Here is a 144,179-nt window from a genome sequence, read left to right on the forward strand (position 1 = left end):
TATTATCGCTTTTCTGCAAATATAAAAAAATCAATATAAATTTTTCAAGGCAAAGAATTATGATGAGTTATGTTCATTATTTGATACCCATCAGGTCATAAAAGATCTATTCAGGCCATGACAGATCCTGTAAAAATGTAAACCATGTCCCTTGTGTGAAGAGAGCTATAGTAAGCAATAAGGCCAGTTTCACACTTATGACTGTCACAGGGAGAGTATGGATCGCGATGTCCGGACCTGCTGCAGGTCCAGAGGCCAAAAGTCACCAGTCTCATATATGCTTAAACGACAGGTCCGGACATCATGGTCTGTAATTGGACTGTGAATGTTGCACAAATAAACCTGAACTGGGCTTACTTTGATGGCACATGTGGTGACATGGATTCTCAAAGTCATATGTCAGGGTGATCAACACACATTGAAGACTATGGGAAAGTGGGCAAGACTTGCCGAATGCATATGGAATAGCAAAGACCAGGACAGCAGGCAGACAAGCGGAGCAAGAAACAGCAGAAGACAAAGAGCCAGGAGCGCAGACTTAAGGTACCGTCACATTTAGCGACGCTGCAGCGATCTAGACAACGATCCCGATCGCTGCAGCGTCGCTGTGTGGTCGCTGGAGAGTTGTCACGCAGACAGCTCTCCAGCGACCAACGATGCCGAAGTCCCCGGGTAACCAGGGTAAACATTGGGTTACTAAGCGCAGGGCCGCACTTAGTAACCCGATGTTTACCCTCGTTACCAGCGTAAACGTAAAAAAAAAAACCAAACACTACATACTTACATTCTAGTGTCTGTCCCCCGGCGCTGTGCTTCTCTGCACTGACTGTGACGTCACCGCTGTGCTCTGCTTTCCGGCCGGCGCTTACACAGTGCAGAGAAGCACAGCGCCGGGGGACAGACACTGGAATGTAAGTATGAAGTGTTTGTTTCTTTTTTACGTTTACGCTGGTAACCAGGGTAAACATCGGGTTACTAAGCGCGGCCCTGCGCTTAGTAACCCGATGTTTACCCTGGTTACCAGTGAAGACATCGCTGAATCGGCATCACACACGCCGATTCAGCGATGTCTGCGGGAAATCCAGCGACGAAATAAAGTTCTGGACTTTCTGCTCCGACCAATGATGGCACAGCAGGATCCTGATCGCTGCTGCCTGTCAAACTCAACGATATCGCTAGCCAGGACACTGCAACGTCACGGATCGCTAGCGATATCGTTCAGTGTGAAGGTACCTTTAGGCCGGGATCACACACGCGAGAAACACGGCCGAGTCTCGGATGTTAATACCCGGCACTCAGGAGCGGAACGTGCGGCTGCATGTATTGATATGCGGCTGTACGCTCCGCTACTGAGAACCGGCGACAGTGCCGGGTATTAACATGTGAGACTCGGCCGTGTTTCTCGCATGTGTGATCCCGGCCTTGCACAGGTTCTGTAGATGTTTAGACAGTCCAGCGCTTGCAGCAAGCTAATGGTTAAATTTCCCTCAATCAGCTTCACCAGGCCCCCCCAAACCACAGCTATGTAATTATTGCTACCTTTATACCCTTTATTCCTAACAAGACCCTTTCATAGTCTTATTGATTACTGCATATGCCAAAAAACAATTTTATAAGTGCGATAGCTCTTTACAAATATCTGCCTCCGTGACAGTGCAACACAGACTGACCTAGAGTTGCTTATTTAGGCCGGAGCTTCGTGGTGACATTGGCCTTGAAACACAAAATCCAAATCTGCTCGACTTTTTACTGCTCGTATGTAGTGACTGCCTTTACTTACAGTGCAATTCTCGGCATAGTACTGACATAACTCCCGACTGTTCCGTATTAAGCAGGTCTGTCCCAATTTCAGGGCTCAGTCCTTCCAGGTCAAGGCTTTGTCCTGACTTCTTAGGCCACGTTCACACACTCAGTATTTGGTCAGTATTTTACATCAGTATGTGTAAGCCAAAACCAGGAGTGGAAAAATCAGAGGAAAAGTATAACAGAAACACGTCACCACTTCTGTATTTATCACCCACTCCTGGTTTTGGCTTACAAATACTGGTGTAAAATACTGACCATATACTGAGCGTGTGAACGTGGCCTTATACTCTGACTCGTCAACAGCGTTTTTCCCCTTGCATTTTTTTCAAGCTTACATAGAAGCATATGGAGAAACAGAGTACCAAAGCCGCAGAGTTCATCAGCGTCTTTAGACGCACTGAGGACGAAGTTATCAAGAAATCACATCAACCTTGCTTGGACATTTAGACCGTGTTCACATGTAGCGTGAATGGAATGTATTTTCTGCTTTTTTTTTTGCACATAAATTCTGCTGTGTTTATCGTAATTGTCCAAAGTGGATGTGATTTCATGAAAACTGCGCCCCCTGTTGCCAAAAGACGCTGCTGATCTGTGCGATTTTCATGTTTTTTTTTCCTCTCAGGTCTAGAGGCTTCTATGTGGAGCCTAAAAAAGCAAGTAAAAAAAAATGCAGATACTTTAAGTGCAGAATCAAAGCATTTCTGTACTATAAAAAAAAACACATTAGAAACGCGGCTTTACATCTGCACCAAAAACGCATGGAATAAGGTGAAAAAGACAAAAAAATGCAGCAAAGATGCAATAACCAGAGAAGATTGTAATTATGTAGTTTGGTGCGGATTCTGATGAAAATGTGTGAACACGGCCTTAGGCCTCTTTCACACGTCAGTGTCTCCAGTACGTGTAGTGACAGTTTTCTCACGTACCGGAGACACTGACACACGTAGACCCATTAGGATCTATGTGTTTCTGCACATGTGCGTGTTTTCACACGGACCGTGTGTCCGTGTGCAAAACACGTAGACATGTCTGTTTTTTACCGGCAGCACGGACCACAATACGGACAGCACACGTGCACACGGAGAACAGTGTACACTCTCCTCCGTGTGCACATACCGCCCGCAGGAGAGACAGCGCTACAGTAAGCGCTGTCCCCCCTGCGTGTGGTGCTGAAGCCGATATTCATCCCTTCTCCCCAGCAGCGTTGGCTGGAGAGAAGGAATGAAAAATCAATGTTTTTTTTAAATTTTCTCTTAACAATAAAGTTTGTGTGTGGATCGCCCCCAGACACAGGGCCACGCGTTTCGGTACCGGGCCTCTCTGGTTCGGTTCTGAGGCTGTCACGGTGGCTAGACCCGGTCCGCGACCCTGCTAAGGGGCGTCCAATAAAGGTGGTATAGTCTGTCAGGGGTTCGTGACGCCACCTGTGGTGTTCGGTCAGGGTGACCGACGCTGCTGTGGGGTCCGCTGGGGTGATGGAACGGCAGCTAGATGGTATACCTTCCCACAGGTGAAGTATGTCCCCAGGGCTTCCCAGTAAGGTGGATGGTAATGGTGTAGGGTGCAGGCAATAACGAGGACACAAGGTTGCAGTCTCTTTACCTCTTTACTGAAGACTTCAGGATCCTCAATCCAGAGCACGTTTAACAGGGCTATCAGAGACCGACCGGTCTGATGGGCACTTCCAGAGTTTCCCTCGCAGATGGAAATCGTTGCCCACCACTAGCGCCTGTGTGTTGTAGTCCTACCCTGCTGAGCATTCGGAATAGTCCTCACAACTGCTGTTCTCGTTCGTTCGTTCTCTACAGCTCTCTCTCTTCAGTTCCAGATGTTACTAGTTTCTTGTCCCCCAGGTATGTTTTGGCTAGGACGCACCCGTATGACGGGAAAGCTTGGAGGTCTTCTGGGACCCTAGAGGCGCCCCTCTCCCAATGTTGCCCCCTATGTCTTCTTAGGAAATTTAAGGTAGACAGCCAACCTATAATTAACTGTCCTGCGGAGTTTGAAGTAAGGCCTGAAGTCAGTTACTCCCGCGGTGTTCCGGCCACCGGCTACGCGCCTCAGTAGCATGTTGCCTCGGTCTCACGGCATGACTCCTACTGGTACTCCTTTTTGCTTGATCTCGTTTACACTGTTCCACAATATCCTTCCTTTCTTATCTCTTTCTTAGGATACCGCCGCAAGGTAGTGCAGGCGCGGTTCCGTAACGTTCTGTTCTGTTCGCTAGGCACCTGCCAGGTTCCCACGCCTGACAGGGCCCCCCCTGTGCCTTCTCCCTGCAACACCCCCTGCCACGGGATGTTGCCTGAATCCAACCCAGTCAGCTTCTGACTAACTTCCTCCCCAGCCCCTAGTTTTTACCAGTGTGAGGAGTGGCCCAATAAATAAAGCCTTTTTCTCCCCCTAGTGGCCGGAGTGTGAAGTGTAATGTGTTCTGGTGATACCTGGTCAGGAGAACTCCTTAGTGCCATCAGACGTACCGCCACTCCCCTTAGTGGCAGAGTGTCATACTGCAACGACCAGATCTCTGGGGCGCTGCACTCACCCCGGTTAAATCCAGTACTCCTGGACTAGGAAGAAGAACAACAATATAATACAGCAAAAGACATACAAAATTTTTGAAATGCTAAAACAAGTAAATAGAACAATGCTTCCCTTTATGGGAGGTGAGGACACTTGAACGTTACAAACAAAATTAAATATTTTTAAATAACATGTTGACTATGAATAACTCTCAGTACCCAGCCGGGTATTCTACCAAGTGCAAACTCTGAACAATAAGTTAACTTTTCCTTTAAGGGTGTATATGCTGAACCCACTAAAGGCCTACTATAAAATGCTATATAACTCAACTTTTCTTTCCGTTCTAACTTCCCCAATGCAGGACCGCCTAGCTCCTTGGCTGGGCCTACTGTCATTGTACCGGCCATCTTTCTACAGTTCTCAGGAGGACTCTCTCTCTAACGCCTACGGGTTCACGTCAAGCTTTCCTGTCCTCAGTCTCTATCAACATTATCAAACTTTACTAACTTCCAACATTATTAACGTTGCAATCTTATCTAAGGCAACCATGTAAACATTCCCTTTAAGAGGGAACCAAGTCTCTAGAAGGTAGTGCAGATTCTCTCTCTGTCTGCAAGTCCACTGAAAGCAAGACCTTCTGCGTCATGTCCAGAAGCATTATCTTCGCAAAGTCTTCTTTCACTTGTAAAACCAGTAGGGAGCAACTTTAAGAAGGTGCAAACTATATACAAAAACAGTTTTGAATCATTCATCGTCCATGATCCGGCAGTCTTTGAAAGAATGATGAACTTTGTGCAAAAGTAGAAAAATAACTATAAACAATAGGGATCCCGGGTAAACAAAGGGATCCCTAGGAGTTAACCCTGGACAGGTTTAAGGTAGCAGCAGGAAACAGTTAAATAACTTATGTACATATATCGGGGTTTCGAGGTTTAGTTCTGTGAAGGTTGTGGTCTTACCTCGCAGACCACTCCTCTCCGTTGAGCACGGGTGGGATCCACAGTCGCATGCGGGGCCTGGTCAGCCCGGCGATCCGCAGCGGGGACCTCATCATCCGGGGTCCCAGCTGCGACATGGAGGACTGCGCACCGCTGGACGCCCCTGGCCGTCCAGCCGGCCCCCCTCGACCATCGGGTATAAGTTACCGCGTCTCCAGTCTTAGGTCGCGGTCTTCGACCGTCCCACAACACGGCTCCACCTCGCTCCGATCAACACGGACCTGCAAGGACTCTCCAATCTCCTGGATGACCCCCCTCTCCTCCTTGGGGTTGTAGAAGACCACCACTCCCCAGTGCGACGGCAAGACCTCCACTTCCTCCGTGAGGTCAACTATGATCGCGGGTCGAGGCTACTTCCTCCGGGTCACCACCAGGCGTCGCTGATGCTCTGTCACCGTCAAGATCTTCAGATCCCCTGGCCGGGTTCGGGGGTCCGCTGTGGCCGGAACGGGTAAAGGAGGAGACATGGGCGACAGGCGAATCTCTGTCGGGTGGCCCAATCGGGAACTCACACGAGCTTGGGCCTTCAGGCAGCGCGCCAGCTGCTGGGCTTCGGCCGCGGCCATCCCACCGACGGGCATCCATCCGCCGGGTTTTCCCTCCGGCTGCTCCGCAATGGGAAGTCTCTGCAGCGGTGATGACTCCGAGGTCGCTGCAGGGGGTGCAGGTCTCTGCCTGGCCGGGTTGTCGCCATGCGGTGGCCTGGACGTCGCCATCTTTGTCTCCTCCTCTGGGTCTTCTTCCCGGGCTCTTTTCCGAGGGCGGTCCCGTCTCCATTGTCTCCACCCTCCATGGAGAATGAGAAGGCGGATCTCAGCCGCTGACGGACATGCCCTCAGGATACAGCAATGCTTAGACTGGGCGGCCATTATCTTTCGCGCTCTCCAGCTCACTTACGCCCACTTCCACGCCCTTCTTTTTCTCTTGCGCTCCTCGTGGCGCTGCAATGGCGGCGGTTTTGGCGGGAATCTTGCGGCAATAGTAGTACACAGTCTTTGCAATAAATCACAGTCCAACACGTTTCAATCACAGTTCCAAGGCAACACATGACCCAATTCTTCAGGCTTAAGTACGATCCTGTTCGTGACGCCAAGTTGGATCGCCCCCAGACACAGGGCCACGCGTTTTGGTACCGGGCCTCTCTGGTTCGGTTCTGAGGCTGTCACGGTGGCTAGACCCGGTCCGCGACCCTGCTAAGGTGCGTCCAATAAAGGTGGTATAGTCTGTCAGGGGTTCGTGACGCCACCTGTGGTGTTCGGTCAGGGTGACCGACGCTGCTGTAGGGTCCGCTGGGGTGATGGAAAGGCAGCTAGATGGTATACCTTCCCACAGGTGAAGTATGTCCCCAGGGCTTCCCAGTAAGGTGGATGGTAATGGTGTAGGGTGCAGGCAATAACGAGGACACAAGGTTGCAGTCTCTTTACCTCTTTACTGAAGACTTCAGGATCCTCAATCCAGAGCACGTTTAACAGGGCTATCAGAGACCGGCCGGTCTGATGGGCATTTCCAGAGTTTCCCTCGCAGATGGAAATCGTTGCCCACCACTAGCGCCTGTGTGTTGTAGTCCTACCCTGCTGAGCATTCGGAATAGTCCTCACAACTGCTGTTCTCGTTCGTCGTCCTCTACAGCTCTCTCTCTCTTTAGTTCCAGATGTTGCTAGTTTCTCGTCCCCCAGTATGTTATGGCTAGGACGCACCCGTATGACGGGAAGGCCTGGAGGTCTTCCGGGACCCTAGAGACGCCCCTCTCCCACTGTTGCCCCCTATGTCTTCTTAGGAAATTTAAGGTAGACAGCCAACCTATAATTAACTGTCCTGCGGAGTTCGAAGTAAGGCCTGAAGTCAGTTACTCCCGCGGTGTTCCGGCCACCGGCTACACGCCTCAGTAGGATGTTGCCTCGGTCTCACGGCACGACTCCTACTGGTACTCCTTTTTGCTTGATCTCGTTTACACTGTTCCACAATATCCTTCCTTTCTTATCTCTTTCTTAGGATACCGCCGCAAGGTAGTGCAGGCGCGGTTCCGTAACATTCTGTTCTGTTCGCTAGGCACCTGCCAGGTTCCCACGCCTGACAGGGACCCCCCCTGTGCCTTCTCCCTGCAACACCCCCTGCCACGGGATGTTGCCTGAATCCAACCCTGTCAGCTTCTGACTAACTTCCTCCCCAGCCCCTAGTTTTTACCAGTGTGAGGAGTGGCCCAATAAATAAAGCCTTTTTCTCCCCCTAGTGGCCAGAGTGTGAAGTGTAATGTGTTCTGGTGATACCTGGTCAGGAGAATTCCTTCAGTGCCATCAGACGTACCATCACTCCCCTTAGTGGCAGAGTGTCATACTGCAACGACCAGATCTCTGGGGCGCCGCATGCGTCCCCTCCTTCCTCCCATCCCCTGTGCGACCCCCCCCCGCTTGCCAGGAAATACTCACCCAGCTCCTGCGATGTATGCTCTCAGCGCTGGCAGCAGGTCCTGTGTGAGCGGTCACGTGGTGTCGCTCATTACAGTGAGGAATATGCGCATATTCCTCACTTTAATGAGCGGGACCATGTGACCGCTCACACAGGTCCTGCTGTCAGCTCTGAGAGGAGACATTGCAGGAGCTGGGTGAGTATTTCCCGGCAGGCAAGCGGAAGGGGGGGAGGGGGGATTGGGCGCACAGGGGATGGGAGGTGGGAGGGGACGCACAAACTTTATTTTTAAGGGAAAATTAAAAAAAAACATTGATTTTTCATTCCTTCTCTCCAGCTGACGCTGCTGGGGAGAAGGGATGAATATCAGCTTCAGCACCACACGCAGGGGACAGCGCTTAACTGTAGCACTGTCCCCTGCATGGTCTGTGTGGTCCTCAGTCGGCACACGGGCGGCACACGGCTGCCGCACGTGTGCCACACTGATGTGCTACGTGAGCACACGGACACACGGATAATTCCGGTACCGATTTCTCCAGTACCGGAATTATCTGGACGTGTGAAAGAGGCCTTACAGACACCAAAAAGCCAGATATCATATAGTGAAGTTGCATGAATTGACACAGTTCTGCTGCCACTGTGAATGAAGGAACTAAAATAATCCACAGGTCCTAATTAGAGATGAGCAGATGACGTCCCGCCGGCCCTGGGTAATGTAATCAAAAGCCGCACTAGGGGTGCCGGAAGGTAAGAGGTTCGTGGTCTAATATCCAACGTGCAGGTAGCACTGACCTGGACGCTGGACCGGAGACCCGTGAATCCATCCGCTCATATCCAGTCCCATTTGTCCCAGAAACAATGGACAGTCCCAGATTTGGGTCTATCCCCTGCAGTCTAAAGGGGGGGAGGATGAATCCAACAAAACAACCTGAGGTCTATGATAGCTAAAAGTGCTTTATTGTGTAAAGGTACCGTTACACTAAACGACTTACCAACGATCACGACCAGCGATATGACCTGGCCGTGATCGTTGGTAAGTCGTTGTGTGGTCGCTGGGGAGCTGTCACACAGACAGCTCTCTCCAGCGACCAACGACTTCGGCATCGTTGAAACTGTCTTCAACGATGCCGAAGTCCACGGGTAACCAGGGTAAATATCAGGTTACTAAGGCTACGTTCACACTAGCGTTGTGCGCCGCTGCGTCGGCGACGTGACGCACAACGCACCGAAAAACGTGTGCAAACGCACGCAAAAACGCTGCGTTTTTCGACGCGTGCGTCGTTTTTTGACGAAAATCGGACACAAGAAAAATGCAACTTGTTGCGTTTTCTTGGTCCGACGCTAGCGTCAAAAAAGACGCACGTGTCGGAAAACGCAACAAGCAAAAACGCATGCGTCCCCCATGTTAAACATAGGGGCGCCGAACGCTAGTGTGAACGTAGCCTTAGCGCAGGGCCGCGCTATGTAACCCGATATTTACCCTGGTTACCATTGTAAAAGTAAAACAAAAAAAAACAGTACATACTCACATTCCGATGTCTGTCACATCCCCCCCATCAGCTTCCCTGCACTGACTGTCAGCGTCGGCCGTAAAGCAGAGCACAGCGGTGACGTCACCGCTGTGCTCTGCTTTACGGCCGGCCGGCGCTGACACAGTCAGTGCGGGAAGCTGACGCCGGGGGACGTGACAGACATCGGAATGTGAGTATGTACTGTTTTTTTTTTTTTAAACTTTTACAATGGTAACCAGGGTAAATATCGGGTTACTAAGTGCGGCCCTGCGCTTAGTAACCCGATATTTACCCTGGTTACCAGTGAACACATCGCTGGATCGGCGTCACACACTCCGATCCAGCGATGACAGCGGGTGATCAGCGACCAAAAAAAGGTCCTGATCATTCCCAGCGACCAACGATCTCCCAGCAGGGGCCTGATCGTTGGTCGATGTCACGCATAACGATTTCGTTAACGATATCGTTGCTACGTCACAAAAAAGCAACGATATCGTTAACGAAATCGTTATGTGTGAAGGTACCTTAAGGCAGCAGATAATAACAACTGTGAACAACCATCAGAAGAGATAAAAAATGGGACACAGTGAGCCCCGGGTGCCTAAATAGATATAAGGTGCCTAATCATCAAGCACTAATGTAATAGTAGTAAATGTGTTCAAGTAAATCTAACAAACAATGCAAGTGCACCATAGGTTTACATAGTAAACAATCCCATATCCAGTGCCAAGTACCCAATTCAATTATGCACAAATATATAAGACTAGATGGTGGCCCGATTCTAACGCATCGGGTATTCTAGAATATGTATGCGTAGTGTATAGCACAGCCCACGTAGTATATTGCACAGCCACGTAGTACATTGCGCAGCCCACTCAGTACATTGCGCAGCCCATGCAGTACATTGCACAGCCCATGTAATACATTGCGCAGCCCACGCAGTACATTGCGCAGCCCACGCAGTACATTGCGCAGCCCACGTAATACATTGCGCAGCCCACGTAGTACATTGAGCAACCCACGTAGTACATTGCAAAGCCCACGTAGTGTATTGCGCAGTCCACGTTGTATATTTCGCAGCCCACGTAGTATATAGCGCAGCCCACGTTGTATATTGCGCAGCCCATGTAGTATATTGCACAGCCCACGTAGTATATTGCTCAGCCCACGTAGTACATTGCGCAGCCCACGTTGTATATTGTGCAGCCCACGTTGTATATTGCGCAGCCCACTCAGTACATTGCGCAGCCCGTGCAGTACATTGCACAGCCCACGTAATACATTGCGCAGCCCACGCAGTACATTGCGCAGCCCACGCAGTACATTGCGCAGCCCACGTAATACATTGTGCAGCCCACGTAGTACATTGAGCAACCCACGTAGTACATTGCAAAGCCCACGTAGTATATTGCGCAGCCCACGTTGTATATTTCGCAGCCCACGTAGTATATAGCGCAGCCCACGTTGTATATTGCACAGCCCATGTAGTATATTGCACAGCCCACGTAGTATATTGCCCAGCCCACGTAGTACATTGCGCAGCCCACGTTGTATATTGCGCAGCCCACGTTGTATATTGCGCAGCCCACGTTGTATATTGCGCAGCCCATGTAGTATATTGCGCATCCCACGTTGTATATTGCACAGCCCACGTAGTATATTGCCCAGTCAAAGTAATATATTGCACAGCCCACGTAGTATATTGCCCAGCACACGTAATATATTGCACAGTCTATAGCAATGTGGGCACCATATTCCTGTTAAAAAAAAGAATTAAAATAAAAAATAGTTATATACTCACCCTCCGGTGGCCCCCGGATCGAAGCGGTTACCGATGCTCCTCGTGCGCTCCGGTCTGAAGAGTGGATTGTGGTCTCGTGAGATGATGACGTAGTGGTCTCGCGAGAGCGCATGTCATCATCTCGCGATACCACAATGCATGGAGTGGTCACCGGGGCGTCGCGAGGAGCGTTGGTAACCGCTTCGACCCTGGAGCCACCAGAGGGTGAGTATATAACTATTTTTTTTTTTTATCATTTTTAACATTAGATCTTTTTACTATTCATGCTGCATAGGCAGCATGAATAGTAAAAAGTTGGTCACACAGGGTTAATAGCAGCGTTAACCGAGTACGTTACACCGCGGTCAACGCTGTCATTAACCCTGTGTTAGCGCTGACCGGAGGGGAGTATGCGGGCGCCGGGCACTGACTGCGGTGAGTATAGAGCGGCCATTTTCTTCCGGACTGTGCCCGTCGCTGATTGGTCGTGGCTGTTTTGCCGCGACCAATCAGCGACTTGGATTTCCCTGACACAGAGGCCACGACCAATGAATATCCGTGACAGACAGACAGACGGAAGTGACCCTTAGACAATTATATAGTAGATATATAATGATGGAAATATATATATCTATTATCTATATATATATAGAAGTTGGATGCAGCATCAGTAACAGGGGGAGCGCACCAAATCCTCCAATATATCAAAAAAATAGAGGCAGCACTCCATATGTACACACACACACTATATGGATATGTTTTATATATATATATATATATATATATATATATATATATATATATATATATATATATATATATATATATATATATATCTATACTAGATTGTTGCCCGATTCTAACGCATCGGGTATTCTAGAATATGCATATCCCCGTAGTATATGGACATTGATGATTCCAGAATTCGCGGCAGACTGTGCCCGTTGCTGATTGGTCGAGGCAACCTTTATGACATCATCATCGCCATGGCAACCATTATGACATCTACGTCGATACTGTGCCCGTTGCTGATTGGTCGAGGTGAATTCGCTGCAGACTGTGCCCGTCGCTGATTGGTCGAGGTGAATTCGCGGCACTGTGCCCGTCGCTGATTGGTCAATGCAACCTTTATGACATCATCGTCGCCATGCTGTGCCCGTCTCTGATTGGTCGAGGCCGCCAGGCGGGATTTCCAGGACAGACAGACAGACAGAAAAACCCTTAGACAATTATATATATAGATAATAAAGTATGTGTTTATCTGTACAGTGTATATATGCATGTGTGTATAAACAGGCATGTATATCTCGAAGGCAAATACATATCACTACACACAGAGCATATTAACCACCCCAATAAAAAAACTAACATTTGTTTATAAGTATTATGCGGCCATAACGTTACATTCGGCCCACTGTTACCATAGCAACAGGCACCATTTTGGAACTGGGCAACGCTTTTACCTGTGCTGATAACCGGAATCGGAAGTGTGGAACGACCCGGAAGTTGCTTCAACGGACACCGGAGAGTGAAAACAGTGGGTGACACAAATCCCATGTGAGTTGCTTTGCTGTGTGTGGTGCCGGCGCTGCTCCCGTAGCTGTCGGACATTGTGTTATCAGTGATTTCTTCTCTCTGGCGCTGATTAGTGGTGTAACCATACGATGGAGACTCGCTGGGAGGGAGAGTGGATTGCTTGTCCCTGGCAGCCAATCATATTTTATTTTACGTCTTCCCAGTCGAGGTTTGGCGATGTAAACTGGCACCTGATTGGCTGGTAGCCGCTTCTTGTCTCTATGTATGTGTTAGTACATGTGCTGGGACTTTTAGTTCACCAGTAGATTTAGTAAACAAACGTTCCTACTTAGGACCCTTTTGCAGCCACATGGACACCTATGGAGCTATTGGAGGAGTAGATAGTACCTTGTTACGTCTGTCGGCGTCGCTCTGTGTTATGTTATGTTGTGATGTTATGGCAGTACAGCGCTGCACATGATCGCATTATTACTGAGGCCAGTGATTGGCTGCAGCGGTATTGTGGGTTTTCGCTGCTGCAGTGATGTGTGCGGTGGGGTTATTACACGAGTAATGAGGGTTTTTCTCAATCTATTTTTTATGTTTTTGCCTAAATTGATTATTTTTTCAGGCAGTAATAAAGAGGGGTCCATCTGGCAGCCTGACTGCTGATTCCTGCTGCCTGAACCAGGGGCTGCACCCATCAGACCCCCGGCTCTGTCATATCAGCCGGGTACGTCTTACCCTGAAATACAGCGGCGTTTCAGAGTAGTCGTACAGGTGACATGCCGCTGTCTAGCCCACGAGGCCAGTCCCTGGCGGCTTCCCAGGACTATAAGCCTGGCGGAGTGGGCTCCTGGACTAGTTACCCCTGCGGCCTGTTATACTCCAGCTTTTACCTGTATGTTCTCTGTGAACCAATGTCTGAAGTAAGGCTATGTTCACACTGTGCCCGCTGTCAAGTGCATACACTCAGTTGTAGTATACATCTGGAAGAGCTGGCAACGTATAGTGTGCGCCTAACCTAAAGCATACCCAAATGAAACGATGGAGCAAGTGTCTGATACATGCTGCCTGGTTCCCATTAAGGCTTTATTCATACGTTGTTGCAGCACGGTGGCGCAGTGGTTAGCCACGAGGTGGATCCTCTGCAGTAGACCGGAAGAGGCGGTCATCACCCGTCTCAGGCCGACATAATCTGACAGTTTCCCTAAGGTGAGATGGAAGGCCAGATTTGTCCCATCATGTTATCAAGATTTCAGTTAGACATTAGTGATTTTTCTCGTTTTTGTGAAATAAACGGCCCGCTTTTCATCAGTTCTCTGGATCTGAATGTCATAAGTACCTGGTCCCTGTGACAGTTATCATCAGTAATTTTCTTTTATTCCCCCCAAAAAATGACAAACATCCGTGCACCGTCCACGATATTCGCGCACAGTAGAAGAATTTGGAAAGGAGAAAACGAAGGTCTCGAAGTAGCGGCTCACTTATGAATATATCTGTAATCAGTGACATACCTTGTCTGCTGATATCTTCTGCATACACGGTGTACCTATATCTATTGAGGGCAGTGTAGGGGGTCCTAGGGATAGCCGCCGAGGAGCGGGGGCGCCATTGTCGCATTATAAGGGTGCAGGCAAGTGCTCAGGGAAGGGTATGAAATAGGGTGAATCCAGGAGTATCTTCACCATCTTCGCATTTTAGCATTGTCAAGTGTGTGTCTTCAATATTGTATGTCTTATTTACAATTTATTAATAAAGGTTAATGTTTTTAATTAGCGGTTGTCATATGTGAGCCACATGATATTCACCGACCCATAAACTTACATGGGTGAATTTTGATCAGTGACAGATGAAAACTGACTTTTCTCCTTAATAGTAATGAACGAACAGTCGTCAGAAGCCAAACAGATAGCAAAACTGGAAATATCTATCTATTTCATCTTTTTTTTTTTTTTTTGTGGACTCGCAGTCCACAAAACAACATGGATATGTGAAAACGTGGAGTGAACATGTACATAAATAATGTACATCTGAATATCTCTACCAAGAAAAAAAAATTCTTTTGGCATCAAAATACTGTCATGAAAGTGTCTCCACCGCAGAACGCCTTAGGTTAAAGGGGCTACCCAGGACTATTTAATTTTTTTTACTATGAGCCTAAGACCTAACATACAGGTGGCTGCGAACTACCTGCCTGTTCGGTCCGGTGCCAATCTCTGCCGGCAGAGAGCAGTCACAGACCAATACTGTCGGCGATTCAGCGGCTTCTGCTGACGTCACATCGACAGGACAGCGGCTTCTCTTCTACTCTGTTGACAGCGTAAATGCTGATTGACAGCTGGCTGTCTGCAGTTATCAATCAGCATGACGACAGCAGTCACGCCCCATTGACAGAGCAGCCCAAAAGAGGAAGAGCTGCTCTGTTGACGTGAAGCAGCTGAACCACCGGCAGGTTATAATGTAAAAAAAAAAATAGACCTGGATTAGCCCATTAAATGACCAATGAGCCTCCATTTCCGTTGCCATCTCCAGACTGAACTCCTCCATTGTGTTTCTTTGCAGGCTGCATTGATGGAGCCGGAGCTGTCAGACCGCTATGACCACGCACTGCTGGGGATCCTACAGCACGTGGGAAACATCCAGGACTTTTTAAATGTTTACTTTGGATTCTTGTACCGGAAGACAGACTTTTACCGACTGCTTTTAAGCCCCCAGGATCGCATGGGATTCCCCCCAGGTACTGCCCAAAACATGGTGCTGCAGGTGAGTAGCTGGTCCTTACAGTGTGCGGTGTCCCATACGTAATCTTTCCAGCTCTGGTAAATGATGGTTATCCTCCATCAGGCGTTCAAAACCTACGAGCGACTGGCCATGCAGGACCACGAGCAGAGGGTGCAGAGTTTGCAAGAAAAGTTAAGAAAAAAGGAGGAACGGTTGTCAGAGAACAGCAATGCCCCGTTGTCAGAGAACAGCAATGCCCCAGGAGCAGCGGAAGAAGTGGTCGTAGAAGCATCAGCAGAAGCCGTTCCGGTAAATCCAGACGTGCCTATTGCACCGGATCCACAAGAGATCGCCGAGGCCAGCGGAAATAACACCGAGGACTCTGCTTCTGAACCCCAGTAAAGTACCACAATATATCATAGTATTCCATGTTGGATATATTCTTCTTTTCTGTATGTAGAAGACTAAGAAAAGTGAACGGGAGATACATTTATCCCCACTAGTTTAGTCTTCAGTACTTGCTGTGTGGGCCTTAGAGGGATTATCCAGCACCTCTCCCTTCCAAATAGGAGGTGGAGGGCATGATGATGATGGCCCCTGCCAGTTCATCAGCGAGTACTGTGCACGCCTGGTGGGTATTGTGCCCCCGTCCTATTAATTAGAATACCTGCTGTTTTTTTGTTTTTTTAAGTGTGTAAAAATTATCCCTGGCAACATGCTTCTCTAGGTCAGTAGGTGTTTTTTTATTTTTTTATTTCTTTTCTTTTTTTAGTTTATTAAAAAAGGGGAAAAAAGTTTTGTGTTGTTCACAAATTTTTTTTTTTGTCAATGGACCTTTGTGAGGTCTTGTGATTTTGTGGTGAGCTAACGTCTTTACTGATGCCATTTTGACATAAATGCGCAGTTTTTATTGGGGGATGTAGGTGTGGCAACTAAAAACTATAATTTTGACATTTTTATTTTTTAGTGTTTACCTTTTATGGGTTAAATCTTTTTTTTTTTTTTAGTTTGAAAGATGCTACTTTTACAGATGATACCAAATGTATTCTTTATTTTTAAAGGGGAAAAGGTGGGTAGACTTCAATTTTTATTTATATTTCTAAAAACATTTTTACAGGTTTTTTTTTTTTTTTTATAGTTCTCCTAAGGGACTTGCAGTCCTTTTGATCGATTGTTCTGTATGCTGCGATACCACATTGTTGTAATATATAGGTAAATGATGGTGTCCTGTGTAGCTTGGCCTGTGGCTGGCTTCTCAGGAGTGCCAACATGGCACTCATTGGGACCTCAGTGGGTGCCCGGCTGTTATAATAACCCATGTGCACGCCACAATACCTGCACAGGGGTGGGGACGGCGATGGGCTAACTAAGGGAGAAAAGTAAGTCAGTGATAGAACAGTTTTCATCTGCTATTTGTGGAGCGGGCACAGAAGCTGAGCCTGTGCTATATACTGGCACCTGGCATGAGACGTATATGTACAGCGGATGTATGGAAGGGGCTAAAGTGCAGGTAATATTTGGTGAACAGACATGTATATATGCTTATAGCAAATTTGATGCAGGTTACAGTAGGAGCAAAGTGATGTGATTGAGAATCTCATCCACAATCTGTCAATATTTTTTGCAAAATTTCACAGTGGATTTCACTTTTTAAATTACCTTGGGTAAAATCCACAGCAAATCGACATCTTCTTGAAAATGGGTTGTCCAGCACCTAAAGTTTCTTATTTATATACCTATCTTTACACCCTAACCATTTTTGTAATTATCTTTATTACAAAGTACCCCACACATCTCCTTCTCTAGCTAATTCCTCATTGTTTTTTTTTAATATACTTCCTGTGACTTTTTGTTTGAGAGGAGTCTCAAACAGGTCTCAAACAGGACTTCACAGGAGGCTGGGGCTGCACTCGCCTCCCTTAAGTGTCTATAGCCCCTCCTTGAACAGGATGTTATAGGAGGCTGTGGCTCCAGTTACTTCCCAGCTCCGTCTGTGGCCCCACCTGGAACAGGACGTCTTTAGATGGAAGCCGACACTGTGCTTAAATCTCCACCGCATCATTTCTGAAATATAACGAAACGTCATCAGTGGGCCGAGTTAGAAACAATGAGTGACATCAGCTCCACCCTACAGCTTCTAACACCGTCCTCAAACTAATCATTATCAAGGGGCGGAGATAGAAGCAGTAAGTGATGCTAGTGCAGCCCCCTGATGATGATTTGTTTGAGTGTGGTGTTAGTTCCTGTAGGGTGGAGCTGATGTTACTGACTGCTTCTATCTCCTCATCTTGACGGTGTCTAGTTTCACAGAAGCTAAGGTGGCAGGGGAGATAGAAGCAGAGTGCCGGTGCTGCACTCGCCTTTCCCACAGTGTCTTATCACCCAGGATCCAGGACATCTTCAGAGGGGACGCTTATCCAAGAAACTAGTGAGTATCTGCAGCGCTGCCCCTTGATGACGTCCTTTTCCAGGACAGGCGATAGACTCCACGAGGAGTGAGTGCAGCCCCAGCCTCCTGTGATGTCCTGTGTGAGTCTCCTCTTAAATGAAACGTCACAGGAATTACAGTAAAAAGACACGTTTAGGGATTAGCCCGTTGGGAGAAGTGTAAGGTATTGTGTAAAAAAGAAAATTACAAAAGTACTTCGGGTGTAAGAATAGATATTTATAAAAGACATTTTATGTGCCGCACCACCCTTTTTCTCATGGGGGTATTTCTAAAGTGATTGTGTTAACCATATAACCTGTCTACAATTTATTTTTATTATTTCATACAGTGGTAAATTTTATGCCCCTGTATTGCTGCACAATAATTTTTCTACTTAGTGATGACCACTAATGACAGAATGTCCCCAAACATGATGTAGGCTGCCTCTGCCTTTGGTTTGGCTATTATTCATGTTTTAGAGGTGATGTCCACAGGATAGGTCATCAGTATCCGATCAGTGGGGTCAGACACCAGACGCCCCATAATCAACTGTTTACATCTCCAGCAGCAAATGGATGTATGCAGCGTGCAGTGCTGGAACAGCACGGCTCCGTACACAGTGTAATGGCTGCGCTCAGGTGCTACTGCTCACCTCTTATTTAAGTGAATGGCAGCTGAGCTGTGGTTCCCAAGAATGGCCATTGCACAGGGTACGGAACTGTGCTAATCCAGCTGTGTGCAAAGAAGTGATCGGTAAGGTCCCGGGTGTTGGACGCCACCAATCTGATACCGATCACCGATCCTAAGCATCAGTTTCCAATTAGTGCACAAACCGCTTAATGACCAGAGGTGTTTTTGGTTTTTGCATTTAAATTTTTTGCTCCCCTTCTTCCCAGAGCCATAACTTTTTATTTTTTGGTCAAAATGGTGAAAAAAAAATCCAAACTTTGTTAAAAAAGAAAATGGCCCCGTTTTCCGATATCAGTAGCCTCTCCATTTTTTCGTGATCTGGGGTTGGGTGAGGGCTTATGTTTTGCGCGCTCAGCTGACATTTTTAATGATACCATTTTATGGCAGATACGATCTTTTGATCGCCTGTTATTGCATTTTAACCCCTTCCCGACCTGTGACACAGCGTATGCGTCATGAAAGTCGGTGCCAATCCGACCTGTGACGCATATGCTGTGTCACAGAAAGATCGCGTCCCTGCAGATCGGGTGAAAGGGTTAACTCCCATTTCACCCGATCTGCAGGGACAGGGGGAGTGGTAGTTTAGCCCAAGGGGGGTGGCTACACCCCCCCGCTTCACCCCCTCGTGGCTACGATCGCTCTGATTGGCTGTTGAAAGTGAAACTGCCAATCAGAGCGATTTGTAATATTTCACCTAAAAAAATGGTGAAATATTACAATCCAGCCATGGCCGATGCTGCAATATCATCGGCCATGGCTGGAAATACTAATGTGCCCCCACCCCACCCCTCCGATCGCCCCCCCAGCCCCCCGATCTGTGGCCCGCTCCCCTCCGTCCTGTGCTCCGCTCCCCCGTCCTCCTGTCCGCTCCCCCCGTGCTCCAATCACACCCCCCCGTGCTCCAATCAAACCCCCCCGCACTCTGATCCCCCCCTGTGCTCCGAACCACCCCCCCTGCACACCGATCCACCCCCCCTGCACACCGATCCACCCGCCCGCACACCGATCACTCTCCCCCATGCTCCGATCCCTCCCCCCCCGTGCTCCGACGCCCCCCCGTGCCCTGATCTCCCCCCCCTGTGCCCTGATCTCCCCCCCTTATACTTACCGATCCTGGCGGGGTCCGTCAGTCTTCTTCCCCGAGCGCCGCCATGTTCCAAAATGGCGGGCGCATGCGCAGTGCGCCCGCCGAATCTGCCGGCCGGCAGATTCGTTCCAATGTGAATTTTGATCACTGTGATATAATCTATCACAGTGGTCAAAATAAAAAAACAGTAAATGACCCCCCCCATTTGTCCCCCATAGATAGGGACAATAATAAAATAAAGAATTTTTTTTTTTTTTCACTAAGGTTGGAGTTAGGGGTAGGGGTAGGGTTAGGGGTAGGGTTAGGGTTAGGGTTTCGGTATGTGCACACGTATTCTGGTCCTCTGCGGATTTTTCCGCAGCGGATTTGATAAATCCGCAGTGCTAAACCGCTGCGGATTTATGGCAGATTTACCGCGGTTTTTCTGCGCATTTCACTGCGGTTTTACAACTGCGATTTTCTATTGGAGCAGTTGTAAAACCGCTGTGGAATCCGCAGAAAGAAGTGACATGCTGCGGAATGTAAACCGCTGCGTTTCCGTGCAGTTTTTCCGCAGCATGTGTACAGCGATTTTTGTTTCCCATAGGTTTACATTGAAATGTAAACTCATGGGAAACTGCTGCGGATCCGCAGCGTTTTCCGAAGCGTGTGCACATACCTTTAGAATTAGGCTATGTGCACACGGTGCGGATTTGGCTGCGGATCCGCTGCGGATCCGCAGCAGTGTTCCATCAGGTTTACAGTACCATGTAAACCTATGGAAAACCAAATCCGCTGTGCCCATGGTGCGGAAAATACCGCACGGAAACGCTGCGTTGTATTTTCCGCAGCATGTCAATTCTTTGTGCGGATTCCGCAGCGTTTTACACCTATTCCTCAATAGGAATCCGCAGGTGAAATCCGCAGTAAATCCGCAGGTAAAACGCAGTGCCTTTTACCCGCGGATTTTTCAAAAATGGTGCGGAAAAATCTCACACGAATCCGCAACGTGGGTACATAGCCTTAGGGTTAGGGTTGGGTTGGAATTAGGGTTGTGGTTAGGGTTAGGGGTGTGTTGGGGTTAGGGTTGTGGTTAGGGGTGTGTTGCGGTTAGGGTTGTGGTTAGGGTTACGGCTACAGTTGGGATAAGGTTTAGGGGTGTGTTGGCGTTAGAATTGAGGGGTTTCCACTGTTTAGGCACATCAGGGGGTCTCCAAACGCAACATGGCGCCACCATTGATTCCAGCCAATCTTTTATTCAAAAAGTCAAATGGTGCTCCTTCCCTTCCGAGCCCCGACGTGTGCCCAAACAGTGGTTTACCCCCACATATGGGGTATCAGTGTACTCAGGACAAACTGGGCAACAATTACTGGGGTCCAATTTCTCCTGTTACCCTTGAGAAAATAAAAAATTGCTTGCTAAAACATCATTATTGAGGAAAGTAAAATGATTTTTTATTTTCACGGCTCTGCGTTGTAAACGTCTGTGAAGCACTTGGGGGTTCAAAGTGCTCACCACATATCTAGATAAGTTCCTTGGGGGGTCTAGTTTCCAAAATGGGGTCACTTGTGGGGGGTTTCTACTGTTTAGGCACACCAGGGGCTCTGCAAACGCAACGTGACGCCCGCAGACCATTCCATCAAAGTCTGCATTTCAAAACGTCACTACTTGACTTCCGAGCCCCGACATGTGCCCAAACAGTGGTTTACCCCCACATATGGGGTATCAGCGTACTCAGGAGAAACTGGACAACAACTTTTGGGGTCCAATTTCTCCTGTAACCCTTGGGAAAATAAAAAATTCTGGGCTAAAAAATTATTTTTGAGGAAAGAAAACGTATTTATTATTTTCACTGCTCTGTGTTATAAACTTCTGTGAAGCACTTGGGGGTTCAAAGTGCTCACCTCACATCTAGATAAGTTCCTTTCGGGGTCTAGTTTCTAAAATGGGGTCACTTGTGGGGGGTTTCTACTGTTTAGCCACATCAGGGGCTCTGCAAACGCAACGTAACGCCCGCAGAGCATTCCATCAAAGTCTGCATTTCAAAATGTCACTACTTGACTTCCGAGCCCCGACATGTGCCCAAACTGTGGTTTACCCCCACATATGGGGTATCAGCGTACTCAGGAGAAACTGTACAACAACTTTTGGGGTCAAATTTCTCCTGTTACCCTTGGGAAAATAATAAATTGCAGGCTAAAAAATCATTTTAGAGAAAATAAAATTTTTATTTTATTTTCATGGCTCTGCGTTATAAACTTCTGTGAAGCACTTGGAAGTTCAAAGTCCTCACCACACATCTAGATTAGTTCCTTTGGGGGTCTAGTTTCCAAAATGGGGTCATATGTGGGGGATCTCCAATGTTTAGGCACACAGGGGCTCTCCAAACGTGACATGGTGTCCGCTAATGATTGGAGCTAATTTTCCATTTAAAAAGCCAATTGGCGTGCCTTCCCTTCCGAGCCCTGCCGTGCGCCCAAACAGTGGTTTACCCCCACATATGGGGTATCAGCGTACTCAGGACAAACTGGACAACAACATTTGCGGTCCAATTTCTCCTATTACCCTTGGCAAAATAGGAAATTCCAGGCTAAAAATCATTTTTGAGGAAAGAAAAATTATTTTTTATTTTCATGGCTCTGCATTATAAACTTCTGTGAAGCACCTGGGGGTTTAAAGTGCTCAATATGCATCTAGATAAGTTCCTTGGGGGGTCTAGTTTCCAAAATGGGGTCATTTGTGGGAGAGCTCCAATGTTTAGGCACACGGGGGCTCTCCAAACACGACATGGTGTCCGCTAACGATGGAGATAATTTTTCATTCAAAAAGTCAAATGGCGCTCCTTCCCTTCCGAACCTTACCATGTGCCCAAACAGTGGTTTACCCCCACATGTGAGGTATCGGTGTACTCATGAGAAATTGCCCAACAAATTTTAGGATCCATTTTATCCTGTTGCCCATGTGAAAATGAAAAAAATTGAGGCTAAAAGAATTTTTTTGTGAAAAAAAATTACTTTTTCATTTTTACGGATCAATTTGTGAAGCCCCCGGGGGTTCAAAGTTCTCACTATGCATCTAGATAAGTTCCTTGGGGCGTCTAGTTTCCAAAATGGGGTCACGTGTGGGGGAACTCCAATTTTTAGGCACACGGGGGCTCTCCAAACGTGACATGGTGTCCGCTAAAGAGTGGAGCCAATTTTTCATTCAAAAAGTCAAATGGCGCTCCTTCCCTTCCAAGCCCTGCCGTGCGCCCAAACAGTGGTTTACCCCCACATATGAGGTATCAGCGTACTCAGGACAAATTGGACAACAACTTTCGTGGTTCAGTTTCTCCTTTTACCATTGGGAAAATAAAAAAAATGTTGCTAAAAGATAATTTTTGTGACTAAAAAGTTAAATGTTCATTTTTTCCTTCCATGTTGCTTCTGCTGCTGTGAAGCACCTGAAGGGTTAATAAACTTCTTGAATGTGGTTTTGTGCACCTTGAGGGGTGCAGTTTTTAGAATGGTGTCACTTTTGGGTATTTTCATCCATATAGACCCCTCAAACTGACTTCAAATGTGAGGTGGTCCCTAAAAAAAATGGTTTTGTAAATTTCGTTGTAAAAATGAGAAATCGCTGGTCAAATTTTAACTCTTATAACTTCCTAGCAAAAAAAAATGTTGTTTCCAAAATTGTGCTGGTGTAAAGTAGACATGTGGGAAATGTTATTTATTAACTATTTTGTGTCACATAACTCTCTGGTTTAACAGAATAAAAATTCAAAATGTGAAAATTGCGAAATTTTCAAAATTTTCGCCAAATTTCCGTTTTTATCACAAATAAACGCAGAATTTATTGACCTAAATTTACCACTAACATGAAGCCCAATATGTCACGAAAAAACAATCTCAGAACCGCTAGGATCCGTTGAAGCGTTCCTGAGTTATTACCTCATAAAGGGACACTGGTCAGAATTGCAAAAAACGGCCAGGTCATTAAGGTCAAAATAGGCTGGGTCATGAAGGGGTTAATCAATGTCACGGCGACAAAAAAAATGTAACTCTGGCGTTTTGACTTTTTTTTTCTCGCTACGCCGTTTAGCGATCAGGTAAAACCTTTTTTTTTTATTGATCGGGCGATTTTGAATGCTGCGATGCCAAATATGTGTGTGTTTGATATTTTCTAATTGTTTTTGTTTTTTGAATGGGGCGAAAGGGGCGTGATTCGAATATATATATATATATATATATATATATATATATATATATATATATATATATATATATATATATATATATATATATATATATATATATATATATATATATATATATATATATATATTAACAATTTTTTTTTTTTTTTTACTTTTGGCATGCTTCAATAGTCTCCATGGGAGACTAGAGGCTTCCACAACCTGATCGGCTTTGCTACATAGAGGCGAAGATCAGATCACCTGTATGTAGCAGAATTACTCACTTGCTATGAGCGCCGACCATTGGGCAGTGCTCATAGCAATCCAGATATGTCAGCAGGAGACCTCTGGTTGTCATGCCAACCAATCTGTGACCCCCGATCATGTGACAGGGATCCCCGATGGGCGTATTTCCGGCGCGATTGCTGGAAGCGCATGTTAAATGCCACTGTCAGAGTTTGACAGTGGCACTTAATGGGTTAACAGCCTCGGGTGGATCGCGATGCCACCCCCGGCTGCTCCGGGCACATGTCAGCTGTTCAAAGTTCAGTAACAAAGTTGAAATTTGCTGAAGCACAGATAGAAAATGTTCTGATCAGATTCGCCACAAAACTATATTTCTTTTAATATGTGCATCCCTGCTGACTTCCCTCTCATGTAGCACCAGAGTTTTCCTTCAATTCCCGATTACAGACAGTAAGGCTTTATTTGGGATCCACATTAGGAGCTGTGTCCTAATATAAGGTCATAATCAGAATTGCTGCTTTTGCAAGAGGGAGAAGTTACTGCTGCAAGGAGAATTGATGGATATAGTGTGGGGAAAATAAGTGTTTGATACATTGCAGATTTTGCAAATCTTCCCACCTACAAAAAATGGAGAGGCCTGTAGTTTTTATTGTAGGTACAGTCCTGGCCAAAAGTATTGACACCCCTGCAATTCTGTCAGATAATACTCATTTTCTTCCTGAAAATGATTGCAAACATAAATTATTGGTTATCTTCATTTAATTTGTCTTAAATGAAAAAACACAAAAAGAATTGTCCTAAAGCCAAATTGTATATAATTCCTTACCAAATCTAAAAAAGGGGGTGGACAAAAGTATTGGCACCGTTCGAAAAATCATGTGATGCTTCTCTAATTTGTGTAATTAACAGCACCTGTAACTTACCTGTGGCACCTAACAGGTGTTGGCAATAACTAAATCGCACTTGCAGCCAGTTGACATGGATTAAAGTTGACTCAACCTCTGTCCTGTGTCCTTTTGTGTACCACATTGAGCATGGAGAAAAGAAAGAAGACCCAAGAACTGTATGAGGACTTGAGAAACCAAATTGTGAGGAAGCATGAGCAATCTCAAGGCTACAAGTCCATCTCCAAAGACCTGAATGTTCCTGTGTCTACCGTGCGCAGTGTCGTCAAGAAGTTTAAAGCCCATGGCACTGTGGCTAACCTCCCTAGATGTGGACGGAAAAGAAAAATTGACAAGAGATTTCATCGCAAGATTGTACGGATGTTGGATAAAGAACCTCGACTAACATCCAAACAAGTTCAAGCTGCCCTGCAGTCCGAGGGTACTACAGTGTCAACCCGTACTATCCGTCGGCATCTGAATGAAAAGGGACTGTATGGTAGGAGACCGAGGAAGACCCAACTTCTTACCCCGAGACATAAAAAAGCCAGGCTGGAGTTTGCCAAAACTTACCTGAAAAACCCTAAAACGTTTTGGAAGAATGTTCTCTGGTCAGATGAGACAAAAGTAGAGCTTTTTGGGCAAAGGCATCAACATAGAGTTTACAGGAGAAAAAAGACGCATTCAAAGAAAAGAACATGGTCCCTACAGTCAAACATGGCGGAGGTTCCCTGATATTTTGGGGTTGCTTTGCTGCCTCTGGCACTGGACTGCTTGACCGTGTGCATGGCATTATGAAGTCTGAAGACTACCAACAAATTTTGCAGCATAATGTAGGGACCAGTGTGAGAAAGCTGGGTCTCCCTCAGAGGTCATGGGTCTTCCAGCAGGACAATGACCCAAAACACTTCAAAAAGCACTAGAAAATGGTTTGAGAGAAAGCACTGGAGACTTCTAAGGTGGCCAGCAATGAGTCCAGAGCTGAATCCCATAGAACACCTGTGGAGAGATCTAAAAATGGCAGTTTGGAGAAGGCACCCTTCAAATATCAGGGACCTGGAGCAGTTTGCCAAAGAAGAATGGTCTAAAATTCCAAGAGAGCATTGTAAGAAACTCATTGATGGTTACTGGAAGCGGTTGGTCGCAGTTATTTTGGATACAGGTTGTGCAACCAAGTATTAGGCTGAGGGTGCCAATACTTTTGTCTGGCCCATTTTTGGAGTTTTGTATGAAATGATCAATGTTTTGCTTCATTCTCTTTTGTGTTTTTTCATTTAAGACAAATTAAATGAAGATAATAATACCAAAGAATTTGTGTTTGCAATCATTTTCAGGAAGAAACTGAGTATTATCTGACAGAATTGCAGGGGTGTCAATACTTTTGACCATGACTGTACACTTCCCCTGTGAGAGACAGAATATAAAACAAAATACAGAAAATCACATTATATAATTTTTAAATAATTAGTTTGAATTTTATTCCATGAAATTAATATTTGATCACCTAGTAACCAGTAAGAATTCTGGCTCTGACAGACCTGTTAGTTTTTCTTTAACCCCTTCACCCCAAAGCCTGTTTTCACCTAAGTGACAGGGCCAATTTTTACAATTCTGACCATTGTCACTTTATGAGGTTATAACTCTGAAACGCTTCAACGGATCCTGGTGATTCTGACACTGTTTTCTCGTGACATATTGTACTTCATGATAGTGGTAAAACTTCTTCGATATGACTTGCATTTATTTGTGAAAAAAACAAAAATTTGTCGGAAATTATGAAAATGTAGCAATTTTCAAACTCTTAGTTTTTATGCCCTTAAATTAGAGAGTTATATCACATAATATAGTTAATAAACAACATTTCCCACATGTCTGCTTTACATCAGCACAATTTTGGAAACATAATTTTTTTTTGTTAGGGAGTTATAAGGGTTAAAAGTTGACCAGCGATTTCTCATTTTTGCAACAAAATTTGCAAAACCATTTTTTTACGGACCACCTCACACTTGAAGTGACTTTGAGGGGTCTATATGACAGAAAATGCCCAAAAGTGACACCATTCTAAAAACTGCACCCCTCAAGGTACTCAAAACCACATTCAAAAAGTTTATTAACCCTTCAGGTGCTTCACAGGAATTTTTTGAATGTTTAAAAAAATTGAACATTTAACTTTTTTTTCACAAAATTTTTACTTCAGGTCCAATTTGTTTCATTTTACCAAGGGTAACAGGAGAAATTGGACCACAAAAGTCGTTGTACAATTTGTCCTGAGTACGCCGATACCCCATATGTGGGGGTAAACCACTGTTTGGGCACATGGCAGAGCTCGGAAGGGAAGGAGCGCTATTTGACTTTTCAATGCAAGATTTGCTGGAATTGAGATCGGAGCCCATGTCACGATTGGAGAGCCCCTGATGTGCCTAAACAGTGGAAACCCCCACAGGTGACACCATTTTGGAAAGTAGACCCCCTAAGGAACTAATCTAGATGTGTGGTGAGCACTTTGAACCTCCAAGTGCTTCACAGAAGTTTATAATGTAGAGCCGTAAAAAAATTTTTTTTTATTAATTTTCACAAAAAATGATCTTTTTGCCCCAAATTTTTTATTTTCCCAAGGGTAAAAGGATAAATTGGACCCCAAAAGTTGTTGTGCAATTTGTCCTGAGTACGTCGATACTTCATATATGGGGATAAACCACTGTTTGAGCGCATGGCAGAGCTCGGAAGGGAAGGAGTGCCATTTGACTTTTCAATGCAAAATTGGCTGGAATTGAGATCGGACGCCATGTCGCATTTGGAGAGCCCCTGACGTGCCTTAACAGTGGAAACCCCCCACAAGTGACCCCATTTTGGAAAGAAGACCCCCTAAGGAACTTATCTAGATGTGTGGTGAGCACTTTTAACCCCCAATTGTTTCACTAAAGTTTAGAATGTAGCATTGTGAAAATTAAAAAATCATTTTTTCTTTCCACAAAATGATGTTTTAGCCCGCAATTTTTTTTCCCCAAGGGTAACAGGAGAAATTGGACCACAAATGTTATTGTCCAATTTGTCCTGAGTACGCTGATACCCCACATGTTGGGGGGAACCACCGTTTGAGTGCATGGCAGAGCTCGGAAGGGAAGGAGCACCGTTTGAAATGCAGACTTAGATGGAATGGACTGCAGGTGTCATGTTGCATTTGCAGAGCCCCTGATGTACCTAAACAGTAGAAACCCCCCACAAGTGACCCCATATTGGAAACTAGACCCCCCAAGGAACTTATCTAGATGTGTTGTGAGAGCTTTGAACCAACAAGTGTTTCACTACAGTTTATAACGCAGAGCCGTGAAAATAAAAAATATTTTTTTTTCCACGAAAATGATATTTTATCCCCTATGTTTTTATTTTCCCAAGGGTAACAGGACAAATTGGACCCTAAAAGTTGTTGTCCAACTTGTCCTGAGAACGCTGATACCCCATATGTTGGGGGGAACCACTGTTTGGGCACACAGGAGAACTCGGAAGGGAAGGAGCCCTGTTTTACTTTTTCAAAGCAGAATTGGCTGGAATTGAGATCGGACGCCATGTCGCGTTTGGAGAGCCCCTGATGTGCCGAAACAGTGGAAACCCCCCAATTATAACTGAAACCCTAACCCCAACCCTAACCCTAGCCCTAGCCCTAGCCCTAACCCTAGCCCTAGCCCTAACCCTAGCCCTAACCCTAGCCCTAATGGGAAAATGGAAATAAATACATTTTTTTACATTTTATTATTTTTCCCTAACTAAGGGGGTGATGAAGGGGGGTTTGATTTACTTTTATAGCGTTTTTTTGGCGGATTTTTATGATTGGCAGCTGTCACACACTAAAAGACGCTTTTTATTGCAAAAAATAGTTTTTGCATCACCACATTTTGAGAGCTATAATTTATCCATATTTTGGCCCACAGAGTCATATGAGGTCTTGTTTTTTGCGGGACGAGTTGACGTTTTTATTGGTAACATTTTCGGGCAGATGACATTTTTTGATCGCTTTTTATTCCGATTTTTGGGAGGCGGAATGAACAAAAACCAGCTATTCATGAATTTCTTTTGGGGGAGGCGTTTATACCGTTCCACGTGTGGTAAAATGGATAAAGCAGTTTTATTCTTCGGGTCAGTACGATTACAGCGATACCTCATTTATGTAATTTTTTTTATGTTTTGGCGCTTTTACACAATAAAAACTATTTTATATAAAAAAATAATTGTTTTTGCATCGCATTATTCTGAGAGCTATAACTTTTTTATTTTTCTGCTGATGATGCTGTATGGCGGCTTTTTTTTTGCGGGACAAGATGACGTTTTCAGCGGTACCATGGTTATTTATATCCGTCGTTTTGATCGCGTGTTATTCCACTTTTTGTTCGCCTGTATGATAATAAAGCGTTGTTTTTTTTTTTTTTTTTTGCGGTGTTCACTGAAGGGGTTAACTAGTGGGATAGTTTTATAGAGCGGGTCGTTACGGACGCGGCGATACCAAATATGTGTACATTTATTTTATTTTATTTTTTTTTACATAAATAAATGGATTTATTGGGAAATGTTTTTTTTTTTTTTATTTGGGGATTTTTTTTTATTTTTTTTTTTACACATTTTTTTTTTTTTTTTTTTTACTTTCTAACATTGTCCCAGGGTGGGACATCTCTGTATTAGATCAGATCGTTGATCTGACACTGTGCATAGCACACTGTCAGATCAACGATCTGACAGGCAGCTTACCTGGCTTTCCAGCGCCTGCTCTCAGCAGGCGCCGGCTAGCCAGGTCACTTCATGACCCGGAAGGAGTCCGGCGGCCATCTTGGATCCGGGGACTCCTTCCGGGTCACCGGAGCAACGCGATCTCATTGCGTTGCTCCGGTGGGAGAGCGCAGGGAGCCCCCGTCCCTGCGCGATCCCCCTCTATGCCGCTGTCACTACTGACAGCGGCATCAGAGGGGTTAAATGCCCGCGATCGGCGATAGCGCCGATCGTGGGCATTGCTGCGGGGTGTGTCAGCTGTCATATACAGCTGACACCCGCACCCGATCACCGCGGCGCTCAGCGCGAGACCGCGGTGATCGGTGCGCCGTACTAGTACTGCTGCTGGCACTAATGCAGTGCCGGCAGCGCAGTACTAGTACGGCGCGTGTCGCGAAGGGGTTAAGAAGCTTTCCTATTCATTATCTGTATTAATTACACCTGTTTGAGCGTGTTACCTGTATAAAAGATACCTGTCCACATACACAATCAATTACACTCCAACCTCTCCACCATGGCCAAGACCAAAGAGCTGACTAAGGAAAACAGGGACAAAATTGTAGACCTGCACAAGGCTGGGCTGTGTGACAGGACAATAGGCAAGCATCCTGGTGAGAAGGCAACAACTCTTGGCACAATTATTAGAAAATGGAAGAAACACAATATGACTGTCAGTCTTCCTCGTTCTGGGGCTCCATGCAGAATCTCGCCTCGTGGGGTAAGGATGATTCTGAGAAAGGTCAGCAATCAGCCCAGAACTACACGGGCAGGCCTGGTCAATGACCTGAAGAGAGCTGGGACCACAGTGTCAAACATTACCGTTAGTAACACACTACACCGTCATGGATTCCTTCTCTCACAGGTGAAGTGTACCAACAATAAAAAATTACAGACAGCTCCATTCTTTGTAGGAGGGAAAACTTTCAAAATAGTCGGTGTATCAAATACTTATTTTGCTCATTGTAGCTGTGATTCTACCATTAGGGAGTTGCATTTGTAATACCACTATCTAATACATATATACTATATATAACCCATGATTGGTATGGCTGTAACCACGATGTGGAAAAGCCAACGAGCTGAACGCAAGTATTAGCTGTTTAATGTGCAGTGATCTAGTGCTTTAATATATGGCAGACCAGAGTCCAGGGAGAAAGGGGAATTATTTTCTGACCATTCATTAGGGAAAAATAACTGTACTAGAAAGCAGAAAAATGGCCATCCAGATATCACATTAAAAAGATGTCCTAATATCAATATGTTCCAAGTCACCTCATAGCCGAGTACATTGTATTAATTGTTAAAGGGAACGAGTCATCTGAAAGTAATCTATTGAATAAAGGGGTTCTCCGGCCTTGGGGTCCAAATCTGGTCACTCTTATTTTTACTATTTTTATAGTACCATTGATTCCATAGCGTTGTGCGTGAGGAGGGGTTACCTACAATACCTACCCTTGCGGGCTTACAATCTACCGGATAATGGGGAATGAGGCAGTAGGTTCGGGGGGTGTTGGTGAGGCAGCATCTCTGGTAGTGGTGAGGCGGCAGCGGGGTCATTGCAGGCTGTAAGATTTCCTGGAAAGATGGGTTTTTAATTTCCGCATGAAAGTTCCGAATGTTGTGGATATAATCGGACGTGTAGGGGCACAGAATTTCAGAGGATGAAGGATACTCAGGAGAATTCTTGCAGATGATTGGGTGAGGAGCATATGAGTGTAAAGGAGAGTATGAGGTCTTGGAAGGACCAGAGCTTATGTGGTGGGAGATTAGTTCAGAAATATTTTGAGGGGGACAGATTAGGGACATCTTGTAGGTCAATATTAGTAGCTTGAAGTGGATATGTTGGGGAATTGAGAGCCAATGAAGGGATTTGCAGAGGGGAGAAGTGGAGGAGTAGCGAAGAGAGATTAGTTGGGCAGCAGAGGTAAAGGGGGTGTCCACTACTTGGATAATGTTGTCATACCCACTGCTTGGCCCTGATAAAATAAAAAGAATCTTGTACTCCCCTCCCGTGCCAGCATCGTTACAGCTGTGTCGGCACTCGCTCTCCCATGTGGTTGTTGTGACACCTGACCAAGGCGCCCTATCAGCGCCGATGTTACTGTCCCTGCCTTCTGTCGAAAAGGACATGAAGAGGAAGGCCAGGCAGCAGCTGATCTTGGACCTCCTTTTGATGTTCATTTCTTACAAAGGCGGAGACAGTGACGCAGGCGCTGATTGGGTGCCCGGGGTCACGTGTCATAATCGCATGTGATCCCCGGGACCATGAGGGAGACACCACTGGAACGGCATCAGCACGGGAGATGAGTATAAGCTTTATTTTATCAGGGCCAAGCATGGGGTATGATAAGGCGTTGTCCAAGTAGTGGACAACTTCTTTCATGACAGCCTAGAGAGGTGCAAGAGTGTTGGTAGGAAGGCACAGAGGAGGATATTGCAGTAGTTGAGGTGGGAGATGATGAGGGAATACACTAGTATTTTAGTAGGTTGAGGATTGAAAAAGGGACGGATTCTGGATATATTTTTGAGTTGAAGGTGGCAAGGGCTTTGATGTGTTATTTGAAGGCTAAGGCAGACTCAAGGGTTACTCCGAGGCAGCAGACTTCAGGTACAGAGGAACCAATAATGTAATTTATTGTGATAGATCAGGAAGGGAAGATACACAAGATGGAGGAAAGATGATGAGCTCAGTTTTGTCTACGTTGAGCTTTAGGAAGTGGGAGGAGAAGTAGGAGGATATGGCTGATAGACAGAGAGGCAGATCTGTGTGTCAACAGCATATAGATGGTACTGGAAGCCGTAGGACTTTTTGAGTTGTCTCAGGCCAAAGGTATGGATGGAGAAGAGTAAGGGTCCCAAGACAGAGCCTTGAGAGACTCCTGACAGAGAGAGGATGGGATGAAGAGTTAATATGGGAGCTGGAGACACTAAGGGTACCGTCACACTAAGCAACGCTGCAGCGATACCGACAACGATGTCGATCGCTGCAGCGTCGCTGTTTGGTCGCTGGAGAGCTGTCACACAGACAGCTCTCCAGTGACCAACGATGCCGAGGTCCCCGGTAACCAGGGTAAACATCGGGTTACTAAGCGCAGGGCCGCGCTTAGTAACCCGGTGTTTACCCTGGTTACCAGCGTAAACGTTAAAAAAAACAAACACTACATACTTACCTTCAGCTGTCTGTCCTCCGGCGCTCTGCTTTCCTCTGCACTGTCAGCGCCGGTCAGCCGGAAAGCAGATCGGTGACGTCACCGCTGTGCTTTCTTTATCGCCTCTCATTGGGGGACACAGGAACCATGGGTGTATGCTGCTGCCACTAGGAGGCTGACACTATGCAAATAAAAAAGTTAGCTCCTCCTCTGCAGTGTACACCCCACCGACTGGCATTATACTCCTCAGTTTAGCTTAGTGTCAGTAGGAGGTGGACACGGGTCTTTCATTAGACCCTTATCTACCTCTATGTGCGTCGCTTCCTTTACAGGTTTCCCGGAGGGATACAGGGTGAACAGTCACACCTGTAGTCCCACAAGGCGGACTATGAGTACGGTGTGTACTGCCACCCCGTATCCTCATAGATCCCTCTCCAGGACCAAGAGCCTAGCACACAAGCGTGCTCAGAAGTCCGGTCCTGGCTCCGTCACCCACCCACTCGCCCACCAGAGCCTGTCGGTTGAGGAGACGAGGACGTCCATCAGCTCCCTGGACGTCTCAACCCTTTTTCAAGGTTAGTACGCGTGGAATTTTTAGGTGAGTATATTCTCCCTTCCCCTCCCATCCCAGACCTTTGATAGGGTTCTTGTTAGGGGCTCCCTGGCGACTCGCTTACCCGGTCATCGCCTGTCTTTCGGTGGCGCGGCTGGTATTTCCACATTTCTTCCCCTTTTCTGCAGGGGCCTTCTGCTCTCCAGCGCGGGGCCCCCCTTTTAGGCCACCGCGCTCTTTTCCCCTGTGGCCAGCATTTCTTCCACGACAGCTCTATGGCTGCCGTACGCTCCTTCCGCGGCGCATTACCGGCGCTGCGGTTTTTACTCTGGGCACATCCTTTGCGCGGCAGCCCTGCAGGCGGTCGCGCCGCTTCTCGCATGGCGGGCGGGCTTGCGGCGCATTGCTCTGGCGCCGCAGGAGGTGGTTATCTGCGGCACCCTTCTGTGACCTGCAGGCTGTCGCGCCGCTTCTCCCTGCGGCGCATTGCTCTGGCGCCGCGGGAGGGTGTTGTCTGCGGCGCCCTTCAGCGGCGCCAGCCTCCCTCACGCTGCATTGTTTCCGGCGCTCTATTTCGGCGCCGCGGCCTTTTTTTTTTCTCGGCCGCCGGTCCCTAATTTAGGCCCCGGCTTCGGCCGGGGCCTACTTCCGGTTGTCGGCTTTCTCCATTTCCGCTTCTGCGGGCGGGCTTTTTCCCGCCCAACATACTGCGCCCTGCCCACCGGCGCCTCTACGTCTGGCTCCGCCCCCCTTCCTCGTGGGACTCTCAGCTGGTGTGCGCCGCTTCACACAGCAAGCAGCCCTCGCAGCACCTCACGCAGCGCGCCACGCTCCTTCGCCCGCATCTTCTGTGGGCTCAGCATCGCAAGAATACAGCAACAAGTGGGACATCTTCCAGGACCGGGTCCGTGAGTAGCTGCACTGCAGACTGACACCCTTCTCTGCCCCACTGTCCCCTAACCCACTGGCATCTTCAGGGATCTCTCAAAATGTCTTCTAAAGGGGGCCGCTCTCGCCCCCCTACCTCTTCATCTTCTGCCTTAGTCACGTACTTTGCATGTTCGTCCTGTAACAGCAAACTTCCCTCAGGTCAGTCCTCTCCGCTGTGTCAGTCCTGCAGCAACCCGATTGTTCCCACCGCCCAGGATCCCCCGACTGTTCCGCCCGAGAGTGATCCCCCCATCCCAGGCTGGGCCGCCTCTCTGTCACAATCGGTGGCCGATTTAACACGGGTATCTCATACCTTGGTGTCCGCGCTGGATCGGTTACCCCTGCAGACCCCTGCCGTGGCCAGCGGGTCGCAGGAACCGCCACCCGAGACCTCCTTGCCAAGCTACAAAAGGTCCAGACAGGAACGTCGGTCTGAGTCCTCTTCGCGTTCCATCTCGCCGCCCGGCCCTCCCCCGCGGTTGGTGTCGCACCGTTCCTCCTCCCCTGAGTCAGGCGAGGCTTTATCTGATGCGCCCTCAGAGGAGATTTCGGAGCTGGATCCTAGCCAAATCGCCACCATGAGTGAGTCGGTCCAGAACCTCATTCGGGCTATAAACCAAACCTGTGGCATTAAGGATCCCTCTACGGAACCCGCAGATCAGGCGGTTTCGTTTAGACGGGCCAAACCACCTTCAAAATTTTTTGCTCCTCATCCTGAATTCGAGGAAATCCTGGCCAGAGAGAGAGAGAATCCGACCAGACGTTTTCAGAGGGGAAAACGCCTGGGGGTGTTATATCCTTTTTCACCAGATCTTACTGCCAATTGGACGGTCTCTCCCTCGGTGGATCCCCCTGTTTCCAGGCTGTCCACCAACACGGTGCTTCCACTGTCCGGCGGAGCGTCTCTGAAGGATTCTAACGACAGAGTTATAGAATCCTTCGCGAAATCTGCCTTTGAAGCGGCTTCAGCAGCGCTATGCCCAGCCTTTGCTTCCACTTGGGCTTCAAAATCCATCTCAAAATGGGCCAAGGATCTACGGCGAGGTATCCTGGACGGGGCTCCTCCCGCGCAATTAGCGGAACTTGCCAACCAGATTTCCCACGCGGGTGAATACCTGGTTTCCGCCTCCCTGGATGTCGCCTCTTGTGCGGCTCAGGCTTCCAGCAATGCCGTTGCCATCCGCCGGACCGTTTGGCTCAAGGCCTGGCAGGCGGACTTGTCCTCCAAAAAGTCCCTCACTAGTCTGCCCTTCCAGGGCTCTCGTCTCTTTGGTTCCCAGCTGGACCAGATCATTAAGGACGCCACTGGGGGCACAAGTTCCCTTCTCCCCCAGGCTAAACCTCGTCGCCCTCCCCCTAGACGGCAGTTTCGCTCGTTTCGGCCTTTTCGTCGCTTCGCTGCATCAAACTCCTTTTCCCAGCAGCAACAGAGGCCACAGGCACGTCAAGAGAAGAAGGCGGTGTCCTTCAGGCCCACTCCGTCATGGCGTCCTCGCTATTCCCAGGGTAGATCGTCCAGGCCCAGGACTGGAAGATCCACTTCCGCATGACTCTCGGCAAGACTCCAGCCCAACTCCCAGGTTGGGGGGCCGTCTTCTCCGTTTCAGGGACGTCTGGATTTCCGCAGTAGAGGATGCATGGGTCAGGGAAGTTGTATCCTCGGGATACAAAATAGAGTTCGCCTCCCGACCCAGGGATCGTTTCTTCCAATCTCGTCCTCCAAAAGATCCCGCTTTGTTTCCGGGCTTCTTCGCAGCCATCGCTTCTCTGCTAAAATCCGGGGTAATTGTTCCCGTCCCAGAAAAGGAACGGTACACGGGTTTCTACTCGAACCTCTTTGTGGTACCGAAAAAAGACGGCAAGGTTCGTCCCATTCTGGACCTCAAATTGCTGAACAGGAGGGTTCGCCTGAGACACTTCAGGATGGAATCCCTTCGTTCAGTAATTGCTTCCATGGAGGCTCAGGAATTTCTATGCTCTATAGATATCCAGGACGCCTACCTACATGTTCCAATATTTCCCGGACATCACCGTTTCCTGCGCTTTGCAGTGCAACAAGATCATTTTCAGTTCGTCGCCCTGCCGTTCGGTCTCGCAACCGCGCCAAGGGTGTTCACGAAAATCATGGCGGCGCTGATGGCCATTTTGAGGGTCAGAGGCTTGGTCCTGTTTCCATACCTCGACGACATCCTCATCAAGGCTCCGTCCTTTGCTCAAGCCCACGAAAGCTTGTCCATTGTTCTCGACACCTTATCCCGTTTCGGATGGCTGGTCAACCGGAAGAAGTCCTGCCTTATTCCTTCTCAGCGCATCATCTTTCTGGGCATGCTCTTCGACACTCGTCAGTCCAGAGTCTTCCTTCCCAAAGACAAGAGATCCACCCTTTGTCGGGACATACTCTTGCTCCAGGGTCCTCGGCCTCCCTCCCTCCGATCGGCCATGAAGGTTCTGGGGAGGATGGTAGCTACCTTGGAAGCGATTCCCTTCGCCCAATTCCATTCTCGACCCCTTCAGCAAGCCATTCTGTCTCAGTGGGACAGGTCGGTCTTCTCCCTGGATCGGCCGATCAGACTCTCCTTTCGGGTCAAGCGGTCTCTCAACTGGTGGCTGACGTCTCCTCTCATCTCCCAGGGCAGGTCCTTCCTTCCGGTTCACTGGCAGGTGGTGACAACGGATGCCAGCCTGATCGGCTGGGGTGCGGTTTTTCGCCACCTGACGGTTCAGGGCCGTTGGTCGCCGCAGGAGTCTGCGCTGCCGATCAACGTGCTCGAAATTCGGGCCATCTTTCTGTCCCTCCGCCATTGGGAAAGGATCCTCAGGGGCCTTCCAGTCCGGATCCAGACGGACAACGCCACGGCTGTGGCATATGTCAACCATCAGGGGGGGACTCGGAGCTCCTTGGCCCTTGCCGAGGTATCCAAGATCCTCCTTTGGGCAGAGGCAACGGTTCCGGTGATATCCGCGGTGCATATCCCCGGCATAGAAAACTGGGCCGCCGACTTCCTCAGCCGCGAGGGTCTCGCGGCAGGGGAATGGTCCCTGCATCCGGAGGTCTTCCATCAGATTTGTCTTCGATGGGGAACTCCGGATGTGGATCTCACGGCGTCTCGAATCAACAGGAAGGTTCCGCAATTCGTCTCCAGGTCCCGCGATCCTCTCGCAGTGGGCGTCGATGCTCTGGCCATTCCTTGGTCACAGTTCGAGCTGCCCTACCTGTTCCCACCCCTTCCATTACTTCCCAAACTGTTGAAGAAGATCAAAGCGGAAGGGGTGACGGTCATCCTGATCGCCCCGGATTGGCCCAGGAGAGCTTGGTTCGCGGAGCTCGTCAACCTTCTCGCGGACGCTCCCTGGTGCCTTCCAGACAGGCCCGATCTGCTGTCCCAGGGTCCGATCTGCCACCCGAATTCTCGGTCGCTCAGTTTAACGGCGTGGCTGTTGAGACCGCGGTTCTAAGAGCGTCCGGCCTTTCGGACCGGGTGATTCACACCATGATTCAGGCTCGGAAGCCTTCGTCTTCCAGGATCTACTACCGCACCTGGAAGGCCTACTTCCGTTGGTGCGAGTCCAACCGCGTGCCGCCTATGGTTTTTTCTCTGCCTTCTCTTTTGGCCTTCCTTCAGGCAGGACTGGATTCGGGCCTGGCTCTTAGTTCCCTGAAGGGTCAGGTCTCTGCGCTTTCCATCCTCTTTCAGAAGACCTTGGCCTCTCGGCCACAGGTTAAGACCTTCTTTCAGGGGGTAGCCCACGCCGTCCCGCCGTTCAGGGCCCCTGTGGAGGCTTGGGACCTAAACCTGGTACTGGACGTTTTGAAGGTTTCTCCCTTTGAACCTCTTAGGGAGATTCCTCTATCAGTTTTATCTTGGAAGGTGGCCTTTCTTGTGGCCATCACGTCCATTCGCCGCGTTTCCGAGCTGGCGGCACTGTCTTGCCGCCCTCCGTTTTTGGTCATTCACCAGGACAAGGTGGTCTTCCGACCTCCACCTTCTTTTCTTCCTAAGGTGGTTTCCACCTTCCACCTCAACGAGGACATCGTTCTACCTTCCTTTTGTCCAGCTCCGACTCATCCTCTGGAGCGATCGTTGAACAAGCTAGACCTAGTCAGGGCAGTGAGGATTTATCTGGATAGAACATCCTCTTTCCGGAAGACGGATTCTTTTTTCGTCATTCCTGATGGCACACGCAGAGGCCAGCCGGCTTCTAAAGCGACTATTGCTCGCTGGATCAGAACGGCAATTTTAGAGGCTTACCGGGTCAAGAACAGAGTGCCCCCTCCTGGGATTAAGGCTCACTCTACCCGGGCAGTCGGCGCCTCCTGGGCGGTGCACCACAGGGCTTCCGCCCTACAGCTTTGCAAAGCGGCAACTTGGTCTTCCATCCACACGTTCGCCAAATTTTACAAGGTCCATACCTACGCATCGGCGGACGCCAGCCTAGGCAGAAGGATCCTGCAGGCGGCAGTGGTGAGTCCTCTGACCTGATGGAAGTCCGTTCTCCCGCCCTTGGGACTGCTTTGGGACGTCCCATGGTTCCTGTGTCCCCCAATGAGAGGCGATAAAGAAAACAGGATTTTTGGTTGCTTACCGTAAAATCTGTTTCTTGAAGCCTCCATTGGGGGACACAGCACCCTCCCAATGTTTTCTGTTGTTATCTGTTCTATGACTGTTCTCACGTTACAGTTCTCAAGTTTGTGGTTATGGTTTTTCAACCTTGTTTCATTATCTCCTACTGCTTTCTCACTAACTGAAGAGTATAATGCCAGTCGGTGGGGTGTACACTGCAGAGGAGGAGCTAACTTTTTTATTTGCATAGTGTCAGCCTCCTAGTGGCAGCAGCATACACCCATGGTTCCTGTGTCCCCCAATGGAGGCTTCAAGAAACAGATTTTACGGTAAGCAACCAAAAATCCTGTTTTCCGGCTGGCCGGCGCTGACACAGGATGCAGGAGGAGTGCAGAGAAGCACAGCGCCGGGGACAGACAGCTGAAGGTAAGTATGTAGTGTTTGTTTTTTTAACGTTTACGCTGGTAACCAGGGTAAACATTGGGTTACTAAGCGCGGCCCTGCGCTTAGTAACCCGATGTTTACCCTGGTTACCAGTGAAGACATCGCTGGATCGGCGTCACACACGCCGATCCAGCGATGTCAGCGGGAAGTCCAGCGACGAAATAAAGTTCTGGACTTTCCTCAGCGACCAACGATCTCCCAGCAGGGGCCTGATCGTTGGTCGCTGTCACACATAACGATTTCCTTAACGATATCGTTGCTACGTCACAAAAAGAAACGATATCGTTAACGATATCGTTATGTTTGACGGTACCTTAAATGTGCGGTTACAGAGGTATGAGAAGAGAGGGCGAGGTCTGTGATACCGAGGGAAGAGAGGATCTGCAGTAGGAGGGAGTGGTCGACTGTGTCGAAGGCAGAGGACAAATCTAGGAGGAGTATAGAGAAATTGGCTTTGGCAGTAAGTCATTGGTAATTTTGGCTAAGGCTACTTTCACACTAGCGTCGTTTGGCCTTCGTCGCAATGTGTCGTTTTGGAGAAAAAACGCATCCTGCAAAGAACTCCGCCCCTTCCTCTCCGGACCTTACAATGGGACAGCGGATGCGTTGAAAAACTGCATCCGCTGCCCCCCGTTGTGCTTTTACTTCACAGCATGCGTCGGTACGTCGGCCCGACGCACTGCGACGGGCCCGTACCGACGCTAATGTGAAAGTAGCCTAAGGCAGTTTCGGTGGAACAGTGGGGGGCCTAAGCCGGACTGAAGGTTGTCAAAGAGTAGTTTAAATGAGAGGTAGGAGGAAAGTGCAGTGTGTACGTGCATTTCAAGCAGTTTGGACTGGAGACGAATGGGAGCGGTGAAATAGGCCGATAGCTGGAGCTAGAGGTTGGGTCGAGGAATGGCTTCTTTAGGATAGTTGTACGTAATTGTGGCGTGTTTAAAAGCAGAAGGGAAGGTACCAGAAATTAGTGATAATTTAGGGCTGGGATAAGTGCGGAGGTGCGGTTGGGGAGGAGATGGGATGGGCTCAAGTGCACAGGTGGAGAGGAGATGAGTAAGCTCTCCTTCAGTGATGGTATGGAGGAAGGTTAGTGGGAGAGGTCAGTGTTCTAGTATACATAGGGCTTGTGGTGGTTGAGTAGTAAAGCCTTGCCTGATTTGGTCGATCTTGTTGTTGAAGTGTAGTACAAAGGCTTCGGCTGAGTTGAGGAACGTCTGAGGGGTCAGTGGTGGGTGGAGGAGGGAGTTAAGTGTTAAATAGCTGTTTGGGGTTGTGGGGTATAAGCATTTATGGGGGGTTATGAGGTTGGTTTGTTTAGCAGAGGGGAGGGTTGACTTGAATATGAAAGTTGCTTGTATGAATGTGGTGAAGTCTTCCTGTGAATGTGCTTTTTTCCAGCGCTGCTTTACAGCCGTGGACACTCGCTGAAGCTTTTTAGTGAGGTTGGTATGCCAGGGCTGTCTATTGATTTGTCACACTCTGCCATGCACGAAAGGGGTGACTGAGTCAATAGCTGATGTGGGTTAAGTAATGCAGAAAACAGTGGCACGCTATCTGCATCGTGGAGTGAAGATATGGAGGACAGTGGTAAAACAGAGTTGGAGAGTGTGTGAGTCTAGGCGTGTGAAGTTTCTCCGGGGTTGAGATAGATGCTGGACTTGGGGGGCAGGTGAGCAGGACAGGGAAGAGAATATACGTGTTCAAATAGGGGGAGAGGGGCGATAGTGAGGTTAGTTAGGGGGCAGAGACAGGTGAAGATGATGTCTAATGTATGCCCATCTGTGGGTGGCTATAGCAGACCACTGGGTGAGGCCAGAGAAGTGATAGCGGTTTAGAGGCTGCCGATTGGTGGGTGTCAGTGGGGATGTTAAAATCACCCATGATGATGGATGGAGCAGAGAGGAACTATAGAAGGCAGGTGGAGACGTGGCCAATAAAGGTAGTGGCAGGGGCCAGGGGGTCGGTAAATGATGGCCACTTAGAGGTTAGAGGGAGGAGAATTGAGTTGAAGGTGCAGGTGGTGGAAAGGAGAAGACCCACTGTTCCACCATGTCTGTTGCCAAGGTGTGGAGTGTGGGTGAAGTGAAGACTAACGTAGCACAATTTCGTGTTTGTAAACTCCTCAAGAAAACTCCATGTGCACAAAGCCGTAGGTTTCTTGTTATAAATGAATCTGCAAAAACAACCTCCAGGATGGGTCGCAGGAACATGATGATTGCAGGCTCAGCCCCAACTAGTCGGAACATAGAATATTTGGTTCACATAAATAGGGTAGCGCCAGTAAAGACTGTACTGATGTAGATTTTATAAAGTACAAATCTCATCCACTTACTGTGGAATTTCTCCACAAGAAAATTGAGCAGCAAAATCCTCAGAACATCGCTATTTCCGTCATTTGAGAAGTAAAAATCCTAAATAACTTCTCAGTAATAGGTGTAATTGCTGATTTTGCTGCAAATTACCTTCTTTTTAGCAGAAAAGTCTGCACCAAAATCTGAACTAGTCAGTGAGAATTTGTCTGTAGGATTTCCAGGCGGTGCCTAGGTAAATTTGCTGTAGAAATATCCACGTAACAACGGACCTATACAGACTAGAGATGAGTAAGAAGATGAGCCGGATGTGGATCCGACATCCACATTGGTTACTCCTGGGTTCCTGGGAACTTTCTTATCCTGCACTTGAATGTTGGCTTCCTTGGCGCTCTTGCTAAAGGTACCCGGAGTCCTCACCTAGGAAGTTCGACTCTGGTCCCGCATACGTGGAGTAATATATGGAGGACAGTCGTGGATGCTGGTTCAGGGTTCTGCTAATCTAAGCCCAACCTTAATGTAGACCTTGCCAAATAGTCCCTTCTTCTTGTCAAGCCTCCAAAACCAAACAAACAAAACACCGTCTGCTGAACAGGCATCTGATGTGTATAGGGTTCTCCCAACTCTACCCCCTACAGATTGTCGGTGGACATCAGGATCGGGCAGTCTGAGTTGAAACCCCCAATGCTTTTTTTTATCCAGACAGACAAATTGCTGCCAATCATTTGTGTGTATGGGGGAATGTGGGGAGTTGTCAGTCTTCTGATCGCTCGGTGTAAGGGCCCCGTTAATCTAGTTAGTCAATGTAAGGAACTTGGCACTCAGAGTGATGAACAGTAATCCAGAATTACATACAAAAACATTTCGATCTGTGTCAGACCTTCATCAGTGTGCTGGAAAAAGATATCAGATATACAGAAGAACTTGGTCTGTCAATCATCATAGTAAATATCATGTAGAAAGATATTTCTAAAGTAAATAAATGGCTGGTAAATAAGCCTCAGCCCATATTGCGTGAGTATGGGGAGGGTGGTAGGACACCGCTTCGTATGGGTAGGTGAGGTCCAGTGCTATGGTCTACAGACCGGGAAGACCGATACAGCTTTACATGTCTCTGATTTGCTTGTTTTTTGTTTTTTTTATCAGGAGCCAAGAGAGTTTCCAGACGGACTCAGACAGCTACAACGGCGCGGTGAGGGAAAACTACACATGGTCACAGGATTACTCTGACCTGGAAATCAAAGTGCCTGTGGCGAAAGATGTGGTTAAAGGCAGACAGGTGATTTGTGTGCTGCTCTTTCGTTATGTCTGAAGCCGACGTGCCACCACGGCTTCCAGTAGAGGGTGATACAGACTAGTACAAAAACCAGACAGAAAATTGCTTTAAGTAGACACAAAGGATTTTTGAGGAGTCTCGAGTGGTTTTTATTCATCTGCAGATGTGAACCAGCCGTACGTCTCAACCTGTGTAGAGAAACCTTCAGAACCTGCCTGCATGGTATTGTCCTGTGTAATAGAGCCGTATCTCATCTTCACTCACCGGCGCAGTATTGGTAGAGTCAGTCATTTAGGGAAGTCAGTACCAGCCCGTGTGACAGCTAACTCCACAAGTGTCAGCCCGAGACCTCACACATGGACTAGATGTTGGTGACCAAGCTTGTTTTGGCCTTTAAAGAGGATTTCTAATAATGGACAAAATTGGGGCAAAGGGAGGTAATGCCTTAAATAATCAATATAGATATTACTCACGGGTTGAAGCTGAAGCCCTCCAATCCCTGTTTGTGCCAACCAGTGAGCCCCATTTGGTCAATTTGCAAGTTTTTTTTTTTTAGACTAGAATGATTAAACTGTTCCAATCCCAAGCATTAACACAGGGGCCAGGCTGTTAGCTGCAGGGCTGCAAAGGACAACTGCACCTTAAAAATAGGGTGCCATAGAATAAGGTGCCTTATTATTTGTGTAAAGGTGTATTGGTTGTCATAAAAGGGTTAAAGCGAAACTTTTCATTTAGAGGCACTGGTGTTGGAGAACTGAGTTTTCATCCATTATTGGTCCCAAATGTCCCCTTGCAGCAGTCTTCGTACTATAGCCTAGCACTTTCATAGTAATTTCTAGTTAGCAGGTAGTCTTGGATTTACCTGCTGCTCTCACGTTCTGATTTCTCCATGGTAATGGGCATTATACGGTCAGAGATGGAGGAAATATGCAAATATCCTCTTCAGAGATGAAGCGCACAGAAACTTTAAAGTTACCAATTGGAAGCAGCAATCCGAAAAGGTCAATATCGACCCTTTAGTGAGACTTGTCATATGACTTGGGATTAGGAGCCATATCAAAAACTATTTGCAACACTTGCCCCTCATCAGTGTAAAAGCAGGAGATCTGATTTGGCTGGGTGAGAGGCCTCTGACTTGGGTCTAAGGGGGAATGTTTCTTTTTGTAGAGAGTGCATAAATGGTGTAAAGAGACTTATAGGCCATGCAATGCTTCTATGGGAATTGAAATATGGAAATTTCCTCTTCAGAGAGGAAGAGCACAAGATGTTGAGTGCCACCTATTGAGGTATCGGTCCTAAAAGTCAATAACGAGCCTTGTCTCCACTCCACCGTTCCTAGTGTTTGGGCTCCCCCACCCTCTTCCCATTGTTGTGCACCTAGTTTCTCCCTCACCCAGCGTGACAGATGGCCAATTTCCAAATAACCTTGTCTCCTAATCATGTGGCAATTGACCCGTCATGGGTGGGCGCAGCTTTAGCCGCATGGTGTGGCCTGTTTACAACACTTAGTGAACGAGAGCACTACGATACATGAGCAGCGTCTGAGAAATAAAGCTCACCCTTCTGCCCCTAGTCTTGTGAGCAGCCTGCCTCCTGCTGACTGATTACCAGGACAGGCAGAGCAATTCTTTTTTTTTTTTTTTTTTATTATTAGATCGCTCCTGCTCATCAATTCCAATGATAATACTTAGGGAAGTATTGTACATGCAGTCTTCTTAATATAGAAGCATACGTTTGCCAAACGGGAGCCTACACTTTTAACCCTTGGAGATACCTAGCGAAGGAATATATTATGTAACGGAAAGTGGGAATTATCAGACGTCGGATAAGACGGTGATACTCGATGAAGCAGCTTGATTCTCTCCACCATCTGTAGGTTGCATATTCTTATGAGGCTTGTCAGCAGGCTGATGGAAAAGATGCTGCTCCTAATCTTCTGAACTGGGACCACTATAGACTTCTAATAATGGGGTCTTTGGTAAAATCCTCTTCTCGCTTTTATTGACCATTTTACTGCAGAGGTCCGTGATGTCCCTCTCTTATAGGAAATCACCTTTAGAGTTACACAGACATCGGGAGAGGCCTTTACACTTCCAGTAGGGGACACTATCTAAACATTGCAGCAAGTCAGTGGCCACTGATTGGCTGCAGCGGTCATGTGACGTTCCAGCTGGAAGAGACAGTCCCCCTAGCTTTCTCTGGCTGCACCAGTCACGTAACGTACCCCACCAGAATAGGGAGCATGGAAACCTTTGTAGGATGTCATATCACTGCTGCAACCAATCTGCGGGTTTTGGTTGCAATAGTCAAGTGACAATTTCCACCGGAAGAGAAAGTCAGGAGACTAATAGGCAGTGATGCACTGTATGTGTTTTTCTTTTTAATTTTAGGACCACCAGGGGCCCATTTATAACTAAATAATTGTAGTAATGGACGGACCCTTTACCCGATTGATGCTATATTGCTTCTCTGTGTACTCCCCCAGGTATCGGTGGACTTGCGCGGCTCATGTATCCGAGTGGCCGTGAGAGACAGTCAAGGCGAGCGTGTCCTGATGGATGGGAACTTCACTCACAAAATAAATGCAGAGACCTCCCTGTGGAGCCTGGAACCTGGGAAGTGTATCTCGGTAATAAGATAGATGATGCCTCACGAGTGGCACGTACCGCTTACCTGGAGGCAGGTGTGAGTCCTCGGTGATACCCCCCTATAGATCTGCTCAGCTTATTGTGCTGCATAACTGTGCAAGACCCGGTTATTACTTTCCCCATTTCATTATCTGTACTGATTGAGAACACAGAGAACCAAGAGAGGATGTACCAAACTTGAGGTCCAAAAATGAAGCTGTGGAACGAAAGTTGTAAGGCCGGGATCACGCATGCGAGAAACACGTTCGTGTCTTGCATGTAAAATCCAAGCTCTGGCGCCGGCACTCCAGAGCGGAGCGTGCGGCCGCATAGGAACATATGGAGCCGCACGCTCCGCTCCCAAGTGCCGGCGCCAGAGCTTGGGTTTCACATGCGAGACACGGACGTGTTTCTCGCATGTGTGATCCCGGCCTAAGGCTAAAAGTACCTTTACTAAATAAGGAGGGTAAAATAGAAATGGATTGACAGGTAGGGTGGAGGTCCGTGGTCCAAGTGGGGCCACACCCCGACGCGCGTTTTGAAACATGTCCTTCATCGCCACCTACTACTCACCGCGATATTTATCTAATGTCACCATATAGCTTATCACTTATTTGATATACCCCATCTTCATTCAGTGGTCTGGGGTTTTTAAAGTTTTTGATCAATTAATATATAAATATTAATTTTTTTATCTTGTATAGTAATCAAAGTATTTCATTCAAGTGCAGGCCCTTCTTTGTATGTAGTGCTACCATTCACCATGCTTGTTTAATAAAGGTACTTTTATCCTTACAACATTCGTCCCACACCTTCTTCTTTGGACCTCAGGTTCGGTACATCCTCTCTTGGTTCTCAGAGTTTTCCCAAATGGTTTACAATTCATCCACCTATCAAATATATATCACTCATCGGGGTTTATCTAATATATAATTGCCTAGAATACTACTTCCTGCAATTTGTGCCAACTTCCTGTCCGGAGATAATGTCCGGAGCTAATGTCCGGAGCTAAGTGACGTCAACAGTGTCCAGTGTCTGATTGGTTGCCGCCTGCTGCGAGCGACCAATCAGAAACGTGCCGTACTGTGACACACTCCGCCCGCCATTTTGGTGTGATTTTTGAATTTTTACCTCACAGCAAGTTTCTACTGCGTGGAGGCGGGCCCAGTGACGTTGCTCTTCAAGCTCCTGCCGAATTTCGTCAAAAAAATGATAATACCATTTACCAAAACTATATATATTTAGTTGTGAAGTGGTTCAGTGACATTTTCACACCAATTTTGAACTTTTGTTTGGTGTTTTCTCCATATACTGCCTATTATTTTTGTTCTTTTTTACTATTATTTATTAATTGTATTATTCTTACATTTGAATAAATAAAGTATATATGGATTCTAGACTCCCGATTCTTTAGAATCGGGCTGCCATCTAGTATATATATATATAAATCACTAGTGGGAGTAAGCTGATCATGACATTGTCATTTACCTACAGTACAGACCAAAAGTTTGGACACACTTTCTCATTTAAAGATTTTTCTTTATTTTCATGACCATGAACATTTTACATTCACACTGAAGGCATCAAAACTATGAATTAACACATGTGGAATTACATACTTAACAAAAAAGTGTGAAACAACTGAAAATATGTCTTATATTCTAGGTTCTTCAAAGTAGCCACCTTTTGCTTTGATGACTGCTTTGCACACTCTTGGCATTCTCTTGATGAGCTTCAAGAGGTAGTCACCGGGAATGGTCTTCCAACAATCTTGAAGGAGTTCCCAGAGATGCTTAGCACTTGTTGGCCCTGTTGCCTTCACTCTGCAGTCCAGCTCACCCCAAACATCTCAATTGGGTTCAGGTCTGGTAACTGTGGAGGCCAGGTCATCTGACGTAGCACCCCATCACTCTCCTTCTTGGTCAAATAGCACATACACAGCCTGGATGTGTGTTTGGGGTCATTGTACTGTTGAAAAATAAATGATGGTCCAACTAAACGCAAACCGGATGGAATAGCATGCCGCTGCAAGATGCTGTGGTAGCCATGCTGGTTCAGTATGCCTTCAATTTTGAATAAATCCCCAACAGTGTCACCAGCAAAGCACCCCCACACCATCACACCTCCTCCTCCATGCTTCACGGTGGGAACCAGGCATGTAGAGTCCATCCGTTCACCTTCTCTGCGTCGCACAAAGACACGGTGGTTGGAACCAAAGATCTCAAATTTGGACTCATCAGAACAAAGCAAGGATTTACACTGGTCTAATGTCCATTCCTTTAGCCCAAACAAGTCTCTTCTGCTTGTTGCCTGTCCTTAGCAGTAGTTTCCTAGCAGCTATTTTACCATGAAGGCCTGCTGCACAAAGTCTCCTCTTAACAGTTGTTGTAGAGATGAGTCTGCTGCTAGAACTCTGTGTGGCATTGACCTGGTCTCTAATCTGAGCTGCTGTTAACCTGCGATTTCTGAGGCTGGTGACTCGGATAAACTTATCCTCAGAAGCAGAGGTGACTCTTGGTCTTCCTTTCATGGGGCGGTCCTCATGTGAGCCAGTTTCTTTGTAGCGCTTGATGGTTTTTGCCACTGCACTTGGGGACACTTTCAAAGTCATATCCCAAAATATCTATCACAGGATCTCTTTCTTTTTTTTTTTTTTTTTAAATCTTTTTATTAAAGTTTTGTAAATACAGTACAAATCAAACATTACCATCAATAGGTCAAATGAAAGAGTAACAATATTGAATAATACTGTAACCCCAAATTCCCTCCTCCCCCCCCCCCACATAAACCTAACCGGAAAACCCCATACTCTGCCTGCGCGCACCATAGAGATGTCTTAAGGAACTGGCGATCTGCCACCTATCCGCTGCAAAAGATACATTGAGTATTTTCAAAATGTGTTTTTAGTTTCTCCCTAGTCTCCAGAGGAAGCGAAGGAATAAAAGATGCCCATGTGGATAGGAATCTACCTACTTGTTTCTCTCTGTTAGTTAGTGTGTCCAGCCACTCCATTCTGAATATGAACTGGATTTTAGTGCGGATGAAAGACAACGAAGGGACCCCTGGTCTCAACCACTGGTGTAAAATGCTTTTCCTGGTTGCCGAGGCCCAAATCATAAGTGTTGCTTTGATGTGTCTAGGTAGTTTGTGGGATGCCTCGTCTAAAATATTAAAAATAGCCCATTGTGGGGTAAGGATCTCTTTCTTGCACAGCCATACGATTTTCCAGTTGCTTCTCCCACATCCAACCAGTATGAATTCAATCTCGTACATTGCCATAACGTGTAGAATCCCTGCCCCCTCGGACTGGCACCTAGGACACTCGGAGGTCTGTCTCAGCCCTGCCTTATATAGTCTATCTGGAGTTCTCTATACTCTGTGAAGCACATATAATTGCGAAAGTCTACCCGGCTCACGTAATAATTGGAGAATATACTCCATGATATCCTCCCATTTATCCTCCTCTATCCTTCCCAACTCTTCCTCCCATTTCTCTTTTGCAGAAATCCCACTTATTAAACCTGACAGGGCACACCTGCGAAGTGAAAACCATTCCCGGTGACTACCTCTTGAAGCTCATCAAGAGAATGCCAAGAGTGTGCAAAGCAGTCATCAAAGCAAAAGGTGGCTACTTTGAAGAACCTAGAATACAAGACATATTTTCCGTTGTTTCACTTTTTTGTTATGTATATAATTCCACATGTGTTAATTCATAGTTTTGCTGCCTTCAGTGTGAATGTACAATTTTCATAGTCATGAAAATACAGAAAAATCTTTAAATGAGGAGTGTCCAAACTTTTAGTATGTACTCATACTTTACATTATTACCTTTAGTATAGCGCCACCTGCTGTTCATGTCCACCTAATGAGCTGCACGGTGGTGGTCACACATGCTCTGTCGCTCTCCCTCCATTAAGTGACCCTGTGTTCATCGCACAGCAGCCAACAGAAATTACTTACTGCCCTTCATCTCATGGAAAGAGCAGAGGCAGTATAAAGATATAAAGACTCCTACAGGAGAAGTAAAAATGGACTCTATTTTCAGCTGCCAGTGGGGGAAGGGGAGAGATTCTTCCCAGGTTACATACCCAGATCCACAGTAGGAGCAATAAGGGATATGCATGGAAACAAAAAAATAATGTAATGTTAACTTATGCTAGAAACTAAGCAAATTACTATCACCTGTTTTTTTTTTTGCTATCTACTGTGAGAGCAGCATAGTGTAGGGACAGAGACCCTGATTCCAGTGATGTCACTTACTGATCTGCTTGCTATCATTTTTATGCAATTACTGTATTCTCTGCTGCTGATCTAGCAGAGTTCAGAATGCTGAGCTCTGTAAAGCCACGCCTACACCACTGATTGGCAGCTTCCTGTGTACAATGACAGACAGCTGCCAATCAGTGCAGGAGGGCGGGGTTACATAGAACAGTTGCCCAGGAAGCACGAGTCACCTAGTCCTGTAGTGATAATCTCATGCTGATAAAACACTGATTGTATTGAAACTACAGCACACAGCCTAATAAGTGACACATCCCTGGTATCGGGGTCTTAGCCCCTACATCTTCCTGCTCTCAGATTACATAACGAAAACCTGGTGAAAGATTCTCTTTAAATCAGCTCTTTGGGATGTTTGCAATAACAATGATTCATAGGATAACCTTGGACTCTGCACTGGAGCACTGTCATTTACATCTATATGGATGCAGGTTGTGAGGCATTGATGCACTTTACAGGCCGTTCTGTTTCTCACCCTTTAGCACCACTCTGCTCTCCCAGTTTACACATTACTCCACTGGGAAACTGAGAAATTACTCATTAAACCAACCTTTTGGGGTCTTATATTTTTCCCCCCCCCCAGATTAGTCTGAGTAAATGCGGGGAATACTGGTGGAACGCCGTGTTAGAGGGCGAGGAGAAAATCGACATAGACAAGATCAACAAGGAGCGCGGCATGGCTACCGTGGACGACGATGAACACGCCGTGCTGGACAGGCTCACTTTTGACTATCACCAAAAGCTGCAAGGGAAGCCACAGAGCCACGAGCTGGTACGTCGTAGCCTTAGATGTGACTATCCTCCTTCACTATAGAATATCACTTTCTATGCTTATACACTGACTACGGGAAAATGGCCCCAGATTCTTGCTCTTGGCACCACCTCTACATATCCAAAGGGGAAGAAAATTTTTTTTAAACCTTGATTTGTCCCCTTTCCACACATTAGATGAACGTCAGCCGAACACATGTTTTTGTGAGGAGGCCATGGACCATGTGATGAGTGTGGGGTTATTACTTAATATGATGGTGGATTTAAAGGAAGGAGGAAGCACCGGTCATATCGTATATTAATATGCCAGATAAAGATGAGCAACTTGATCTGCGCTGCCCTTGTCTAACGCCCAGTCTGGTCCACTTTGGCAGACGGTCTTCTCTTCTGGGTCCTGCATTTAAAGGGGCTTCAGGCACTTACAAGGCCCCGCAAGATCGGGACTGCACATTGCACATCATGACATTATTTTAGGCAGCACAAAATGTTGTGGGGCTTAGTAAAAATGCTGAGAAGACCGGCTACCTTGGAGGACGGGACTGGACGCCCGACCAGGGTTCTACAAATCAAATTGCTCATCCCTAATGCTAGGTCTTTTGTTTTCAGAACGATACCCAACCACTAAAAGTATCTGGCATTGATATAGTCCTCCAAACTCATAGAGAACGCATGCATGTCCTGTGTGGGTGTGCATGGGGGGGTGAGGTCAAGAGCAAATAATCTTGGCCGAACAACTATCTAAAGTGAAAGGGTTAGCTTTATATCCTCCTTCTTCCCCGGGCTGAATGGAAATCTAGTTCACACGAGTTATCAATCAGATTTCATAGGATTGTAAGCTGAGCGCTTAGTTATGCACTAGGTATACCGAGCGCTTAGTTATACTCTAGGTAAATTTCACATTCCGGAACCTTAGAAAGCTGAATGACGATTACTCTGGGAACTGTAATTGCAGCCTCTTGCACGGCTTTTATAGGAGCACACACTTTATATGATTGACCACACAATGCTGCCTTATTCTTGTTCCCTTACAGAAAGTCCATGACATGCTGAAGAAAGGATGGGACGCGGACGGCTCGCCGTTCAAGGGGCAGGCGTTTGATCCTTCCATGTTCAACATCTCGCCCGGTGCCGTGCAGTTCTGACACAGGAGCAGGATCTAACGTGTCCCTCCTGCGGTCAGTTTACACGGTCACAGGCCGCGCCTTCCTCTATCATTACAATACACTTCCACGTATAACAGTGTATTTAAGTGCTTATTTATAATCGGTTTGATCTGGAGCTTTTATCTTAATTCTGCGGAACATTTTCCCTTCCCTTTTTTTTTTTTTTTTTTGTATTCCGAATTGGTGCAAATTTTCTGTCCATGTTTCCACTCCGATGACATCTCCAGCAAGGACATTGGTAAGATGGAGGCAGACATAAGAGTTAGGACATGGCTTACTGTATTTTTCAGTTCACCCAGGAAATTGAGGAGGAGTTGCATTAAAAAAAAATTCCAGTAAAACCAAATCTACGTAGTTGGAGGGAAACTTGTTAGCAAAAAAAAAAAAAACAGTATGTATCGGCAACCATAAAGGTGATCTGTAGGTAAATACTATTTTTGTTCTGCGGTCTAATTGCAAAAAGGAAGTTAAATTCTCCATGTAGTGCTCACTTCCAGTATTCGGGGCGGCGCAGGGGTAGTGAAATGTTGCTCACTACACTATTACTTTCCTCGCTGCGCCGCGCACCTTGTCAGCCAAGAGGCAGGTAGGCATTATAATGACACGCTTACTGTTCCCTGCTGCAATGACTGGAAGCGAGCAGCTTCAGAACAAATATTCCTTTTCTACCCACAACCGCACTTCCAATTAAACCGCTACTCATGTTCAACATGGTGTATTTTTTTTTCCTTTTTAATAAGATCATTTTTTTATTAAACCATTTTTTTCCATTGTACATACATTGCAACAATTTTAGCAATGTAATATACATTCAAAAAGGGAAAAAACTCCCTCCCCATCAGTAACAAAAAATATATAATGAAAATGAAAAACAAAATGTTCTTTATTGCATGAAGTCATTAACAATACTAGTATATTAAAACTGTTTTTACCTGCAGATTAGCCCACTGGCTGCATGTAAAGACCATGTTTTTGCTGACAAGATCCCTTTACCCTTTTACTTTAAAATGAGGAGCATGTGAGCCCCCTATCTGAACCCGTCTTCCTCTCTGAAATCTCCATATATATGCTATGTGTGTGTATATATATATATATATATATATATATATATATATATATATATATATATATATATATATATATATATATATATATATATATATATATATATATATATATATATATTTTTTTTTTTTTATGTGTATATATATATATATATATATATATATACATATGTATATATATATATATATACATATATATATATATATATATATATATATATATATATATATATATACATATATACATACACACACACACACACATACATACACACACGATCTTCCAAATTATTATGCAAATGACATTTTTCTCGGATTTTCCTAAATGGTCGGTGCAAATGACAGTCATAGTAACATAGTAACATAGTAACATAGTTAGTAAGGCCGAAAAAAGACATTTGTCCATCCAGTTCAGCCTATATTCCATCATAATAAATACCCAGATCTACGTCCTTCTACAGAACCTAATAATTGTATGATACAATATTGTTCTGCTCCAGGAAGACATCCAGGCCTCTCTTGAACCCCTCGACTGAGTTCGCCATCACCACCTCCTCAGGCAAGGAATTCCAGATTCTTACCGCCCTAACAGTAAAGAATCCTCTTCTATGTTGGTGGAAAAACCTTCTCTCCTCCAGACGCAAAGAATGCCCCCTTGTGCCCGTCACCTTCCTTGGTATAAACAGATCCTCAGCGAGATATTTGTATTGTCCCCTTATATACTTATACATGGTTATTAGATCGCCCCTCAGTCGTCTTTTTTCTAGACTAAATAATCCTAATTTCGCTAATCTATCTGGGTATTGTAGTTCTCCCATCCCCTTTATTAATTTTGTTGCCCTCCTTTGTACTCTCTCTAGTTCCATTATATCCTTCCTGAGCACCGGTGCCCAAAACTGGACACAGTACTCCATGTGCGGTCTAACTAGGGATTTGTACAGAGGCAGTATAATGCTCTCATCATGTGTATCCAGACCTCTTTTAATGCACCCCATGATCCTGTTTGCTTTGGCAGCTGCTGCCTGGCACTGGCTGCTCCAGGTAAGTTTATCATTAACTAGGATCCCCAAGTCCTTCTCCCTGTCAGATTTACCCAGTGGTTTCCCGTTCAGTGTGTAATGGTGATATTGATTCCCTCTTCCCATGTGTATAACCTTACATTTATCATTGTTAAACCTCATCTGCCACCTTTCAGCCCAAGTTTCCAACTTATCCAGATCCATCTGTAGCAGAATACTATCTTCTCTTGTATTAACTGCTTTACATAGTTTTGTATCATCTGCAAATATCGATATTTTACTGTGTAAACCTTCTACCAGATCATTAATGAATATGTTGAAGAGAACAGGTCCCAATACCGACCCCTGCGGTACCCCACTGGTCACAGCGACCCAGTTAGAGACTATACCATTTATAACCACCCTCTGCTTTCTATCACTAAGCCAGTTACTAACCCATTTACACACATTTTCCCCCAGACCAAGCATTCTCATTTTGTGTACCAACCTCTTGTGCGGCACGGTATCAAACGCTTTGGAAAAATCGAGATATACCACGTCCAATGACTCACCGTGGTCCAGCCTATAGCTTACCTCTTCATAAAAACTGATTAGATTGGTTTGACAGGAGCGATTTCTCATAAACCCATGCTGATATGGAGTTAAACAGTTATTCTCATTGAGATAATCCAGAATAACATCCCTCAGAAACCCTTCAAATATTTTACCAACAATAGAGGTTAGACTTACTGGCCTATAATTTCCAGGTTCACTTTTAGAGCCCTTTTTGAATATTGGCACCACATTTGCTATGCGCCAGTCCTGCGGAACAGACCCTGTCGCTATAGAGTCCCTAAAAATAAGAAATAATGGTTTATCTATTACATTACTTAGTTCCCTTAGTACTCGTGGGTGTATGCCATCCGGACCCGGAGATTTATCTATTTTAATCTTATTTAGCCGATTTCGCACCTCTTCTTGGGTTAGATTGGTGACCCTTAATATAGGGTTTTCATTGTTTCTTGGGATTTCACCTAGCATTTCATTTTCCACCGTGAATACCGTGGAGAAGAAGGTGTTTAATATGTTAGCTTTTTCCTCGTCATCTACAACCATTCTTTCCTCACTATTTTTTAAGGGGCCTACATTTTCAGTTTTTATTCTTTTACTATTGATATAGTTGAAGAACAGTTTGGGATTAGTTTTACTCTCCTTAGCAATGTGCTTCTCTGTTTTCTTTTTGGCAGCTTTAATTAGTTTTTTAGATAAAGTATTTTTCTCCCTATAGTTTTTTAGAGCTTCAATGGTGCCATCCTGCTTTAGTAGTGCAAATGCTTTCTTTTTACTGTTAATTGCCTGTCTTACTTCTTTGTTTAGCCACATTGGGTTTTTCCTATTTCTAGTCCTTTTATTCCCACAAGGTATAAACCGCTTACACTGCCTATTTAGGATGTTCTTAAACATTTCCCATTTATTATCTGTATTCTCATTTCTGAGGATATTGTCCCAGTCTACCAGATTAAGGGCATCTCTAAGCTGTTCAAACTTTGCCTTCCTAAAGTTCAATGTTTTTGTGACTCCCTGACAAGTCCCCCTAGTGAAAGACAGGTGAAACTGCACAATATTGTGGTCGCTATTTCCTAAATGCCCAACCACCTGCAGATTTGTTATTCTGTCAGGTCTATTAGATAGTATTAGGTCTAAAAGTGCTGCTCCTCTGGTTGGATTCTGCACCAATTGTGAAAGATAATTTTTCTTGGTTATTAGCAGAAACCTGTTGCCTTTATGGGTTTCACAGGTTTCTGTTTCCCAGTTAATATCCGGGTAGTTGAAGTCCCCCATAAAAGAAAAAAAATAAAACGCACGCGTCCCCTATGTTAAACATAGGGGCGCGTCGCCACTGCGTCGCCGACGCAACAGCGGCGCAACGCTAATGTGAACGTAGCCTTAGTGCGGACACCCGATCGACATAGCACAGGGCAGCCCAGAACTCCTGGACTCAAGCGATCCACCAGCCTCAGCCTCTCTGGTAGCTGGGATTACAGGCGCATGCCACCGCACCCAGTCAGTCTAATAATAGTCATCACCCGTTAGAGTATACATCGAATTTTATTGAAGAAACCTCCAAATAATAACAGTATAATCTCCAAAATGAATAAAACCTCAAAATGCACTGTTTCAAATTATTAGGCACAGTAGAATTTCTAAACATTTGATATAAAGAAGTGAAAATGCTCATTTGTGGAATTTGCAGCATTAGGAGGTCACATTCACTGAGCAAAAAAGCTATTTAACTCCAAAACATCCTAACAGGCCAAGTTACATGTAACATCGGACCCTTCTTTGATATCACCTTCACAATTCTTACATCCTTTGAACTTGTGAGTTTTTGGAGAGTTTCTGCTTGTATTTCTTTGCATGAAGTCAGACTAGCCCCCCAGAGCTGCTGTTTTGATGTGAACTGCCTCCCACCCTCATAGATCTTTTGCTTGATGATTCTCCAAAGGTTCTCTATAGGGTTGAGGTCAGGGGAAGATGGTGGCCACACCATGAGTTTATCTCCTTTTATGCCCATAGCAGCCAATGACTCGGAGGTATTCCTTGCAGCATGAGATGGGGCATTGTCATGCATGAAGGTGATTTTGCTCTTGAAGGCACATTTCTGCTTTTAGACCATGGAAGGAAGTTGTCAGTCAGAAACGCTATTTACTTTACAGAGGTCATTTTCACACCTTCAGGAACCTTAAAGGGCCCTACCAGCTGTTTCCCCATGATTCCGGCCCAAAACATGACTCCTCCACCTCCTTGCTGATGTCGCAGCCTTGTTGGGACATGGTGACCATCCACCAACCATCAACTACTCCATCCATCTGGACCATCCAGGGCTGCTCGACACTCATCAGTAAACAAGACTGTTTGAAAATTAGTCTTCATGTATGTCTGGGCCCACTGCAACAGTTTCTGCTCATGAACACTGTTTAGGGGTGACCGAATAGTAGGTTTATGCACCACAGCAAGCCTTTGAAGGATCCTACACCTTGAGGTTCGAGGGACTCCAGAGGCACCAGCAGCTTCAAATAACTGTTTGCTGCTTTGTAATGGTATTTTGGCAGCTGCTCTCTTAATCCAAGTTGTCTGGCAGAAACCTTCCTCATTATGCCTTTATCTGCATGAACTCTGTCTGTTCTCTTTTTCAGTCACAAATCTCTTCACAGTATGATGATCACAAAGTTTTTGTGAAGTATCTAATTTTTTCTTACCTTGTCCAAGGCATTGCACTATTTAACGCTTTTCAGCAGCAGAGAGATCGTTTTTATTTCCCATATTGCTTGAAACCTTTGGCCTGCTTAATAATGTGGAACATCATTTTTAAGAAGTTTCCTTTAATTAGAATCACCTGGAAGACTAATCACATGTGTTTAAGATTGATTTCAGTGATCCATTGAGCCCTGAGACACAATACCATCCATGAGTTTATTTGAAAAACAAAACCGTTAAATCTTTACGACACTTAAATCCAATTTGCATAATAATTTTGAACACTGTGTGTATATGTATATATATATATGTGTGTGTGTGTGTATATATATATATATATATATATATATATATATATATATATATATATATATATATATATTAATTATGCACACGAGACCCATGGTTTTTCAATATCATGCTTTGCAGAACTATGTCAATATCTGCACCCTCCCGAAAGACTAAGCCAATAGGTGGGCTTACACCCCCCGACTTGCAGCGTTAAAACGGCCGCTGATCTGTAAATATTTACCAGTCGGTGGTCATTTAATAGCTTGTTTGCACAGGCAGATCACGCCTAATGAAGCAGACTGAACGATCTGTATTGTTCTCGGCAGCACACAGTAAACAGGACTTGCGCTGCCGAGAAAAATGATCGTTTGTGCACCACGAAAGATCATTTCGCCCGATGAACAATCGTTTTACTCATTCGTCGGCTGACCATCAGACTGTTTGGACTGCAAGATTATCGGGCAGCGAGCTCTCCTAGAAGCCCTCCTTCATGGTAATCTTGCTGTGTAAAGAGACCCTAAATTTTTGTTGGTGGGTTTGGATGCTTGAGAACAGTGTAAGTGAAGATGGTGCATGGTTTCCTGATGCAGATTTGGCCACAAAGTAAAATTTGCAGCAAGTCTACAATAAATCTGCAACGAAAGCCGCATGGAAGACGGGAGTCTTCCATAGTGGAAAGATATGACGTGTTAATCTTCTCTAGTTTTCTATAAGCAGTAGGGTTGGATTAATCCAGTGCAGAGATTATTCGTAACGCAATTGTGCGACCAAATGTCTCCACGTCTGCTATGTGTGGCTCCTGAACCCTTAATCCCAGCATGATCTGGAGATGAGGGCTACCTCTGGCTACCATGTTGTTCCCGCACTCACTCTTCCTTCAGGCTATTCTCTGCACACGGGTAAATCACTGGAGTTATTTTTTATTTTGCATTTAAAGCCGTTTACAGCCAATTTGGCCCTATGACATTATTTGCTTGTGATCATAACATTTCACATATGATGAAAACCATTGACCAGGATTATTAAAATAGTGCTGGAGGCTGCCACGGTAATAAAAAGATAAAAAATGATGTTGCATATAGCAACCCTTGGATTCTAAGATCTGCGCTTTGTGTCATTTTGTTGGGTCGTACGACTTATTTATCCTCATAAATGGGACCCACAGATTCATGTGGTTACAGTAGACTGCTCTGCAAATTCGGTATTCTTTACTGTTCTGGCCTGTGAGACCCTCTACGCCAGATGGCGGTCTTTGCAATGGGAAACAGTCCCCCACCCAAGAGTAGTCTCTGCTGTGGGCCTATACTGTACTTCTGATTTTGGATAGGAAGGGGGCATATATGGATCTTTCTCATACATAGGAACTCCCTGAGAAAAAAAATGGTAGCCTTTTTCAAGACAGATTACAGGGCTGTGTGCTGCCATTTTTATGTTGCACATACAGTGGGGGAAATAAGTATTTGATTCCTTGCTGATTTTGTAAGTTTGCCCACTGATAAAGACATGAACAGTCTATAATTTTAATGGTAGGTTAATTTTAACATTGAGAGAGAGTATATCAAAAATAAAATCCAGAAAATCACATTATATAAATTTATTTGCATTTTGCAGTGAGAAATAAGTATTTGATCCCCTACCAACCATTAAGAGTTCTGGCTCCTAATCAACTCGTTACCTACATTAAAGACAGCTGTCTTACATAGTCATCTTTATAAAAGACTCCTGTCCACAGACTTAATTAATCAGTCAGACTCTAACCTCTACAACATGGGCAACACCAAAGAGCTTTATACGGATGTCAGGGACAAGATTATTAAGTAAATAAGGCAGCACACTGCAGCGCTGAGATGCCCTAATGTGGCTACCAGGTACACATAAAATTGGCCATTTTTATGCGCTAAAAGCTCTCATTTTTCATATTTCTAGTGCAGTAATGCAGTTCAATTTTCGTATTTCATGTTTGCATGTTTCAGCGCTGCAGTGTGCTGCCTTATTTACTTAACTATATACGAGTTGGCAACTTTAGGTTCAGCACCTGTTCACACTTAGTCTATGTTTGGATGTGACGGTCAGATTTTTTGAAAAGGGACAAGATTATTGACCTGCACAAAGCTGGAATGGGCTACGAAACCATAAGTAAGACGCTGGGTGAGAAGGATACAACTGTTGGTGAAATAGTAAGAAAATGGAAGAAATACAACATGACTGTTAATCAACATTGATCTGGGGCACCATGCAAAATCTCACCTCGTGGGGTATCCTTGATCATGAGGAATGTGAGAGTGTCAGGATTCCCCTGACCGCTGCCACCAATTCGTCACGATTCACACCGTGACCGTCACCCCTACGTCACGGGTCGGGGTGACTTTAGGCCAACAGACGGCTATCACATGTGCAGGGGGGCTTATCTTAGTTATCCCTCCACTGCTAACAATGAGATGAGAAAACACACACAAGGCTATTGACCTCTTAGTTTACAGCAGGGGCTTATTCTAGGTATCCCACTGCTTTCAATATACCACAAACTGCAGGGATTTATGTATATCCCGCTTACAGTTCCACTTAACACTTGCAGATCTCTGGCGCCCCCCTTACTCTCAGGTCAGATTAGGTACTGCACCCTGGGTAATTGGTCGCCAGAAAGGCTGCCTGCTATGTACTGGCTATTGGGCACGCTGCAGCGACGCGATAACTACTCCCACTCAGGCAGGAACAATAATTATCAACGCCGCAGTCGCTACAGCATCACTCAACAGTCAGCACACTCTCGCTGCCACCAGCTTCGATTAAACGGGTCCGAAGCTAACACAACAGTAACAGTAGCGTATTTCCCTTCAGAAGATTTAGGGTACGGTTTAGAGCAGGAGAACGAACTAATATTAAATATTATATCCCATAAAAATTAGGCAGTGCTTTATCAAAAATATTTTATAAAGATGTTACAAATGAGACTATTGCAAATATGTACACGGGTAATTATAACATAAAGGGAATAAAGGAGAAAAGATAACACTCACATGTTCAAAGCATGGCAGGCAACCATACGTCCCAGCTCATTTTGACGTGCTGCTGGCTTCAGGAGAAGACAAGAAGTCAGGAAGAAATCTGAGCTGGGGAAGCCTGCCAGACACTTAAAACCTTAAGGCTGTGACATCACAGAAAGGCTGGCTTATCCAGACCCTCCTCTCTCTACATTCTGACTAAACTTTAAACTATTTTCTCTGATTTCTATAACTTCACTACAAAACATGTCAGTCATACCAAACCCAGCATTCATCTCGGATTAACGTGAGCATTCTAATGAGATCAAATATGTCCTGTTGTGAATTCTGTGGCAGAGCTCCCTCCTGTGGTCACAAGTGGTACTTCGGCTGATTCTCTCTATGAGCTTCCGTTGGTGGAGGAGAGTGGTACTGCGGCTTCTGAGTTTCCTTCCTCAGGTGATGTGGTGAAGTCGTTAGGTGCTGCTCTATTTAACTCCACCTAGTGCTTTGATCCTGGCCTCCAGTCAATGTTCTAGTATAGGACTTGCTTCCTCCTGGATCGTTCCTGTGGCCTGCTGCTCTGCATAGCTAAGTTCCGCTTTTGTTATTTTTGTTTGCTGTTTTTTTTCTGTCCAGCTTGCTTGGTTGGTTTTCTTGCTTGCTGGAAGCTCTGGGACGCAGAGGGTGTACCTCCGTGCCGTTAGTCAATACGGAGGGTCTTTTTGCCCCCTTTGCGTGGTTGTTTGTAGGGTTTTGTGTTGACCGCAAAGTTACCTTTCCTATCCTCGCTCTGTTCAGAAAGTCGGGCCTCACTTTGCTAAATCTATTTCATCTCTACGTTTGTCTTTTCATCTTACTCACAGTCATTATATGTGGGGGGCTGTCTTTTCCTTTGGGGTATTTCTCTGAGGCAAGGTAGGCTTATTTTCTATCTTCAGGCTAGCTAGTTTCTCAGGCTGTGCCGAGTTGCATAGGGAGCGTTAGGCGCAATCCACGGCTGCTTCTAGTGTGGTTGGAGAGGATTAGGGATTGCGGTCAGCAGAGTTCCCACGTCTCAGAGCTCGTTCTATGTTTTTGGGTTATTGTCAGGTCACTATGTGCTCTGACTTCTATGTCCATTGTGGTACTGAATTACCGAATCATAACAGTACTGGAGGCCCAAAGTACTAATGATTCTCAATAGAGGGAAAAAAGAAGTTCTGAGACCATTTTTTTTTCTCTGCACTGTGTTTTGCCTTTTTTTTTCCCCTAGACATTTGGGTGGTTCAGGACACAGGTGTAGTGATGGACATTAAAGGTCTGTCTTCATGTGTGGATCAGCTCACGGCAAGAGTACAAAATATTCAAGACTTTGTGGTTCAGAATTCTATGTTAGACCAAGAATTCCTATTCCTGACTTGTTTTTTGGAGATAGAACTAAATTTCTGAGTTTCAAAAATAATTGTAAACTATTTCTGGCTTTGAAACCTCGCTCCTCTGGTGACCCAGTTCAACAAGTTAGGATCGTTATTTCTTTTTTACGTGGCGACCCTCAGGACTGGGCATTTTCTCTTGCGCCAGGAGATCCTGCATTAAGTAATATTGATGCGTTTTTCCTGGCGCTCGGATTGCTGTACGATGAACCTAATTCAGTGGATCAGGCAGAGAAAAATTTGCTGGCTCTGTGTCAGGGTCAGGATGAGATGGAGGTATATTGTCAGAAATTTAGAAAGTGGTCCGTACTCACTCAATGGAATGAAGGTGCGCTCGCAGCTATTTTCAGAAAGGGTCTCTCTGAAGCCCTTAAGGATGTCATGGTGGGATTTCCTATGCCTGCTGGTCTGAATGAGTCTATGTCTTTGGCCATTCAGATCGGTCGACGCTAGCGTGAGCGTAAATCTGTGCACCATTTGGCGGTATTATCTGAGCATAAATCTGAGCCTATGCAGTGCGATAGGACTTTGACCAGAGTTGAACGGCAAGAACACAGACGTCAGAATGGGCTGTGTTTATACTGTGGTGATTCCACTTATGCTATCTCTGATTGTCCTAAGCGCACTAAGCGGTTCGCTAGGTCTGCCACCATTGGTACGGTACAGTCAAAATTTCTTTTGTCCGTAACCTTGATCTGCTCTTTGTCATCTTATTCTGTCATGGCATTTGTGGATTCAGGCGCTGCCCTGAATTTGATGGACTTGGAGTATGCTAGGCGTTGTGGGTTTTTCTTGGAGCCCTTGCAGTGTCCTATTCCATTGAGAGGAATTGATGCTACGCCTTTGGCCAAGAATAAGCCTCAGTACTGGACCCAGCTGACCATGTGCATGGCTCCTGCACATCAGGAGGTTATTCGCTTTCTGGTGTTGCATAATCTGCATGATGTGGTCGTGTTGGGGTTGCCATGGCTACAAGTCCATAATCCAGTATTAGATTGGAAATCCATGTCTGTGTCCAGCTGGGGTTGTCAGGGGGTACATGGCGATGTCCCATTTCTGTCTATTTCGTCATCCACCCCTTCTGAGGTCCCAGAGTTCTTGTCTGATTACCGGGATGTATTTGATGAGCCCAAGTCCGATACCCTACCTCCGCATAGGGATTGTGATTGTGCTATCGATTTGATTCCTGGTAGTAAATTCCCAAAAGGTCGACTGTTTAATTTATCTGTGCCTGAGCACGCCGCTATGCGGAGTTACGTGAAGGAGACCTTGGAGAAGGGGCATATTCGCCCGTCATCGTCGCCATTAGGAGCGGGGTTCTTTTTTGTGGCCAAGAAGGATGGTTCGCTGAGACCTTGTATAGATTACCGCCTTCTAAATAAGATCACGGTTAAATTTCAGTACCCCTTGCCGCTGTTATCTGATTTGTTTGCTCGGATTAAGGGGGCTAGTTGGTTCACCAAGAGAGATCTTCGTGGTGCGTATAATTTAGTGCGTATTAAGCGAGGCGATGAATGGAAAACTGCATTTAATACGCCCGAGGGCCATTTTGAGTACCTAGTAATGCCATTCGGACTTGCCAATGCTCCATCAGTGTTTCAGTCCTTTATGCATGACATCTTCCGAGAGTACCTGGATAAATTCCTGATTGTATAATTGGATGATATTTTGGTCTTCTCGGATGATTGGGAGTCGCATGTGAAGCAGGTCAGAACGGTGTTTCAGGTCCTGAGTGCTAATTCTTTGTTTGTGAAGGGATCAAAGTGTCTCTTTGGTGTTCAGAAGGTTTCATTTTTGGGGTTCATTTTTTCCCCTTCTACTATCGAGATGGACCCTGTTAAGGTCCAAGCCATCCACGATTGGACTCAGCCGACATCTCTGAAAAGTCTGCAAAAGTTCCTGGGCTTTGCTAATTTTTATCGTCGCTTCATCTGCAATTTTTCTAGTATTGCTAAACCATTGACCGATTTGACCAAGAAGGGTGCTGATGTGGTCAATTGGTCTTCTGCTGCTGTGGAAGCTTTTCAGGAGTTGAAGCGTCGTTTTACTTCTGCCCCTGTGTTGTGTCAACCAGATGTTTCGCTTCCATTCCAGGTCGAGGTTGATGCTTCTGAGATTGGAGCAGGGGCTGTTTTGTCGCAGAGAAGTTCTGGTTGCTCGTTGATGAAACCATGCGCCTTCTTTTCCAGGAAGTTTTCGCCTGCTGAGCGAAATTATGATGTTGGCAATCAAGAGTTGCTGGCCATGAAATGGGCATTCGAGGAGTGGCGTCATTGGCTTGAAGGAGCTAAGCATCGCGTGGTGGTCTTGACTGATCATAAGAACTTGACTTATCTCGAGTCTGCCAAGCGGTTGAATCCTAGACAGGCTCGTTGGTCGCTGTTTTTTGCCCGTTTTGACTTTGTGGTTTCGTACCTTCCGGGCTCTAAAAATGTGAAGGCGGATGCCCTGTCTAGGAGTTTTGTGCCCGACTCTCCGGGTTTATCTGAGCCGGCGGGTATTCTCAAAGAGGGAGTAATTGTGTCTGCCATCTCCCCTGATTTGTGGCGGGTGCTGCAAAATTTTCAGGCTAATAAACCTGATCGTTGCCCAGCGGAGAAACTGTCCCTGATAGGTGGACGAATAAAGTTATCTCTGAGGTTCATTGTTCGGTGTTGGCTGGTCATCCTGGAATCTTTGGTACCAGAGAGTTAGTGGCTAGATCCTTTTGGTGGCCGTCTCTGTCGCGGGATGTGCGTTCGTTTGTGCAGTCCTGTGGGATTTGTGCTCGGGCTAAGCCCTGCTGTTCTCGTGCCAGTGGGTTGCTTTTGCCCTTCCCGGTCCCGAAGAGGCCTTGGACACATATCTATGGATTTTATTTCCGATCTTCCCGTCTCTCAAAAAATGTCAGTCATTTGGGTGGTTTGTGATCGCTTCTCTAAGATGGTCCATTTGGTACCCTTGTCTAAATTACCTTCCTCCTCTGATTTGGTGTCATTGTTCTTCCAGCATGTGGTTCGTTTACATGGCATTCCAGAGAATATTGTTTCTGACAGAGGTTCCCAGTTTGTTTCGAGGTTTTGGCGAGCCTTTTGTGCTAGGATGGGCATTGACTTGTCTTTTTCCTCGGCTTTCCATCCTCAGACTAATGGCCAGACCGAACGAACCAATCAGACCTTGGAAACATATCTGAGATGCTTTGTTTCTGCTGATCAGGATGACTGGGTGTCCTTTTTGCCTTTGGCTGAGTTCGCTCTTAATAATCGGGCCAGCTCGGCTGCCTTGGTTTCGCCGTTTTTCTGCAACTCTGGGTTCCGTCCTCGTTTCTCTTCAGGGCAGGTTGAGTCTTCGGACTGTCCTGGTGTGGATACTGTGGTGGACAGGTTGCAGCAGATTTGGACTCATGTAGTGGACAATTTGACCTTGTCCCAGGAGAAGGCTCAACGTTTCGCTAATCGCAGACGCTGTGTGGGTCCCCGACTTCGTGTTGGGGATTTGGTTTGGTTGTCTTCTTGTCATATTCCTATGAAGGTTTCCTCTCCTAAGTTTAAACCTCGTTTCATTGGTCCGTATAGGATTTCTGAGGTTCTTAATCCTGTGTCTTTTCGTTTGACCCTTCCTGATTCTTTCTCCATCCATAATGTATTCCATAGGTCATTGTTGCGGAGATACGTGGCACCCGTGGTTCCATCTGTTGATCCTCCTGCCCCGGTTTTGGTGGAGGGGGAGTTGGAGTATATTGTGGAGAAGATTTTGGATTCTCGTGTTTCAAGACGGAAACTCCAGTATCTGGTCAAGTGGAAGGGTTATGCTCAGGAAGATAATTCCTGGGTCTTTGCCTCTGATGTCCATGCTACCGATCTTGTTCGTGCCTTTTATATGGCTCATCCTGGTCGTCCTGGGGGCTCTGGTGAGGGTTCGGTGACCCCTCCTCAAGGGGGGGGGGTACTGTTGTGAATTCTGAGCTCCCTCCTGTGGTCACAAGTGGTACTTCGGCTGATTCTCTCTGAGCTTCCGTTGGTGGAGGAGAGTGGTACTGCGGCTTCTGAGTTTCCTTCCTCAGGTGATGTGTTGAAGTCGTTAGGTGCTGCTCTATTTAACTCCACCTAGTGCTTTGATCCTGGCCTCCAGTCAATGTTCTAGTATAGGACTTGCTTCCTCCTTGATCGTTCCTGTGGCCTGCTGCGCTGCATAGCTAAGTTCCGCTTTTGTTATTTTTGTTTGCTGTTTTTTTCTGTCCAGCTTGCTTGGTTGGTTTTCTTGCTTGCTGGAAGCTCTGGGAGGCAGAGGGTGTACCTCCGTGGCGTTAGTCGATACGGAGGGTCTTTTTGCCCCCTTTGCGTGGTTGTTTGTAGGGTTTTGTGTTGACCGCAAAGTTACCTTTCCTATCCTTGCTCTGTTCAGAAAGTCGGGCCTCACTTTGCTAAATCTATTTCATCTCAACGTTTGTCTTTTCATCTTACTCACAGTCATTATATGTGGGGGGCTGCCTTTTCCTTTGGGGTATTTCTCTGAGGCAAGGTAGGCTTATTTTCTATCTTCAGGCTAGCTAGTTTCTCAGGCTGTGCCGAGTTGCATAGGGAGCGTTAGGCGCAATCCACGGCTGCTTCTAGTGTGGTTGGAGAGGATTAGGGATTGCGGTCAGCAGAGTTCCCACGTCTGAGAGCTCGTTCTATGTTTTTGGGTTATTGTCAGGTCACTGTATGTGCTCTGACTTCTATGTCCATTGTGATACTGAATTACCGAATCATAACAATGTCCTATCTGGGATATATATTTACAGAGAAAACCCTACTTCTTTACCAGACGGAGTTAGAAGCTCAGGTTTTACGTGGTGAATAGATCCACCGAGGGGTGTAAAGAATATATATTTTCGTGTTTTTTACGTAAACGGGTTGTGTAATATCTTAACAAAACAAGACAAAGGACTTCCATGCATTTCTGGAAAGTTAGAATCCAGTTCTAGCCTGTCACTTTCCACTGCAAGAATGCCGGTCGTAAATACTTCGGCTCTCTGAGCTAGAGGTAATAAACTCTTTCTCCCCCATCTACATTGGCAAAGCAGCTCTTGGCTGAGTGAAAGGGAAGGAATTTGAAGCTACTAACTGTTGCCGCATCACTCCAAGAAGGGGGGGCTTAGCCCACACAGGCTAGCAAGAGAACTACTTATGATATTTCATACCATATCGTGACACCTCCCCCTTTTGGTGTGCGCTAGGGAGGCAGTACCCCACGGTATGCCTCCATGGGCACCTCAGTAGGTTCACCCTGGAGGAAGAGTCCATCTGCATTCCCATGCTCTTTGCCCGTTTTGTGTTCAATGGTGAAGTCAAACTGTTGAAGGGCAAGGCTCCAGCGTAGCAACCTGCTGTTGGTTCCACACATGGCGTTTAGCCAGCGCAGAGGGTTGTGGTCGGTCACCACAGTGAAGGGGCGACCGTACAAGTAGGGCTGCAAGCGCTGCAGGGCCCAGACTATGGCCAGGCACTCCTTCTCGATGGTGGAGTAGGCCACTTCCCTTGGCAAAAGTTTCCGGCTCAGGTATAACACGTGGTGCTCTTGGTCCTCCGAGTCAACCTGGCTGAGCACAGCACCAAGGCCAAACTCGCTGGCGTCGGTCTGCACCAAGAACGGTCGACTGCTTTCGACTGCTTTCAACACAGGGGCGTTGCACAGTGCGGTTTTCAACGCCTGGAAGGCCACCTCACAGCCATCTGTCCAGTTGACGATGTGGGTTAGCTTCTTGGTGAGGTCCGTCAAAGGTTTTGCCAGGCTACTATAGTGCTGTACGAAGCGCCTATAGTACCCTGCAGTGCCCAAGAAGGACATCACCTGTTTCTTGGTCACGGGAGTGGGCCAGTTCACGATCACTCCCACTTTGTCAGGCTCTGGCTTCAGGGTGTTCCCGCCTACCCGGTGCCCCAGGTAGTGAACCTCCCTCATGCCCATCTGGCACTTTCCGGGCTTGATAGTCAGTCCTGCTTGGTGAATTCACCTGAGCACCTCATCGAGATGCTGCAGGTGTTCCTCCCAGGAGAAACTGAAGATGGCAATGTCATCCAAGTACGCCACTGCGTACTTCTCCAATCCCTGAAGCAGAAGGTTGACCATCCGCTGGAAAGTGGCAGGGGCATTCTTCATGCCGAAGGGCATGACCGTGGACTCGTACAGTCCAAAGGGTGTGATAAAGGCGGACTTCTCCTGTGGCTCAGGGGAATCTGCCAGTATCCTCGACTCAGATCCATTATTGTTAGGTAATTTGCGCCAGCTAACTTCTCAAGCAGCTCCTCGATGTGCGGCATGGGGTGCGCATCAGAGGCTGTAATGGCGTTAAGCCCCCTGTAGTCCACGCAGAACCGGGTGGTCCGGTCCTTCTTTGGCACAAGAACTACAGGTGATGCCCACGCGCTCTTTGACCGTCGAATCACCCCCAGCTGTAACATCTCATCCATCTCTTGGTGCATAATCTGCTGCACCTGGTCAGAGATTCGATAGGGTGTTTGCCGTAGTGGGGCGTGATTCCCGGTGTCCACCTCGTGGACTGCTAACTCAGTCCTCCCAGGTCGGTTGGAGAACACGACCCGGAAGGGTTCCAGTGTGGTTTGCAACTGCAACCACTGGGGTTCAGTTAACGAGGCGCTTACCTCCACGTCCGCGATGGACCCATTGGCCTTGGCTTGGGCCAGCATGTCCAGGAGGGTGTCTTCCTCACCGTCTTTGGGCAAGCTGTAGGACGAAAGGTTCACGTTCGTGATGAGCCTTCATCATGTTGACGTGAAAGGCCTTTCGCCCACCCCGAGCGTGGTCAAGCGTGACCACGTAAGTGACCGGGTTGAGCTGTTGGTGGACGACGTACGGGCCCTCCCAGGCTGCCTGAAGCTTATCTGTTGGTACGGGGCCAGCACCCACACCTTTTGACCCACGTGGTAGGTCCGCTCCCAGGCGTTCTGGTCGTACCAGTGCTTCTGATCAGCCTGAGCCTGCGTCATGTTGTCATGCACCAACTGCGTCAAGGTCTGCATCTTGTCATGGAAGCGCATGACATACTCCACTATGGACACTTCAGAAGGGTTCGGCTCCTCTTCCCAGGATTCTCTTACCAACCCAAGGGGTCCCCGGACTCGCCTGCCGTACAGGAGCTCGAAGGGGGAGAACCCCGTAGAGGCCTGCGGAACCTCTCGGTAAGCGAACAGCAGGTGTGGGAGGTACCGCTCCCAGTCGCGTCCTTGAGTCTCAACCAGCATGCGTAGCATCTGTTTGAGGGTACCATTGAAGCGTTCACACAAGCCATTAGTCTGTGGGTGATACGCACTCGATACCAGGTGCTTCACCTGCATTCTCTTAGAGAGAGCCTCCATTAGGCGAGACATAAATTGGGTCCCTTGATCAGTAAGCATTTCCCTGGGAAACCCTACACGTGAAAAGATGGCCAACAGGGCATCCGCCACATTATCTGCCCTAGTTGACGACAGAGCTACTGCCTCTGGGTACCGGGTAGCGTAGTCTACCACAGTAAGAATGTATTGCTTTCCAGAGCTGCTGGGGACGGCCAGCGGGCCCACAATGTCCACCGCAATCCTTTGGAAAGGCTCCTCTGTCACTGACAAAGGGATCAGGGGAGCCTTAATAGCAGGCCCCGCTTTCCCCACCCTTTGACAGGTGACACAGGAGCGGCAGTAGTTTGACACATCTGTCCCCATCTTAGGCCAATAGAAGTGTTGAGACAGCCGGGCCTTAGTTTTGCTGATCCCCAAGTGTCCAGCTAGCGGGATCTCATGGGCAATCCGCAACAACTCACCCCGGAATTGCTGCGGGACAACCAGCTGTCTTTCCCTCAACCACTCCTTTTGTGATTCTCCCGGTACTGTCTCCCGGTACAACCTTCCTTGTTCCCAGAACACCTCCTTATCAGTCTCGGAGAAGCGCGTCCCGGCGAGTTGTCTCAAACTCTCTAGGCTCGCATCTGTGTGCAGAGCGGTCTGAAACTCCTGGCTAGGGGAAGCCAGAAGCGATGTCAGGGTCCCTTCCCCATGGGAACCCTCTTGGACCTGCTCTGGGTCCACCTCTGGTTCAGTCACAGTGATGACTGAGGAGGGTCCGGAAGGCAGACAGTTATCTGCGTTCCGGGCACTCTGACTGCGGGTGACAGCAGCTACGTAGGCTGTCTCCCCGGGGGTTTCTACAGGCCCATCAGCCGGCGCTGCTATGGGCTCTACCTCCCCATCCACCCCCAACACTCCAGGGGCAGTGCTACTTATGGACCAGTTACCTTCCTCGGTGGCACTGGTCCCTTTCATGGCATCACCTTCCTCACGGTTCCCATGCATCTCCCCATTTCCTGTAGCACCGACACTTGCCCCTGTTAGGGGTTCATCAGCCGTCTCCACGGAGCGACGTGGCTGGGCACGCCTGTACCTATGGACACATTAACCTTCACAGAAAAATCATTATCAGGGTCAGCTGGCACAGGTACAACATTTTCACCAACAATCCTAGGAAAAAAATGGTTATTAGATGCATCATGACAAGATAAAGCATGGTCAGGTAACACATGCGATTTCCCATCATCATCAGGGTTAACTTTACCCTCATTAGTGGATTGGGGAGGGGTGTCAGGGACGTAGTATGCAACCATCCTCCCCAAATCAGTCCCCAACAAAACATCAGTGGGCAAATTATCAGACATCCCCACTTCCTTCACCCCGCTCCCGGCACCCCAATCAATAAAAACCCGGGCCATCGGTAAGGGACAGCTGATGCCCCCAATCCCAGTGACAGTTAGGGTTTTCCCCGGAATGATTTCTTCAGGGGCCGCCAGTTCGGGTCGGATGAGGGTTCGTTCAGCCCCGGTGTCCTTGAGGCCTGTAGTAACATGGCCTCCCACAGTGACGTGCTGTACGTTGTCACACACCCTCCCAACCACACCACCCACCAAAAGAACTGCATTAGGCCCTGGGGCCTTGGCTGGGGTGTTCTGCTTGGTTGGGCAGGAGGGACTGATATGACCAGTCTGATGGCAGGTGAAACACTTGCGAGGTTCGGTGGTAGGTCTGGTGCTGTTGGCCACGGGGCCAGGACCTCTGGTGTGTTGGCTGGCAAGGATACTGGCGTTGGTTGCAGGCTTACCCCCTCTCCAGCTGGTGGTGACTGGCTTCCGCACTTCCGATCTACAGTTGGCCTCATAGGCATCGGCAATCTGCGCTGCTTTCATCACGTCTTTGGGTTCTCTGTCCATCACGAACTGTCGCACCTCAGCTGGGCAAAGATGAAAGAACTGGTCTTTGATCATCAGGTCTCGCAGCTGTGCAAAGGTGGTCACTGACAGTCCTTGGGTCCACTGGTCAATGTGGGTCCCCAGTCCATGCACCACATCACTGTAACTGTCGTGTGGGCCACGTTGGAGGGTCCGGAACTTTCTACGGTACACCTCGGGTGTAAGCTGGTACTTGGCTATCAGAGCCTGCTTGATGGCCTCATAGTCACCATCTTGTTCTTGAGGGAGGGCAGCAAACGCCTCCAGAGCTTTGCCTCTCAGCCCTGGTGTTAGGTATCGGGCCCATTCATCTGTAGGCAGCCGATACTGTCTGCAGGCTTTCTCAAAGGCCCGCAGAAAAGTGTCCAAGTCTCCGTCCTTCTCCATAACAGGGAAGTAATCGAGCCGGGGCTTAGGTATCAGCGCTGCTGGGCTCACGGCTGGTCTGGGACGACCCCTGCATTCGCAGTTGGGCTAACTGCAGATGGTACTCCCGCTCCGCTTGCCGATCGGCTCGCAGGGCCTCTCTCTCAGCTCGGGCCTCTCTCTCGGCTTGCTGGGCCTCCTGCCGGTATTGCTGAATCAGCTGCCGACGTCCCTCATGGTCGTCAGTGGGGAATTCTTTCAAGGCCGCCTGCAGGTGGGGGTCCAATTCGCCCGGATCGCTAACAGGGCCAGCATTCAGTGGTTGGACCTCTGCTGCAGCACCATGTTTGCTGGTGCTGGCTTCTGCGGCCTTTGGGCTCTGTGACCTGCCTTGGTCGGCTTCAAATTGCACCAGGTCAGCGACCATTTGAGCCTTGGACTTGTCCTGGGGGTTCAGGCCGTGGTACATGCATATCCCAGCAAGAATGTCCTTCTGCTGGTTGTACTAGGCTTCCCCTTTCGCAGCCATGGTTGCCAAATAAAAGATAGGATAGAAAAACGAAGAGAAAGGGAGGGGATAATTACCAGTACACAATTGTCTCAAGACTAATAAAACACTGAGTTCGTTCTCCAAACTTATTTGCGCAGAGTCCTCGCAAGAACTTTCTGCAAGTTTTTAGTGAGAGGAATGATTGCTCAAACCAAATCAATAATGCTCTAAGATCCCACCGCCTTGCCACCAATTGTCAGGATTCCCCTGACCGCTGCCACCAATTCGTCACGATTCACACCGTGACCGTCACCCCTACGTCACGGGTCGGGGTGACTTTAGGCCAACAGACGGCTATCACATGTGCAGGGGGGCTTATCTTAGTTATCCCTCCACTGCTAACAATGAGATGAGAAAACACACACAAGGCTATTGACCTCTTAGTTTACAGCAGGGGCTTATTCTAGGTATCCCACTGCTTTCAATATACCACAAACTGCAGGGATTTATGTATATCCCGCTTACAGTTCCACTTAACACTTGCAGCTCTCTGGCGCCCCCTTACTCTCAGGTCAGATTAGGTACTGCACCCTGGGTAATTGGTCGCCAGAAAGGCTGCCTGCTATGTACTGGCTATTGGGCACGCTGCAGCGACGCGATAACTACTCCCACTCAGGCAGGAACAATAATTATCAACGCTGCAGTCGCTACAGCATCACTCAACAGTCAGCACACTCTCGCTGCCACCAGCTTCGATTAAACGGGTCCGAAGCTAACCCAACACAACAGTAACAGTAGCGTATTTCCCTTCAGAAGACTTAGGGTACGGTTTAGAACAGGAGAACGAACTAATATTAAATATTATATCCCATAAAAATTAGGCAGTGCTTTATCAAAAATATTTTATAAAGATGTTACAAATGAGACAATTGTAAATATGTACACGGGTAATTATAACATAAAGGGAATAAAGGAGAAAAGATAACACTCACATGTTCAAAGCATGGCAGGCAACCATACGTCCCAGCTCATTTGGACGTGCTGCTGGCTTCAGGAGAAGACAAGAAGTCAGGAAGAAATCTGAGCTGGGGAAGCCTGCCAGACACTTAAAACCTTAAGGCTGTGACATCACAGAAAGGCTGGCTTATCCAGACCCTCCTCTCTCTACATTCTGACTAAACTTTAAACTATTTTCTCTGATTTCTATAACTTCACTACAAAACATGTCAGAGTCATACCAAACCCAGCATTCATCTCGGATTAACGTGAGCATTCTAATGAGATCAAATATGTCCTATCTGGGATACATATTTACAGAGAAAACCCTACTTCTTTACCAGACGGAGTTAGAAGCTTAGGTTTTACGTGGTGAATAGATCCACCGAGGGGTGTAAAGAATATATATTTTCGTGTTTTTTACGTAAACGGGTTGTGTAATATCTTAACAAAACAAGACAAAGGACTTCCATGCATTTCTGGAAAGTTAGAATCCAGTTCTAGCCTGTCACTTTCCACTGCAAGAATGCCGGTCGTAAATACTTCGGCTCTCTGAGCTAGAGGTAATAAACTCTTCCTCCCCCATCTACATTGGCAAAGCAGCTCTTGGCTGAGTGAAAGGGAAGGAATTTGAAGCTACAAACTGTTGCAGCATCACTCCAAGAAGGGGGGGCTTAGCCCACACAGGCTAGCAAGAGAACTACTTATGATATTTCATACCATATCGTGACAGAGAGATCAGCCTAAAACTACACAGGGGAAACTTGTTAAAGATCTCAAGGCAGCTGGGACCACAGTCACCAAGAAAACCATTGGTAACCCATTACACCGTAAAGGTTTAAATTCCTGCAGTGCCCGCAAGGTCCCCCTGCTCAAAAAGGCACATATGCAGGCCTGTCTGAAGTTTGCCATGGAACACCTGGATGATTCTGTGAGTGAGAAGGTGCTGTGGTCAGATGAGACAAACATTGAGCTCTTTGGCATTAACTCAACTTGCTGTGTTTGGAGGAAGAGAAATGCTGCCTATAACCCAAAGAACACCGTCCCCACTGACAGGCGTGGAAACATGTTTTGAGGGTGTTTCTCTGCTAAGGGCATAGGACTACTTCACCGCATCAATGGGAGAATGGATGGAGCCATGTACCGTAAAATCCTGAGTGACCACCTCCTTCCCTCCGCCAGGACATTAAAAAAAGGTCGTGGCTGGGTCTTCCAGCAAGACAATGACCCAAAACATACAGCCAAGGCAACAAAGGAGTGGCTCAAAATCTTAATGATCTAGAGATAACCTGCAAAGAGGAGTGGACCAAAATTCCTCCTGACATTTGCGAAAACCTCATCATCAACTACACAAAGCGTCTGACTGCTGTGCTTGCCAACAAGGGTTTTTCAACCAAGCATTGTCTTGTTTGCCAGAGGGAGCAAATACTTATTTGTCGCTGCAAAATGAAAATAAATTTATATAATTTATACAATGGGATTTTCTGGATTTTATTTTTGATATTCTATCTCTCAAAGTTAAAATTAACCTACCCTTAAAATTCATGTCTACAAAATCAGCAAGTGATCAAATACTTATTCCCACTGTATATTTAAAAAAAAAATCACTATAAGGAAAATCCTGAAATCCTTCAGTTTTCACTCTCTGACAGGCTGACACTTCTGTTTCTGTAGAGATCAGTACTCAACTCATCAACTCTGATAGGATTATAATAAGAGATACAACCTATATATTGGTAATGCAGGATACACCGTTGAAAAAAGTAATGTCACCGCTCACCCCCTCCCTGCACAATGACCTCTGCACAGGTCAAAGAGCATGCCTAGAAAACTTTGATAGACCTCAGTAGCCTGGGGATGGTCTATGTGACTGTTGTAGAGCAATGTGTTTGTGAATTCTAAAATTAAAGTACAAATGGATTCCTTTAACGTTTTACATATATGTATAAGAGCTGAAAACATTTGGCTCAGCCCAAAAACGTGAGCAGAAGCACTAAATTTCTGTGCTCATGGTTGATTCTACTCCGGGGATTTGCTCAGCTCCTAGAGTAGTATAATACTATAGTGCATTTCAATACGTATATATTTCTATATAAAAGGGACCATTATTGTGGGCATTAAAAGTAAAAAGGGGCAAGAATGGGGGACATAATTGTATGGGGATCAGAATGGTAACAGAATAAGTGTACGGGAACCAAAATGAGGGACATTATAATTTTTATGGGGGCCTAAATTAGGGACATAAGCATATAGAGTTCAGACAAAGTTGTTGCACCCTCAACTTAATACTTATATCGCAGTGAAGAGGAGAAAACCTTCACCGCCGTGACACCTGTGGCTTGCTGAACAGCTGACTGTGATTTACACCTTGCCCCTGGATGACCGGGTGCAGACCATGAAAAAAATAGTTCAAATAATGTCCATAGAAGAAAACGGGTTGCACTCACCACTACTTTATAAAAACATCCTTTATTGGTACCCTTGGTAAAAATGGGACCCGATGAGGCGCAGGAGGTGCAAAACGACCGTCGTCCAAAGTATACCTCGTGAGTACCTTCCTGCTGGCATGTTTTAACCCAGCGTACCAATAAAGGAAGTTTTTATAAAGTAGCGGTGAGTGCCAACCAGTTTTCTTCTATGGACTCAACTTGGTTGCACACCTTTTGGAATAAATAACTGCAATCAATCACCAACCTATAACCATCAACAAGTTTCTTGCACCTCACCTGGAATTTTGGACCACTCTTTTGCAAACTGCCCCAGGTCTCTCATATTTGAAGGTGCCTTCTCCCATCAGCAATTGTAAGATCTCTCCACAGGTGTTCAATGAGATTTAGATCCGGACTGCTTGCTGGCCACTTCAGAACTCTCCAGTGTTTGTTTTCATCCATTTCTGGGGTCTTATGTTTGGGGTCATTGACCTGCTGGAAGACCCATGACCTAGGACATAATCCCAGCTTTCTGACACTGGGCACTACATTGCAATCCAAGATCCTTTGGTAATCTTCAGCTTTCATGATGCCTTGCAATCAGTCAAGAAACCCAGTGCCAGAGGCAGCAAAACAAACCCAAAACGTTTTTGAACCTCCACCGTATTTGCCTGTAGGTACTGTGTTCTTTTCTTTGTAGGCCTCATTCCGTTTTCGATAGAGTAGGATGATTTACCAAAAAGCTCTGTATTGGTCTCAGCTGTCCTCGATGCTTTCCCAGAAGGATTTTGGCTTACTCGCATACATTTTGGCAAACTGCAGCCTAGCTTTTTTTATGCCTCTGTGTCAACAGTGGGGACCTCCTGGGTCTCCTGCCATAGCGTTTCATTTCACTCAACTGTTGACAGATAGTTTGCAGTGACACTGATGCATCCTGAGCCTGCAGGACATCTGGAATTTCTTTTGCACTTGATTGGGGCTGCTTATCCACCATCTGTACTATCCTGCGTTGCAATCTTTCCTGAATTTTTCTTTGTAGTCCATGTCTAGGGAGATTAGTTACAGTGTCATAGATTGTAAACTTTTTGATAGTGTTGCACATCGTGGACAGAAGGAAGAGTTAATATTCCTGAAGATGGACTTGTATTCTTCAGATTGTCGGTACTGTTCAACAATTTTGGTTCTCAGACAGTTCTCTTCTCGTCTTTCTGTTCTCCATGCTTAGTGTGGCACACACAGACACACAATGCAAAGATTGAGTCAACTTCTCTCCTTTATAACTGGTTTCAGGAGTGATTTCATATTGCCCACACCTGTTACTTGCCACAGGTGAGTTTGAACGAGCACACATGCATGAAACGAAATTTTTTTTTACCCAGAATTTTGTGCGTTTTGTGTGAAACTATGTAAAATTTGCTTTTTTTTTCTGTTTTGATAGTGCTGTTCCATTACACACAAAGGAAATAAACTTGTATAACAAAATATGTAATTACAACAATTTTCTGGGAGAAATACTTCATTTTCTGGAACAATTTCAAGGGTGCCAACACTTTCGGCCATGACTGTAGATAATGTCTTCTCTTGTTAGACATTTAAAAGTTGGATGCTATTATTTGCAGGTGAAAAAGTTATTTCTATATGGGTGACACTGAGGAGGGGGTATCACTACTCTATTTCGGCACAAAGAACAATTATCGTATAGGGTCACAAAGGGGAATTTTACAGAGGCTGTAAAAGGGGACATAGCTTCAGTACTGTATGGAGGCCCAGAGGGGGACAGTTTGACTGTTGGAGGGTCACTAAGGGTTACATCACTACTGCATTGTGCTTTATTTTTGAGGCTACTGTTACTATCGGGTGAACAAAAGAGAGGTGCTGTTACTGCAGCGGTCATCAGAGCAGCACTGTGGGACTTTTCTTCATCTGGCGCAGTGTAGAAGTGGGGTCTGCGAAACGGCCAGTCATTGATGTTTGTGGGTTACTTGAAGAAAATTATTGATGTCAATAGGAGACGTCACTGGATTTATCCGTGCTATATACACTTAGACGATGTACAGAACGTCTGGGTTTAACGTCACCGCTCACCGGTGGTAATGTTAGTATTGGTACGATGGTATATGAATATGCTGGTAATGCTGTACGGGGGATGAACACATGTCTACGCTGCTGGCGTACATGCATATGATCAACATGCTGGTGTGGTGGACGGGCGGCAGTAGGTCCAAATTTTGCCCTTGGCAGATAGGACTTGGCAGCCTGCCCAAACGGGGCCATAAACGAATGCCAATCAACATTTATAAAAGTTTGTTCCATTTAAATGTGCCTTAGGGAAATTAACTAAATCATAGTCTCTTCCAAAAGGAAGAGCGGCCACATCTGTATATAGCTCTTTTCAGGGTGCTTGCCTCTCATCAGTGCAGTGCAGGGCACTCGGCTTGTCTGGGTCTTTTCTTGTATGCCATATGAACTAAACCATCTGCACACATTACACGTATGGGAGCTTTTACAATCTTTTACTTAATCCATAGGCATTAATATGCAGTTGGTCTTCACTTTGCCTGTAAGCGTGCTCTGGCACGGAGAGCGGTGTCTGTAAGCATGCTCCGGCACGGAGAGCGGTGTCTGTAAGCGTGCTCCAGTACGGAGAGCGGTGTCTGTAATCGTGCTCCGGCACGGAGAGCGGTGTCTGTAAGCGTGCTCCGGCACGGAGAGCGGTGTCTGTAAGCGTGCTCCAGTACAGAGAGCGGTGTCTGTAATCGTGCTCCAGCACGGAGAGCGGTGTCTGTAAGCGTGCTTCGGCATGGAGAGCTCTGTCTAAATGTGCTTTGGCACGGAGAGCTCTGTCTAAGCATGCTCCAGAACGGAGAGCTCTGTCAATAAGCGTGCTTCGGCACAGAGAGTGGTGCGTATAAGTGTGCTCCGGCACGGAGAGTGGTGTGTATAAGCGTGCTCCGGCACGGAGAGTGGTGTGTATAAGCGTGCTCCGGCACGGAGAGTGGTGTGTATAAGCGTGCTCCGGCACTGAGAGCTCTGTAAGCATGCTCCGGCACGGAGAGTGGTGCATATAAGCGTGCTCCGGCACGGAGAGTGGTGTGTATAAGCGTGCTCCGGCACGGAGAGCAGTGTCTGTAAGCGTGCTTCGGCACGGAGAGTGGTGCGTATAAGCGTGCTCCGGCTTGGAGAGCGGTGTCCGTAATTGTGCTCCGGCACGGAGAGCGGTGTCTGTAAACGTGCTTCGGTATGGAGAGTGGTGTGTATAAGCGTGCTCCGGAACTGAGAGTTACGTCTGTAAGCATACTTTGGCACTGAGAGCGGCATCTGTAAGCATGCTCTGGCACTGAAAGCGGCGTATGTAAGCGTGTAATGGCACAGTGGCATCTATAAGCGTGCCATGGTACAGAGAGCGACATCTGTGAGTGTGCCCCAGCATGGAGAGGGGCATCTGTGAGTGTGCCCCGGCATGGAGAGCGGCTTCTGTGAGCGCCCTGGCACAGAGAGCGCCGACACTGAGCGGAGTCATCTGTGAGCGTGGCCCGGCACTGAGAGCGGCATCTGTGAGCGTGGCTCGGCACTGAGCGGCATCTGTGAGCGTGGCCCGGCACTGAGAGCGGCATCTGTGAGCGTGGCCCGGCACTGAGAGCGGCATCTGTGAGCGTGGCCCGGCACTGGGAGCGGCATCTGTGAGCGTGGCTCGGCACTGAGAGCGGCATCTGTGAGCGTGGCCCGGCACTGAGAGCGGCATCTGTGAGCGTGGCCCGGCACTGAGAGCAGCATCTGTGAGCGTGGTCCGACACTGAGAGCGGCATCTATGAGCGTGGCCCGGCACTGAGAGCGGCATCTGTGAGCGTGGCCCGGCACTGAGAGCGGCATCTGTGAGCGTGGCCCGGCACTGAGAGCGGCATCTGTGAGCGTGGCCCGGCACGGAGAGCGGCATCTGTGAGCGTGGCCCGGCACTGAGTCATCTGTGAGCGTGGCCCGGCACTGAGAGCGGCATCTGTGAGCGTGGCCCGGCACTGAGAGCGGCATCTGTGAGCGGGGCCCGGCACTGAGAGCGGCATCTGTGAGCGTGGCCCGGCACTGAGAGCGGCATCTGTGAGCGTGGCCCGGCAGTGAGAGCGGCATCTGTGAGCGTGGCTCGGCACTGAGAGCGGCATCTGTGAGCGTGGCTCGGCACGGAGAGCGGTGTCTGTAAGCGTGCTCCAGTACGGAGAGCGGTGTCTGTAATCGTGCTCCAGCACGGAGAGCGGTGTCTGTAAGCATGCTTCGGCACGGAGAGCTCTGTCTAAGCATGCTCCAGCACGGAGAGCTCTGTCAATAAGCGTGCTTCGGCACGGAGAGTGGTGCGTATAAGCGTGCTCCGGCACGGAGAGTGGTGTGTATAAGCATGCTCCGGCACGGAGAGTGGTGTGTATAAGCGTGCTCCGGCACGGAGAGTGGTGTGTATAAGCGTGCTCCGGCACTGAGAGCTCTGTAAGCATTCTCCGGCACGGAGAGTGGTGCATATAAACGTGCTCCGGCACGGAGAGTGGTGTGTATAAGCGTGCTTTGGCACGGAGAGCAGTGTCTGTAAGCGTGCTTCGGCACGGAGAGGTGCGTATAAGCGTGCTCCGGCTTGGAGAGCGGTGTCCGTAATTGTGCTCCGGCACGGAGAGCGGTGTCTGTAAACGTGCTTCGGTACGGAGAGTGGTGTGTATAAGCGTGCTCCGGCACAGAGAGTGGTGTGTATAAGCGTGCTCCGGCACGGAGAGTGGTGTGTATAAGCGTGCTCCGGCACTGAGAGCTCTGTAAGCATGCTCTGGCACGGAGAGTGGTGCATATAAGCGTGCTCCGGCACGGAGAGTGGTGTGTATAAGCGTGCTCCGGCACGGAGAGCAGTGTCTGTAAGCGTGCTTCGGCACGGAGAGTGGTGCATATAAGCGTGCTCCGGCTTGGAGAGCGGTGTCCGTAATTGTGCTCCGGCACGGAGAGCGGTGTCTGTAAACGTGCTTCGGTACGGAGAGTGGTGTGTATAAGCGTGCTCCGGAACTGAGAGTTACGTCTGTAAGCATACTTTGGCACTGAGAGCGGCATCTGTAAGCATGCTATGGCACTGAAAGCGGCGTATGTAAGCGTGCTTCGGCACTGAAAGCAGCATCTGTAAGCATGCCATGGCACAGAAAGCGGCGTCTATAAGCGTGTGATGGCACAGTGGCATCTATAAGCGTGGCATGGTACAGAGAGCGACATCTGTGAGTGTGCCCCAGCATGGAGAGGGGCATCTGTGAGTGTGCCCCGGCATGGAGAGCGGCTTCTGTGAGCGCCCTGGCACAGAGAGCGCCGACACTGAGCGATGTCTGTGAGTGTGGCCCGGCACGGAGTCATCTGTGAGCGTGGCCCGGCACTGAGAGCGGCATCTGTGAGCGTGGCTCGGCACTGAGAGCGGCATCTGTGAGCGTGGCCCGGCACTGAGAGCGGCATCTGTGAGCGTGGCCCGGCACTGAGAGCGGCATCTGTGAGCGTGGCCCAGCACTGTGAGCGGCATCTGTGAGCGTGGCCCGGCACTGAGAGCGGCATCTGTGAGCGTGGCCCGGCACTGAGAGCAGCATCTGTGAGCGTGGTCCGACACTGAGAGCGGCATCTGTGAGCGTGGCCCGGCACTGAGAGCGGCATCTGCGAGCGTGGCCCGGCACTGAGAGCGGCATCTGCGAGCGTGGCCCGGCACTGAGAGCGGCATCTGTGAGCGTGGCCCGGCACTGAGAGCGGCATCTGTGAGCGTGGCCCGGCACCGAGTCATCTGGGAGCGTGGCCCGGCACTGATAGCGGCATCTGTGAGCGTGGCCCGGCACTGAGAGCGGCATCTGTGAGCGTGGCCCGGCACTGAGAGCGGCATCTGTGAGCGTGGCCCGGCACTGAGCGGCATCTGTGAGCGTGGCCCGGCACTGAGTCATCTGTGAGCGTGGCCCGGCACTGAGAGCGGCATCTGTGAGTGTGGCCCGGCATTGAGAGCGGCATCTGTGAGCGTGGCTCGGCACTGAGAGCGGCATCTGTGAGCGTGGCTCGGCACTGAGAGCGGCATCTGTGAGCGTGGCTCGGCACTGAGAGCGGCATCTGTGAGCGTGGCCTGGCACTGAGTCATCTGTGAGCGTGGCCCGGCACTGAGAGCGGCATCTGTGAGCGTGGCCCGGCACTGAGAGCGGCATCTGTGAGCGTGGCTCGGCACTGAGAGCGGCATCTGTGAGCGTGGCTCGGCACTGAGAGCGGCATCTGTGAGCGTGGCCCGGCACTGAGAGCGGCATCTGTGAGCGTGGCTCGGCACTGAGAGCGGCATCTGTGAGCGTGGCTCGGCACTGAGAGCGGCATCTGTGAGCGTGGCTCGGCACTGAGAGCGGCATCTGTGAGCGTGGCCCGGCACTGAGAGCGGCATCTGTGAGCGTGGCCCGGCACTGAGAGCGGCATCTGTGAGCGTGGCCCGGCACTGAGAGCGGCATCTGTGAGCGTGGCCCGGCACTGAGTCATCTGTGAGCGTGGCCCGGCACTGATAGCGGCATCTGTGAGCGTGGCTCGGCACTGAGAGCGGCATCTGTGAGCGTGGCCCGGCACTGACAGCGGCATCTGTGAGCGTGGCTCGGCACTGAGAGCGGCATCTGTGAGCGTGGCTCGGCACTGAGAGCGGCATCTGTGAGCGTGGCCCGGCACTGAGAGCAGCATCTGTGAGCGTGGCCCGGCACTGAGAGCGGCATCTGTGAGCGTGGTCCAACACTGAGAGCGGCATCTGTGAGCGTGGCCCGGCACTGAGAGCGGCATCTGTGAGCGTGGCCCGGCACTGAGAGCGGCATCTGTGAGCGTGGCCCGGCACTGAGAGCGGCATCTGTGAGCGTGGCCCGGCACTGAGCGGCATCTGTGAGCGTGGCCCGGCACTGAGAGCGGCATCTGTGAGCGTGGCCCGGCACTGAGCGGCATCTGTGAGCGTGGCTCGGCACTGAGAGCGGCATCTGTGAGCGTGGCTCGGCACTGAGAGTGCCCGGCACTGAGAGTGGCATCTGTAAGCATGCCCTATCACAGGTTATGGGGCAATATTTAAGAGGGAAGAAATGTCATGATCTGACTTGTTACCCCAGTGGCTCCTATTACAGGACTGCGCTGGTATCAGTGAGATCTTTACCGCCAGCCATTCTGTCACGTTAGTAGAGGCAGACAGCATGGCGGGGGGCCGAATGTTATACACCAGGGCAATGGGGCTGAAGGATAAACCTGAATTCAGTGAATAAGATGGGTCCCAATACTATTGTCCATGTAGTGTAGATTTCAGGAGTGCCGATTCTCCTTGCTGAGACAATTGGGGCATAGACATTCATGTCTGTCTTCTGATTGTTATGGCTGCATGTGGCCCCAAGCCAAAGACTGAGCCCCCTATATTTATGGCATATTTATGGAGTATCCCATCCCCCCAGACACCCTATAGATGGTTTAATCTATGATCAACCACAAGGATCTGTCGGGATTAGGATTCAGCTAATTAAAGGGCATTAGCGAAGTGCCCATAATGCAATCCCCTCCGGTCCGACCAAACCAAAGTTACACATTAATGAAGTGAGTAAAAAAAGCCTCCACACATGTGAGCACATAACCCAGCGCCGGTGGAAAGTGTCTGCAATGCATCCGACATAGTGACGGTTTGTTTCCTTAATCGATGATTGTGACCAAACTTCATGCATCATTTATGTGGTGCTGAATGTTCCCGGCTGCTGCTTATGTCTCCTTTTTATACAGTGCGGCACGTTCACTATCACAGATCCATAATTAGGCTGCATTATGTCATTTGCTTTCCCCACATTATTATATAACATTCGCTGAATGTGCCATGTAACTACATATAGCAACAGTTGCTTCACCTCTCAGTGGCTGTATATAAATGCCACGGCTGTATATAGATGTCACGGCTGTATATAGATGCTCTGGCTGTATGTAGTTGTCGGGGCTTTACATACATAGCGGTGCTGTATATAGATGTCATGGCTGTATATAGATGCCTGGGCTGTATATAGACGCCGGGGCTGTATGTAGATGCCGGGGCTGTATGTAGATGCCAGGGCTGTATGTAGATGCCTGGGCTGTATGTAGATGCCTGGGCTGTATGTAGATGCCTGGGCTGTATGTAGATGCCTGGGCTGTATGTAGATGCCTGGGCTGTATGTAGATGCCTGGGCTGTATATAGACGCCGGGGCTGTATGTAGATGCCGGGGCTGTATGTAGATGCCAGGGCTGTATGTAGATGCCTGGGCTGTATGTAGATGTCGGGGCTGTATGTAGATGTCGGGGCTGTATATAGATGCCTGGGCTGTATGTAGATGCCTGGGCTGTATGTAGATGCCTGGGCTGTATGTAGATGCCGGGGCTGTATGTAGATGTCGGGGCTGTATGTAGATGTCGGGGCTGTATATAGATGCCTGGGCTGTATGTAGATGCCTGGGCTGTATGTAGATGCCTGGGCTGTATGTAGATGCCTGGGCTGTATGTAGATGCCGGGGCTGTATGTAGACGCCTGGGCTGTATGTAGATGCCGGGGCTGTATGTAGATGCCGGGGCTGTATGTAGATGTCGGGGCTGTATGTAGATGTCGGGGCTGTATGTAGATGTCGGGGCTGTATGTAGATGTCGGGGCTGTATATAGATGCCTGGGCTGTATATAGACGCCGGGGCTGTATGTAGACGCCGGGGCTGTATGTAGACGCCGGGGCTGTATGTAGATGCCGGGGCTGTATGTAGATGTCGGGGCTGTATGTAGACGCCGGGGCTGTATATAGATGCCGGGGCTGTATGTAGATGCCGGGGCTGTATGTAGATGCCGGGGCTGTATGTAGACGCCTGGGCTGTATGTAGACGCCTGGGCTGTATGTAGACGCCTGGGCTGTATGTAGACGCCGGGGCTGTATGTAGACGCCGGGGCTGTATGTAGACGCCGGGGCTGTATGTAGATGCCGGGGCTGTATGTAGATGCCGGGGCTGTATGTAGACGCCGGGGCTGTATGTAGATGCCACGGCTGTATATAGATGCCCAGGCTGTATATAGATGCTCTGGCTGTATGTAGTTGTCGGGGCTTTACATAGATAGCGGTGCTGTATATAGATGTCATGGCTGTATATAGATGCCTGGGCTGTATATAGACGCCGGGGCTGTATATAGACGCCGGGGCTGTATGTAGACGCCGGGGCTGTATGTAGATGTCTGGGCTGTATATAGACGCCGGGGCTGTATGTATAAAAGTCTCGCACTCAACTTGATTCACTATGATGATTTTTTATTTGTGCAAGGTAGCACTGGAAACGTTTCAGCTCACATGGAGCTTTCATCAGTCACTACAACATGTGAAAAATTATGTACATAAGAACAAAGAATTATAAAAACATAAAACATAAAAAAACAATGTGTACAAAATAAGTATAAATCAAAACAAAAGTATATACAATAATGACGCAGGGTCCAATGTTAGCCAGAGATATATTGAATAAATGTGTAACACGTATCACGTGGCAGTGAGAACACGCTAAACCATACTTGCTCGACTTTAAGTTAGAAAAATAGGAAACATGGAAAGACCACACATACCGTGCTTAGCCATACACGTATTGGACGAACTTATCATGGGTTAGTGTAGAGAAGATGCTTGATGCCTGACATAGTATAAAAGAATGGTAATAAGGTGAGGAAATGATAGGAATCCTGTGTGATATAGTTCTTTAGATACAGACATATACTCACAGCCAAAGAATCGTGGGAGAATCGAACAGTGGCTCTGTGTTTAGAATCTAAGTTATAGCATATAGAATCTGTAAGAAATAGAGACGAATGGATGGAATCTAGGTCCTCTATTGGTTATATGGCATAAAAGTGTAAGTGGGAACCCGGATGAGAGTTACCTTGTATAAACAAGCAGTACTAAGGAGGGTGGGTCCAATGGTGATCGGCAAAAGACTAGGGGCTGTAAAAATATATATAGTATGTATGGGAGGGAGTAAGGAGATAAGCGAAAACACACATGATAAATAATATATTATAAAGAGCTCAATATATACCTAATAAACTTGAAATCCGCGGTGGGAGGTGATAGCCTCCAAAATGATCCTATGCGGAACAGGGGCTGTGGAGTATATTATAGATACAGTGTAAGCTGGGGAGTAGGTAGATAGATATAGTACCATATGGCATGAGGACAGTGGCTATACCTTATATTATATTCTCCGTGCAGGGAGAAAATGGCCACCAATGGACATGAGCCAACCAGGGGCTGTAGGGAGTAAGTAATAATACACAGCTGAGCAAAAAGTGGCTCACCCAAATACATGAGGGATATACCGGGATGACGTACCTTGAAGAACGAGCCGCCTGGACCTGGGTCACCACCCCTGAGACGCGGAATCCACCGCACGTCTGTCGGGAGGGACCAAGAAGCGCATTTTAAAGTACGGCACTGGCGCTCTGATAGGAGCGCCGAAACCGGAAGTGACGTGTGTCATGGCCGCGGGCGGAAGGAAATGGCCGTGCGTTCCACTGAGAGGAGATGCGCTCAACCAGTGGAACGCTATGGCATACATGCCTAGAAGAATACTGTATAGCCCCGGAACCGGAAGTGACTAATGTGTCATGGCCAGGGGCTGTGTGAATAGCCGTGCGTTCCGCTGAGGGGAGTAGCGCTCCCCCAGTGAAACGCAAGGAGAAAGAGGGAGGAGGGGTAGAGGTTCTTATAATATACAGGATTGGTAGGGAGGGGAGGGACAGAGTAGTGGGAAGTATATGCTACTGATGTCAGAGACCATTATACGCAATGGAGGACGGTCTGTAGAAGATAAAGATGCGTGCATAGTACATATTACATGCAGATAGATGATACCAGAAATAAGGGTGTGACGTATTGTCTACGGCATGATAGAATAAGAAGGTGACACTGTGGTCATTCGTACATCTGTGCATATCCATAGCGGATGGTGACATTAGACAGGGTGCTCCAGACGGTGACTTTTGATGTGTACATCATCACTAGTATAGGCGACTCTAAAAAACAAAATGCAGTATCAGAACATATGCATGTACAACAACTATATCAATAACAGTATATATGTAACATATGGTGGCAATATACATCTGCCAACATTTCAAAGTGTACTGGCCAGGTATGGTGTGTACGTATTGTGTCAAACTAATGACCTCATACAAAAGCAGACAGTTCATAGTCCCTATTCAAACCTCTGGGTGATAGGGTATCCAATGTGTGGATCCAGTATGCTTCGCGCTTTTTAAGCATAAGGATTCTGTCTCCACCCCTGCGTTGCATAGGGACGTGCTCTAGAACTTGAAACCTTAGTTGAGAGATGTTATGCTTCAGTGCATGAAAATGATGGGGAAGTGGGAGTAATAAATTTTGGCACCGGATGGTCGATTTGTGTTTTGACACTCTGTCCCTGATGGACTGTGATGTTTCACCCACATATAGTAACCCGCAAGGGCATTTTATCACATATATTACATATGTTGAGTCACACGTAAAATAACCCCTGATTCTGAATTCCTTGCCCGAGCGTGGATGCCTAATGGATGCACCTTTTTGAACATTATTGCATTGGACACACCTTAGGCAAGGAAAAGTGCCTTCCCTAGGTGTGCCCAAAAACCTTTGCCGTGTAGTAATGTTTGTACCAATATCCGCTTTAACTAAATTGTCTCTCAGGTTGGGGGCCCGTTTAAAGCAAGGGAAGAAAGGATTCTGAAATTCCCTAACCTTAGGATAGGCATTAGCGAGAATTGGCCAGTGGCTCCGTATCGTTTTGTGTAGCCTATACATAAAAGGGTGAAAAGAATGCACAAACGGGATACGTGAGTTGGTGTCAATCTTAGGTCTATTTGTAGTTATTTTGGATTGTTCCAGGAGGGGTAAGGGGTACCCCCTAGCTCTGAATTTCTGAGTCATTTCTTGTATACGTAGTTCTCTGGTGTCTAGATCAGAGACAATCCGTTCCACTCTATTATATTGTGCTTTGGGTATAGATCTTTTAGTGGATGGTGGATGGAGGCTGCCAAAATGTAAAAGACTGTTGCGGTCTGTGCTCTTTGAGTAAAGGTCTGTGCTCAGAAGGCCGCCACCGTCTTTCACTACCATGGTGTCCAAAAAGTTCATTCTCCATAGATCATAGCTCATGGTGAACGAAATGCCGGGCCAGGATGTATTCAGAAAGGATAGAAAAGAGTGTAGGGATTCTTCAGAACCCTGCCATACGCAAAAAATATCGTCTATATATCTTTTCCATATAATGACGTTAGTCCTAAATATGGGACTAGGGTAGATCTTACTTTCTTCGAAGTCGATCATATATGCATTTGCATAAGGGGGTGCTGCATGCGACCCCATAGCGGTCCCTCGTTTTTGTAGAAAAAACGTATCCTGAAATAGGAAGTAGTTAGATGTGAGTACGACGTTCAGAAGATCGATGCATAGTGACGTTTGGTCCACGTCCCTATCTGTGCTTTCAAGAAGTTTGCGGTTCGATTGGATACCATCCCCGTGGGGGATGGAGGTGTATAGATCCCTCACATCAAGGGTGACTAAATAAGCATCTATCGGAATGTTTCTGGTTTCTTGGATGAGGTGTAAAAAGGAGCCAGTGTCTAGTAGAAATGATTTCGATCTCTGAATGAGTGGAGTGAGTATCCGTTCAATGTACCTCGCTATGGGGGATAGTATAGAATCCATAGAGGCCACTATGGGTCTCCCCGGTGGGTTCTCCAGATTCTTATGGACCTTCGGCAGGGTGTAGAATACCGGTGTTATTGGATTAGGGTTTTGAAGAAACTCGCATGTTTTCTGGTCTACAACACCCCTGTCAGTATATTGATGGAGAATGGTTCTGATTTTTTGACGAATATCCGGTAAAGGGTCCCTATCCAATGGCTGATAAATAGAGTCGTCGCTTAATTGTCTTGTTATTTCTGCTACGTATTTGTTTTTGTCCATCACGACTAATGCCCCACCTTTATCTGCCGGTTTGATTATGATCGTTCTGTCTTCCTGAATATTTTTGAGGGAATGCCTTTCTTCTATGGTGAGGTTAGGGGGGTAGAATAATTGTCCCCTCCCTATGTCCTCTTTAAGTGATACAAATGAGTCTTTAATGAACCCAATGAAGGTCTCGACCGCGTGATGACTCTGTGGGGGTCTAAAGTGGCTCTTATTACGTAGGCCTAAACTGGCTGATGATAGCAGTTTTGGGTTAGTGTCTACCAGGGTTGTGTCTGTGGTAGGAGGAATGGTAGCAAAATGTGCTTTTAATCTAATTGACCGAAAGAATCTCTGGAGATCCATATCTAGATCAAACGTACGGCATCTATACGACGGACAAAACAAGAGACCTTTCTGTAGGAGTGAGTGCTCCGCCACACTCAAGGTATGGGATGAGATATTGATAACTAGATTGTCCATACCTTCGATTGGGTAGTCCTGTAGCTGTCCTGATTTCTCCTTGTGTTTCTGTCCCCGTCTCGTCTTCTTATGGGATACCGGCGCTGTCCTAAAAAAGGAGGAAGAGTGGATATAGTGGTAGAAGATCCGGCCTCGTGGTCCGACCCCGATGTTGAGAGATCTGAGGATGTATGTTGACTTTGACGTATATTCATGCGTCGAGAGTTGTCCTGCCATCTGTAGACTTTATTGCTTTTATAGTCCTCCGCGTCCCTCGCAAATTTGTTGCGTTTCCTGGTCTCTATGTCCTTCTTGTGTCTGGCGATTCGTTCCTGTATCTCTGTTTTGAGGGTGGATAGCTCCTCCGGTGTACCTGTTGTGGACAACTGTAATTCAATAGCCTTGATCTTTTCAGCGTTATCAGAAATAGCCTTTTGGAGGAACTCTACAGTCAGAGTAATCAAGTCTAGGGAGCACTTGTTGAGGATATGCTCAAACCTAGTACAGAAATCAGGGGAATCTTTAAATAGTGTAGGGCGCAGAGGAACCCGTAAACCCCTTGGGATTCGTTGCACTCTTATATATTCTGACAGGGTTGCGCAATGGAGTTCAAGATTGGTTTGAGATCTAAGTTCTCGTTCTAGGTCACGCCCCCGTATTTCACGTGGCGGAATTTTTAAAAAATCACTGGATAGATGAGATCGAGCAAGGATGTTAGCGGTTTCCTCTGCATTATAGGAAAAAGTAGGAAGTGTGGACATGGCTAAATAGCGTGCAACCACGTATGGGTAGAACGTGTGCAAATAAATATCGTGTGCACTGCTATATATGTGGGGCAGAGACTAGGTTCCCAAACCATCAGCAATAAATATAAAAGTCTCGCACTCAACTTGATTCACTATGATGATTTTTTATTTGTGCAAGGTAGCACTGGAAACGTTTCAGCTCACATGGAGCTTTCATCAGTCACTACAACATGTGAAAAATTATGTACATAAGAACAAAGAATTATAAAAACATAAAACATAAAAAAACAATGTGTACAAAATAAGTATAAATCAAAACAAAAGTATATACAATAATGACGCAGGGTCCAATGTTAGCCAGAGATATATTGAATAAATGTGTAACACGTATCACGTGGCAGTGAGAACACGCTAAACCATACTTGCTCGACTTTAAGTTAGAAAAATAGGAAACATGGAAAGACCACACATACCGTGCTTAGCCATACACGTATTGGACGAACTTATCATGGGTTAGTGTAGAGAAGATGCTTGATGCCTGACATAGTATAAAAGAATGGTAATAAGGTGAGGAAATGATAGGAATCCTGTGTGATATAGTTCTTTAGATACAGACATATACTCACAGCCAAAGAATCGTGGGAGAATCGAACAGTGGCTCTGTGTTTAGAATCTAAGTTATAGCATATAGAATCTGTAAGAAATAGAGACGAATGGATGGAATCTAGGTCCCTCCCGACAGACGTGCGGTGGATTCCGCGTCTCAGGGGTGGTGACCCAGGTCCAGGCGGCTCGTTCTTCAAGGTACGTCATCCCGGTATATCCCTCATGTATTTGGGTGAGCCACTTTTTGCTCAGCTGTGTATTATTACTTACTCCCTACAGCCCCTGGTTGGCTCATGTCCATTGGTGGCCATTTCCTCCCTGCACGGAGAATATAATATAAGGTATAGCCACTGTCCTCATGCCATATGGTACTATATCTATCTACCTACTCCCCAGCTTACACTGTATCTATAATATACTCCACAGCCCCTGTTCCGCATAGGATCATTTTGGAGGCTATCACCTCCCACCGCGGATTTCAAGTTTATTAGGTATATATTGAGCTCTTTATAATATATTATTTATCATGTGTGTTTTCGCTTATCTCCTTACTCCCTCCCATACATACTATATATATTTTTACAGCCCCTAGTCTTTTGCCGATCACCATTGGACCCACCCTCCTTAGTACTGCTTGTTTATACAAGGTAACTCTCATCCGGGTTCCCACTTACACTTTTATGCCATATAACCAATAGAGGACCTAGATTCCATCCATTCGTCTCTATTTCTTACAGATTCTATATGCTATAACTTAGATCTAAACACAGAGCCACTGTTCGATTCTCCCACGATTCTTTGGCTGTGAGTATATGTCTGTATCTAAAGAACTATATCACACAGGATTCCTATCATTTCCTCACCTTATTACCATTCTTTTATACTATGTCAGGCATCAAGCATCTTCTCTACACTAACCCATGATAAGTTCGTCCAATACGTGTATGGCTAAGCACGGTATGTGTGGTCTTTCCATGTTTCCTATTTTTCTAACTTAAAGTCGAGCAAGTATGGTTTAGCGTGTTCTCACTGCCACGTGATACGTGTTACACATTTATTCAATATATCTCTGGCTAACATTGGACCCTGCGTCATTATTGTATATACTTTTGTTTTGATTTATACTTATTTTGTACACATTGTTTTTTTATGTTTTATGTTTTTATAATTCTTTGTTCTTATGTACATAATTTTTCACATGTTGTAGTGACTGATGAAAGCTCCATGTGAGCTGAAACGTTTCCAGTGCTACCTTGCACAAATAAAAAATCATCATAGTGAATAAAGTTGAGTGCGAGACTTTTATATTTATTGCTGATGGTTTGGGAACCTAGTCTCTGCACCACATATATAGCAGTGCACACGATATTAATTTGGGGCTGTATGTAGACGCCTGGGCTGTATGTAGATACCTGGGCTGTATGTAGATGCCGGGGCTGTATATAGATGCCTGGGCTGTATGTAGATACCTGGGCTGTATGTAGATACCTGGGCTGTATGTAGATGCCGGGGCTGTATGTAGATACCTGGGCTGTATGTAGATGCCGGGGCTGTATGTAGATACCTGGGCTGTATGTAGATGCCGGGGCTGTATATAGATGCCTGGGCTGTATGTAGATACCTGGGCTGTATGTAGATGCCGGGGCTGTATATAGATGCCTGGGCTGTATGTAGATACCTGGGCTGTATGTAGATACCTGGGCTGTATGTAGATACCTGGGCTGTATGTAGATACCTGGGCTGTATGTAGATGCCGGGGCTGTATGTAGATACCTGGGCTGTATATAGACGCCTGGGCTGTATGTAGACGCCTGGGCTGTATGTAGATGCCGGGGCTGTATGTAGATGCCTGGGCTGTATGTAGATGCCTGGGCTGTATGTAGATGCCGGGGCTGTATGTAGACGCCGGGGCTGTATATAGATGCCTGGGCTGTATGTAGATGCCTGGGCTGTATGTAGGTGCAGGGCTGTATATAGATGCCGGAGCTGTATGTAGATTATCTGGCTGTATATAGATGCCTGGGCTGTATGTAGATGCCGGGGCTGTATGTAGATGCCGGGGCTGTATGTAGACGCCGGGGCTGTATATAGATGCCTGGGCTGTATGTAGATGCCGGGGCTGTATGTAGACGCCGGGGCTGTATATAGATGCCTGGGCTGTATGTAGATTATCTGGCTGTATGTAGGTGCAGGGCTGTATATAGATGCCACGGCTGTATATAGATGCCGGGGCTGTATGTAGATGCCGGGGCTGTATGTAGATGCCTGGGCTGTATGTAGACGCCGGGGCTGTATATAGATGCCTGGGCTGTATGTAGATGCCTGGGCTGTATGTAGGTGCAGGGCTGTATATAGATGCCGGAGCTGTATGTAGATTATCTGGCTGTATATAGATGCCTGGGCTGTATGTAGATGCCGGGGCTGTATATAGATGCCTGGGCTGTATGTAGATGCCGGGGCTGTATGTAGACGCCGGGGCTGTATATAGATGCCTGGGCTGTATGTAGATTATCTGGCTGTATGTAGGTGCAGGGCTGTATATAGATGCCACGGCTGTATATAGATGCCGGGGCTGTATGTAGATGCCGGGGCTGTATGTAGATGCCTGGGCTGTATGTAGACGCCGGGGCTGTATATAGATGCCTGGGCTGTATGTAGATGCCTGGGCTGTATGTAGGTGCAGGGCTGTATATAGATGCCGGAGCTGTATGTAGATTATCTGGCTGTATATAGATGCCTGGGCTGTATGTAGATGCCGGGGCTGTATGTAGATGCCGGGGCTGTATGTAGACGCCGGGGCTGTATATAGATGCCTGGGCTGTATGTAGATGCCGGGGCTGTATATAGATGCCTGGGCTGTATGTAGATGCCGGGGCTGTATATAGATGCCGGGGCTGTATATAGATGCCGGGGCTGTATGTAGATGCCGGGGCTGTATGTAGATGCCGGGGCTGTATGTAGATGCCGGGGCTGTATGTAGATGCCTGGGCTGTATGTAGATGCCTGGGCTGTATGTAGATGCCTGGGCTGTATGTAGATGCCGGGGCTGTATGTAGACGCCGGGGCTGTATATAGATGCCTGGGCTGTATGTAGATGCCGGAGCTGTATGTAGATGCCGGGGCTGTATATAGATGCCACGGCTGTATATAAATGCCTGGGCTGTATGTAGATGCCGGAGCTGTATGTAGATTATCTGGCTGTATGTAGGTGCAGGGCTGTATATAGATGCCTGGGCTGTATGTAGATGCCGGGGCTGTATGTAGATTATCTGGCTGTATGTAGGTGCAGGGCTGTATATAGATGCCGCAGCTGTATGTAGATACCGCCGTTGTATACAGACGCTGCATGATGTATTTATTGCTTATTAGGAGTGTATGACACTTGCACATTTCATAGTGTTCGGGTTTCTCTTTTGCAGCTATATACACAGAGCTAGTGGGGGTGTACAGTCTGCAACTATTGGGGAGGGGGGCATCTGCAGTATTATAAACCTGCCTGGTTGTTGTTATGGCAACCAGCCACTGCTCACAACTTCTGATTGTGAGTTTGTGTGTTTTGCACACTAAAGAGGAGAAAGCTGCTCATGGCTGTGAAATGCTTCCATTATATTTCAGTGCATTGGTGCAGAACAGAATTACTTGTGCATTTGTCTGCCCAGTACATACAGGTGCTTCTCACTAAATTAGAATATCAGCAAAAAAGTTAATTTATTCCTGTTCTTCAATACAAAAAGTGAAACTCGTGTATTATATAGTCATTACACACAGAGTGATCTATTTCAAGTGTTTATTTCTGTTGATGATTATGGCTTATAGCCAATAAAAACTCAAAAGTCATTATCTCAGTAAATTCGGATACTTTATAACACCAGCTTGAAAATGATTTTAAAATCTGAAATGTTGGCCTCCTGAAATGTATGTTCAGTAAATGCACTCAATACTTGGTCGGGGATCCTTTTGCATCAATTACTGCATCAATGCGGCGTGGCATGGAGGCGATCAGCCAGTGGCACTGCTGAGGGGTTATGGAAGCCCAGGTTGCTTTGATAGCAGCCTTCAGCTTGTCTGCATTGTTGGGTCTGGTGTCTCATCTTCCTCTTTACAATACCCCATAGATTCTCTATAGGGTTAAGGTCAGGCGAGTTTGCTGCCAATCAAGCACAGTGATACTGTTGTTTGTAAACCAGGTATTGGTACTTTTGGCAGTGTGGACAGGTGCCAAGTCCTGCTGCAGAGTGGCATTTCCATCTCCAAAAAGCTTGTCGGCAGAGGGAAGCATGAAGTACTCTAACATTTCCTGGTAGACTGCTGCTCTGATTTTGGTCTTGATAAATCACAGTGGACCTACACCAGCAGATGACATGGCTCCCCAAACCATCACTGATTGTGGAAACTTCACACTAGACTTCAAGCAGCTTGGATTGTGGCCTCTCCACTCTTCCTCCAGACTCTGGGACCTTGATTTCCAAATGAAATGCAACATTTACTTTAATCAGAAAACAACACCTTGGACCACTGAGCAACAGTCCAGTTCTTTTTCTCCTTGGCCCAGGTAAGATGCTTCTGGCGTTGTCTATTGGCCATGAGTGGCTTGACACAAAGAATGTGACACTTGTAGCCCATGTCCTGGATAGTCTGTGTGTGGTGGATCTTGCAGCAATGACTCCAGCAGCAGTCCACTCCTTGTGAATCTCCCTCAAATTTTTGAATGGCCTTTTCTTAACAATCCTTTCAAGGCTGCGGATATCCCAGTTGCTTGTGCACCTTTTTCTACCACACTTTAGTAATGACCTTTTGTGGCTTACCCTCCTAGTGGAGTGTGTCAATGACTGCCTTCTGGACATCTGTCAGGTCAGCAGTCTTCCCCATGATTGTGGAGCCTACTGAAACAGACTAAGGGACCTTTTTAAATGCTTAGGAAGCCTTTGCAGGTGTTTTTTGTTAATTATTTTAATTTACAGAGATAATTACTTTTGGGTTTTCATTGGCCGTAAGCCATAATCATCAACATTAACAAAAATAAACACTTGAAATAGATCACACTGTTTGTATTGACTCAAACAGTCATAATATATGAGTTTCACTTTTTGTATTGAAGAACTGAAATAAATTCACTTTTGATGATATTCTAATTTAGTGAGAAACAATTTGTAGATGACACCCATGTGTGCAGATTTTGCAGTTACAAATGCCACAAATCCTTAATATATTTAGTTGCTTTTAAAATTATCACAGATTTGGTTTATTGCAATAAACCCATCAAACAAGAACAATGTAAATAGGTCAACACAGGTAATCTAGCAAGTGGTTTCTCCAAATTCACCCCTAAATGAAACTTTTTCTGACTACTGCAGTCTCTCAATTATTCCATTATGACAAACTTTTTTAGTGCTTAGTAGAGCAGCTCTGGCTGTTCTAACCTTCTACAAACGTAGTGCATAGCCAAACACCGGCTTATGGCAGTGTTCCTGAGTCTTAGCCTAATCCTCAAGGGGGATGGCCTACAGATCAGTAAAATTCTTGGTTTTTCGTGCTGAAACCACATTTTTTATAATTAGGCAAAGATTTTCTGTGGGGTTCAAGTTAGGCAGCTGAGAATGTCCCTCCAGAATTACCAAGCCTTGGTGCACTGAGAGGTATGCTTGGGATTATTGTCATTTTGGAATGTCCAATGACATCCTGAGATTACTCACAGACAGCATCAAGTTTTCTGGTAGGATTTCCTGATACTTGATTGAATACATCTTGTCCTCCACACCCTGCAGGTTTCCACAGGAAGCAAAGCAATACCAGAGCATCACCGAGCCCCCGCCATGCTTCGCTGAGGCATCACTGAGCCACTATCATGTTTCACTGTAGTCATCATTGAGCCACCACCATGCTTCATTGTTGGTATAACCAAGCCACCGTCATGCTTCACTGTAGACATCATCAAGCTATCACTATGCTGTACCAGAAGCATCACCAAGGCACTATAAGCTATTTACATTGTTCTTGTGTGATTGTTTTTTTTTTTGCAAACAGCAGAAGCTTTTTACATTTTTTTTAATAAGCCAAATTTATGGGGTTTGTATAACTTTGATTGCAACTGTACATCACTGTGTAATCAAGATCAATTTAAGAAATCATACTCCATGCCATTCATTCACTGCCAGTCTGCTCGCAGAATACACCTCGCCATCTACGTCAGCCTGCATCCTGCCAGTAGTGCAGAGACTCGGTCCTTGGTCTATTATTGGATTATCTCTGCCCATGAAGAGAATTACTGTAATAAAATAAATATTTTAGGGAGCTGAGGTATATGCAGCTATCAACTTTACAACCGGTTCATGTATGAAAAAAAGGTACAAATGTCATCAGCGCTTTGGATCAGAGGTCCATGTGTCCGTTCTTACCATCTGAGTGTCAGTGCTTGGTCCATGTGTCCGTTCTTACCATCCGAGTGTCGTCAGTGCTTGGTACGTGTGTCTGTTCTTACCATCCGAGTGTCTTCAGTGCTTGGTCCGTGTGTCCGTTCTTACCATCCGAGTGTCGTCAGTGCTTGGTACGTGTGTCCGTTCTTACCATCCGAGTGTCGTCAGTGCTTGGTCCGTGTGTCCGTTCTTACCATCCGAGTGTCGTCAGTGCTTGGTCCATGTGTCCATTCTTACCATCCGAGTGTCTTCAGTGCTTGGTCCGTGTGTCCGTTCTTACCAAGTGTCATCAGTGCTTGGTCCATGTGTCCGCTCTTACCAAGTGTCATCAGCGCTTGGTCCGTGTGTCCGTTCTTACCAAGTGTCATCAGCGCTTGGTCCGTGTGTCCGTTCTTACCAAGTGTCATCAGCCCTTGGTCCGTGTGTCCGTTCTTACCAAGTGTCATCAGCGCTTGGTCCGTGTGTCCGTTCTTACCAAGTGTCATCAGTGCTTGGTCCATGTGTCCGTTCTTACCAAGTGTCATCAGCGCTTGGTCCGTGTGTCCGTTCTTACCAAGTGTCGTCAGCGCTTGGTCCGTGCGAACGTACTTACCAAGTGTCATCAGCGCTTGGTTCGTGTGTCGTCAGTGCTTAGTCCATGGTCCGTTCTTACCATCCGAGCGTCGTCCGTGTTTGGTCCGTGTGTCTGTTCTTACTCCTACTTCCCAATGCTGCTCATCAGAATCAGCCCATGTGTCCAGTAACATATTCAGGGGGCTGGAAAGGGTTAAGGCTCTCAAAAAGCATATTTAGCTGCTGAAGTACCTTGCAATAAAGGGCCTGTTTATGCTTTTTTTAAATGATAAATATTGGTCAGCATGCTTGGTGTGGAGTCTGAACATTTTTTTTTCCTTGCCTTTGCCTTAAAAGCACCACGATTTTTTTAAATTTTGCCGCAGTAGTGGTGCCACTAATACATGTTCCCCGTCCCTAGTAATATACAGTACATGTCTTCAGCTCTTCCCAGCACTGCCCTGGTCCCGCTTTGCCATCTTGAGACCACAGCTTCTGACTGATCGGAAGTCACAATTGAGTCAGAAGTTCTCAATGTAAGGCTATGAGATTCTTGTTTTGTCTCTTATAGACTTACATGGAGAAGTGACCTCCATGGAAGCAAACACTAGAGTGACACAACTTGCAGAAGGCGCCACTCCAGTCGTCATAACAAGATGGCAGCTGGTAGGGGTAGAACACATGCATTTATGACCCCAGTCTGGCGGTGAAATTAAAAAGAACGCCCCAGGAAAGGTTCTCTAGGAATTAACCATCAATGGCATATGCTCAGATCTTTATCCTTTAGTAATTTCCAGGGTGTCAGAGGTCAGACCTTCACTGATCAAACATTGATGGCCTACTCTTTTTATGATGGTGAGGGAGATTAGCAGCTACCAGATATATATTTATTTTGCTCACTTATATGGCACCCTTAGTTTCCAGAGCACTTTACAGACATCATGACCATTATCATCACTGGCCCCCCTGGGGCTCATGATCTAAGCTCCCTATCAGTATGTCTTTGGAGTGTGGGAGGAAATGGAAGACCCCGGAGGAAAACCACGTAAACACGGGGAGAATATACAAACTCCTTGCAGATGTTGTCCTTGGTGGGATTTGACTGCAGGTCCTCTGCAGTGCTACAGATGCGGTATATGCTTCTCCTATTGGTAGAATACCATCGTTCATCAACTACATCATGTTTTCTTTCCGTTCTTTCATTTGATTTTACTTATTCCTTAAGTTAATTTTAGTCTGAAGGAAAAAAAAAAGCTTGAATAAGGGCTTTGCCAGAAAAGAGCAGCTTATCTGCCTCCCCTAGACACAAGCTTGTCATATCTAATGCTAAATCCAGCCATGACTGAACTTATCGCATTTAAAAGTTATCTGAGCGCAGTGTTGGAATATGAAGAGATTTGTTTCATTTTCCTGAATGTTTGAGAATTTGTCATTTCTTAAAGGGGAACATTATAATATATTATGTAATTCATGCCTAAAGGGAGAATAACATCCCTTAAACACGAAGGTCTGTGATGCAGGGAGACCACCAGTAACACCATCATGGCCACGGTGCTGCACTATGTAAGAAAAATGCTCCTTTCCCCCAGGGTTCTGTTTATTTAGGGTTTTGTGGTCTCCCTTTCCACCCCTTCCTGTATCATGAGGGGCTTTGATATGCCCCTTTTGTTGGCCAGCAATAAGCCAGACTGGCTAGTGCAGCCCCTTCTCGTGTGTTTATAACGTGGAGCGGTGAGGTGGCCGTGGGCGAGGTAGTCATCTCTTGCTCCCCGACACGTTACATGAAAGTGGAGGTCCTGGCTGGGTGTGTGGACTTATGCTGTGAAGTCACTACACCCAAGCAGGCTGCATGCAACCAATGTTGCTGGTTGGTTAGGACCAGATGTTTAAGGCTATGTCCCCACGGTCATTAATCGGCAACGCTTTGGATGCAACACATGTCTGCTGCGTCTAGAGCGCTGCCGGCTTTTGAACGCAGGCGATTCCGCATGTGTTCATTGAACCGTGCGGAATCACCGCATCCTGTACATTGAACGGGTGATATTTATCTTGCGGAGGAGACTTGTGTCTCCGCAAGATAAATTGACATGCTGCGGTCTGGAAAGACGCGCCGCATGTTAGTCTCCGCAGGGAAGCTGCGGGCGTCGGTGCATGCATAGTGGGCATGGGACATTTGGATGCTGCGAGTTGGAATGCTGCAGAGTGACCCTGCGTCCAACCCGTAGTGTTTACTGACCAAGGGAACATACCCTAACATGTCAATGAGGGAAGCCAACATTCAAAAATAATTCTCTTTACTGAAAGGGAACATGGTGGAGAATATATAAGAGATAGCTGGTACACGGTCTTCTGAATGTTTCCTTTACAAATGGAAACATTATCCAGACTGTTTCCTTCCTTTTCGCTATTGCTCTTTATCTTCACCTTTTCTCTTTACTTTCTATACTTGTCCTCTGTCTCCACTGTTTCTCACCACTGCACCACAACCCAGCTCGACTCCACAGTCAGGTTTAGCAAGTGTCCTTTACTCGACCCGCTATTCCGCATATTCTTTCCCCTTAGGGTGCCAATATGGCCGGTACTTATCTGTAGTTTTGATGCTCTGGAACTCGTGCCTTGTACTTTCTACTCATCTCAGGTACTCCGTCCTGTCTTGGCCCTGTGGCAGGTCGGCTCACTTAGCTGCTCCTCGAGGTAGACACAGGCACAATCTCCTTCGGCAGGCCCTCCCTAGCAAAAATATGGACAAGTTCCCGGGCAATACTCTTAGGGTACCGTCACACTATACGATTTACCTACGATCACGACCAGCGATACGACCTGGCCGTGATCGTAGGTAAATCGTAGTGTGGTCGCTGGGGAGCTGTCACACAGACCGCTCTCCAGCGACCAACGATGCCGAGGTCCCCGGGTAACCAGGGTAAACATCGGGTTACTAAGCAGGACCGCGCTTAGTAACCCGATGTTTACCCTGGTTACAAGCGTAAAACTAAAAAAAAACAAACAGCACATACTTACATTCTGGTGTCCGTCAGGTCCCTTGCCGTCTGCTTCCCGTACTCACTGACTGCCGGCCGTAAAGTGAAAGTGAAAGCACAGCCGCTGTGCTCTGCTTTCACTTTACGGCCGGCAGTTACCCTGGTTACAAGCGAACGCATCGCTGGATCGCATCGCTAGATCGGTGTCACACACACCGATCTAGCGATGACAGCGGGGGATCCAGCGATGAAACAAAGTTCCAAACGATCTGCTACGACGTACGATTCTCAGCAGGATCCCTGATCGCTGATGCGTGTCAGACACAGCGATATCGTAACGATATCGCTGGAACGTCACGAATCGTACCGTCGTAGCGATCGAAATGGCAGTGTGTGACGGTACCCTTAGCTGAAAAGTTCCTTAGGGGTACTACTTCAGGGCACTGGGTCGCATAGTCCATGACCACTAGAAAATATTGGTGCCCTTGTGCCGACTTAAACTTAACTAACGGCCTACTAGGTCCATGGCAATTCGCTCAAACAGGATTTCTTCCCGGTAATGGGACTAGAGGACTTCGGAAGTTGGCAGAGGGAGCAGTTATCTGGCAGGCGGGGCAGGACCTACAATAATTCAGGATCTCCTGAAAACATCCCGGCCAATAGAACCTCTGCAGTATTCTCTCCTGTGTTTTCTCCAGATGTCCCCCCAAAATATGCGAATGGGCCATGTCTATAACCTTCCGCCGGTATGGACCTGGAACCAACAACTGCTCTACTATTTCACCTCCCCGCAGTGTAGTCACTAGATACAGCAATTAACTATTGACTGTATAGTGTGGGTACCTGGTGTCAATCCCCGGCTCTTGAGCAACCCCATCAATCACAGACACATTTTCAAAGGCCCATTTTAGGGTAAGATCCCACATTTGAGCAGTCCCAAAATTTTTCCCAGAAACCCTAGCTCAGAAAGCTCAGCAAGCTCAGCCTCCCTGGTCAACGATTCATCCTCACCACCAGCTAGGACACACAAGGGGAACTCCTCCACCTCCGACTGCAAAGTGGATTCATCGGAGTTGCCCTGGCTCCTGCCTAAGACACTGGGCACCCCTGCTGAACAGGCTGAAGTCCGGCCCGATTATCAAGGGGTGCAGCAAGTCTCTGAATACCCCGACCTCGTGGAACTCCGTACCACAGCTCATTTTAATTAACACTCTGGCAACAAGGTAGTCTTTGGCATCTCCGTGGATACAGCGGACGCCCACATGTTTCCCTGTGATCAGCTGGTGAGGAAGCGTGGCCCTTATCAGGGTCACCAAGCTCCCGGAGTCCAAAAGTGCTGACACCAGTACTCCATTTACGGTCACGGGACACGACTGCAGCCCCTCTCCGAGTTGATAGTCCACTCTGCAGGCTGGGTAGGCATAATACGAACAGCGCCTGCCCAGGCTGCAATCCATCTGCTCGGCAGACATAGAACAACGGGCTGCTATGTGTCCAGGACCGTGACACCACCAGCAGATCAGGTCTTTAACAAGCAGCCTTTGGTAGCCCCTCAGCAGCTCCCTGGGACCTCTGACTCTCCCCAGTGGTGACTCTGTTACCCCTCTTTTGGGACTCGGGCTCCCGCTGGGTATCCCAGTATGGAGATGTACCATCCCTTGGCTTTCTCAGGGACCTCTCGACCACCAGGTACCTTTCTATGAGGCCCACCAGGTCATCTGCATTCCGGTGGTCTCCTTGGGCAACCCAGGCCTGGGGAGAGCGTGAATAAATCTGGCCATGATGACCCGCTCGACCATCTGGGCTGGAGTGGAGAACTCCGGCTGCAACCATTTCTGGACCAAAGGCAACAAGTCAAACATTTGTGAGCGGGGAGGTTTGTCACCACAATTCGCCCAGTGATGAACCCTTTGGGCTCTGACAGACATCACTATGTCTGTCAGAGCCCAAAGGGTTCATCACTGGGCGTATTGTAGACCCCTGAGCGTGCCAATATATCAATATATCAATATAAGCATTCCTGCCCAGCACTTTTGGGCCAACACATATGGCAGCTCTCACAGGAACGTCCGCCTAAGGCTTGCTTGGCTCTACACAACACAGACCAAATTAAAAAAAACTGGCTGGACATTTATTTCTCCAGCCACACCCTTGAGGTGGAGATATGTTGAGTAGGCGTCCCGCCAATCTTTTACCTACTTACCTAAAAACCCACCCATAACATGGCCGCTTATCTCCTTCAGCACATATCATGCTGAACAGAAACTTATGGGTTTCTAGATCACGGAGGAAAGCAATCTCCATGACACATATCTCCCCTCATATATCGTGCCAGTGACCCTGTCACAGCCCATTATCCTCAAGAGTTGTAAACTCTGGGCCTTTCTGCTAGGAGTCCTTTCCCAGGACCTATCTCCAGTAGACCACTCCGTCTCTTGGTCACTTGTGCTCCTGATCTGTCTATTTCTTCCTTTCGGTCTCCTCTCATTCTAGGGACACCCCAGAATACAGCACTGCTCACAATGGACCTTAGGTCCTCTCTGGCAGAAGATTGTCATTTTCCCTTCAACTTAGCCCTCCCATTCTGGGCTAGTCCCAAACATTAACTCTCACAATCCCTATTATCAATCTACACACATCATCAATATTACGAACATCTTTAATACACATCAAAACTCACATTATACATCACATTTCACATTACAACAATATAATTGTTTCTTCAGGGGAGAATGTGGGCAGTGTGTGCATCTCCTTACAATTTTAAGAGATTGCACTAAGTCTGTCTCCTACTCTTCCCCTTTATGGGTCCTGGAGGTGCTCGTCCCACCCTCGTTCCCTCACATTTTATAGGATTGTTAAGACATTGTCATTTCATCTTAGATATTGAACTCAAAGCGGCTGTTGAATGTAAAGTAAGGAGGCACTGATATTTTGTGGCTCGTTGGCTGACTTGTCTGTAGATGTGAAACAGGGCATTTGGGAATGAGTCTAGTTCTAAAGAGTTTGTTCCTTTTCAGACTGGTAAATCATAATAATAAAGCTGTGACCGACTTTCACCCATCAGGTCTTATCTTTTGCCTTTATTTGTTATTACACATTGGTCTGGGAAGGGAAGTGCCCTGGTGTTATGCATTGGGGTCTCTGCAGTCGGAAACATTTGGGGGTCTATATATCGGGCAAGATTAGCTGCATAGCAGTAGGAAAAATGGCATCAATGCAGTAAGTCAGAAGTTCGATTCAGACATGGCTTTTCCTGTTATTTATTGTTGAAGTATAAAAAAAATGCAAATGCCTTTACAACCAGGCACAAAACAAAAAACAACTCTGTGTCATCAAACACTAGTAAATAATTATCTGAAATATCTCAGGTAAGCTTACATGTGATTTCCAGCTACACCTGCTCTCCGGCTCTCAATGGGATAAACATTTCGATCGAAGGTTAAATTATATTTCACACCAGTCTAGATTCACATGCATTTAAAGAGAATATATCAGCAAGTTTTGCTATGTAATCTGAGAGCAGCATGATGTAGGCACAGAGACCCTGATTCCAGAGATGTGTCACTTATTAAACTGTTTGGTGTAGTTTTGATAGAATCCCTACTTTCTCTTTTGTATAAATGGAGCAGTGGTCAGAATGTTAAGCCCTGTATAACCCCGCCCACACGCAACTTTCTGTGTATATTGTCAGAAAGCTGCCAATCAGTAGTGAGGGCGGAGTTATACACATAAGCCTGACTGCTGTGCAGGTCCAGGAAAAGGTATCATAGTGCCCTAAGCTGACGGTACACCTGTAGTGAGCTGGCCGGCTGTGACTGTTCTATTATCATTGACATAGAATCTGTGACAGACACTGCCCCCGTGTGGCCAGAAGTTATACCTATGCCGAATGTGATTACAGAGAAACAAACTGTATTGGCAGAACTTCCCCCTGTGATGTCATGTGAACAGGAAGGGGAGGGAAAAAGGGAGCCCGGGAAACTGGTGTGTGCAGAGAGAGGTCGGTGTGTGCTGGCGTCCTCCTGTAGAGGCGATATAGAAGATTGCCTGGACGACCGCTATCTCTTGGAAGCTGACATCCAGATTGTTCCCAGCTCCCACACTGCGGAGCACCCAACGGTGACATCTTCACAGATCCTGTAGCCCATGAACTGTAAGCGGGTCCTCTGTTGAGAGGCCGAACCTTCCACCCTTACCTGTTGAACCCCAAGGACTACAGTCTGGACCTGTGGGACGGAGTTTTGTTTAATCCTTGTTGTTTTTCTCTTCGGCTGGAGCGTCCCCCTGCAGTGACAGACAGGCCTGCGACGTGGGAAGATAACCTCTTGGAACAAAGGAACTGGTAACGTGTGGATAGGGAAAGTGAGGGACAGTTTGTTATTACACGTTATCTCTGTGAATAGGCATATTTTGTACTGTCTATTATTGTGTTCCGCTATAACAGTAAAGATACGGTTGTTAAAATAGAATCTGAGTGTGGAAGTTTTGCTGGGCCAGATCATGGATATACATGGGCGACCTTGCCCTCGGTCACTTCACACACACACCCCCCCACCCCCACCCCTTCACCTCAAAGAACTTTCAGCACCCAACTAAAGGAATGTGTCAGAGACTAAGGTAAAAGACCCCTAAGTAACCCCCCTTTTTTCACCTAAAAACACCTGCCTATCCATTCGCGGCCCTGCTGCTGCATGCGTGAGACCTATAGTGATCTGCTGATAAAACAAACACTGATTGTATTGAAAATACAACACACAGCCTAATAAATGACACATATTTGGTATCAGGCTCTTTTGCGCTATATTATTCTTTTCTCAGATTAGATAGCAAAACATTCCCTTTAACCCCTTTCTGACATATGATGTACTATCCCGTTGAGGTGGGGTGGGCCCGTATGACCACCGACGGGATAGTATGTCATACGCGATCGGCCGCGCTCATGGGGGGAACGCGGCCGATTGCGGCCGAGTGTCAGCTGCCTATCGCAGCTGACATCCGGCACTATGTGCCAGGAGCGGTCACGGACCGCCCCCGGCACATTAACCCCCAGGCACACCGCGATCAAACATGATAGAGGGAAGCATCATGCAGGGAGGCTTACCAAGTGCCTGCTCAGAGCAGACGCTTGGTAAGCCTGCAGCACTGTAAGTCAGATCGCTGATCTGACAGAGTGCTGTGCAAACTGTCAGATCAGCGATCTGTGATGTCCCCCCCTGGGACAAAGTAAAAAAGTAAAAAAAAAAAAAAATTTCCACATGTGTAAAAAAAATAAATAAATAAATAAATTCCTAAATAAAGAAAAAAAAATATTATTCCCATAAATACATTTCTTTATCTAAATAAAAAACAAACAATAAAAGTACACATATTTAGTATCGCCGCGTCCTATAAAACTGCCCCACTAGTTAACCCCTTCAGTAAACACCGTAAGAAAACAAAGAGGCAAAAAACAACGCTTTATTATCATACCGCCGAACAAAAAGTGGAATAACACGCAATCAAATATAAATAACCATGGTACCGCTGAAAACGTCATCTTGTCCCGCAAAAAACGAGCCGCCATACAGCATCATCAGCAAAAAAATAAAAAAGTTATAGTCCTGAGAATAAAGCGATGCCAAAATAATTATTTTTTCTATAAAATAGTTTTTATCGTATAAAAGCGCCAAAACATAAAAAAATATAAATGAGATATCGCTGTAATCGTACTGACCCGAAGAATAAAACTGCTTTATCAATTTTACCAAACGCAGAACGGTATAAACGCCTCCCCCAAAAGAAATTCATGAATAGCTGGTTTTTGATCATTCTGCCTCACAAAAATAAAATGCGATCAAAAAATGTCACATGCCCGAAAATGTTACCAATAAAAACGTCAACTCGTCCCGCAAAAAACAAGACCTCAAATGACTCTGTGGACTCAAATATGGAAAAATTATAGCTCTCAAAATGTGGTAACGCAAAAAATATTTTTTTGCAATAAAAAGCGTCTTTCAGTGTTTGACGGCTGCCAATCGTAAAAATCCGCTAAATAACCCGCTATAAAAGTAAATGAAACCCCCCTTCATCACCCCCTTAGTTAGGGAAAAATTAAAAAATTAAAAAAAGTATTTATTTCCATTTTCCCGTTAGGGCTAGGGTTAGGGTTGGGGCTACAGTTAGGGTTGGGGCTAAAGTTAGGGTTTGGATTACATTTACGGTTGGGATTAGGGTTAGGGGTGTGTTTTGATTAGGGTTTCAATTATAATTGGGGGGTTTCCACTGTTTAGGCACATCAGGGGCTCTCCAAACGCGACATGGCGTCCGATCTCAATTCCAGCCAATTCTGCGTTGAAAAAGTAAAACAGTGCTCCTTCCCTTCCAAGCTCTCCCGTGTGCCCAAACAGGGGTTTACCCCAATATATGGGGTATCGGCGTACTCAGGACAAATTGGGGTCCAATTTCTCCTGTTACCCTTGGGAAAATACAAAACTGGGGGCTAAAAAATAATTTTTGTGGGAAAAAATTTTTGTTTTATTTTTACGGCTTTGCATTATAAACTTCTGTGAAGCCCTTGGTGGGTCAAAGTGCTCACCACATCTCTAGATAAGTTCCTTAAGGGGTCTACTTTCCAAAATGGTGTCACTTGTGGGGGGTTTCAATGTGTAGGCACATCAGTGGCTCTCCAAATGCAACATGGAGTCCCATCTCAATTCCTGTTAATTTTGCATTGAAAAGTCAAACGGCGCTCCTTCCCTTCCGAGCTCTCCCATGCGCCCAAACAGTGGTTTACCCCCACATATGGGGTATCAGGGTACTCAGGACAAATTGTACAACAACTTTTAGGGTCCAATTTCTTCTCTTACCCTTGGGAAAATAAAAAATTGGGGGCGAAAAGATAATTTTGTGAAAAAATATGATTTTTTATGTTTACGGTTCTGCATTATAAACTTCAGTGAAGCACTTGGTGGGTTAAAGTGCTCACCACACCTCTAGATAAGTTCCTTAGGGGGTCTACTTTCCAAAATGGTGTCACTTGTGGGGGGTTTCAATATTTAGGCACATCAGTGGCTCTCCAAACGCAACATGGCGTCCCATCTCAATTCCTGTCAATTTTGCATTGAAAAGTCAAATGGCGCTCCTTCGCTTCCGAGCTCTGTCATGCGCCCAAACAGTGGTTTACCCCCACATATGGGGTATCGGTGTACTCAGGACAAATTGTACAACAACTTTTGAGGTCCATTTTCTCCTGTTACCCTTGGTAAAATAAAACAAATTGGAGCTGAAGTAAATTTTTTGTGAAAAAAAGTTAAATGTTCATTTTTATTTAAACATTCTAAAAATTCCTGTGAAACACCTGAAGGGTTAATAAACCTCTTGAATGTGGTTTTGAGCACCTTGAGGGGTGCAGTTTTTAGAATGGTGTCACACTTGGGTATTTTCTGTCTTATAGACCTCTCAAAATGACTTCAAATGTGATGTGGTCCCTAAAAAAATGGTGTTGTAAAAATGAGAAATCACTGGTCAACTTTAAACCCTTATAACTCCCTAACAAAAAAAAAATTTGGTTCCAAAATTGTGCTGATGTAAAGTAGACATGTGGGAAATGTTACTTATTAAGTATTTTATGTGACATATCTCTGTGATTTAATTGCATAAAAATTCAAAGTTGGAAAATTGCGAAATTTTCAAACTTTTCGCCAAATTTCCGTTTTTTTTCACAAATAAGGTAATATCAAATAAATTTTACCACTATCATGAAGTACAATATGTCACGAGAAAACAATGTCAGAATCACTGGGATCCGTTGAAGCGTTCCAGAGTTATAACCTCATAAAGGGACAGTGGTCAGAATTGAAAAAATTGGCCCGGTCATTAACGTGCAAACCACCCTTGGGGGTAAAGGGGTTAATGATCTATTGATCACTGAGTTACCGTATTGGCTGCAATTTATGGTTTGTCACCATGTCATCATCCAAAACCTTGTGTATTGGGAGACCCCAAACTGCCTGGAAAAATAAGGATCAGGTGGATGGTTTTCATCATGCCCAGTCCTTTGTTCCAATGTGAGATATATATGACTGCCAGTGATGGCTGACAGAAGCTGTATCCATGTTGAAATAAAGATACAAGTTCCAATGAGCTGGGACTCCTTGTTTATGTCGAGAGGCGTTGGCTCAACAGTTTTATACTGTATACTTATATTATTATTATATTTTAGAGTATATTTGCCGTAACACCATAATAGGAAAAAAAAACAAACAGAAAGTTGAAATAGGTGCCTCAGAATTAAATATGAAAGTCCTCTGCCTTTATTCTCACCAATTAGACCACTTGTATCTGTAATGGAAACCACTAACACTGACCTAGGTACATATTCTTTTCTATTGTAGGATACATGATTATTAGATTACGTTTCCTCTCTCTATGTTATATACATGAGCGTAGCTAGTGTGGGGCATGTGTTCCAGGCTCTATTAGCGGGGAGGGGGGGTTCTGTCGGGCCACTTCTGCCATAACTAGAGATTAGCATTGTAAGAGGGCGGACAAGGTGTTGCAATGAATGATAAAATTATGTTTTGTTATGTTTCTAATAATTCTATAATGCATTTATCCCTATGGCTGTGGTCTGTGTCAGGTTCTGCAGGGTTAACTGTAAGGCCGGCCCCTGGAGGGAGACAGATTCCTTGGGGGGGACCAGTGGGAAAATGTTTAGGGATATAAGTAGTAAACAGTTAGTGTTGGAGAGGAGGTGAAATGGAGAGCACGGATGGACCAGTGCTGTAATGTACAGGGCTCAGAATGAAGAAAGACTAGTTACAGAGTCAGCAGGATGTAACAGGCAAGTGGAGACCCCACAAGATAAAGGCTTACAAGTTTTGGAATCATACTGTCCAGCAAGAAGACGACCTTGGGAAAAGGTACTGACACGGGGATCAATGATTCTACGAGTGGCCTATGGGACTAATGTAAGCAAGGAAATCAGGTAATAGCGTCATAGCTTCCATATTTCCAACAGGTGGCGCTATAGAGTTTAGGTCCTTTTTTTCTCTGAAGAGGCAATTTGCATATTATATTTCCCAGAGGAGCATTGCACGGCGAATAAGCCTCCTTGCCTTGACAAGCCAGAGATGGTATGTCACTCTCCATAAGGAGAAACGATACCCCTTAGACCCCAGTCCAGAGCCTCTCACCTAACCAAATCAGTTCTCATGCTTCGCACTGACGAGGGCCAACAGCCCGAAACACCGTGTCTGCGAATTGAGACACTGATTTGGCTTTTATCCTAAGTCATATTGCACGACTCGTTAAAGGGTTGATTGTGACTTGTAGGATCGCTACTTCCAACAGGTGGCGCTATAGAGTTTAAGTCCTTTTTTTCTCAGAAGAGGCAATTTGCATAGGGTCATAGCGACACTCCTGGACCCGCATGACTCTACACCTAGGAAAATGCAGGCATTCCAGACTTCTCCCTGTTCCTCTTCCTGTTGCCAGAAACAAAATGCTATGTATTGTATGGAGGGTGATGAAGAATGCATAACCTGTTACTCTCTGTTCACCACTTTGGCCGTGCATAAAAAAGACAGTGTTTGGAAGAACTGGTCTGGATTCCTGATTGAAAGTGTTAAAGGGCGCAGCACTGCACCAGCTATAGCCGAATGATCGTGGAGGCGGCAGACTCAGAAGCAATGTCGCGCATGCGCACCCACAACACATTTTCTGCTACTGGTCCGGGTGTGAAAGAGGTGGCCCACTCACACGACTACTGTCTGGGGCCAGTTTACAAGTGGCATAGTCAGCAGGATGCAAACATTTCGCATATGGAAATTGGGGCAAACTAATACCCGTGACAGGGATAAGACGGCAGACAGTGGCATGAACCCCAAGATGACGACGTCCTGTGGTCCGGCCCAGTGTAGGAGAGGATGGCACAAGAGGGTGAGGAAATGTGTCCAGCCCACCGGAATATTGGTCTTGATGAAGGGGTGTGCCGATGCCAGGATCCGGCCTAAAAGGGATGGAGCTTCTCAGAAGAAGGAGCACTCCAGAATGAAAGGTGGTCCATCAGGTGAGAGATGGAAGACATGTTCAAAGGAGAAGTCACTGGGAGTTATGGAAGAAGTAGTGGTCGCGTCACGCGCACGGCCTCCGGAGGAACATAGCCAGTTGTGCGGGAAAAGTGTGGTGAGTTATTGGCCGGCGCCATTTTGCTCTTCTTATTGAATTTGGTGCATCCTACTCCAAAACGCCCCATCTATAATGCCAGTCTTAATGAATCGTCCCAATAATCAGTCCCAAGGTGCTGGGACTTTAAAGGGAACCTGCCATGGTGTACTTGCAGTCTGATCTGTGGACAGCACAGTATAGAGGAGGAGAAGCTGAGCAGATGATATACAGGTTTGGGAGCAGAATTCGTAAAACTAGTATTTTATTAATTGAACTCCCTGGTGTTTGTATCTAGTCCAGTGGGTGGGACTACTAGTGATTGACAGCTATCTCTCCATGCACAGTCATACAGAGAAGGCTGTCAATCACTAGTAGGACCGCCTACTGGACTCATACATACAAACATCAGAGATTTCAATGAATAAAATGCATATTGTAGTAAAATTTTTCCCACCGAAATGTATATCAATCTGATCAGCTCCTCCGGCTCTATAACATCTTGGCGGCAGACCAGAAACTATTTTCAATTGTTTAACCTTTGTAAGGTTTACTAGCAAAGCGGAGGATGGGCTTTACATATAATTCTAGTGAAATCTGCAGGGGTCTCGGGTCCTGGTGCATCTACGCCCCGACATGCAGGTGCAGGAGGGAGTCTACTATTTATTAGGGTTTGCGTGGTTTCTGAAAGCTCTCGTGACATTTTTATGACGGAGAGATCGTAAGACGGAATAGAAAATATTATGATAAAAATTACTATAATTTCATTAAACTGTTTTTTTTTTTTTCATTCTTTTTTTTTTCTCCACTCATGTTTTAACACACGTCTCCAATTTATCTCAATGTTTAAAGTCATTCATTAACCTCAGCCTGGGATAATTGTAGCACGTTCCCGCTGCCTCACAGCGCAGAAATTGTATGAGTGTACTCCCACTCCTCTCCAGTGATATTGCCATGAATGCGAGCCTTTACCGTCTACTAAAATTAACAAAAAAAGTATTATTATTATTTTTTTTTTTTTTATGAGCAGCATATTATGAGGACACGTCGCACCCGGGGTCAGCTGTGGGCAACACTGGACAGGAGAGCTTGCACTTCTTCTTCCCTTCAACTGTTGCACGTCGGCTTTTCTCTCTACGGCCTGAGTAATAATGGAAATGTCGCCCACCCTCTTCATAGCGGTGTCCATGGAAACGCCCAATAATAGCTGGAAGAGATAGCTTTCCCTGCTGAGTGGTGCCGAAAGGGAGACAGACAGACTTATAAGACGCAGCAAGCAGAAGCGATGGTTAAGTAATGAGGCAGAACTAGAAATACAGAGAATGACAATAGGCAAAGCATAAAAACATGAAGCGTATGAGCGAGGGCATAGTGCCGCACAGCCGCACACATTACTACGTGTTTAGATTCCCGCGTCTCATCGTCAGGATGGTAACCGGAAAGATGGCTGTCAATCAAACCTTCCCCACAGTGCAGATCCACAGCAATCTGTTGCAGTTTTATGTTTTTTTTTCTAGCTGCATTTTCTCAGATATGTGCGTGTCTATTGATTAGTGATGAGGGAACGTGCTGGGATAAGGTGTTATCTGATCATGCTCGGGTGCTAACCAAGACTTGAAAAATATGTTCGAGTCCCCCCCGGAACGTGTAGAAGAAATTTTTCACATTTTTCTAACTTCTGTGGATTTTCTGCAGGAAAATACACAGAAGTTAGAAAAAATTGAAAAATTTCTTCTACACGTTCCAGTAATTTTTTTTGGCATATAAATTGACCTGCTGCACAGATTTTAAAAACACGGCATGTCAATTCTCCGTGCGGAATTCATTCTCGTCTTCCCTGCATACGGTGAAATTTTCAACAAAATCCACATGTAACAAGTACAGATTTTGGTATGGAAATGCAGCTGAAAATCAAGCTCAAACCTTAAATGTGGTAGGACTATGTTCACATGCAGCCTTTTTTATGCAAATACGAAGTTGTGTTCTACAGTACCAGCAAAACCTATGAAATTTCAGAAATCGTTTTTTTTTTCTTTCCTGACTGAATTTCCAAACTGCTGAGTTTTTTTTTTTTTTTAAATCGGCAGCATGTCAATTCTTTCATTTTTTTCCATTCATAGAAGCAATGTGAAAGTTAAAAAAAGCGCTGCAATAAATGTTTTTGTGACTTTTTGGTGAAAAAACCCCGAACTTTATTAGTCATGTACTGTATACAAATCACACGTCTAATCCACACAAAACAACACAGCTAAAAATACGCCAAAAACGCCAAAAATCTAAACGCAACATTTTTACTGCCAGGAGAGCAGATTTTGGCTGCAAGAAAAAAAAGCTGCAAAAACACTAGGTGTGAACATAGCCCTATACGCTAGATTTATCCATCATGTGTCAGGCTAGACTTATATTTCCATTGTACATGCTGTATGTAACATAGCGATGAGATGCAACTAAAATCTGCATTGTAGATGCATTCTGGTATCCGAGCAGTTGCAGAAACCCAGGACAATGCAAAGTCCCTTTTACATCTAGAATAGCAAAAGTAAGGCTAAATGCGATTTTACCCATAAGATTTCCATGCAGAAAATCCCCAGAGTAATACAGTATGAGCTGGAAAATCCCCAGAGTAATACAGTATGAGCTGGAAAATCCCCAGAGTAATACAGTATGAGCTGGAAAATCCCCAGGGCAATACAGTATGAGCTGGAAAATCCCCAGGGCAATACAGTATGAGCTGGAAAATCCCCAGGGTAATAAAGCATGAGCTGGAAAATCCCCAGGGTAATACAGTATGAGCTGGAAAATCCCCAGGGTAATACAGTATGAGCTGGAAAATCCCAAGGGCAATACAGTATGAGCTGGAAAATCCACAGGGTAATACAGTATGAGCTGGAAAATCCCCAGGATAGTACAGTATGAGCTGGAAAATCCCAAGGGTAATACAGTATGAGCTGGAAAATCCCAAGGGTAATACAGTATGAGCTGGAAAATCCCCAGGGTAATACAGTATGAGCTGGAAAATCCCCAGGGTAATACAGAATGAGCTGGAAAATCCCCAGGGTAATACAGTATGAGCTGGAAAATCTAATTAATGAGATTTTAAAAATTTTATCTCAATGTTGCACAAATTTTACGCACATAAATTGACCACCTGTGCGAATTTTAAAGTCGGATCATGTCAATTCTTTCTGGGAAATGAATACATGAATGAATTATACTTCTGCATTGTATCTACACATTAATTATCCAGTATCATGTATCACGCTAGGTTTATATTTCCACTGTGCATGATGTATGTAATGTGAAGATGATATCTAAATAAAAATCTGCATTGTTGATGTATTTTGATATCAGAACCGATGCAGAACCACAGAATATGACAACCTCCCCTCCATCTACATAATCCATTTAATTCCAGATGGATTTCCCAAGCTGAAGCTCGGGAACATATTCCAGATCTTTTATTAGCACTGCTTTCTTCCTCCTTGGAGATGTCAGTAAGTTGTCAGAAAGCCAATACTTAGTTTTACATAAGCCTCTTCCTCTTAGTTATGTTATTGAAGAGAAGAATTCGACACTGGATCTTGTCAATCTTCTATTATGTGTTTGGACGAAAAGGTCTTATAGGACAAAGATACCGAAATATCAACTTCATCTCTAAGTATGATTTTTCTCTTTGTGATCTGTCCAGTCAGGGTGTAATACACTGGGTTTGTGTATTCTATAGGGAAGCACAATTGTAATCCTTCCTACACCCCACACTTTCAATTGATCCAAGATACCATTACTTCTTTTTGGTGACCATCCATATGAGGTCACCTTGGCGTGGTTGGATGGCTTCTTGGCTTTTTTTTTTTTGTATCAAGCTCAGTGAAACCCGACGGCTGTCAAGTTGACAAAGTTCTCGGTGTAATAAATTGAGCTTTATTGTCTTGGTTGCTGCCTATACAGAGCTCAGTAGCTAAAGGTAAACTCAGTTTAAAGGGACACTGTCACCTGAATTTGGAGGGAACAATTTTCAGCCATGGAGGCGGGGTTTTCGGGTGTTTGATTCACCCTTTCCTTACCCGCTGGCTGCATGCTGGCTGCAATATTGGATTGAAGTTCATTCTCTGTCCTCCGTAGTACACGCCTGCACAAGGCAAGATTGCCCCTCAACAGGGCAGACAAAGTACGCCTGTGCTGGAGCCGCCGCAAGAAGACAAGAAGAGGATGTCATCTTATGAAGATGGGAGGCCCCGGACCGCGATGCCCACCGCAGCGGGACCGCCCCTGGGTGAGTATAATCTAACCTCTTTTTCTTATCTTTCAGGATACATCGGGGGCTTATCTGCAGCATTACAGAATGCTGTAGATAAGCTCCTGATGCTGGTGGACTTAGCTCATCGTCGATTTTGGGGGTTCCCTTCAAACTACTGCTGGTTACACATATAAACCTATACATATTTCACTACAATACCCCTTTGGGAACTTATCTACAGGGATAGTGACGATTTTGACTCCATGAGTGTTTTCCAGAAACAAGCAGTAGTTGATGTCGCTGAGTGAAAATTGCACACTGCCATGGTAGTGCCCAGTACATTGTAGTTCTGGAGACACGCACCCGTAAATTAGGAGGACTCTCATCACTACAGAAATTACAAGCATGTTAAACAAAATGTGGTTTAGGAACACTGGGACTCAGCAGGTAGGGGGCTATTTTTTTTTTAGGGGGGTTGAGCAATCATAGTGCTTTTCCAGAGCCTCTGTATTACCAGTAACATGGAAGCCCCCTTTATTTCTGTTAACAGATGATGGACCTAAGTGGATACTTGCTTTTTTTAAATTGTTTTGAAACTTTTGTTGGGAATATTTTACATAACATTTTAGGTCACATTTATCCTGTGCTCTACGCTGAGCACTCACTTTGGGGTTCTAAATCTCCAAGTGACATAATTCAGATGAAACCGCAGAGGGATTCATTCACTATAATGAGGCAGCAGAGTTACTCTGGACTCCATCTGGCCTCTGTTCAGGGTTGTCCTTCTTTTCTGAAGTGCATAACTGTGGCGGACCGCACTTTTATGTACGCCTAAAAAGTCAGACTCCCCTGGATCATAGGCCTGATGGGGTCCACAGTGCCTCCATCTGCCTCATTATAGAGAATCTTCCACCGGGGTTCCGTCTGAATCACGTATTTCAGAGATTTAAACAGAAACCCCAGTGTAAGCGCTTGGTGCAGAGCACAGAATAAATGTGCACCCAGCCTTACTGTGATTTTTGGGAGGCAGAATGAAAAACTCCACACCAGGTGAAGAATTGGATTTATTTATATTTTACGCCGTTCCTTGTGCGGTATAAGTGATTAGATAACTTTATTCTTCAGGTCAGTGCGATTACAGTGATACCAGATTGATATAGTTTTTTTTCTGTTTGGCTACTGTCACATAGTAAAAAACGCTTTTTATTGTGCATCGCCATATTTTCAGAGCTATATTTTTTTCATATTTCAGTTAACAGAGTCATGTGAGGTCTTGTTTTTTGCAGGACAAGTTCACGTTTTATTGATTTTTGGGAGGCAGAATGAACAAAAAACAGCTATTCAGGAATTTTTTGGGGGGATTTTATTTATTCCGTTCTGTGTGTTGTAAGATTGACAAGGCAGCTTTATTCTTTGGGCTAGTACAATTACAGCGATACCACATTTATATAGTTTTTTTATTTTTTTGGCGCTTTCACACAAAAACTATTTTATAGAAAAAATAATTATTTTTGCATTGCTTTTTAATTTTTCCACTGCGCTTTATGGTGGGGTTTTTTTGCGGGATAAGATGACATTTTTAAAGATACCATTTTTATTTACATTCGTCTTTTTAATTGCGTTTTATTCCACTTTTTGTTCAGCAGTGTGATGAAAAAGCATAGTTTCTTGCTTCTTTTTTTATCACAAAAAGACAAGCAGAGGGGGAATGGTGGAAATTACACAACAGTAGTGATTAAGGAAGATATGAATCAAAAACCCCATGAACTTCACTGGAGTGAGGTAAAAGACTTTTTAGAAAGTTCAGCGCGATCTATCTATATCTCCCTCTGCTTGTTTTCTATCCCTGCTCATCTATTCTCCCTAGTTCTCTCTCCATAGAGTGTAAGGGGCTGTTCACATGATATCACATAGTCTTGTCTGATCAAGACAGATTTGAGATATTTTTTCCAGAGTGCATGGTGAGCTCGGGCGGCAAGGGGAAGCGGAAGAGATAGCTCATAAGTGAGGAAGAACAGTGGCACGGGGCTACATTTAAAGCGCCACTCCAGCACTGAAAAAAAACCTCCGGAGTGGTGCTTTAATGACATGATCCTTCTCAATTGATATTGAGAAGCTCTTGTATAAAATGCAATATATGTGATTTGTTAGAGGCCACAATTGTGTTCTAATGATGTGGGGGTTTATAAGTGCAGGCAGTTTTCCTACAGTGCACACTTAAAATCAACTATTCACATCAGTTCTATATGCTTTGTGGTTCTTATTGCTGTCTATATATAAATATCAACTGGAGTTTTTATTATTATAATCATATCCTTAGAAGTTCAGTGTGTCGCTGTTCACTTGGGAACGTATAAAGCTCATGTACAATTAGGAATCTGAAAGATGTACAGAATATTCATGTTCTACCATAAAATTATTCCGCAGGAGATCCATCAAAAACATACTGGCCAACTCTGACGAAGCACCCAGGAATAGGTGGCACCTCCGGGACAAGATTTGGCACATTTTTTGGCCACATACTGAATCTTACTGAGACCAGCCAGAAACCATTGCTTCAAGATAGTTTGTTTTGTGAAAATGTTGGACAAAAAAGGCATGAAGGAGAACCAGGTCAAGTGTAGAAGACCCATGAAGGGGGCATAGCCTAAAAAGTGAGCTTGGCAATAGAAGGAAAAATTTGCAGCGGCGCACGAAATATACGCCATATACAGTAATCTCCCAGAGGATCTTTCCTAATCATAGCAGGATTGTAGCACGTGCAAATGTGGGAATTAACGAAGGACCTCCACTATTTGGCACTACTTAGTAGTATTTCTCAGGCAATGTTGGTGATGGCGTATAGAAGCTATAGTGACGTAGCATGAGGGGAACAGTGATGGTTGCTTTTTGCGCAAAAGTATTAGGTGCTCAAAATTCAAAAGGAAAAAAGAAAGTAAGAGTGGTGTTACTAGCCCTGAAGATTGTGAGCAGTGGACATGTCCTGTACTTCTGGCTGGGTGCCCCATATTGGTTCAAACATGGCATCAGGCCAGAAGAGTCCCAAATCAGATTGAAACAGCAGTTACCTGCATGTTGTCTGCACCTCCCCTGTCTGTATTATACTTTATGATGAAAATTAAGCTAAACTTTTTTTTTATCCAGTGAGTGCCATCCCATTTCCTTTACATTTGGTCAGTTGGAGTCTGTTGAAGAGGAGGGAGCCATAGGTTCTCTACACCATCTCGCTCCACCCGGTATGACGCAAGCTACTGTAGGTGTCCTTGCACAGAAGGTACAGTGCCATCACTGCATATTGCAGTTTATACCAGACAGCTTTGTATGCAGGGGAGAAGATAAGTCAGTCCTTCAGATTAGGTGAGTATAAACATTCTTTTCTGCACAAAGGTGGCATTATCATTTTTGAAGGAGTACTATGCTGACTCCATATCTAGGCTGCAAGTGTAGGGGCTCCTTAGACACAGTTGCAGCACCCCAGGGACCAGTTGCTGCAGTGATGTTGCTTTTCCTTTGGGGAAGGTAATGTCATGCTCAGAGGCAATGGAGTTCTCTTCACCAGGTAAGGCACACACATGCAACACATTCTGAATCCAGGCCAGGAGGGGGAGCTCAGGACCCGGATTCAGGGGAGCTTCCCTAGGCTTTATGTATCCTGACCTGGAGGAGGAGCTAGACAGTTGGTCTTAGGAGACCAAGGAAGGCAGTTGTTCAGAGACACTGAAGTAGAAGGAAGTCTGGAACTCAGTGCAGACAGATAGGCCTGGCAGCCACGAGGGAGCTGCAGCCTCTGGAAGGGCAGACAACCTGGAAGTGTTGAATGTGGAGTAGCCAGAAGGGAAGGAGCATAGGAGAGGAACAGAGCTCAGAGGGGAACTGTGGCAGGACACCCTCAGAGCTGAAGCGCAGTAGCCAGGAACCGGGAGCCCGAGGCTTTTGTGGGGCTCTAGGACACAGAGCAGAACTGGAGGGCATGACACTATACGTTAACTGCCCGCACCACGCCTGAGACGCACCAGCAACTAAGGAGCCCAGGCATGTTAGAGTCCCTGTAAAACGGCTCAAGCTGCTCGTCGTGCAGGTACCTGTCCCAGGACGGGGAAACTGGAGGACCCTGTAGGAAGCTTCAGGCAGCAGGGACCTCACCTTTAAAGGTGCTAGTTGGAAAGGCTCGCGGACGTCTACTGGTACAAGAGAACTTTTTATTGCCTCTGAGCCGTCCGGACCACCATCATCCATGCCTTGTACCCTGGAATGTGGCCAGCAACCTACAGTAAACAAGGTAAAGACTTACAACTTGTCTTCTCTATGTTTTCACTGGCACATACCATCCACGCCTTACACCATAGGACCCCTGGGGACCCTGCTTCACCTGTGGGAAGTGTAACATCTGTGCTGCCGCAACATCCCCCAGGGGACCCCTTCAAAGCAGTGTCGATCCTACTACTGACCGAACTCCACAGGTGGCGTCACGACAGACTTATAAACATTTTCCCCTTTAAAGACCGTTCCCCTTTAACGTTGAGGGCCAATGCTACGGACTGGGTCGCAGCCACCTTGACATCCCCCTTTGAGACCAGACCCGGTACCGAGTACCCCACTGCCCTGGGGGCGACTCACAGTTTCTTGGCTGCCTCTATGTATTAGTACTCACTCAAAAAGATTTCATCAGATAGCTTGACTCGACTGCAGAGGCACGTATGAAAATAGCAGAACAAGGTTTGTTTTCAAGCTGAATTCTTGTAGTTGTGCACAAATACAGTAGCTATAAAGGCCCTTCTGAAACAGAGCTATATAAATATGATGCTAGTGACATGGCTGGCATACACGATCTGGGGAAGAAGAGAAAAGATATTGGTATCAGAGCTGGGGAGGCTGATGGGGAGAGAGACAGGAAAAGCTTCTGTGGCACCCCAGGAGTTCGGGTACAACAGTAGTGCTGCCTTCCTCTCAGGTAGGGCAGTGCTATGTCTGGAGACAAGTGAGATTCCCTTTGGTAGGTTATCACACACACAGCACCTTCCAAATCCAGGCCGGGAGGGGGAGCTCAAAACCCTGTTTTAGGGCAGCTTCCCTGGATAAAGATCCTGGTTTGGAGGCGTGCAAGGACAGATAGGGACGGAGCACAGTCGAGAAACAGGACTCCAGGAGGCCACAAGTAGGCCCCAGGGAGTCAGTGCGCAGAGAATCCGGGAGCCCGAGGCTTATGTGGATTGTAATACACAGAGCAGAACCAGAGGGCATTGAATTACATGGACTTTGCACATATTTACCTGTGGCACAGCAGCATCTTGGAGCTTGGAGTCACCGTGAAAGACCCCAGTAGGCACGGCTCAAGCTGCCTGCCATACAGGTACCTGTCCCAGGACAGGAGAACGAATAAGGACCTTGTTTGAGATACTTAGTGGCAGCAGGGACCTTGGAGATAGTAACGCAGAGTGGAAGGCCCCTACCTGACCTACCCAAGGGACCCCGCTTGTCTCTGGACTGCCTGGACTCCTAACCAACCTGTTGCTGGTACCCTGGACTGTGGCCTGTCATCCACAAGTAAACCAGGTAAAGACTTATCACTTGTCTCCTCCATTTATTCACCGGCTACATCATCTACACCACACACCATAGGACCCCTGGGGACCCCGCTTCACCTGTGGGGAGTGTAACATCTGGGCTGCCGCAACATCCCTCAGGGGACCCCTTTAATGCAGCGCCGGTCCCCAATACTGACCGAGTTCCACAGGTGGCGTCACGACAAACTTTGTACATTTAACCCCCTATAATGTTGATGCCCAGGGCCACGGACCAGGTCGCAGCCACCGTGACATCCCCCTTTGCGACCGGACCCGGTACTGAGTATCTCACTGCCCTGTGGGCGCGTCACTTCTAAAAGGCAAACTGATTGCATAGCAGCGTAACAGAAACAATACAATAAATACAAGACAATACACTACTGTATGAGTCCCAAATCATGGGACAAGACAGGTACACAGAAGGTATCTTTACTTTTTAAGGAGACACAATGGGACAATAATACTTCCTAGAAGTTTTTATTTTTCAGTTTCCGCTGGGGATTCTTAAACAAAGCCTCATCAAAAAAGATATAGGTTAAAAAAAGCAGTTAGGTAATGGTAGTGACTCTTTCAATTAAACCATATTAATAAAGCTATTATATTAAAATAAATAGAGATACATTTAAGATGAAAATCAGTGTTAGTTTTGGACGACCCCTTTAAAGGGAACCTGTCACCCCGAAAATCGCGGGTGAGGTAAGCCCACCGGCATCAGGGGCTTATCTACAGCATTCTGTAATGCTCTAGATAAGCCCCCGTTGTTACCTGAAAGAGGAGAAAAAGACGTTAGATTATACTCACCCAGGGGCGGTCCTGCTGCTGGTGCGGTCGGATGGGCGTCTCTGGTCCGCTGCGGCGCCTCCCATCTTCTTTCCATGACGTCCTCTTCTGATCTTCAGCCACGGCTCCGGCGCAGGTGTACTTTGTCTGCCCTCTTGAGGGCACAACAAAGTACTGCAGTGCGCAGGCGCCGGAAAGGTCAGAGAGGCCCGGCGCCTGCGCACTGCAGTACTTTGCTCTGCCCTCAACAGGGCAGACAAAGTACGCCTGCGCCGGAGCCGTGGCTGAAGATCAGAAGAGGACGTCATGGAAAGAAGATGGGAGGCGCCGCAGCGGACCAGAGACGCCCATCTGACCGGACCGCAGCGGGACCGCCCCTGGGTGAGTATAATCTAACGTCTTTTTCTCCTCTTTCAGGTAACATCGGGGGCTTATCTACAGCATTACAGAATGCTGTAGATAAGCCCCTGATGCCGGTGGGCTTACCTCACCCGCGATTTTCGGGGTGACAGGTTCCCTTTAAGGCAGTTGGAATGTTAGATATTCATGCATTTGAAGACACAACAGATCTCCATGACAACACTGCACCTGACAAAAATAAGAAGGGTCATGTCATAGGGACCTCTTAGTGGTGCAACCTCAGGTTTTCTGGTATTTTAATCAATCCTACCACAATACAAAAGTAAGAAATAAAAAAGAAAAATTAAAACCAAACAAATAAAAAGAAATACAGTTTTGAGTTTAATAAGCTCTTGTCTGAGCAACTTTAATGGCGTTTTTAACTAAGAGCTTATTTACCAACCCTCCCAAAATAGCAGAAGGCTCCAAGAAAAAGGGGCGACCCTCTGGACTCCCAAAGGAGTTGGCAAATTCTCCAATTACCAAAGAAACCTGCCACTAACAGCACCTCTAGGAGGTTTCTACTGCTTCCATGATTGGATGCTCCGTCATCAGGCCGAGCCTCGGTGACCAAATGCACTTTTATGGGTTTCTAAGGTTACGTTCCCATGATGAGTATTTGGTGAATATTTGTTGGAAATTTCCTGCACCTTTTAGGTAAATTAAGTTACTTGCATTTTTTTACTGCATTTTTTTTACATTCATTTTTATTGCTTTTTTTATCATTGTGGTTTTTCTTTCTTTTTGTGGTACATCATATTCTAAATAAAGTTGCTTTCTTTTAGATTCTTCCTGGTATTTGGCATAGACAAAACTTTGTTGATACAGTCATGTGTGGATTAAATGCATTTTTAGTGCATTTCAGCAGTGATATTGTAATACAAATACATATGCATTTTTTACCTCCGGATTTTCCTCCTCTAATGCAAATTTATGGGGAAAATTTGCCCATAAAATTTAGCGTACCCACAAGAGAGACTTTGCTGGATCTTTTGCCACTTTTCTATAAATCTCATCCTCTTTGCTGGATCTTTTGCCACTTTTCCATAAATCTCATCCACTTTGCTGGATCTTTTGCCACTTTTTCATAATTACCATCATCTTTGCTGGATCTTTTCCCCACTCTTCCATAAATCCCATCCACTTTGCTAGATCTTTTGCCACTTTTTCATAAATCCCATCCACTTTGCTGGATCTTTTGCCACTTTTCTATAAATCTCATCCACTTTGCTCAATATTTTGCCACTTTTCTATAAATCCCTTCCTCTTTGCTGGATCTTTTGCCACTTTTCCATAAATCCCATCCTCTTTGCTGGATCTTTTGCCACTTTTCTATAAATCCCATCCACTTTGCTGGATCTTTTGCCACTTTTCCATAAATCCCATCTTCTTTGCTGGATCTTTTGCCACTTTTTCATAAATACCATCTTCTTTGCTGGATCTTTTGCCACTTTTCCATAAATCCCATCCACTTTGCTGGATCTTTTGCCACTTTTCTATAAATCCCATCCACTTTGCTGGATCTTTTGCCACTTTTCTATAAATCTCATCCACTTTGCTCAATATTTTTCCACTTTTCTATAAATCCCTTCCTCTTTGCTGGATCTTTTGCCACTTTTCCATAAATCCCATCCTCTTTGCTGGATCTTTTGCCACTTTTCTATAAATCCCTTCCACTTTGCTGGATCTTTTGCCACTTTTCTATAAATCCCATCTTTTTTTTTCCAACAAAAATATACAGTATCAAAAAGTCATGGAGGGAACTTAACTTAAAAGGGTTGGAGAGGGACATAAAAGGTGAAGGGAAGAGTGTGGTCTGGAAAAGGGGGCATGCATGCCACATGGAACATCCTTCCTAGGGCTCGCTCACACAAGCGTATACATGGAATGAGTGCACCTGATGTTTTATTTATTGCACTCAGCCCGGTGTTGCACATGGGGCAGTGCAGTTCTGCGATTATTTTATCATTCCGATTTGGCATGAGAAACAAATCGCAGCATGCTGCAAGTGCATCCAGATTTCGGATCACACACACCCATGCAAATCTATGGGTGCATGTGAAACATCTGACTGCACTCCGATGTCATCCAAGTGCAGTTCGACGTCCACGGACTCAGCCAATGGAGAAGATGGAGAAATTATGCTTTCCATCGTCTCCACACCTGTGATGTGATTCTTTAATGCGAGAGAATAGGATCACAATAAGCTGATACTCGGCTCAAACTCTCACAGAGTGATCTGAGTGTCATTAGCATAATTGGCCCGATTATCTTGCAAGTTTCCATGTATGACCAAAAGCAACATCATTTGAACTTGATGGACATGTGTCTTTTATTCAACCGTATTAACTATGTGACTATTTTATTGTATATGAATCTTTTCTTAATTTGATCTTGTCATGTTCAAGTTCACAAACCAAGATGATCAAGTAATTAAGCGTTCATCTAATAATATAGACAACTTGAAGCCATGGGTATTATACAAGGATATTTAGAAAAAAACATTTTGGAGGATCTCCCTCTATCTCATAAAATGATATACTTTATAGAAAATGGATGGATGGTGGTCACCTCTGGAGATCCGTGGGATCATTCCAGGGTCAGTACACAGCTGTCTGTGTGACTGATCCCATGGGGAGTTGAAACGTGAACACTCTTATCAAAGCTGCCTGCATGGGCCCTAATATTCCAGAAAGTGCACAAAGCACGATTCATGAATTTTGTGCACAGTCTAAAAATGTTCTTTATCTTTGCCTTTAACCTATTCTGCCACTTTTTTTTTTTACTATACAACTCTCATATTCCACTAAAATTATGTAACGTTTGCACAAAAATTTCAGACATTTGAGAACATTTGTGGAAAAATTGGGTCATTTTTTGAAAAGTTACAAGTGATGAATCAGCTGAAACCCCAAACCCTGTCCACAAGAATGAACATAAAAAAGAAAGAAAAAAAAGAAGTGAACACATAAAATAGGTTTTTAAATGGTGCAAATTAAAAGAGAAATAAGGACTAATTAAAAACAAGGAAAAAACACTAAAAAATAGACAATAAAAGGGAAAAATTCAATAGTAAATCGCGCCCATTGTTTTCCAATTTAAAGGTTTTCCATTGCTTTTAATGGCTGCCAGGCAGTCCGGCGGCCCCCAGCCGACACACAGCTTCATCCTGGAACTTAGCATTTCTTTCGGATGATTCCCAGAACTTCAATGGCAGCCCACCCCCCATGCATTATAGTTAGTTAAAAGCTCGACCATAGATATTTCCATGCAGTTTGACTCTGAAAGATGAGCAAGAGTGCCATCAGCACTCAGTTATCCCAGCAGTAGGCTGTCAGTAAGGAAGGTGCTCATGTGCTAGTTTCCATAGTTTCCATATGCAAAGCAATTTTCAGATAAAATTCAGTGGGCTGTTTAGTTGGTCTGACCTGCATGACGATTGTGGAACATTAAGATATCACTGTCCTCTTTGCAGTGCTAAATTTTTCCCTCGCAACTCATGACACGATCTAGCTAAATCAAGAATTGATAGCCATAATTATTAATATAACCCTTCTGATCATTGTTGATTCCACGATTGCAACCAGCACGTCAGTGATGGCCGTCCAATCCGGCCATAGTTTGCATTTTAAAGAGGACCTGTCACTTGCCCTAAGAGGTTTTCCTGGCCTTTGCAATGTGGCTATGCACTAACAGAGAGGTAGTTGCTAATTGCCTGCCTTTTGTACCCGGCGCTGATCTCTGCCAGGACGGAGTGGTCACAGACGCTTTTGCGGGAGATGCAACGGCTTCGGATGATGTCATGTCGACAGAACAGTGGTTAGTTTTCTGCTCTGCTCTGTTGATGGGACGTGACTGCCGACATCATGCTGATTGACAGCCTACTCCCTGTTGCCTAATTGGGGGGCGCTGTCTGTCAATCACCATGACGTGAGCAGTCACACCTGTAAACTTAGCAGAGTGGAAAAGGAAGAGCTGCTCTGTTGACGTGTGCGCGATGTGAGGATTCACAAGTCTGCAGTCACATTGCGTGATCTCAGACTTGTAGCTTAAGACAAGCCCTTTAAGGACATTCATCAATAAGCTAGGGGCAACGAAAAGCATCTTCCTCTTTCTGAAGGACACACCCAATGTGCACAATATTGCCCTTTGATTTGATCGGCAACGTGATTGTTGGAGGTCATAAAAGCTCCTATACACATTAGCTGAGAGTCAGCTGAAGCACAGATTTCACATCTGATATGTATTGGTCCTTCCAACTCATCATGGACAGGTTAAGTTAAGTAGTTGGATTTTCAAAGCCTAATTCTTTTGTTTAAGGGGTTGACCACTACTTTTTTTGTTGATGGCCATAAATATCTAATTGGTGGGAATGTGACACTTGGCACCCTGGTTGATCGGCTGTTACCAGCACCGGCCAGAAGTTCTCAGATGCACCCGGAAAACAGCAGCTCCATCATTTCTATAGTGGCGACGGTGTGGTCAAATGAATTGGGGATTGATCTGTAGTACCCTACCGTGGACACTATAATTTTGACAGAGGTGCCATGTTTTGGCAGCATCCAAGATCTTCCGGCTGCCGCCTGCACCGACAGCAGCTTATCGGCAGGAGTCCTGGGTGTCGCACTGCCACTGATCAGATATTGATGGCCTATCCTAAAGATAGGCCATCAATAAAATATTAGTGGCCAACCTTTTTAAGGATCAGATGCTGCTAGAGCTGTCTGGCAGCAGCTTTCGCCATTCTCTCATTTGCTCTTGATGGGATCCAATCCCATGTTTTAGGGAAAATATTTTTGAGTTAGAGGTTATATTTATAATCACAAACTATGTCTCCTACCAGGTAAATTACGGTAACCTTTGTTTTAGGGCGGTGGAAAATTCTCCAAATTATAAGTCAGTGTTGCACAGGGCTGAATGCGTTCTTGGTACATGCTGACGCCTATTGCTTTCATTATGCTCCTATAATATCTTTATGTTGTATCTAAGTCCATCAGGGTCTTCATCTTTAAACCTAGTTCATATCCTGTCCATGGCCATGTCCTGTGCGGACTTGATTACTCTGCCCTTTATGGCTCGGAGACTTAATAGGCTTAAATCAATGGTCAAAATATCATTAGAAATGAATGAAATTGTTTGTGGGGGTGTACAGTCTTTGCGGACAGCAGCAGATTTTACTCTGCAGTTACGTTCCAGTCTGGAACAATATCCAGATACATGACATAAATGACAGAAAGTATATTGTACGAGCTCCGAGCCGATCCATATAAAAATATCACTGATTACAATATCAAGCTGTGCGCTGGAAATCAGGAATAGATCCAACTGAGAGGAAACAAAAAAAAATCACAGAAAAGGAAGAGACATAGAGGGAGATGCGATTTATGGAGGAGAACCCAAAAGAAGCCTGTAAGAATAAGATAGAGGGAATGCTTAAATCTGGCCTTCGGTGGCTGACTATGACGACTTTGACAGTGCCAATGTTTAGCTAATGAGGCCGGTAGACCCGTGATTGAATAGGGTACAGGTTTATTTAGTATTACAGGAGTTGTCCAGGTTTACCACGAAAGTCTGCAGAACGTGACTGCAGAATTGTGAATCCTCACAGCATGCACAGTGCACGCTGTCCAGATTCTACAGTGCCAGTTGCAGGCAGTCATATGACCACAAGTATACGATATTCTTACACCTGGCTACATTCCGACTAGACTTGCTCACGTCTAGTTAGTATGTGGCCAGGAGCATTCATATCGCATATTTGTGGTCACATGACCTCCTACTCCCAGCGACAGCTCCGGAAAATCCTGACAGCATGCATTGTGTGCAGTATGATGATTCACAAGTCTACAGGCACATAGAGTGGCTGCAGAATTTAATGCCAAACTTGGACAACCCCTTTAACAGGTAGAGATACCCTGATGATGTTATAAGGGATATATTCATGCACTGTATTTATAGCTATAAGACAGACTTTGTCAGACACATTGCCATGGCAACAACACTGGGTATTTGCCATGTTTAAGTTGTCGTTGATGTAGCATTCAGATATAGAAACAGCAAGCTGTGCCCATCTGACAGTCACATTACGGTGACATAATTTGCTTTCAGCCAAGGGTGTATATATTACAGAGATTGTATGGCTTAAAGCTGCAATGTGGCCCTTGGAAAGTGGAGGCTGAGCTCTGGTCAATCCTATCCCCTTTGCAGAACCAGTGCTGGAGTCCCCTCTCCAAACCAACTCCATTTTTAAAGGAGCTCTCTGGGAATAGAAAAAAAGAAGAAAAGCAAATGTCATATTAAATTGATAAATACATTTTACTAACAAATTACACTTGGTTTGTCTAGGCTTACAAACACTATAGTACATTGAGATGTCAGCCATCTTGTTATACTGACAGAAACCTGTCCTAGAATGCTAATAGGACAGAAGCCTGTGAGCTTGTACAGATAAACTTTACCCCCTCTCTTCATGTGTAGGAATACACTATGTTCTCCCAGTGGATATCCTGATTTAATAACAAAGGTGCTGAGGTAAAAAGACGATACTCAAACTGCTGTCCACCCTGTTTCATCTAATACTGGAGACACCATGAGTGCTGAGGTAAGAAGAGGCTGCTCACACTGCTGTCTACCCTGTTTCATCTAATACTGGAGACACCATGAGTGCTGAGGTAAGAAGAGGCTGCTCACACTGCTGTCCACCCTGTTTCATCTAATACTGGAGACACCATGAGTGCTGAGGTAAGAAGAGGCTGCTCACACTGCTGTCCACCCTGTTTCATCTAATACTGGAGACACCATGAGTGCTGAGGTAAGAAGAGGCTGCTCACATTGCTGTCCACCCTGTTTCATCTAATACTGGAGACACCATGAGTGCTGAGGTAAGAAGAGGCTGCTCACATTGCTGTCCACCCTGTTTCATCTAATACTGGAGACACCATGATTGCTGAGGTAAGAAGAGGCTGCTCACACTGCTGTCCACCCTGTTTCATCTAATACTGGAGACACCATGAGTGCTGAGGTAAGAAGAGGCTGCTCACAATGCTGTCCACCCTGTTTCATCTAATACTGGAGACACCATGAGTGCTGAGGTAAGAAGAGGCTGCTCACACTGCTGTCCACCCTGTTTCATCTAATACTGGAGACACCATGAGTGCTGAGGTAAGAAGAGGCTGCTCACACTGCTGTCCACCCTGTTTCATCTAATACTGGAGACACCATGAGTGTTGAGGTAAAAAGAGGCTGCTCACATTGCTGTCCACCCTGTTTCATCTAATACTGGAGACACCATGAGTGCTGAGGTAAGAAGAGGCTGCTCACATTGCTGTCCACCCTGTTTCATCTAATACTGGAGACACCATGATTGCTGAGGTAAGAAGAGGCTGCTCACACTGCTGTCCACCCTGTTTCATCTAATACTGGAGACACCATGAGTGCTGAGGTAAGAAGAGGCTGCTCACAATGCTGTCCACCCTGTTTCATCTAATACTGGAGACACCATGAGTGCTGAGGTAAGAAGAGGCTGCTCACACTGCTGTCTACCCTGTTTCATCTAATACTGGAGACACCATAAGTGCTGAGGTAAAAAGACGATACTCAAACTGCTGTCCACCCTGTTTCATCTAATACTGTAGTTACCATGAGTGTTGAGGTAAGAAGAGGCTGCTCACACTGCTGTTCACCCTGTTTCATCTAATACTGTAGTTACCATGAGTGCTGAGGTAAGAAGAGGCTGCTCACACTGCTGTCCACCCTGTTTCATCTACCATGGTGACACAAAACCCACTTCACCTATAAAAACACCAAGACATAGTAATATTCTTTGGACTAAAAATTGGCTGTGAAGCTTTATTAAGAGTTGCCTAAATAATTTTAATAAATAACGAAAATATTATAAATAAATAAATAACACCAAATATTTCATCCATCAAAAATTGACACTATCCACCCTGCAGGGCTGGGCGATTTTCCCACTAATAAAACTTCATGACAAAACATCTACTATATAATTGTCTAAGGGTCACTTCCATCGTCTGCCTTTCTGTCTGTCTTTCTGTCTGTCACGGATATTGATTGGTCGCGGCCTCTGTCTGTCATGGAAATCCAAGTCACTGATTGGTCGCGGCAAAACAGCCACGACCAATCAGCGACGGGCACAGTCCGGAAGAAAATGGCCGCTCCTTCCTCCCTGCAGTGAGTTCCCGGCGCCCACATACTCCCCTCCGGTCAGCGCTCACGCAGGGTTAATGGCAGCGTTGACCACGGTGTAACGCACTCGGTTAACGCTGCTATTAACCCTGTGTGACCAACTTTTTACTATTCATGCTGCCTATGCAGCATGAATAGTAAAAAGATCTAATGTTAAAAATAATTAAAAAAATAAAAAATAGTTATATACTCACCCTCCAGTGGCCCCCCGGATCAGGAACCGGCCTTTCCCGCTCCTCACGACGCCCCGGTGACCGCTCCATGCATTGCGGTCTCGCGAGATGATGACATGCGGTCTCGCGAGACCACTACGTCATCATCTCACGAGACCGCAATCCACTCTTCAGACCGGAGCGCGCGAGAAGCGCCGGTAACCGCTTTGATCCGGGGCCAACGGAGGATGAGTATATAACTATTTTTTATTTTAATTCAGGGATATGGTGCCCACATTGCTATAGACTGTGTGGGCTGTGCAATATATTAAGTGGGCTGGGCAATATACTACGTGGGCTGTGCAATATACAACGTGGGCTGGGCAATATACTTCGTGGGCTGGGCAATATAGTACGTGGGCTGTGCAATATACAACGTGGGCTGCGCAATATACTGCGTGGGCTGGGCAATATACAACGTGGGCTGCGCAATATACTACGTGGGCTGCGCAATATACAACGTGGGCTGTGCAATATACAACGTGGGCTGTGCAATATACAACGTGGGCTGTGCAATATACAACGTGGGCTGCGCAATATACAACGTGGGCTGCGCAATATACTACGTGGGCTGGGCAATATACTACGTGGGCTGCGCAATATACTACGTGGGCTGCGCAATATACTACGTGGGCTGCGCAATATACTACGTGGGCTGCGCAATATACTACGTGGTTGGGCAATATACTACGTGGGTTGGGCAATATACTACGTGGGCTGCGCAATATACAATGTGGGCTGCGCAATATACTACGTGGGCTGCGCAATATACTACGTGGGCTGCGCAATATGCAATGTGGGCTGCGCAATATACTACGTGGGCTGCAAAATGTACAACGTGGGCTGCGCAATGTACTACGTGGGCTGGGCAATATACTACGTGGGCTGCGCAATATACTACGTGGGCTGCGCAATATACTACGTGGGCTGCGCAATATGCAATGTGGGCTGCGCAATATACTACGTGGGCTGCAAAATGTACAACGTGGGCTGCGCAATGTACTACGTGGGCTGGGCAATATACTACGTGGGCTGCGCAATATACTACGTGGGCTGCGCAATATACAACGTGGGCTGCGCAATATACAACGTGGGCTGCGCAATATACAACGTGGGCTGCGCAATGTACTACGTGGGCTGGGCAATGTACTACGTGGGCTGGGCAATGTACTACGTGGGCTGCGCAATGTACTACGTGGGCTGCGCAATGTACTGCGTGGGCTGTGCAATATACTACGTGGGCTGCGCAATGTACTACGTGGGCTGTGCTATACACTACGCATACATATTCTAGAATACCCGATGCGTTAGAATCGGGCTACCATCTAGTCTATATATAATCGTCTAAGGGGCACTGTTTGTCTGTCTGTCTTTCTTTCTGTCTGTCTGTCACGGAAATCCCGCATTGCTGATTGGCGCGCCGAATCCTCTGTATAAATTGCATTATTCTGAAAAATTCATAAATAAACTACATACATATTCTAGAATACCCGATGCGTTAGAATCGGGCCACCATCTAGTATACAATGATCTTAAAAAGAGGAGGGTGGGCGGGTGCTTCGCACTTTTGCAGCTCCTGTAGAATGACCAGCTGCTCAGGTAGAGTCAGCTATTTATAGAAACAATTTTTCCCGCTCTTTTTATTTAAACCAATGAAAATAGAGATACAAGAACCACTGAAAAACTGGTCTAAACTGGAACAACCTGAGAACTCAAAAAAAAAAACATGGCAATAATAATTAAAATGAAGTGTTCGTGTCACACACCGTGTGGAGCCTTGTGATGCCATGCAATGGGTAAGAGCTTGGGGGTGGGAATGATTGGTATATTATGACCTTAGAGCCTCAGATGAGGGCTAAGTTATTACTTATATGGAGTACTCTGCCCCTATGTGTCCGCCCAAACATGCACTATGCACTTTTTGTCTGTGCTGTTTAGTTTAGTTGCTGAAATGGTTTGTTATTTTCTGGTTTTCTGATTTCAATGTTTGTATATATTCTTTGTGAATTACTGTACAATAAAATTTACAACTTTTTAATGAATATGGACGTGTACTCCATCGTTTTTGCTATATGGATCTAGTTTTCGGGAGTGTCCTAAAAGCAATTTCTTATGGTCTCTCTTCCATAAGCTCTTCCACTTGGTTATGAGCATGCGTGAGAGATCTGTGTATATATTTTCCATTTTGGGCTGCTTTTATTATAACTTCCTACTATGGTCTGACCTTTATTCTCCTCCACCTAGACTCCTCCTAGGATCTATGGCATTCACCAGGAACTTGTGGATGTTAGGTTGTAAGATAATCCCTCTTTCCTCTCTAAATTCCGCTTATTTCCTTTTTATATCAGATAGCTTAACATCAAGCATGGCTAAACTAGTGCATAAAAGTGGTTTGTTCCACTATGCGGACATAATGGTTTCTAGAACTTGCAATACACTTTCTTTTTAGGAGTTGCAAAATAAGTATAAAGTTCCCTCACAAAAGAAATTTCATTAAGTTCAAATGAGATATTTTATTCGGTTTTTGGAGGCACAAAATTCTCTAATCCTACTACCTGTCCTTGACACATCTGTGTAAGGTGGGCCCATCCGCAAAGGAACTTGTATCTAATATCACAACCGGATACAAGACTTCTCCCGTGCTTCCCCTATACTCTGGAACCCTCTACCACAACACATCAGGCTCTCGCCTACCACGGAAATCTTCAAAAGGAACCTAAAGACCCACCTCTTCCATCAAGCCTACAACCTGCAGCGATCCTCTGTCTGCTGAACCGCCGCATGTCCAACTCTACCCTCTCCTAGTGTATCCTCACCCATCCCCTGTAGACTGTGAGCCCTCGCGGGCAGGGTCCTCTCTCCTCGTGTACTAGTGTGTCCTGATTTACTCATGTTTATTGTACTTGTCTATATTTGCCCTGTTCACATGTAAAGTGCCATGGAATAAATGGCGCTATAAAAATGTTTAAATAATAATAAAAAAATTAATAATATCTATTCTAAGCTAGGTAACCCCAACCTGGAACATCTCATGAATTTGTAGGCCACACACTGCCAGATGATATCTAGAATATAATAAGCACAAGGTTACCCAAGACTTCTTCTCTCTCTATGGGGAAAACCAATATTAGGTGCCTTTGCAGAGATATCATGTACATATAATAGTATATAGCACAGCCACGTCGTATATAGCAGAGCCACGTAGCATATAGCACAGCCAGGTAGCATATAGCACATGCCACATAGTATATAGCACAGCTACGTAGTATATAGCACAGCCACGTAGTATAAAGCACAGCCCACGTAGTATATAGCAGAGCCACGTAGCATATAGCACAGCCACATAGCATATAGCACAGGCCACATAGTAAATAGCACAGCCACGTAGTATAAAGCACAGCCCACACAGTATATAGCAGAGCCACGCAGCATATAGCACAGCCACGTAGTATATAGCACAGCCATGTAGTATATAGCACAGCCCACATAGTACTACCTACCGTATTTCTAGTATATACCACTTTGATGTTGCCGTTTGGCTAAGTAACGTGGTGCCTATATGTGCATGTGTGGTGAACTGTAGGGATCCCTATTTTAGGAGTTCCTCCTTATATAGCAAACACTTAGACTATTATGAGTTACTAGGTTTTGCAGGACTTACCGCTCAGTAGTGGTGCCACTTATGTTTTTTCTGGCTCATCTACCTATGGGTGTTATTTTAAGATTTGTGTATTTCTGATTTTATTCTAATAAAGTTTGTTATCTGATGTTTCTAAATACGCGTTTGTCTCTATATGATTCCACACAGTATATAGCAGAGCCACGCAGCATATAGCACAGCCACGTAGTATATAGCACAGCCATGTAGTATATAGCACAGCCCACATAGTATATAGCACAGCCCATGCAGTATATAGCACAGCCCACGCAATGTATAACACAGCCCACGTAGTATATAGCACAGCCCACGCAGTGTATAACAGCCTACGTAGTATATAGCACAGCCCACGTAGTATATAACACAGCCCATGCAGTGTATAACAGCCCATGTAGTATATAGCACAGCCCATGCAGTATATAACACAGCCCACGCAGTATATAACAGCCCACGAAGATGCAGTATATAGCACAGACTGCCAGCTATTAGTATATACAGACAGTCAGTCTAGGCTAGGACTACAACCAGGCTCACCGCAGGCTGCAATTAGACCCCCCCCCCCCCCCGCCCCCGCAATGCATTGGGACCAGGTCCAGGAACTTGGAGGAAGACTCACTCACTCACTCACTGCTTCACTTCGCCGTTACTTCCATTGTGGACACAGCCTGGGACTGGGTGCACCATCCGTGCACCTGACTGCTGCTCCTGCCTCCTGCTCCTCTCGTCTTTCTGCTTGGCGCTGCCGCTGAGCCTGCGCTACCGCTGGACGCCTGGACCAGCCTGTCCTGGACGGTCGATGCGTGGATGACAGCAACCAGATCTCTTCTCTGAGCTCTTAGGATGACGAGCTCTCACGACCGGAAGTGACAGGACAGAGCGACCGCTGGTCTGAAAGTGACTCATATCCATGGTGATGGCGGCGCCGGCGGTGACTGGTGAGTATTGCAGCTGTGTGAAACTCAGTCCCAGCAGCAGTCCCGACCCGGAAGTAACTCTGGCTGCGTATCCATGGTGACGAACGGTCCCAACTCCCGGAGGTGAGTATTCCGGCTGCAGCTGCGCACCGTAAATGGGCCCCCCCGTCTCGCCAGGGCCCCAGCACTTGCCCGGGTACGCCGGGTGCTGGCGCCGGCCCTGCTCAGAGACATAGCCAAGGTGAGGAGGCTGAAACCGACCACCACTGAGCAAGACAAAGCAGGTGAAATGTCAAGATGGGGCCAAGAAATATCTGAATACAGAAATCGCCAAAGGTTTTAAGGACTGATGAGATGAAAGCAACTCTTGAGGGATCAGATGGTTGAGCTTGTGGCTAGATCATTAGCGGACACAGATCTCCACTTCGACTCAGACGCCAGCAAGTTGGAGGTGGTGACTGCTGTTGGCTGGTAATATTTATGAGCTAGTTGGACCTTTTTAGGTTGAAAATCGATTCATTATTAATTTCCAAACCAACTGCCAGTTTTTAGATGACACTTTCTTCAAGCAGTGATACAGGAAAAAGTCTGCATCTTTCAAGAAAACCATGATTGTTATGCAGGACAATGCTCCATCACATCATCGAAGTCTCCACTGCTCAGTGCCTGTAGAGGCCTTAAAGAGTAATCATCGTTTTAATTTTTATTATTTTATTTCGTAAATCAATAGTACACCTGAAAATAAGCAACTTTATAATATTTCTTATCAGAACAATTTGCTTCTTTCTCTGCCAAAGTACCAGTAGCAGCTGCCATCTCCCATCTCAGTAATGGGAAACTCTCTCTTCACTGAGTACAGGTTTTACCCTACAATTGCAAATTATGCAAATTGTCTCTTCAGAGAGGAAGAGAACTAGAACTCTAGTGCCACCTATTGGAAGGTAGCAATCCTACAAGTCAATGTCGACCCTTTAACGAGACTTGTCACATGACTTAGGATAATAGCCAAACCAGAATCTCAATTTGCAGACACTGTTTCGGGGTACTGCCCCTCGTCAGTGCAAAGTGGAGATCTGGTTTGGCTGATTGAGAGGCGTCTGACCGATATCCAAGAAGTATCGTGTCTCCTTGCGGAGATTGACATGCTAAGCATGTCGAGGTGAGGAGACTTAAAGCCGCAATACTCCTCTGGCAAATATGCTAATTATACAAATTGTCTCTTCAGAGAGGAAGAGAACTAGAACTCTAGTGCCACCTATTGGAAGGTAGCAATTCTACAAGTGCTGCATGTATACCAACTTAAAACAAGCTCAATTTTGTGTTTATTCTTTGTATCTTTGCATTCTGTGCAAGCCGGGGTGTGGCCTCCCTCACACGGTGTCCACAGGTCAGGACCCGGTCCTTTTGTCTGCCCTTATTCACACACCGAGGTCAACTCTGACACATGGTAAAGCATACAAAACCTACAAGAAGCAAAATGAGCAAAAATCCTGCTGTAGCTAAATTCTGTATATATTTGAGTATAAGCCGACCCCCTAATTTTGCAACAAAAAACTGGGAAAACTTATTGACTTGAGTATAAGCCTAGGGTGGAAAATGCAGCAGCTACCAGTAAATGTCAAAAATAAAAATAGATAACAATAAAAGTAAAATTAATTGAGACATCAGTAAGTTAAGTGTTTTTGAATATCCATATTGAATCAGGAGCCCCATATAATGCTCCATAACATTAATGATGGGCCCCATAAGATGCTCCATATTAAAATATGCCCAATATAATGCTGCACAAATGCTGATTATGGCCCCATAAGATGCTCCATAGAGATATTTGCCCCATATAATGCTGCACAAATGCTGATTATGGCCCCATAAGATGCTCCATATGGATATTTGGCCCATGTAATGCTGCACAAATGCTGATTATGGCCCCATAAGATGCTCCATATAAAAATGTGCCACATATAATGCTCCATACAGTTCTTTATGGCCCCATAAGATGCTCCATATAACCATACCTCCCTACTTTTGAAGATGGGAAAGAGGGACAAAGTTTGCGGCGTGCAACGCGGCAAATTTTAGGCCACGCCTCTGAACACACCCATTCATACCTAGTCACACCCATATCCATGTCCCAACCACACACATACTGTACTAATGACCGCACATGATGCTCCATACTGTATATTGGCCGCACATGATACTTCGTACCGTATAATGGCCACACATAGCTACTCCTACACACGCGGCTGTGCTCCGTACAATTTGCACACATGGCTCTGCTCCGTACACATGCGCTCTGCTCCATACACCTCGTACACACGCGGCTCCACTCCATACACCTCGTACACATTTAGCTCCGCTCCATACACCTCATTCACACACGGCTCCATTCCATACACATCATACACACATGGCTCCACTCCGTACACCTCGTACACATTCACCTCCGCTCCGTACACCTCATACACACTCGGCTCCACTCCATACACCTGACTTCGTACACACATGGCTCTGCTACATCCACACTGTAAACACCTACTGACCCCACACATCAGGCAGATTAGGCTACTTTCACACTAGCGTCGGACTCGGCCCGTCGCAGAGCGTCGGGCCAAGGTTCCGACGCTAGCAGTGAAACGGAGGCACAACGGAGGCAGCGGATGCATTTTTCCTGCGCATCTGCTGCCCAATTGTAAGGTGCGGGGAGGTGGGGGCGGAGTTCCAGCCGCGCATGCACGGTCGGAAAAAGCCGTCCGTCGGCAGCAAAAAACGTTACATGTAACGTTTTTTGCTCCCGGTGGTCCGCCACAACACGGCGCAACCGTCGCACGACGGTTGCAACGTGTGGCAATGCGTCGCTAATGTTAATCTACGGGGCAAAAACGCATCCTGCAAACAACTTTGCAGGATGCGGTTTTTCCCCTAAACGACGCATTGCGACGTATTGCAAAAAACGCCAGTGTGAAAGTAGCCTTACTTACCTCATCCAGCAGCACCATGGCAAGTTGGGTTTGCAGTATTCAGTGTCAGAACACATACTCCATGGCGGGACATGCAGACGCACCACGCACAGAACTTTATGCTCAGTAAGCACCTCCATGAGAAGGTATGCAATGTAACACTTGCCTTACGAAACGCCACCGACTCTTCTTCCCGCTCCATCCCTCCTATCTGCTGCTCAGCCCTTCTCCTCTAATTTGTCCACGGAGCTCGGTGAGCAGCTGATTGGTGGATGGGCCTGTCAGTCAAAGAAGTCTCCAGCAATCAATCTCTGGCGGTGCATTCCCTAACAGAATTCTAAACACAAGAGCGCGCACTGTAATACACAAGTTTGTCTCCAGATGTTCTAGTGACACCACTGAGGGCGGCCATTTTTCCGAAGATAAAAACCTACTTAGTTTTTATTAGGTGGCGTTTGGAAAATGGCATCGGTAATGGAGTCATAAATTCTCCACACCTCCCAACCAGTGCGGGACATACTTGTCCCGGCCATGACAGCGGGGGAGACTGTCAAAATCGGGACAGTCCCGCTGGATCCGGGACAGTTGGCAGGTATGATATAACAATGTGCCACATGTAATGCTCCATACAGTTCATTATGGCCCCATAGATGCTCCATATAAAAATGTGCAACATGTAATGCTCCATACAGTTCATTATATCCCCATAGATGCTGTAACGGGGTCTACCAAGCTGGGGTACCTCTTTCAGTACCACTCCGTGTTTCAGGAGGTCCACTCTGCTTTGGCTGGAGTCTGAATGAAGGACGCTGGCTGGAATTGCTTGGTTACATGGGCGCATATAAAAGATCACTGCTTCTTCACGTCTTTCCAGTCTGACTACACTTTACTCACAGGACACAGAATGTATCACACAGATACAGAGGACAGGCCAATAGAAAAGCGGCAGGCCAGACATACATTACAATAGCCGCAGGTGGCCAGAGCCTGACGATTTTCTGTGGGAATTACAAAGGTGGGGGGCGCAAAAAAGGGGAATATTGTGTCCCCTCTGCCCAGGGGCGCAGCCTGTGGGCTGATGCATTAGAGACATGCATCTTACATGGAACCTATTATACATACATATAACTGCACAACATATTCTGGGTGCTGAGTGGTTCCGTAACACGTAACAGATGCTCCATATAACAATGTGCCACATGTAATGCTCCATACAGTTTATTATGGCCCCATAAGACGCTCCATACAGTTCATGATGGCCCCATAAGAGGCTCCATATACAAATATGCCCCATATAATGCTCCATGCAGTTCATTATGGCCCCATAGATGCTCCATATAGCAAAGTACCACATATAATGCTCCATACAGCTCGTTATGGCCCGATAGATGCTCCATATAACAATGTGCCACATATAATGCTCCATACAGTTAATTATGGCCCCATAGATGCTCCATATAACAATGTGCCACATATAATGCCCCATACAGTTCATTATGGCCCCATAAGATGCTCCATATAACAATGTGCCACATATAATGCCCCATACAGTTCATTATGGCCCCATAAGATGCTCCATATAACAATGTGCCACATATAATGCTCCATACAATTCATTATGGCCCCATAGATGCTCCATATAACAATGTGCCACATGTAATGCTGCTGCAATAAAAAAAAAATGACATACTCACCTCTCGTCGCTGCCCGCTGCTCCTCAGCGTCCCGTCTCTCCGCACTGACTGTTCAGGCAGAGGGCGGTGCGCACACTAATATGTCATCACGTCCTCTGACCTGAACAGTCACTGCAGAGGACGCGGAAGACGGGGCGGCGGTGGAACGAGGGAAGGTGAATATGAAATACTCACCTGCTCCCGGCACGGTCCCTGGCAGCTTCTCCCGGACAGATGGTCTCCGGGAGTCGGCAGCTTCTTCCTCTGTTCAGCGGTCACTGGTACCACTCATTACAGGAATGAATATGCGGCTCCACCCCTATGGATGGATACCACGTGACCGCTGAACAGGGGAAAAAGCTGCCGGCGCCGGAGACCATGGGACATGCAGGGACCGCGTCAGGAGCACCAGGAGCAGGTGAGTATGTGACCGTCGTTGCTCCCCCTCACCCGCCGACCCCCCCCCCCGCCGACCATGATTCGAGTATAAGCCGAGAGGAGCACTTTCAGCCCATTTTTTGGGCTGAAAATCTCGGCTTATACTTGCGTATATACGGTAAGTAAAAAGCAAAAGTGCATTTAAATAATGCAGGGTTCTTAGTAATACTGTTTTTGATAAAACATAGCATAAAAGACATCCCACCGTCGACAAGGTGACCCTGATCGGGATGGTCCTATGCTGTCTAATATTAAAAACCTTACCATGTGTCAGAGTGGACCTCAGTGTGTGAATAAGGGAAGACAAAAGGACCGGGTCCTGGCCTGTGGACACCAGTCTGGGGAAGCCTTTAAGTGTAATTTCCAGCTCAGGAGAGGGCGGCCACACCCTGGCTTGCATAAAATGCAAAGATACAAAAAAAAAAAAAAAACACAAAAACTGAGCTTGGTTTAAGTTGGTATTACATGCAGCACATAAACGCATGTTCACATTGTTAACCTTATCGAGGCTGCTGGGTTAGCATGAATTGTCCAATCTATGCGCTAAGTAATCTTACCTTTTCCTATTTTCTAGAGCAGTAATACAATTCAAATTTCAGATATTGCATGTATACATGCTATAACGCCACAGAGTGGAACTTTATTTGTTATATATGGAGATGGCTACTCTTAGTATACACCTATACACACCTGTTTCTGTTTGGAAGTGATGGTCAGTCTTTTGTTAATGGTGCTGTATTGGGACAGATTGATTTGCTAGTTATCATTCTGTTCCCATCATTCTCCATCAGCCAGTATAAAGATGCCGCTAAACAAGCGCCGAACGACTTGAATATTGTTGATCACACTGGTTTAACGTCCTGAACTCAGCGCATGTAAATACATCCAAAATGTTTCTGTGTGATGGCGCAATATGTTATTATTCGGGGCCCCACTTTGTCTAAAAACAGCCCTAACCAGGCTTGTTTGGTTTTTATATGGGCTAAATCCCCTGTATCACTGTATAACTAGCTAATTCTACATTTTGTTGGTTAGTTTTAAGTAAAAAATAAAAGAGGTATAACTTGAATCCTCTGGCCCTCCCAGTGCAAAAACTATAAGAGAGCCCCAACCGACCCTTAGACACCAGGTCCCGAGAGCAGAACTGTTATTTCTCCATCCCCCAAACCAGGGACCTATAGTTTGGGCAGCATTAATGTCCTGACAGGTTGCTTTAAAGAGTATGCTAATTGCCTTTCAATTAAAAGAAATGTATTGACAGGATTGACTTCTCCGAATGCGACTCTAGGAGATTACTGGGACATTTAAGAACAAAAAATGTTGAGGTAAAATGGTAACAGCAATGAAGAAGTTACGCTGTGACCCTTCACCTGACCCTTCACCTCACCCTTTCTCTACTCCCTGGCCCTCCTAGTTACTAAGCAGAGATGGACTTATGGACTCCTTTACTTGCATTTGTCCTAAACCATGCAGCTATAGTCGGTGCCATGTTACCATGGTAACCGCTACTAGAACAATTACATAGCAATATGCTGCCCCCCCCCCACCTCACATATTGGAGGGGGAGTCCCTAATAGGGAGAGAGTCAGAGAAGAGAACTAAAAATTTGTAGTCTTAAACACTGTGTGTGCGTGTCTAAAAATATCCCACCATAATGTGTACGAGGCGTATAAAGTTATTAGCTGCTGGAGTATATAGGGCTGTGTTGTCATATTGTGTATGGCATGAAGCCCATGAGCCACAGCGTATTTTCAGGTGTGATTCCTGATAAATAATACTATGGATATCCCACTAAGGCGCACACATCAGAGCAGTGGTATTTTAGATAAAGTTTGTAGAATAAAGCATACAGCATTCTGTATGGAGCACTATGTGGGGTCATTATACTGTATGGAGCACTTTGTGTGGCCCATTATACTGTATGGAGCACTATGTGGGGCCATTTATACTATATGAAGTACTATTTGGGTCCCATTATACGGTATGGAGGACTATGTGGAGCCCATTATTCTCTATAGATGACTATGTGGGACACATTACACTGTATGGATTACTATGTGGTGCCCTTTATACTGTATGGAGGACTATGTGGAGCCCATTATTCTGTATAGATGATTATGTGGGACACATTACACTGTATGGATTACTATATGGTGACCTTTATACTGTATGGAGGACTATGTGGGGCTCATTATACTGTATGAAGCACTATATGGGGCCCTTTATACTGTATGGAGCACTATTCAGGGCCATTATACGGTATGGAGCACTATGTGTGACTATTACACAGTATTGAGCATTATGTGGAGCCCATTATACTGTATGGAGGACTATGTTGGGCCCATTATACTATGTGGAGCACTATGTGGGGCCATTGTACCGTATGTAGGACATTGTGAGGCCCACTGCACTTTGTGGAGCCCATTCTACTGTATGGAGCACTTTGCAGGGTCATTAAACTGTTTGAAGTACTATGTGGGGCCCTTATACTGTATAGAGCACTATATGGGGGCAATTATACTGTATGGTGGACAATATGGGGCCACTTTTACTGTATGGAGACTATGTGAGTTTCATTATACTGCATGGAGCACTGTGTGGAGCCCATTATACTGCTTGGAGCACTATATGGTGCCCTTTATACTGTATGGAGCACTTTGTGGGCCCATTATACTGTATGGAGCACTATGTGGGGCCATTGTACTGCATTGAGCAGTATATGGGCTCCTTTATACTATATGGAGGACTATGTGGGGCCAATTTTACTGTATGGAGACTAAGTGAGTCTCATTATACGCGTGGAGCACTGTGTGGAGCCCATTATACTGTGTGGAACACTTTATGGGGACAATAAACTGTTTGGAGTACTATATGGAGCCCATTATACTGTATAGAGATCTATGTGGGGCCCATTATACTGTACGGAGCACTATGTGGGTCCTGTTTTACTGTATGGAGCACTATGTGGGGCAATTATACTGTATGGAGCACTATGATGGGCCCATTATACTGTATGGAGCACTATGTGGGGCCCATTATACTAGATGGAGCACTTTGTATGGCCCATTATACTGTATGGAACACTATGTGGGGGCATTTATACTTTATGGAGTACTATGTGGGTCCCATTATACAGTATGGAGGACTATGTGGGGCCCATTATTCTGTATGGAGTACTATGTGGTGCCCTTTATGCTATATGCAGGAAAATGTTGGGCCTATTATACTGTATGGAGGGAAATGTGTGGCCCATTATACTGTATGGAAGACTATGTGGTGTCCATTATACTATATGGAGCACTATATAGGGCCCATTATACAACATAAAGCCTTAAATGGCACCCTTTATATTGCATTGAGGACTATGGGGTGTCTATTATACTGTATGGAGCACTATGTGAAGCCCATTATACTATATAGAGCCCTATGGGGTTCCTTTATACTGTATGCAGCACTATGTGTGTCCATTATACTTTATGGAGGATTATGTGGGGCCCTTTATACTGTATGGAGGACTATGTGGGGCCTATTATACTATATGAAGTGCTATATTGGGCCCTTTATACTGTATGGAGCACTATGTGGAGCCTGTTATACTGTATGGACTACTATGTGGGGCCCATTATACTGTATGGAGCACTATGTGGGTCCTATTTTACTGTATGGAGCACTATGTGGGGCAATTATACTGTATGGAGCACTATGATGGGCCCATTATACTGTATGGAGCACTATGTGGGGCCCATTATACTAGATGGAGCACTTTGTATGGCCCATTATACTGTATGGAACACTATGTGGGGGCATTTATACTTTATGGAGTACTATGTGAGTCCCATTATACAGTATGGAGGACTATGTGGGGCCCATTATTCTGTGTGGAGTACTATGTGGTGCCCTTTATGCTATATGCAGGAAAATGTTGGGCCTATTATACTGTATGGAGAGAAATGTGTGGCCCATTATACTGTATGGAAGACTATGTGGCGTCCATTATACTGTATGGAGCACTATATGGGGCCCATTATACAACATGAAGCCTAATATGGCACCCTTTATATTGCATTGAGGACTATGGGGTGTCCATTATACTGTATGGAGCACTATGTGAAGCTCATTATGCTATATAGAGCCCTATGGGGTTCCTTTATACTGTATGCAGCACTATGTGTGTCCATTATACTTTATGGAGGATTATGTGGGGCCCTTTATACTGTATGGAGGACTATGTGGGGCCTATTATACTATATGAAGTGCTATATGGGGCCCTTTATACTGTATGGAGCACTATGTGGAACCTTTTATACTGTATGGACTACAATGGGGGGCCCATTATACTGTATGGAGCACTATAGAACAAGGAGAACAAGGAGCAAAAAACGGAATTTTATATAAACAATGTCTTTTATTGATACAAACATTAAAAAGTAGTTATCAGTAGTGAGTCATAATATTTACGGTTCCAATAGATAAATGAAAGGGAGACCACCTCCCCAACACACCCCTCACTGTTACTGAATAGTAGCCCAAACAATAAGGGAAAAGGCAGAGCATAATCCCTGCACAGGATATTCAATAGGTGAGCCCATGCAACCATACATGCACTGAATGCCCAGATAATCCGTCCCTAAAGTAGGGGTAGAGTCATACATCATATAGGTAATAAAGGCATGCCGTCGAAAATAACAAAGGGGCTTGGCAGCGCCGCGAAACGCGTGTCAGGGGTCGCTCTCCGGCTGTGCCCCTCCCTCCTCATCCCTCCTGTGGTAAGCCCCTTTGTTCTCACCTATTGAATATCCTGTGCAGGGATTATGCTCTGCCTTTTCCCTTATTGTTTGGGCTACTATTCACAAACAGTGAGGCGTGTTTTGGGGAGGTGGTCTCCCTTTCATTTATCTATTATTTATATTATGACTCACTACTGATAACTACTTTTTAATGTTTGTATCAGTAAAAGACATTGTTTATATATAATTCCGTTTTTTGCTCCTTGTTCTCCTTGTTCTATATGCTATTTATGGAGCGGATTTAATTTGTCTGGGGACCCATTACTTTTTTGTGCCTTTACCCAGACTGTCGCTATGTTTTTGGGATTCTGTATATTGTATGGAGCACTATGCGGGGCCATTATACTGTATGGAACACTGTGTGTGGCTATTATACTCAGTGTCG

The 144,179-nt window shown here is 46.2% G+C and overlaps 1 protein-coding gene across 1 annotated transcript; it reads left to right on the forward strand.

Annotated features, from left to right (window-relative positions):
* Positions 1-12,499: 12,499 nt before the first annotated feature.
* NUDCD3 (NudC domain containing 3) lies at positions 12,500-52,037 on the forward strand. The gene is made up of 7 exons (XM_069766718.1): positions 12,500-12,581; positions 15,105-15,305; positions 15,387-15,661; positions 42,607-42,739; positions 45,222-45,365; positions 50,225-50,413; positions 51,444-52,037. Exons 2-7 carry the CDS (start codon positions 15,114-15,116, stop codon positions 51,552-51,554), a joined length of 1,044 nt encoding a protein of 347 aa, XP_069622819.1. The 5' UTR covers positions 12,500-12,581; positions 15,105-15,113; the 3' UTR covers positions 51,555-52,037.
* Positions 52,038-144,179: the final 92,142 nt, after the last annotated feature.

Source organism: Ranitomeya imitator, chromosome 4 (assembly GCF_032444005.1).
Source record: "Ranitomeya imitator isolate aRanImi1 chromosome 4, aRanImi1.pri, whole genome shotgun sequence".
NCBI classification, from domain to species: domain Eukaryota; kingdom Metazoa; phylum Chordata; class Amphibia; order Anura; family Dendrobatidae; genus Ranitomeya; species Ranitomeya imitator.

What these genes read in the sequence shown, in the direction of transcription:
- NUDCD3 (XM_069766718.1), top strand. Translation starts at nt 15,114, where the DNA reads ATGGAGCCGGAGCTGTCAGACCGCTATGACCACGCACTGCTGGGGATC. An exon ending in GACTCTGCTTCTGAACCCCA is followed by an intron (nt 15,662 to 42,606) that starts GTAAAGTACCAC and finishes TTTTTTTATCAG; the next exon opens with GAGCCAAGAGAGTTTCCAGA. An exon ending in AGCCACAGAGCCACGAGCTG is followed by an intron (nt 50,414 to 51,443) that starts GTACGTCGTAGC and finishes GTTCCCTTACAG; the next exon opens with AAAGTCCATGACATGCTGAA.